Source organism: Centroberyx gerrardi, chromosome 8 (assembly GCF_048128805.1).
Source record: "Centroberyx gerrardi isolate f3 chromosome 8, fCenGer3.hap1.cur.20231027, whole genome shotgun sequence".
In the NCBI taxonomy this organism is placed as follows: Eukaryota; Metazoa; Chordata; class Actinopteri; order Beryciformes; family Berycidae; genus Centroberyx; species Centroberyx gerrardi.
The window spans coordinates 12712332-12852474 of record NC_136004.1 but is presented as its reverse complement, the minus strand read 5'-3'; the positions used below and the strand labels follow the sequence as shown (position 1 = coordinate 12852474).

The 140143-nt window shown below is 43.1% G+C and overlaps 13 protein-coding genes across 15 annotated transcripts in view; 6 read left to right on the top strand and 7 right to left on the bottom strand.

The window, feature by feature from the left end:
- The first annotated feature begins 2299 nt into the window (after nt 1-2299).
- Nucleotides 2300-21582, top strand: rorb (RAR-related orphan receptor B). The gene is made up of 10 exons (XM_071924826.2): nt 2300-2430; nt 17212-17297; nt 17414-17555; nt 18022-18453; nt 18979-19100; nt 19766-19898; nt 20126-20233; nt 20454-20564; nt 21020-21132; nt 21418-21582. Exons 1-10 carry the CDS (start codon nt 2424-2426, stop codon nt 21580-21582), a joined length of 1419 nt encoding a protein of 472 aa, XP_071780927.1. The 5' UTR covers nt 2300-2423.
- Nucleotides 21583-26854: 5272 nt separating this feature from the next.
- Nucleotides 26855-45091, bottom strand: trpm6 (transient receptor potential cation channel, subfamily M, member 6). The gene is made up of 37 exons (XM_071924062.2): nt 45056-45091; nt 44232-44421; nt 43643-43856; nt 42674-42798; nt 42082-42515; nt 41770-41893; nt 41609-41681; nt 41417-41517; nt 41145-41279; nt 40268-40321; nt 39891-40050; nt 39583-39653; nt 38714-38985; nt 37946-38174; nt 37174-37326; nt 36907-37050; nt 36499-36627; nt 35808-36059; nt 35382-35556; nt 35040-35154; nt 34602-34798; nt 33791-33923; nt 33139-33577; nt 32151-32841; nt 31574-31674; nt 31264-31366; nt 30867-30913; nt 30696-30760; nt 30501-30526; nt 30354-30404; nt 30123-30188; nt 29646-29950; nt 29466-29548; nt 29154-29359; nt 28966-29017; nt 28666-28775; nt 26855-27777 (listed from the first exon to the last, which is right to left on the bottom strand). Exons 2-37 carry the CDS (start codon nt 44400-44402, stop codon nt 27674-27676), a joined length of 5910 nt encoding a protein of 1969 aa, XP_071780163.2. The 5' UTR covers nt 44403-44421; nt 45056-45091; the 3' UTR covers nt 26855-27673.
- Nucleotides 45092-47943: 2852 nt separating this feature from the next.
- Nucleotides 47944-50164, bottom strand: LOC139931139 (uncharacterized). Its single transcript, XM_071924559.2, has 2 exons — nt 49664-50164; nt 47944-49281 (listed from the first exon to the last, which is right to left on the bottom strand). The coding sequence occupies exons 1-2, from the start codon at nt 50051-50053 to the stop codon at nt 49108-49110; spliced, it is 564 nt and encodes a 187-aa protein (XP_071780660.1). The 5' UTR covers nt 50054-50164; the 3' UTR covers nt 47944-49107.
- Nucleotides 50165-50886: 722 nt separating this feature from the next.
- On the bottom strand, nt 50887-56856 carry carnmt1 (carnosine N-methyltransferase 1). The gene is made up of 8 exons (XM_071924245.2): nt 56720-56856; nt 55796-55991; nt 54578-54744; nt 54225-54365; nt 53707-53885; nt 53406-53519; nt 52252-52355; nt 50887-51906 (listed from the first exon to the last, which is right to left on the bottom strand). The coding sequence occupies exons 1-8, from the start codon at nt 56854-56856 to the stop codon at nt 51712-51714; spliced, it is 1233 nt and encodes a 410-aa protein (XP_071780346.1). The 3' UTR covers nt 50887-51711.
- Nucleotides 56857-58808: 1952 nt separating this feature from the next.
- Nucleotides 58809-60810, bottom strand: LOC139931132 (hibernation-specific plasma protein HP-55-like). The gene is made up of 5 exons (XM_078285319.1): nt 60159-60810; nt 59955-60025; nt 59569-59765; nt 59135-59282; nt 58809-59003 (listed from the first exon to the last, which is right to left on the bottom strand). Exons 1-5 carry the CDS (start codon nt 60808-60810, stop codon nt 58809-58811), a joined length of 1263 nt encoding a protein of 420 aa, XP_078141445.1.
- A 4087-nt stretch (nt 60811-64897) lies between these two features.
- Nucleotides 64898-67904, bottom strand: LOC139931099 (serpin A3-5-like). Its single transcript, XM_071924506.2, has 5 exons — nt 67253-67904; nt 67036-67106; nt 66650-66846; nt 65218-65365; nt 64898-65086 (listed from the first exon to the last, which is right to left on the bottom strand). The coding sequence occupies exons 1-5, from the start codon at nt 67902-67904 to the stop codon at nt 64898-64900; spliced, it is 1257 nt and encodes a 418-aa protein (XP_071780607.1).
- Nucleotides 67905-69071: 1167 nt separating this feature from the next.
- LOC139931237 (dual specificity protein phosphatase 26-like) lies at nt 69072-70637 on the bottom strand. Its single transcript, XM_071924688.2, has 3 exons — nt 70401-70637; nt 69676-69887; nt 69072-69438 (listed from the first exon to the last, which is right to left on the bottom strand). Exons 1-3 carry the CDS (start codon nt 70577-70579, stop codon nt 69242-69244), a joined length of 588 nt encoding a protein of 195 aa, XP_071780789.2. The 5' UTR covers nt 70580-70637; the 3' UTR covers nt 69072-69241.
- Nucleotides 70638-71285: 648 nt separating this feature from the next.
- bag4 (BCL2 associated athanogene 4) lies at nt 71286-76289 on the bottom strand. Of its 2 annotated transcripts, XM_071924202.2 has the most exons (5): nt 75937-76288; nt 75181-75300; nt 74735-74965; nt 74103-74372; nt 71286-73457 (listed from the first exon to the last, which is right to left on the bottom strand). In XM_071924202.2, the coding sequence occupies exons 1-5, from the start codon at nt 76027-76029 to the stop codon at nt 72966-72968; spliced, it is 1206 nt and encodes a 401-aa protein (XP_071780303.1). In that variant the 5' UTR covers nt 76030-76288; the 3' UTR covers nt 71286-72965. The 2 variants fall into 2 exon arrangements, with proteins under 2 accessions (XP_071780303.1, XP_071780312.1); XM_071924211.2 differs by lacking the exon at nt 75181-75300 and having other exon boundaries at nt 75937-76289.
- Nucleotides 76290-76937: 648 nt separating this feature from the next.
- lsm1 (LSM1, U6 small nuclear RNA associated) lies at nt 76938-80421 on the top strand. Its single transcript, XM_071924428.2, has 4 exons — nt 76938-77247; nt 77414-77482; nt 77699-77814; nt 80068-80421. The coding sequence occupies exons 1-4, from the start codon at nt 77202-77204 to the stop codon at nt 80236-80238; spliced, it is 402 nt and encodes a 133-aa protein (XP_071780529.1). The 5' UTR covers nt 76938-77201; the 3' UTR covers nt 80239-80421.
- Nucleotides 80422-82641: 2220 nt separating this feature from the next.
- On the top strand, nt 82642-107995 carry grk5l (G protein-coupled receptor kinase 5 like). The gene is made up of 16 exons (XM_071923736.2): nt 82642-83059; nt 97915-98010; nt 98143-98255; nt 101231-101308; nt 101669-101766; nt 101939-102031; nt 102809-102872; nt 102992-103132; nt 103292-103482; nt 103779-103816; nt 104061-104150; nt 104236-104444; nt 104532-104669; nt 105218-105355; nt 105549-105680; nt 105779-107995. Exons 1-16 carry the CDS (start codon nt 83008-83010, stop codon nt 105860-105862), a joined length of 1755 nt encoding a protein of 584 aa, XP_071779837.1. The 5' UTR covers nt 82642-83007; the 3' UTR covers nt 105863-107995.
- A 3194-nt stretch (nt 107996-111189) lies between these two features.
- Nucleotides 111190-113449, top strand: star (steroidogenic acute regulatory protein). The gene is made up of 7 exons (XM_071923912.2): nt 111190-111253; nt 111576-111683; nt 111951-112081; nt 112307-112465; nt 112621-112805; nt 113012-113105; nt 113255-113449. The coding sequence occupies exons 1-7, from the start codon at nt 111190-111192 to the stop codon at nt 113372-113374; spliced, it is 861 nt and encodes a 286-aa protein (XP_071780013.2). The 3' UTR covers nt 113375-113449.
- Nucleotides 113450-117484: 4035 nt separating this feature from the next.
- elmod3 (ELMO/CED-12 domain containing 3) lies at nt 117485-123098 on the top strand. Of its 2 annotated transcripts, none has more exons than XM_071924384.2 (12): nt 117485-117658; nt 118501-118572; nt 118729-118803; nt 118892-118961; nt 119333-119395; nt 119526-119614; nt 120116-120239; nt 120354-120476; nt 120825-120955; nt 121284-121360; nt 121824-121951; nt 122463-123098. In XM_071924384.2, the coding sequence occupies exons 1-12, from the start codon at nt 117557-117559 to the stop codon at nt 122711-122713; spliced, it is 1305 nt and encodes a 434-aa protein (XP_071780485.2). In that variant the 5' UTR covers nt 117485-117556; the 3' UTR covers nt 122714-123098. The 2 variants fall into 2 exon arrangements, with proteins under 2 accessions (XP_071780485.2, XP_071780493.2); XM_071924392.2 differs by lacking the exon at nt 117485-117658 and adding an exon at nt 118006-118107.
- An 8763-nt stretch (nt 123099-131861) lies between these two features.
- Nucleotides 131862-140143, top strand: part of aebp1b (AE binding protein 1b) — a 13635-nt gene continuing 5353 nt past the window's right edge. The window contains exons 1-11 of the mRNA XM_071923642.2: nt 131862-132713; nt 134060-134230; nt 134338-134412; nt 135079-135480; nt 136431-136505; nt 137123-137188; nt 137529-137612; nt 139037-139108; nt 139200-139309; nt 139788-139927; nt 140015-140099. Of these exons, the coding sequence (XP_071779743.1) occupies nt 132464-132713; nt 134060-134230; nt 134338-134412; nt 135079-135480; nt 136431-136505; nt 137123-137188; nt 137529-137612; nt 139037-139108; nt 139200-139309; nt 139788-139927; nt 140015-140099 (1530 nt within the window). The 5' untranslated portion in view covers nt 131862-132463. The remainder of the gene's footprint in view (nt 132714-134059; nt 134231-134337; nt 134413-135078; nt 135481-136430; nt 136506-137122; nt 137189-137528; nt 137613-139036; nt 139109-139199; nt 139310-139787; nt 139928-140014; nt 140100-140143) is intronic.

Below are 140143 nucleotides of genomic sequence, written 5' to 3'. Positions count from 1 at the left end.
TTTGAGGACCACAGCCTTGAAGCCTTACTGTATTATTTTCTCTAAAATAGCCTGGGCAACAGGATGTCATTGCGAACTAATCCAGCACCTACTTAATGTGTAATAACTGTTATTATAAGTAATACATTTTTAAGGCCTGTACTCTATCTTCAAGAAGTGACTGCGTGAGGAAATTAGAATAAGGCCATATTTTAAGAGAGCGTTTTTGAAATTATACAATGATTTTTAAAGGATTTCATAGGCCCGACTGTAAGTTTATAAACCTCGCTGAACCCATATAGGGCCATGAGCTGCAGACCGCAGGTATGCCTTACATCACACTGTAAAAAGACTATCATGACAGTAGAACAGCAGACAGAGGGTTGGATCATACTTGGGAGTTGCAGACACTGAAATAAACTGTAACCTACACTAGATCCTTCCTTGTGGTTTCCTGTACATGGGGCATACAGCACAGTGGTCTAACTTGGGCCTTCTCTTTCATTTTCCAGGCCAGTATTTCAGAATTTCTCAGAGGAAGGAGGAGAGGACCCCGCCCTGAAAGCCATCCAGAGGACACCTGAGACCTGTCATGTCATCTGAGCTCCTCTTCTTTCTGTGACATAAGATCTATTGTATAGAACCTCCATGTGATGAATTCAAAGGTTTTTATTTTATTCACAGTTTGGTGTGCTGCAGAGACCGTACTTCAAGTCGGGCATCAATAACGATCCATAGGACGTTCAAATGTTGTGTTGATAAAGCGTCCTGCTTTATTATGCTAATCTATGTCCATATTTATCTTTCCGCATCCCCAATAGCTAGCTGCATCTCTCATCTGCCATATTTTTCATGTTAACCCATAGATGTTACTACCATGCATACTTTTATGCATATGAAAGTGTCACCAATTAAATCATTTCAAGATATCCCTAATGAAAAATCTATTTCTATAATATTCCTACAGTCACCTACAGTGTGTCTGTGGTGAGTTTATAGTGATTTTATCATACTTTATGGTATTTGTATCTCCTATGATATAACTATAATATTTCTATAATATTCCTTTAGTATTGTATAATACTCTTACAGGGCCTAATAGTGTGTCTGTTTTACTCAATAGTGAGTTTATAATGATCTTATCACACTTTATCTTTACTTTATCTCCTTTACTTTATCACTATAATATTCCTAGAATATTTATAATACAGAGACTTCGAGTTTGGCTGTGATATTTGTATAGTATCCTTCTAAAAATTTACAGTATTATTACAGTAGTATCCTAGAGCTTTTCTTTCGTGTAAGGGGACACCCAGTGTTTTAATATCTCAAAACTTTTTTTAGGTTGCCTAAATCAAAGCCTCAAACAAAAGCAATCACCCTTCGCAGACCAACAGTCTGTACACTGCAAACAATATCCACCTTAACAAGACATTTAAGCAAGTAGCCTATTGAGTCTTAAAAGCTTACTTTTTCTTAAAAACAATTTCACTTGTTTCCAATGCAACTTGGCTCAGTAACTGTCTTGAATCAAATGTCATTTTGTTGATGTTAGTGGACTGATGAGCCTCATCCTGCCTTTTAAAACCCTGCCGCATGTTTCTAGGACATTTCTGAAACAAGTAAAACTGTAGTGAAAACACACTGGGCAGAATTTGACATTTTAATACAGGATATGAGACTAGATGATGCTGTTAAGATGAACACTTTTTTTTTGCAGTGCATAGATGAAACGCAGCGAGTGGAACAGACTATGAGGAAGGTGACATTAAAAAACTCGGTTTCTCCAACTTGCCATGCCTTTGACTGTGTGTACCAGGCAGCGGAGTGCGCCCGGGCCGCCTGTGCGCTGTGCGGTGTACGGTGGGTGTGTGTGTGTGTGTGTGTGTGTGTGTGCGTGTGTGTGTGTGTGTGTGTGTGTGTGTGTGTGTGCGTGTGTGTGTGTGTGTGCGTGTGTGTGTATGTGTGCGGGCTCCTCCGGGCTGGAGGCTGAACAGGAGAGAGTGGGAGGAGCAGAAAGTGCTCCAGTCCAATCCGGGCCGCCGGGTAAAGCCTCTCCTATACGCTCTTCCCTCCCTCAGCCCGCAGAAAACAGTGAAACCCTCCCATAGAGGTGAGAGCGCAGATGTCATGAGAAAAGCGACCACACGACCAGAGCGCACCGACCGACGCACCGAGCGACCTCAGCCCGCCTCCCGCTGCCCCGGTCTGGGATGCTTTTAGCGCAGAGACGCCTCCTCTCAGGGCAGCCGGTGGACGTCGACGCAGATCATCCACACTGTTTTCGTTGTTCTTGTTATTTCTAACCGAGGATCTTGCCCCCCTCCTCCTCCTCCTCCTCCACAAGCCCCCCCTTTTTTTAAGTGTTTATGTTTGTTTCTTCATGACTGCTGCATTGGGAAGCGAGCCTCAGCACCAGCTCCAGCTCCAGCAACGCCAACACCATGCGAGGTAAGGAGACCATCCCACTGCTCTCCAACACCACCGCACTTTCCCCAGGCTTCATCCCGCTCACACACACTCACACACACACACACACACACACACACACACACACGCACGCACAGAGCAAGGTAGGCTTTAAACCCGATCTGCCCCTGAAAGTTATTCTGGGAATTTTTTTTGGAGCTGTGAAGCCCGTTTTTTGCTACTTTTCCCTTCACAGAACAGCCTGCTGAGGGTTTAGGGTTGAATTTCTTTGCAGCCTCACTAGCACACTAAATGGCAAAAAAAAAAAAAGTTATTTGGGAATTCACTGGTGTGTGTGTGTGTGTGTGTGTGTGTGTGTGTGTGCGCGCGCGCGCCGAATACAGTTTTGCAAATTCAAGCGTCTAGACTAATGGTCAGAGAAGTCAGTGGAGTCTGTCATTGGAAATTAAAAGTGACGCATGATATTTGATTAAGACCTTATTAATTTGAGCCCCGCTCCACATGAATGACTTCAAGAGGGAAATTGCAGGAGCCACTGATTACATGATGGACAGAAAACTTTATTTAGCCATGTCTTATCTTGGGATCTGATGAAACTTTATTGAATGTTACAGGACTACATTTCATGCGCTCCACTAACCCATTTTCGTAATGCGCCGCATCGCGCCGAGGATGTTGAAATTCAACATCAATGTCGTCCTGCAGACACACACACACACACACACCTACACACACACACACACACACACACACACACACACACACACTGACAGGTCAACACAGCTCCTTGCACTCTCACTAAACCCTTCTTTACGGCAACATTTAAATTTACTTTAAATCACTTTTCTGCGTTTTTTCGTTTGGCCCTAATTAGTTTTTGTTGTCCGCTGTTTATCAGCTGCTCTACAAAGTCAAACATGAATGCTTTTATATTCGACCCTAGTTATTATCAGCTTATGCTTGGTTCCGTTTTGTTTACAGTTGTTGATGTGTAATTATCGCTGATGCAAAGCTGCAACAATATTGTTCAACTGGATGAGCTTGAACTCTAATTTGTAAGTTCATCCGTTTTTAATCGGCTGAACCTTTCCCATTCGCTATCTGACGTTACAAACAATTAGACTGATTCATTAACCAGAGGCATCTGAATGCTCCGGTAGAAAGGAGGAGGAAGAAGCGTAATGTTTGACCATGATGCAGCACATCCATCCCGTATTTATCATGTAAATAATTTAAAATGTAAATGCTCAGCACTATATAATAAAAATCCATATGTACAGCATACATGTGTTTAAAAATAAAACAACAGCAGACATTTTCAATGACACATTATATTGGGCTATGGCCATATACATATACATGTTGTTAGATATAACAGGCATGATATAATAGTCTGTTTATATAATGTCAGAAGAAAAATTGTACCATTATTATTATTATTATTATTATTATTATATTAATAAGAATAATATAGGATACTATTTGGATGGACTAAAACAACTTCATTTTAATCCTTGTAGTGTTTATCTTTAAACAAGTGTCCATTGCTACATCCAAAATCCAGCATCCAACATTCAGGCATCAAATATTTTTTTTAAACAAAAATATATTTTTTATATGTTTTATATAGGCTAGAGCTTTCTGGAACCTCAACTTCAGGCCTTCCAACCCCGGGCAAAAAAAAAAACATGAGAAGGCCAAACACCCCCCCACCACCCACCTCTCTCTCTCTCCCTCTTTCTCTCGCTCTCCCTCTCTCTCTATCTTCCTTTATCCCATGGCAAACTTGTCTGTCGTGCACCTTGTATTTTATCCACATTTTAATGGGCCTCGCGACCACTCTCGTGCATGGGGGGCTTCAGGGGGGGAGACCGAAAGCTCCAGCTTTCACTTTATAGCCGTGGTTGGCAGAAGAGGCCCCTGAAGCGTCTCTCTCATCCCTCTTTCTCCATCTCTCTCTCTCTCTCTCTCTCTCTTCCTCTCTCCATCTTCCTCTCTCCCTCTGCACGCCCCAAAGGGTTTTGTCAGATAGAATTAAATCAGTGTGGGCCATGCGGCCCCCACTCCCAACCTGTGTGTGTGTGTGTGTGTGTGTGTGTGTGCTTGTGTGTGTGTGTGGAGTCTCGGCTGCCCTTACAGAGAAATGTGCTCACAACCACGAGGTTATAAAAAATAGAGGCCCCTCATGAGCCGTGGTAATTATCATTTAACAATAGCCACAACTCCTGCAGCCCTGACCGAAGATGATGTCACCCCACCGCCCGGCTAGGAAAAGCCAGAGAAAGGGCAGACAGAATAATATCATCAGGCCTTTTCTACGACGAAAATGGAGCATTGTGTTTTTTCCCATATGGCCCGATGTTGTGTAGGATGTTGTAAACAAGATAATTATTTCTGTATTTTCAACAGCAACACGATGATGCTGTGTTATGAATAGTGTCTCTCTAAACCCCAATGAAGAAGTTGCATAATAAAATGAATCTTTAGTTTATGTCTGAAGTAGAGAAAGTCTACATTTGAGTCACATCTGTAACAGTTGCATTATATTCCTCACGGTCAGAGCTTTAGTGATAGCCAAGCTTTATTTTCATTATATATATGATAAACAACACAAGATGGGCAAAAAGAAAACAATAACTATTTCATGATTGGAATCTAATTTTATAATTCAAGGGAAACTTAGTTACTTAGTTACATTCTATCAATAACAATATTAATTGCTGCAATTAAAGGTCATAGATGACTGTGCAAGAAAAAAAACTCCTATTTTGGAAACAGAAAATATGTTTGAGAATCCAAAACAGAGATCAGAGCCAATCAACATCATCATCATCATGCCCAATGTTTTAATTTGGTCCTAACTGGACTCAATATGAACTCAGTGAAACTGTGCCTGTACTGAAAGACCTCTGCTAATGATAACACACACACACACACACATACGAAACCACACAAACATAGGTCAACAATGCAGACATGTATCCTGCATGTTTATCTGCATGCACACCAGGTGACTATTTCCGTGTCTGAGCGTCTGTATGCTTTGTATTACCGATAAGCCTAAGACCTTTTATACCCTGCAGTCGCACCCAGATCACACAGGTCAAAGAGTTCAGCGATGGAGGGAGGAAACAGGGAGGAGGGGGACACAGTGCCATTTGATCCCCTCTGTTAGCGATATGTGTCAATCACAATCTCCCACGCTCCTTCACCATGGGAAAAGATAGAATGACAGAGAGAGAGAGAGAGAGAGAGAGAGCAATAAACTAGAAAGGTGATGACAAGCGAAAAGTGTAAAAGAAGAGAATAGGAGCAACTCAAAAAACATTTGCCTGGAATCTGCAGCGATGCTCATCATTACAGTTTATTCAAAAAAGCATGTTTATCTAGTTTTTCTATTACCACACATCTACACCCCCCCCACACACACACACACACACACACACACACACACACAAAGCTCTACTGAAAACACATACACACAAATAGCGCCAATGCTACGCATGACGGCCTGCTGCCAATAGAATTAGTCCCATCCTGCTTTGCTTTGGAGGCTTGCGTTGGCATTGATCTGTCCGATTCTAAAGCATCACAGGATCAATTTTTAGTCGAACCCAACGGAAGCAGTCTGTTTGGATAAATCCATGGCACATAACTTAGATGCCATTACTTTAATGTAAAAAGTCAGTAACCTTTCGGAATTGGCTCCATAAGCATGGCTTCTAATTGTTCATGAGTTCATTCATTATCAGAATGTTTTGCTGTTGTCCTGCTTGCTCTTATGATTTTGTGAAATGCTTCTATAGGAATGAAAATGGATTGTGTCCTCATGAAATATTAATGAGGAAAGTGGAACAACCAGTGCAACAGTTAGTCCAAAAAGATGAAGAACCTCTCTTTCTTGCTGCATAACCACGCGTGTCCAAATATCAACTCATGTGCTTCAAACTGAGTGTCCAACTCAAAACCAGTGCTATGATCAATAGTTAGAAACAGTTTTTGTCACTGAGTCATTGTCATTGTTGTCATGAAATCACTTGGTTGCTGTTAAATGGCTTTTTGCTCGCGACACTCATAATACTGGACACCCAGCCTCTCTGAAGCTCTGCTTTGCAGCGTTATCAAGGCATGTGTGGTCTGTTGTTGAGCTCGGTGTTGTTTATTGTGTTGTTTATTGTGTGTTTGTGCTGACTAATGGCCCAGTGTTATGTAAGAAGAGAGGAGAGATTACCCCAAGCCCATGCAGGCCACACTGTTAATCCCTCAACACAGCCCTACTGACTGACTGAGGTATCGCTAGTGGTGTTGCAACACACACACACACACACACACACATACACACATCCCACTGACTGTACACCTGTCTATCAGTCGCCCACAGTTCAGCGTGTTTGACTGACCCCTTTTTCAGTGTGTGGACTGAAAAGCGTCCCACCACGCTGACTGTATGGCCTGGGTGACAGTGTGTGGTCCCACTGAGCCGGTGTGAAGCGCTAGCAGCAGCTATCATGGCCCATGTTTGTTTAGCATGTGCTCAGCGTGCGCTCCGTGTTGGTTTTTATCCCTCCACGGCTGTCTGGGGGAGCCTAGGCGAACATTTTCTCTTTTTTTCCTCCTCAGTCAATTCTCTCTCTCTCTCTTTTTTTTTTTTTAATCTTTATACACACAAAGCGTGGGCTATACGGCACGCTTTGGTTTGTGTCTACACGTTATCTTAGCCGGGAGGGATTTCAGGCTGAACCACTCCTAAACTCTAAATCTGCCTTGAAGTCATAGAGTCCTCTGACAGCTCCTTCTGTTTTGTCGGTTTTTACTCATCCACGCAGGCAGCATGTCTCAATGGAGGCACCATGATATTCAATATTCACATTTTCCTCCAATTTATATTGATGTAAAAACCGGGGGAAGATGGTGACTGCGCTGGTGAGATGAAGAAACCAAGTAATGCATGAACAGAGAGATACCATTTGATGGGTGGCTTTTATAAAAAAAAAAAAATGCTCATATTCACAGACCATTTTGAGAAGGAATGTGGATCTTGAATAAGTTTTGCCTTCTGGTAATAAGGGAGGGATCAGGTGGATGTTTTATGATAGTCCCAAGTCAGAAAGCATGTTCATCTGCACTTCTCAACTCTGGTTTCAAGCTCAGAAGAGCCAATACTGCTCTATTGCTGGTGAAAATATCATTTCAGCCAGTAAATTGGATTCTAGTTCATAAATAAAAGTTACAATTGGAAGCAGGGAAACAGTGAGGGTTGTTTTTGCCTAATTCCTATAAAGAAACTTTATGAGTAAAACCCAGTAGCTCCATATCTACTTTTAAAAGCATGCAAAACGATCTGAGAATCTATGAAGTAAATGGCAAATTGAAGGCAGAGTATTGAAAAGAAAGAGATAATTAGAAAGGAGAGAGAGAGAGAGTAATGAGAGAGTGAATGAGAGAGAGTGAGATAAGAAAAGAGAGAGAGCAAGTAAGAGAGAGAGAGAGGGAGACTTAAAAAGAGTTATATAATAGTGCAATCGGATCTTGTGAGTGGTTCATTCGAGTTTCTGTGTGTGTGTGTGTGTGTGTGTGTGTCTGTGTGAGGGAGAGAGAGTCTATGTGAGAGAGTGAGGGATAAGAGAATAGTGGGTGAGGAAAACAGGAGATTGTGTTTACTTGTACGCATGTTTGCGTGTACACACACGGTCGTGAATATATCACAGATACAAACTTTACTTTACACACACTTGCATAGCCGCTCTTAGCACTGAATAAAGGCAGCACCCATAATAGTAGTATCCAAAGTCCACACTAGCACACCACCTATTAGCCTTTGTTAACACTCAAAGCAGATTAGTCTATATATGTGTGTGTGAACACTGCTGCATTCCAAGCTCTACTTTATACATATAGAATAACCAAGGAACAAAATGTATTACTTGTGAATGTGAGGTGTGGCTTGCTTATACGACACAATTCAATTCATTTTGCGAGAGAAAGCGGCATTTTGCTCCTCATAACTACAGTATTTAGTGGATACTGAATATGTACAGTAACTAGTATAAGACAAGTTGCTACATGCATACACTGTGTGGCGGTGTTCAGTGTTGGCAGGTGCATAGCACGTACTAACAACGATAAGCCTATAATATGAATTAGCCATAGCCTAGGGTGGCATCTTTTCTTAATGGCAAAGATTAGCCTGTTTTAGTGCTAGTAATCTCATTGAAGAGACTCTTATTAGGTCTCTTTCTCTCTCTCCCTATCCCTCTCTCTCTCTAAAGTCCTGAGCTACCATTCTTAACCCCTGTATGTGTCTGTGTGTGTGTGTGTGTGTGTCCTAAGCAGTGGTGTTGACATGAGGTCTCCTGTCATTCACAAAGAGAATGCAATTATAACATCAAAACTGCTTTTGCTCTCTCAACTCAGATATAATGTTCATAATGCATTCTGTTAAATCATCCCGCAAGAGACGGAGAGAGAGAGAGAGAGAGCGAGAGAGAGAGAGAGAGAGCGAAAGAGAGAGAGAGAGAGAGAGAGAGAGAGAGCTATAGAGAGAGCAGGTGAAGAGCAGAGCAGGCTGGGCCAAGCCAAGCTGTGTGATAGTCTTTGTGATCAATTTGCCTCTGTGAGAGATGCCCCTGGGGCCACTTTGGGGAGAACCTTGTTAGGCTGAGTTAAATTGTGGCCCGAGGCGAGCTATTAGCGGCCATCCCTGGGAGAGGACACACACACACACACACACACACACACACACACACACGCACGCTCAAGCACACACGCTCAACCAGACACATACGTTCAAACACACACATACACTCAAACATGCATACTTTAAAACAACAAACTCAAACAGGAACACACTCATATGCTCACATTCACTCTCCGAAATAGGCTCACACACACACAAACACACAAATGCATTTTTCTTGTGTATGCACACACTCTCATAAACAAGTTCATCAATTCACATCATCTACACCATTCAGCTTTGGAGGACGACATTAAGTTTAAGTTTTGGTAGAAATAAAAACACACAAGCGCACACACACACACGCAAACACACAGTTCCCTCCAATTCTCATGGGTTAAACTCTGACCGTCAGTGATTCACACTAAGTGCTGCTCTCTTCATTAATGCATTAATGTTCATTCCACCACACTTATGTCAATGTGCCTGTCTGCTTCCCTGATTCTATCTGACTGGCCACTGAGTAGCACTATAAAGGCTGTGGCTCTAACAAATCTGAGGGCAAATTTCTCTATACCTTATGTAAGAACTGAAAACAACTCTCTCAATCTGTCGCTCCATGGATGTCTCTCTCTCTCTCTTTCTCCCTCTCTCTCGCTCTGCCTCACTGGGATAGCCACCTTTCCTCTCCCTTCCCCCTCAAAGACACACACACACACACACACACACACACACACACTGTCATCTACAATTAGGCTCAACAGAAACACCATAGGAGGAGGAGCGTGAGGTTAAGGGAGGATGAGGACGTGGCCAGCAACAACAAAACGTGATTTTATCACACCAGAAATTAAACAACAGGATCACAGTCGGCAGTGTGTGTGTGTGTGTGTGTGTGTGTGTGTGTGTAGATGTGTTCCTCTCTGCATTGATCCCCTTCACCCGATCAAAATATGAGCACCACGACCAACTCAGTGTTTTAACAGCCCAGTGTGCACACATGCATGTCTGTTGCATGTGAGTGTGCATGCGTGAGAGGGAGAAGGAAAAGGGATATTTAAGAGAGAGAGAAAAGCACTGTGTGTGTTTCCGTGTGTGTGCATGTTTGCTTCAGCGAGTGCGCCTCTGTGTGCATTCTCATGGCTGATTTCAGGGAGGGGGTGGGGGTGGGGGGGTAATGACCAGATGCAGACCTCTCACACTTGGACTTGTTCCTTCCACTCTGATGCACTCTCTCAGTCCTTAAGGAAAGGTCAAAGGCCACCAGGGTCCTACAGGTCACCCAGGGGGATGGGGTGTGAGCGTGTGTGTGTGTGTTTGTGTGTGTGTACAGTGACCATGAGAGGCAGATCTGTGGAGGCAGATGGGCAGACTGTGTGTATGTGTGTGTATATATGTGTGTGTGTGTTTGGGCAGAGGGGGTCTACCCTGTGGATTTTTTCCCACGCCTCCTTCTCCTCTTATCCATCTGAGGACACATGCTGCACTGGGTGGGAGACAGTGTGTGTGTGTGTGGGGGGTGGGGGGGGTGGGGGGGGGGGGGGAGCATGCATAGTATTTGTACTGTAAGGTCTGCTTTTTCTAAAGCAGTTTGTGTTAATGTATGCATTCAAGCATGTCTGAATGTGTGTCTCTGTCTGTCTGAACGTGTGTCTCTGCGAGTGTGTGCACGCATGTGTGTGCGAGTGTGTGTGTGTGTGTGTGTGTGTGTGTATGTGAATCGATGCGTTGGACGACAGCCAGTGGCCCCCTTCTGTTCCCTCTCCATGGCGTCCAATCACGCTGCGGCACAACATTCTATGAGCAAACCGCAGCTGATCCCAGACCTGCTATCTGAGCAATTACCCAGAGTGCTTTGGGGCCGCATGGCAAGCTGGACGAGCTCATGCCCTCTGACATACACAGTGGGGGAGGGCGAGGGAGACTGTCTCTATGAGTGCATGTGTGTGTGTGATGGTAGGGAGGTCGGGGGGGTCGATGACGAAAGAGCAATGGGAAAAGGGGAGGTTGGGGGTTGAAGCATCTCTGCTCATGTAGCAACAGTGTGACTATCTATATTACGGAGTGGACAAAGAGATGCGTGGCAACACACAGGCTTGGCGGCTAGGGAGGGATGGGGGAGGGGCGGTGGGTCCGCCGCATGGCATTATGATTATTACTATAACACACAGCGTCCTTTGGTAGACTGTACAAACAAAGACACTCTGCGGACCGAAAGGGACAGCGGGGTGACTGCGTCTCGTTACAATAATAAGACTGTGAAGCGCAGTGATGGTTCATCTAAGAATGTCAGTGTTATGTTTATCGGTCAGGTTAGGCCTAGACGCTTGAATCGGGAATGATACGCTTCTTTTTACTGTTTACAAGTTGGTTCCAAATACACAGAAGAAATGCAATTGATGGGGCAACAGCGGTGCTATCGATCAAATCACTGATTGCATGTTTAGCATTAGGCTTCATTGTTAAAATCGGATAGGTCAGTAGCAGTGATGATGATGGTATTTATGGTAAACACGCAGGTGTCTGAGTCACAAAGAGCGACTGAAGTAGTGAAGACATACAGTATGGAGGACAGATTAAAGTGACTGAAATGCACTTTATTTTTTTTATTTTTTTTTGAGGAGAGCAGATAGTCCACCACCCTTCAATATTTTTATTAGATGTTTCAGACAGTGAAAAGAGACAGCGAAGAGAGAAGAGAAAAGTATGACAGCACATAGCGTGAGTCCGTTTGAAACCATATGCAGTGGCAGTATTCCATTGATTTTAATGGGACAGTATGATGTGAAAACATGACAGGAGACACAGGGGATATAACCCAAGCAGCATTGGTATACGCTATTCCCAGCTGTGTGTGTTAATCCACTCAGCTATCACGCCACCAAAAGTTTCTCCGTGTTTTTCATCATCGTCGGGGAAATCGCTTGTTCCTCTCTAGGCAGCGAGGAGACAGGGAAGACAGCGCTACGCTGCGAGATGGAAATAGATTATGAAATACAGAAACTGAAATGATTTCCCAGTCACACAGCCACTTACAGGGAGAAGGAAGACTCAGAGACAAATGAAAAAGACAAACAGACTGAACTGAAATGGATGGTGAACAATGATAGTATAATTCACAGTATATAGACATCTAAGAGCAGCGCATGAGTTGTTCAACTTTAACAAGGAGAGTGGTGGGTAAAGTGCTGATTTCCTTCATTTTCCCAGAAGATCTCTAGTTAACTAGGAAGCAGTAATGCATATTTTTTGTGAACAGTGGAGATGCCACCCACATTCATCCCCAACAAATCAACCCCTGAGACTACAGCAGGGGTTGTGTATGCATTTCTTAAGTGTCTTGCATTGGCAAAAGTTATAGCAGAAAGCGATTCAACAAAGCGATTCAAAGTATTATTGTTACTGCATGACTGTGTGTGTGTGTGTTGCTTTGGGTATGTTTCTGTTGTAGACCCACCCCCCCCAGGCTGAATGAATGAAACATGCATGTCCAGTCTGCCCCTTATGCAACACATATACACACACACAGACACACACCGACACACACACAGAAACAAAGTAACATGTACAGCAACACCTAGTGGTCTTAATTTGCTGTTACAATATCAGTATGGAGAGGTAGCGCTGGAATGTTAAAGGGTCACGTCCATCTGTGTGTGTGTGTGTGTGTGTGTGTGTGTGTCCTTACAGAAAATTGTGCTCATAACCCTGTATGTGTGAGCTACTTATGTAGTTTAGATGAAGTATTGTTAAGCTATTGGTGCTAGGCTGCTGCTTTTTTCTCTGCAGTGTAATGTAGATAATTAGGGCTCTATTTAGAGAGAGGGCCAGCCCAGGAAATACACAGGAGATCCTCACTTCATTAAAAATCAATTATCATAACACACGTGCCAGCTCAATACAGCCCTCATGGCCGCAATCGGCTACACACACATGCACGTGTGCACGCACTCATGCTTGTGCACACACTCTCTCACGCATTGATTACAATATGGCCTAACGACTATCTTTGCCGAGTTCTCTCCTATATCCCTCTCTCCCTCTCCCCCTTTCTCTCACTCTCTCTCTCAAGAGATTGTGTGGTCCTGATCCTCCTCTTAGCTGTGGAATCGCCAGCGTTGCAGTCCCGCTCTTACATAATAACCTCAGGATAACACTCGTGCTCCCACTGGCTGAGGAGGCTGTCAGTCTGCTCAGCTCAGAGTAGGTCAACTCAAGTCCCGCCCCCATATCTGTGAAACACAGGTAGCTAGGAGCACAGTAATCTCCAAAAACCAGCACTGAATGGCTTTTTTCACCAAGGCTTTGTCCAGAAATGGATGCCCATCAAGAGAGGTTAGGGGAATAGCTGCATTAGACTCCTTACTCTGGAGTTCTATTTTAGGAATTCACTTTCACTACAGCTTAGAAGCTGTGAGTTTGTTTCTCTAATGTAATACCAGGAAAGGAAATGCCCAACATGCATTATTGTACAGCCACACTTTTCCTCTAAAAACAATAAGACCAGAGCGTCTTCTAAACACGCAACAGATTACACGTGTCTTAATTCTGCCATTACAGCGACAGTATAACAAGGCAGCAAGCGCGTATTGTTGACTAGATGTGGAAGTGGGAGTCCTTTGGTAAACACTTTACAAAGCGAGCCCCCACTGTTGGGTGCAGGCTGGGAAGGAGGCGAGCGAGAGGGCGACAGTACGAATAGTGATGATACACCGAGTTGGCTCCACACAACCATGACATCACTTCCTTTAAGAGTGTGACAGCTTAGCAAATCATTGCTGTGACAGCCAGACGAGCGCAGCGAGTGGGTGGTCACCCTGGCAACAGCGATGCTGTCATGACCGTCTCCCTATATCCTACCTGACAGTCTCCGCTGGCAATGAGCACACACTCGACAATGCACACACCCACACTCACATACACACACACACACACACACTCGCAAACACTTTATCAAATATACACACACATGCACACATACTTTCTTTTTCTCTGTGTCTCTATGTTTGCAACACAGTGTGTGTAACGCTCACTCAAACCCTCTCTGAAACACAAGTACTCTGAAATGCACACTAAAACAATGCACATGCCCACACGCCCATGCTCCTTTGGGCGTAATTATGTGATACAAAGAAGAGTACAATCTCCCATGGGGTAAAAAGACATAGAGTAGAGATATATTCCAATCATTGGAGAGCAACAGAATAAAAAAACAAGCCTCTAAGGTAGGAAAACTGTGAAGAAGTTTTACTGGAAATCAATACAAATAAGTATGTATATCCACATCCCAGCAGCAGAGTGGGCTGGATACATTCAGCTAGTCTTTACCCATAGACATTCACTTGTTTAGCGATTAACAATTTGATCAAAGTGTTTCAGTAAAGGTACGTGATAAACAGCAGCAATGGGAAGAATGAGGGAGATACGATGATGCGCGCACACACACACACACACATACAATCCTTGCTGACACACCGTTGTCCTGTCTTCTGTTTACTGCTCATATTTAGACTGTTGATAATGGCCATGTCCCGAAGCGCAACTGACCTGTTTTACAGACTATAAATAGTTTGTTACAGGCCGTGTTCATTGACAGCTCTGTGTGTGTGTGTGTGTGTGTGTGTGTGTGTGTGTGTGTGTGTATGTGTGTAGTCTATGTGTCGTCCCAGTCCAGTGCTCTGCTCTGACCCAGTTTGGAGCCAGTTGGCCAGGAACTGGTGTAAATGGGTCACGTCTTGAACCACACCAGAACTCTCAGTACGAGCTGCACAATCTACAGCACACACTCTAACAGCATGTCATCAAATACTCCTCCAATATACCGTTCATTGATGGACAATCAGTTATGAAAGGGCACAACAGTCTATGGTTGAGTTTGAGCTCCTATACTTAAATAGTAATTTGAAGATGCAACGAAGAAGCAGTAGTGGAGAATAATGTAAGGGACTAAAGGCCCAATCACATCTAGAGCAATAACTATAAAGATAACTATAACTATAAAAACATTTAAATAGAAATATCTGTGTTCCCACTACAACGATACCTATAAACACATCCAAAAGCAACTATAACTAGATTTCTGGGTCGACCTCAAAGTGATTTTGTGGTTGCAGTAACTAACGATGAAACATTTCCAACCAATCAAATTAAATCTGTAAGAAAGAAGGGGGTAGAGAAGTTGGTAGCGCACTGCAGTGATACTTCGTTTGCTGAGGAACTTTATCACTTTATCACAGATACCGTTGTAGTGTGAATGCTTGAGCAACAATGTATCATTATAGTTTATAGTCATCTTTATAGTTATCGTTCTAGATGATACATAGTGAGAGAAACTTGTTCCATCACCTTCTCCGTCTTACCAGCTCTCTTCTCCTGTATGGATAACCTGTGCTGTCCAACAGGGTGTTCAAGTCCATGCAGAAAGAATACAATACAAAGCAGGGGATCGGGGGATTCATTCACATGAATAATCTGATATTCTGTCTGTGAGTGTGTGTTAAAAGGCTGCGATTTGGCGATATGACAGGCAAACTTCCTTAGGTGCAGCAGGAATAGTATACAGTGTATAGACTAGAAGAGCAATTACTGTCTGCGCCACTTAGACAGACAGAACTCTCTCCGGTGATCCTCATCTCTATAGGATTATCCCATTATGTATACTGCACACTCATTCCTCTTCAGGCATTTAGCATTTGCACATGCACACAGACACACCCACACCCACATAGCAAGACAATTCATACTGTCCATCCAGCACATATGAACACTTTATATACAAAAGATAACAAGACACAATGTACTGTGGTGTACACACACACACACACATGCACATATGCACACATGCACAAAAACATACTCGTCTGCAAATACATATAAAGTCTGAAGCACCAACTTCAGTTGCATAATATACATTTGGTAATGTTCTTCAGGATTGAATAGGTAGAAACACACTTGTATTTCCAGTTCTGGCTGTTGACTTTGTCTATTGATGAACTACATGTTCTTGAAAAGTTCATTAAACTTGCAAAGTTTCCTACAGGTAGCAGTATGCAAGGAGATTACTGTTGAATGGCTGTTTCAGCTGTGGCTAAGCCAGTGCTCAGCAGAGGGAACCAGCACGTCGGGAAATAATTTAGGATTAGATTGGCTGTCTAATCTCTTTATAGAGGGTGTGCCATCTCAGCAGACATACCTGTCTACCTCTAGATCGATCTGATATCTCTTAACAGTACCTGCGCTTTCTCTTTCCATATGGCTATTATGGATACTATGGTCAGAGACATGTTGTGCATGTTACATTGAGATACGTCAGTGTTCATATTCTGTGCCTTTGGTTGTGACTGTACATGGAGCTGCCTATACACAGTAAGTAAATTACTGATGTGAATGAAGATGTTTAATTTTGATAACTAGTGAAAAGTGTATCTCTACTTACATTGGTTTATTTGTAAAAAAAAAAAAAAAAAAAAAAAGAAAAACGTAATATTGGAAGCATTACGTGAAAGTCTGTAGAACTGTAGATCTGTAGTCTGTGTGTGTGTGTGTGTGTGTGTGTGTGTGTGTGTGAGAGAGAGAGAGAAAGAGAGTGTGTGTGAATGTGTGTGTCCTTCGGTGATGTAACCTGTTATTTCATTACAAGGAACCTCTCTAACCTCTCCTTCAAATGAAACACAAAGAACCCACACACAAATAATGCAGTCCTGGGGTGTGTGCGTGTGTCTGTGTGAGTGTGTGCGTGTGTGAGTGTGTGTGTGTGTGTGTGCGTGTGTACATGTGCTGTCCTCAATGTCCCTGTCATTAGAAAACCTCCTACAGGAACATACACAACGTCCAGATGTCATTGTGCCCTGCTCACCTTGTGAAGTTGCTTCCTGAAGCCATCCACACTACTAAACACACACACACACACACACATTGTAGCCTCAGTCAGGTCCTACAGCCAGCCAGGTTATGTACTGTTTTTTAACCTCTAATTAGCCCACCAACTGAGGTCTGAAAAGCGGAAAAGTGAGGTGACTGAAGCAGGAGTTGCCCTCAGCACTGGTACGCAAACGTGTGTGAAAAGCGTGTTTTACATTACCTCGGTTATGTAATGCATGTCTTTTCTTTCCTCTCTCTGCCTGCAGCCCAAATCGAAGTTATACCATGCAAAATCTGCGGAGACAAATCATCAGGTATCCACTATGGAGTCATTACGTGTGAGGGATGTAAGGTGAGACTTTCTATATTGTTTCCTTTTAACATCATAAAAAAGCCTGTTTTGTTTGCTTTAATGTACATGTATTGTCCGACGGGGATCTGTAACTCTCTTCACTGACATGTAACCAGGGTTTCTTCAGACGGAGTCAGCAGAACAATGCATCCTACTCCTGCCCCCGCCAGAGGAACTGCCTCATCGACAGAACCAACCGCAACCGCTGCCAACACTGCCGCCTGCAGAAATGCCTCGCCCTCGGAATGTCCAGAGATGGTGAGAGCTCAGTATATACACATATGCATATGAATAAATATATGCAAAATGTACTGATCAAGACGTGCATGTACACAAAAAGATGTGCAGGAACGCATAGATGTATATGCGCACACGGACCCGCGTGGGAGCTCAGTATTGGCACATACAAATAAGCACATACAGTTATTCACTGGAGTTGCAAATAGCCTGCCACTTCTGTCTACCCCATTGCTTAGTTTTCAATGAAAAGTGTGTTATAAATAAAATGTTATTATTATTATTGTTATTATTGTTATTATAACATGCTGTTTTTAATAATTGAATTCAATTGTTCTCCAACAGCAAGCTGAATTCACATTGAATCACATTTCTTTGGTTCTTTTTGATTCATGCACTTGGAGGAGCTGCAAGGTTGTGACAGATTTTTTTTTGCCCTATGTAAAAATGTCCCTCCCCCCTCCCATTCCTCTGTCTCCCCCTACAGCGGTAAAGTTTGGCCGCATGTCCAAGAAGCAGCGCGACAGCCTGTACGCAGAGGTCCAGAAGCACCAGGCGCGCCTGCAGGAGCAGAGGCAGCAGCAGACGGGTGAGGCGGAAGCCCTGGCCCGCGTTTACTCATCCAGCCTCACCAACGGACTGTCCACCCTCAACCACGAGATTGGGGGCACCTATGCCAACGGTCATGTCATTGAGCTGCCCAAGGGTGGCCACGGTAACGGAGGTGGAGTACCAGGCGGTTACTATGGGATGGATTCCACCCAGCCGTCTCCGGACCAGTCGGGGTTGGACATGTCAGGCATGAAGCACATTAAGCAGGAGCCGGTGTATGACCTGACGCCAGTACCCAACCTGTTCAGCTATGGGGGCTACCAGGACAGTCAGCTGGGACCCAGTAACGTCAGCATGGGAGAGCTGGGTAAAGACTGCATGACATGCTGCTCCATGCGTATAACATGTTAATGACAGAGATGGTTAAACCTAGGCCTTGTTTTTTAAAATACAGTACCATGGTTTACTGTTTGAAATCTACATAAGGAACATGACCGTTTACACAAAAAGTAGTCGCGGTAGAAAGCGTGAGTCAGAGTGCTAATCTGAGAGCAGAAGAGGAGATCAGACAGGCTTACACACAACTAGCTGACAAGGTGTCATATTATTGTATGTGCAGCTCAGGCCTTTAGCACAAGTCTATTTATTTTTCTCAACATATAGGGACACGTCTATAGTGTGTGGTATTCACATAGATATGTTGAGTATGTTCCAACATGCTTACCCTATTCACATACTAGTTCTTACCATATGGAAATACATAATTTATTCTTTTAAAACAGTATTTCTTCATCTTTTTATCCACTCTGTATCAAATTTATGAATGAATGAATAAAGATATTGGATGGCAATGAATAAATTAATGAATGAACAAACAATCCCTCCCTTCCAGACCGTATTGCCCAGAACATCATCAAGTCCCACTTGGAGACATGTCAGTACACAGCAGACGAGCTGCAGCAGCTAGCCTGGCAGACACACTCCTATGAGGACGTCAAGATGTACCAGAGCAAGGTGAGTGAGTGTGTGTGTGTGTGTTATGATGCCATCCTCATCTGTATTGCCTGAGCACATTTGATTTTCCAATGTTCCATGTAGCTCCTATTCCTATTTTTCCTCTCCTTTCTCCTACTCTTTTTTCCTTTATCGTGTTAAGTAGAAAAGCAGGAGCAGCTGGGAATTGTAGAACTGGTGAAGAAAGTTGAGGGTCTGTGCGTGTGTGTGTGCGTGTGTGTGTGTGTGTGTGTGTGCACGCACATCTCAGTAGTTCGGTTCCACCACTGTAACCTAACCGCTCGTACCTCTGTGTCTAATGCATTATTGGTCATTACTACGGAAGGCTTTGAAATAACTTTCCTACAATGAGAAATGATGAAACACACAAAGGCAATTTGCTGATATTGTACTTTGGACGTTCGAAATAAGAAAATAGCTATTTCATTAGTAGAAATTCAAATTCAATTCAGCCCTTCCTCTTAACAGGGGAAAAAAAAAGTCCTCTGTATTTTACAAAGTGGTAGTCATAGTAATAACAATTGTAATATGAGTGTGTAAGAAATACAGAAAGAGGAACAGAAAGAAAAAGTAACATTTTACATATGCTTTTTCTTTTACGTTTTTGTTGACTGACCTGAATATAAGTACATAAATCATCTCAAACTGGGTGTGTTTGTTTTCAGACACGGGACGTGCTATGGCAGCAGTGTGCCATCCAGATTACCCATGCCATCCAGTACGTGGTGGAGTTCGCCAAGCGCATCTCAGGGTTCATGGAGCTGTGCCAGAATGACCAGATCCTCCTGCTCAAGTCAGGTGAGAGTCTTGTGTTGCTATTCCTCCTTATTCGTAAGGTCATAGGTATGGGAACAGGACCTGGCCAATGCCTATCTCCATATCTTGTCACAGCTCAGAAGAATGTATTTCAGGGAAGAAAAATAAAAGTCCTGTGATTTCATGTTCTTTTTGCCTTGTGGCTAGTAACGTGGCTGCATCCATATTACTGTCAGGTTCACCCAATCTCTCCCCCTCCCTTCTTCCAGGTTGTCTGGAAGTAGTCTTGGTGAGGATGTGCCGGGCGTTTAACCCTCTCAACAACACTGTGCTCTTTGAGGGGAAGTACGGAGGCATGCAGATGTTCAAAGCACTAGGTAAGATATTTCTACTATCACCTAATTCTACTCTATGTTCTCTACTTTTATGCTCCAAACACATAGATTATGCTGGTTCAACTCAAACTCCATTTCCTCTTCCCTGTGAGGCATTTTTGCTCATGAACGCATGACCAGAATGAATATAGTCCACTGAAAATCTCCCTTTTTTTGTCTGCCTCTCCATTTCCCTGTCCTCTCTTTGTTTCCCTCCCTGAAGGTTGTGATGACTTAGTGAGTGCGGTGTTTGACTTTGCCAAGAGTCTGTGTTCGTTGCAGCTGACAGAGGAGGAGATAGCTCTGTTCTCAGCAGCAGTACTCATCTCCACAGGTCAGTGCACATCCCCCAATGCTGCACACTATTATTACAATGCGGGAAGCAATCTGCCTTTACATTTGGTTTCTTCTGCGCTTGCTCTAAATCAAGACACTTAGTGGTAAACGAAACGAGCAGGTTCTATTCTGCATTTGTCTGTATCACCCAGCAAAATCGTCAGTGTTAATTTAACTCTCAGAATGTAAAAATCAACACCATGCCAGTAATTATATAAGTCCAACCCATCAGAGTTAATTTTATGCTTTTAGATAGTTTTGAACACCTGCCCCAGAGCCATATCAGCTCTATGAGCAGACAAACAATGCTCCAATCAACACTTGTCAGCTGAAAAATCAACACTTATTAATACTGGAACATTTTTTGTCCAGACTGGTCTTTCCTTTGCGGATTACCTGGAAAGCATAAAAGTGAATAACATATTTATTTGTTTGTTTTGTTTTATTTTTCAGACCGGCCGTGGCTGATGGAGCCCCGGAAGGTCCAGAAGCTCCAGGAAAAGATCTACTTTGCTCTGCAGCACATCATGCAGAAGAACCACATGGACGAGGATGCACTGGCTAAGGTAGGCCTGGACTAGCTCAGGTAGCAAGTTAAGTCACACTAAGGTAGCCCAAGGCACTTTGCTTTGATCATGAAGCCTTAGGCTAAAGGAACAGCCCAGTCAAAAGTGCCACACTCCAAACACTGATGTAGCAGCTCCCCAGGCCTCAAGGAGAAGTGGGGCGATGTACACAATAAAAGTTATGAAACTCAACACTTACATGACAAAATAACTTCTAATCCCATCCCTGCCTCTGGGCCACCGCAGCTTATTAGTCTAACTTTCCGTCTCTCTGTTGTCTGGCAGCTGATCAGCCGTATCCCGACGTTGTCAGCCCTGTGTACGCTCCACACAGAGGAGCTCCAGGCCTTCCAGCAGCTCCACCCCGAAACCGTCAACGTCCTCTTCCCTCCGCTCTACAAGGAACTCTTCAACCCCGACCCCAACTCTGCCATGGCCATGCCCAAGTGACTGCCTGTGGTCCCACCGCACCAATCGGCATCAGCGGAGGACCACCAGAATAAGAAGACCGCCGGGTCCGACAAGATGACAGCGGCCATGTTGACTGCGTCATCATCGTGGCAACCACATATTCCAGAGCCCGCCCAGCCCGAGATGAGGCCGGGGGAATTGAGGAGTCATCCGCCAGAAACTTACAGTTACCGCCAACAATACTAGGAATGTCCAGCACTTATCCCATCCTGTTCACCGATACAGTCTGAAGAATGTATATATAAATGAAATGCGCCCCCAGCCGCAACCTAAGTGGGGCTTTCTCCTCTCTCCTGAACTGAACTGACTGACCAGAAATGTACAGACTTTAAACATCTAGGAACAATTTTAAGCTGTCAATCTTTTAAAAAAAAAACTGGGTAAGTTAATTTGTTTTAACTTTGAAAAAAAATCTTTTTGTTTGTTTGATTTTTTTTTTTTTTCACATGATGAAATGGTGAAGAGGCCGGATGGGGGAGGGAATTGTGTGAATTTAGAGAAGCTATTGTAGATATTCTTCTAGTGCAGAGCGGATTCCAGTATTACTTCTTGTTCTGTTAAAATAAGTTAGTCCTAATTTAAAAATACAGCAGTCCAATGTGGCTGACTATACCTTGTCTATGTGTTTTTATTTTATTTGATAGTTTCATGTGTACAGAATTTGTAAAGTTGAAATGAGACTTGTAAAAGAATATTGGGGTAAAACCGGGAGTTGATTCGGGTTTGTTGATATATAAAAGCCTTGTCTGGATTTTGTTGATATGTAAAGAAGGTATTGCATCCTTCTGATGAGAACTTATAGAAATGTAAAGAGAGCATATGAAGGATTTAAAAAGAAAATAATGGCTACTACTTTTCAAGGTGAAGATATATACATAAATATTCTATTTTGCGAGAAACAGAATCTGGCAGATTTGCCATCCTATCAATCATTTTTTGTCGCTGCAATAATTCCGTCCAATAAAAGCTGGACTGCTTTCGAACAATCAATCAGAAACAACCAATCAGAGACTAGTAGGACCTCACAATAAACCCCACCTCTTTCCCAAAACTCCCCTCACCCCCTTCCCTTATTCCTTACGTCTAAGGGCCTTGACACGTGATTCGAGCAGACAGAATTAGATAGATACCACAATGACCAAGTGGAGGAAAATTCCACTATAATAAGACGACCGGAACATATTTCCACCAATGACATCAAAGTAAAGTTGGAATTAACTTTCCAATCTTCAAAGACCTATATGAGTGCTGTATGCCCTCATCCCTCCTGTCACTTTTTGCACAATCCAGTCCATGGATGTCAATCACTCCGAGCTGTGAATATGAAGGACCCTTCTCTCCAAGGAGCAATAACTTTCACACTGCCTTTCTGATCTTACTCCTCCCTTTCCTCCTCTTCCTTTTGTTGGCTGTTTAGCACAGGGTAGCCCTTTTAGCTACAATGCACTATACTAGATTCTTCACCATCAGTATCTCCACCAATCGTTTCTGTGACTGGCATTCGCTGGACCCCAGACTCTGTAGCGTTGTTAATGTGACACAATGTGATCTGGGGTTAGGACATCACACACACTCTTAGTACGGTAAAGCCAGATGTGAAGAAAAGCAGACTAGCCTCCATCGATCATTATGCCATTTAAAGTTGCAATATTATGATAGAGATCCGTACAGAAAGCTGTGATAGACAATCACTTAGTGTGTTTTATTTATTTTCGATCTGTGTTAGTCATTCCATATTTATTAACACTGGTAGATTGTCAATGCTTTTTTCCTTTGGATTTTCTAAATTAATGTTATGTTGATAAACATTTGGCCACTGTGTAGAATCACATTGTTTTTACTGGGCATTAATTACATCTGTGGACATTGCTATTCCCTTTCTTAATTGGCCTTTCATGTTTCTTTCTGTGGGAATCCCTATTGTGGTGGAGACCTGCGTAAAGTATATGATCAATTTGGACAATCACTGGGCCTACGCATGAGGTTTTAGGAGCTTCTTTAAGGACCTAGATCACTTTGTGCAGTTCTACATTCAGCCACTAGATGCTCTGTATGCATTACTTTTGCAAAGTGATATACAGTATGATAAGCTTCGACCAACTCCAAGTACAACCGAAGAGTTTCCTTTTAAAAGGAGATATTGACCGTCTGAAAAAAATGACACCTACTTGCACAATGATCAATAGCACAAAATGAAATCAATTGACTGGATCTTGTATAGTTTTAAGATACTGAACAATTTTCTCCCAAAATATATATATAGTATTTTGAAATGAAACTCCTCAACTTCTGCCATGTGAATATATTTTTTGATCAAAACAATTAATGGATAGGAACATGCAATCCAAAAAGTATATTGGAATGTTAATGGTTACACTTAAATTGGTGTGATAGTATATTGAAGAGGGAACTTTTTATTTAGTTCAGCACTTAGAATTTCACTTCTACTTAAATTACTAAGTCTATATTAGTGCTCTCTCATCTAGTGTTACTTATGCACAAAAACGGAAGACCTCTGCTAGGTTTTCTGACCTTCGGATGCACATGTTCATTGCACAGTGGCCAAATCTTTCACTTGCTACAAGGACGGACACGGATAGAATAGTTGTACTTTGAGCGTATGCAACATTATCACTTAAACCATTTCCCTCCTCATCCTAACATTTAAGTCTTCTTCATGCGGTGAACACAACAGTGTAGACAGCATGGGGAATGGGCATCATAGGGCAAAATACAAGGCAACTTTTAGGGAGTAATACCACCATGGCAGGCACATTACCAGCATTGCCACTATTGGCCCAATTAATTATTAGTGCCCTGCTGTACATCCTTGTGTGTTCCACGCTGGCTCTCAGCAGACCCCCATCCCAGGTTCCTCCGATGCCCAGGATCCTTCCCTCGACCCCTGACCCTAACCCCAGACCAGAGGCCAGTGGCTCTTTAAGACAATCACTTGCTCATTAAGGCTTGATGCACTACACAGCATCTCTCAGGGAGCAGCTCTTTTTCTGACTTTGCATTAAAAGAGGGTTTTAATATTTTTGCGAATTAAAAAAAAAAATTTAATTATAAAAGCATTACTTTTGGAGATAAATACTGCATACGCCGCCAACGTATGTCAGCAATGGAATCTACCCAGACAAGGCTTTGATAAGTGTGTGTCTGTGTGCGTCTGTGTGTATGTGTGTGTATGGGGAATGAATTCACTGTCCAAATCTCTTTAGAGCCCAGACTATATAACAAGCATTGTCATGTACTGCATAAAGAAATAGATGAAATATATCAATGTCCTGTTGTCACTTCTGTACACTAATGTCTACTGCCTATTGTGCTGCTTGTGGGATAACGGAGGAAGTCCACTAGTAAGCTGTGAATCAAGCGCCAATCCAATACCCCAGGGACAGTGAATTCCATCCAACTCTGAATATGAAGTTTCTGTGTGTGATGTTTTTATTTTCCCTTGTTAGACTGTGAATCAGCGGGGTGGGATGGGGTTGTGAGAGGGGATGTGCTGGCAAGAGCGAGTGGCAACGCAACACTGTAAGTAAGATACTGTAGCAATAAGAACTGGAGGCATTTACTACTGTCATGTTTGCATTGTAAGATTATTTTTTATTTTATTACTATTTACTATTATTATTGTTCTTATTATGACTACTACTCTTCTATTACTATTAGCCTATTGTTGTTCTGTTCTATTTGCATGACGTTTCATGGCAATGAAACATTTGGGGCTTATTTGTGTTTTCTCTTCTCATGATATTGTGGGTTTGGGGGGGAGGGGTTATTGGCAGGGTGGGCGTTGGGGTTAGGGCTAATTCCACTTCAATTCAGTCAATTCAAAAGCATTTTTTTTTCACAAGTCAAAAGATTTTTTAAATAAAATGCTCTTATTTATATGCAACCAATTTAATAATTTGTTGTTCAATTTGAAATGTGATTTTTTTTTTTTGTTTGTTTTTCAAAATTTGAATGTGTGAGTTGGCATAGCCAGTCAGTGAACAGCCCTTTCTGAACTGGCCTTATTGAAATGGAGCAGAGACCCCTAACCTGCAGCGAGGGGGGGGCAATGTGGGGAGGGTAATCTATTCTGAATGTTATGGAGTAGCCTGTTCAGTGTGAGGGGCTGAACGCCTCATGCGCCTTTTACACTCCATCAACACAGACTGACATCATGGAGCGCACATTAGAAGTGGTCATCGCCCTACGAGGCGTGACCACACCGATGAATTGCGCAGACATTTTTTATATACTTGGTTAGAAATGCATTTCCTACACTTAGTCAATACACTCCACCCCAAACCTCCTTCTCCCTTTCCTGAGAAAATCTGTGCGAGTGTGTACGTATGTGTGTGAGAGAGAGAGACAGAAACAGAGAAAGAGAGAGCGAGATGGTTTTTTGCTCTACCAATGCTTTGTAAACTTTCTTAATGCATTACACATGCGTGCAATTGGAGTAGTGTTGAAAATTGTTAATTTATTGTTTAGAATGTCTTTGCATCCCAGCAAGAGCAAATAAAATAAAATGTAGCACTCTGTAACCAAAGCCTGAAAGGTACTTAGGCTACAGAATCTCTTTTACACAGGACTAACAAAACAAAACAAAATAAAAAAACACAAAAAAATAAGACTTTTTTTTTTTTTCAAAGTGCCATAGCTAGTGAGGAGAGGAAGGATTGGCAAAGTGGGGCGTAGATGCTTTACTGCGTGAGTTTACTTGAGAACCAATCAAAAAAGGGGAACTCCAAGGCAAATGTGTATTTGATTACATTGACAAACCGTTTTTACGTTCTATGCTTTTTTTTTCATTTGGTGAGAAGGGACTCTGCTGGACTCTGAACTCTGACTCTACTGTGGATCCTCAGAGCTCTATTGTAGCAACGGTTGTCAATTTCATATGAGAGCGCGAGAGAGAGAGAGAGTGAACGTGTGTGTGTGTGTGTGTGTGTGTGTGTGTGTGCGTGCATATGCATTTATCAGAGCCACAAATAACCGCATTTGGTGGATCAGACTGGGTTGAAGTTCAGAGCTATGCGAGGACCTTAGTGTCTCCTCCTTTGAGATGTACATACAATGTGAAGGTCTGAAGTGATTTTTGTTAAATTCTATATTTTATCGCTTTTGTAGACATTTTGTTGTGGGAAGAAAAAAATAAAAGAAATTTTATGGGTGCATTCGTGCCTTGTTTTCCTGTCTCACACACGCACACATTGATAGATTTTGTTTGAATAGATTTTATTTTAGCCAAACATGGAACAATTGTATCCTAGGTAAGTTAAGTCGTATGCATTACAGGAAATGGCATTTTGTTCACTAAAAAAGGATTTATAAACAAAGTACAAACAATAGTAATTTTAAATAGACTTCAGTGAAGTCTCAAAAAAGTCTCAGAAGGAATCTGCTATTATGATATACAGTATAACATACATTACAATACTTACAATACAATACAACCCTTCTTTATAATAGTGCTCCTTGGCAGCCCCTCCCTCCTGACACTATTCCCTCTATACATCAACAGAATGTGATTTTAGTCAACATCTCTGGCATAAACTAGAAGGGCACTCAGAGAGCGCAGACCTCTGCCAAGGTTCGTGCTATTATTGCTTGTTCGTGAGTCGGATCCGGATCCGCTCCAAAATTTAATGGGTTCTTCTTTGGCCCATGCTGCACCCTTTCACAAAGTTTCATGAAAATCGGGCCAGTAGTTTTTCCGTAATCCTGCTAACAGACAAACAAACAAACAAACAAACAAACGGCACCGAAAACATAACCTCCTTGGCGGAGGTAATAAGTGTCAAGCAAGTGTCCAGTGCAACAAAACACATTCACACACTTCCACCCATGACAAGTCCGGACTCCACTATGTCCCAGTTGTTAAGGATTAGGTGATGATGCTGATCTGAAGCCAGTCTTGCAATTTCCATAGCAAAGGTTAAGGCTAGGATCTGGGGCGGCGAAGGTGATGCCGAGACAGTGTTTTGCGAGAATGTGTGTGCTAGTGTTTGTATGTGCAGGCATGTGTGTTTGCTGGTGCGTGTGTATGTTTTTCTACTTCCCGGGTCAGAGGTTACATCCTGGTTTCATCGTCCTCTCCTTCTTCTTCTTCTTCTTCCCCTGACGTCGGCTCGGCTTCTCCGCTGTCGTCGCGGCTGTCCGGGCGCCTCCTTAAATCTGAACAACAGAAACATCAGTAAGAGACATGTCGCTCCAACAACACAGTCATTACCACAAGAAAGAGAATACTGACAGGCCTGGGAGGAAGTCCACGCATCCGGCATGAATAATTTGGTTTGATTTGTTGGGGAAATCTTGGAGAGGACACAAGAAGAGGAAGAGGAAACACAAAGCACCTTTGAAATATCAAAACAAGTGTGTCTGAATGTTTGTGTTTGTGTGTTTGTTTGCCGGGCTTGTTTGTTTTTGAGCACAGTTTCTTTCCGAGCGGTTATCCTCTAGATGCCGGTATCGTGTCTACCCAGAGACGTTAATTAATAGCTAATCAAAGCTAATGTCTCAGCAGCACATCGCCAGCACAAAGACATGATTAATACGTAATCAAAGGCCGTGCAGCACAACGCACAAAGCAGGGCCCACCCCCACGCCTCAAACACTACTGTTGTCATAGAAATAAACGAACACTCGTGGCTTAATTAGTTGGCTGTTGGTGTGTGTTGTCTTCATTTGAAGTTGTCGGGGATTTATCTCAGAGCCAATGTTGGCCTCCTGAGTGACGACATAGAGGTGACATGCGAGTACACACACATACACACGTGCACAAGTGGAAGAAAGCCTTCACGCACGCATACAGACAAAAAAAAAAAAAAACATGTATACTCTAAGGAATGCACGTCACAAACTCATTTAGACAAATATACTGTGTAGATTCTTTATGTATTTCAACAATGCAAACATGCACAAGCACACACTCTCTCTCTCACTCTTGCTCTGTCACACACACACACACACACACATCCATCCTCTCTTCTAACGTATCTGTTGCTGTTGACCTGTAGGAGTATGTGTGTGTGTGTGTGTGTGTGTGTGTACGTGTGTTCTGACCTGCTAGGCCCAGTGTGTGGCAGCAGGCATTGCAGGTGTGTTTCAGCAGGAAGCCGTTGATGGCAGCGTTACCCAGGTTATCAGGACCAAACGGCATCTCACCGCTGCTGCTATTGCATTAGGGTTAGGAAAAGCATTAGAGTCAAGGCTGAAGAAGTGTTTTTATCTGACCTGTATCAATACATACTTGAGATGCACCAGAGTTCTAAGATCTACACTAAATCAAGAGTTTAGCAAAAGGTTTACCAAAACTAAATGTCCCTCATAACCTTGATGTGGTAATGTGAGTGGTTATTGTACCTTTGGTCTTCTGCCATAATGACTGATGGGTCAGTCAACTCCTCGCCCACTCCTGTCAAGAACAGAGCAAAAAATAACTACATAAAGCTAAAGAAAGAGAGATAGACAGACACTCACACACTCATATGTGCATACTAATACAGGCATGCAGCAAACACACACACACACACACACACACAAGGACGCACCTTGTATATCCAGCACCAGCAGCTCTCTACAGGAGTACTCGTAGGTCCAGTGGGAGAAGGCCAGAAGCATTTCCTCCAGTGAACAGCAGGGGGCGATCTCCTCTCCTGTGTTGTTGTTGTACTTCCTGAAGTCGCCGGACATGTTCCTCTCAATAGTCAGCCACTGGCCATTTGAATGCCACTGGACAAGCGATACATCCAGAAACCTGGCGGAGAGAAAAGACAAATATTAGTACACGCATACACACACACACACACACACACACACACACACAGAAACACTGGAGCAAACACACACACACACACACAAACCTTGGAGAGTGGTGCATGTCCTCAGGTTTGACCTGGTTGAACACTTTCATCATCTTCTGAGCTGCTCTCTGCTGCTGGATCTCCTTTAGGGATGCCAAACCAAGGTTGAACATAAATTTAGTATAAGATAAAATAAGTGTGTGTGTGTGTGAATACAGAGTTTAAAAACGTTTAAATTACCCTTAGACAAAGCTGCAGTGCCGTGCTACCATGGAAATACCTCTGCCAGGCGCGAACCACCTCAGGCCTGAAGGCTTTCACCACGTATACCAGACCGGGCCTCAGCACCTCTCGCTCTGCCCAGGTACACAGCACCCTGCAGCCCCGGCAGAGACCCCCATCCAGGGAGCCCTCTTCACTGGAAAGGGGCTGCAGCATGGCAGACAGGCCTCGTGACGACCAAGAGGAGGTTGTGCTGGAGCTGGAGCCATTGTTGGCATCAGAGGGTGCTTCTTCTAGAGAGTAGATGCTCACCTCTTCACCTCCTGGAGGGAATGAGGAAAGGCAGAGTGGAGTGCAAAGAGAGAGATGGACAACAAAGAGACAACAAAGATAGAAAACCTATTTATGTGCAGATATTTTTTGGTAGAGTGAAAAGACGGACTGATGGTAATAAACAAGAAATGAGCAGATGATGACACCGAACAAAAAACATACCCAGAATGGAAACAGGTGTGAAGGGGATGGTGTGAGCCAGTCTCATCAGATTGTTTCTCTCCATAGCTTTTACAACAAATACAACATAATCAAAACTACATAGGGGATAATGTACAGATATCATTACACATGAAATTTCAGAACCACAGCTGACTGCATGTGTGCAACAGACTACTAATGCTTACGACAAAAAATGCTTTTGGGACACAGTGATGTACACTGTCTTAATACCTGAATAATGAGGATACAGATCATCTATGGACTGGAATGAGGAGCTCTTGGCTAGAATGAGGGGAAATTAAAGTATAAAAACAGTAAATGTCAAGTTAATGAACAAATGAACTGTATAAAGGAAAGTGACATGGGTGTTTTAAATACCTTCAGGGGCAATCCCACTCTGTAATCTGCAACAGAGATACAAGGAAGAAAATATCTACCTGTTTCGAATTGTAACCAAGTTCTATCTAATTCTTACAATCCTCCAGTGCTGTGAAAATCTCAGCTGTGGATATTAACTCCCCTACTCCAGCCTTAGACACACAGACCAAAAGAAAGGCAGACAGACAAACTTACGAGCATCTGCGGCTCACAGATCTGGCCCAGCTGTTCCATGCTGACTGAGTAGGACTCCACACATCCTGCAGGCCAATGCAATGACCATCAGTTCAACCTCAATAGCATATTATACACTCAATATTTCCTATACTTCTTTAATTATATTGCCACTATTTGCCACAGTCTTACCTGATGGGAAAACACTTGTTTCTGCAACAAATTCATGGGTTCATAATCTGAAACAATATTGATATTACCAATATTGAATTCTTGGAAACAAAGCATAGACCTTACACATTTTACTTGGCTGCTATTGCTGTGCTGTGCATTTATATGTGGGTTGGTTGCATAATGGGCTAGGTGAGGCCTTGGTATGACAAACCAACACACTTTTTGTTATTCTCATCCTCTCAACCTTCACCTCCTTGTCATTCTCCTCCTCCTGCTACTGTACACTGATGTTCAATGGGATGATCCATGGTTACAGTTGCTGGCTGAGACAAAGTGAATCTAGACAACATATTGGCCCTCCTTCAAGATCTCTGCCAACACAATAAAACAATAAAATAGGGCTATAGTTCCATACTGAGCTGACTGAGGCTGGCTGAAGCAGACCATGTAGGTTCTCCTCCTCTCAACCTCCCACGCCTCCTCCAGTAGGTATCAGACAAGTGGGACTGCATGCTTACCTAGCTCCCATAGGAAATAAAGAGGTGGAAAAACATACATTTCAAAATAAAGCAACCAGCAGGATTTTTTGTTTCTTAAAAAGTTGGATGATTTTATGAGTTCTTGTATGAGTGATGAATGCAATGCCATCATGGAGAAATGCCACTGTGATGATTGCAATACATTTCAACAGTATGTGGTTAAGAACTCATTTTGTGTCACTTTACAATATCTGGGCTGTTCTCTTGTATCTTGACTGTTTTCTTGTTCTGGCATCTCCCTCTGCTGCCCAAGTCTTGGTGAGTGAAGTCAGAGGACTTGGACCACTCTGGAGAAACAAAATAATATTTTAGAAACTGTGGATGCATGGACCAAAGAGTGCACACTTTGCAGCCAGGAGCTGTCAAGCAATAGCCTAATTAGGTTCATAAATACCTTCATTAGCCATGTTGGCACAAACAAAAAGTTAACTCAAATTTTGGTTTTGTCTTTGATGTGCAGGGACGGGACATAGAGGAAAGGAATGCTGCACATTTGAATAATCTGTTCAAGTGCCCCCTTTCCACTGGGCCAACTGTACTTTTGCAATAATGCTAGAGAACAATAATTCTCGAAGTAAATAACAGATTAACATACATTTTGAATATGAGTGAAGATTTATTGATCTAATGCATTTTATCTCCTTTTAACCCATCCGCTTTTCATAAAAATTAGGTTTTTTGACCCTAATTGCAACCGACCTGCAGGAATACCTGAGACATGTGGCTCACGACCAAACCAATGCATCACCAACTACAACAGTACCTCTGCTCCTGCTCCATTGTAGTGATGTGTCTTCCCTAAGGCCCCTCCCACCTGGCAAACTCTCATTGTTAATTGGTCCGTTGAGGAAAGGGAACGATCCCCTCAGTGGACTGAGGGGGGCGCCAGAGAAAGTCATATTCTCCACACTGGATGACAGAGACCGACAGTGGCCATAGGGACGGTCCCTTGACAGGCACGCCCACCGAGGGGATTTCATGGTTCTTCCCCATTGGCTGGAGAGTCTGGGTCGAGAACTTGGTTGGTTATCATCCTGACAGAAGCCGGGGTTTACCAAACCCTCAGAGACATCTCGGGGGTCGGATAGCAGGACGGCACGGCTAGACGCTCTGGATACATCTAGGTTAGACCGCTGTTCCTCTGTCTTCTTCTCCTCCCGCTCTTCCTCTTCTTCTTCTTCTTCTTCCATAGAAGTCTCTTCCTGACTGGGGTACAGGTATGGGTCACAGGGCCAGAGTTTATGATGTGGGGCATCTAGACCTCCATCACCAGGCCAGGGGGCAGAGGGAGACCCACTGCGGGATGGTCCACAGGACTGACAGGGGGTCCGATCCCTGAGACCACTGATACTACCTCCCCCTATATAAAGGTGTGGGAGGGAACCATGGGGTGCAAGCCGGTAAACTCCCTGCCACATCTCACCGGGATGGTGTGCAGCAGTAGATGGTGCCTCCTGAGTAAAACAAAGATTACTTACTGAATAAAATATCCTAAAAGTGTAGAAGTCATTAGATATCAATAGTTATTACATGGCAGTTTTGTCGTAATAGAGCTGAGAGGCCATTGCTAGTATGTCCTGCAATGATGATGATGTGATACTTTATTGATCCCCGCAAGGAAATTCTCTTTGTGCTTGCCCCCCTCCAGGAAGGTCAGAGGTCAAATTCAATAATTTTCCTACAATACCTACAATTATCTAATGATGGCATTAAAAGAACATAATCAATAAGACATATTGTGAACACAGTACCTCCTTCTCTCCTTCCTCCCCTTCCTCAGTGTGTCCTTGTCTTCCCCCTCTGCTCCCCCTGGCTTCCACATGACACTCCTGCGATGCCATTCTGCTCGGCACCATAGTGTAGCCCCTCAACAACGAAGGTGGGGTACTTTTACACGGCTTGCCCGACACTCGCCGCAAGTTGATTACATCACTGTCTGCTCCACCTCCGTGTGGGAGGGTCCAGCTGTGAGGGAGGATGTGGCGGGACGTTGTGATAGGTCGACACCGGGCCAGACGCGCCTCCTCCTGATGTAGGCTGTCAGAGGCAGAGAGCAGGGTGAGTGTGTCCACAGCCAGGGCCGACATGTCCTGGAGCTGACCCAGCTGACCGTCCAACTCTGACAGACTGTCCTGGATGAAGTGGACCCTCTCTGAAACCTCCCCCACCATCATGCACATCTCCTCCGCTCTAGTGGGACACAAATACACATAGACACACTCAAGGCTCAAGGATGTTTGATGCTGTAGTGGTGTATGTTAGACACATTTCTACTTGAAAAGGGTTTAATGATGACGTTACAAATTTGTGGCTCTAGTTTTATACCAGAACTCACAGTTAACAAGAATAGCCACAGCTGTCTGTCTTTCAGTTGATACAGAAAAATCACAACATCAATCAAACCTCTCAGCTGTTGCTCTGATCCTGTTGATTTGACCGCTGTGGAGCCCTTCACTCTGCTCATGGAAGTAAGCCTGTACACATCTCTCTTCAAACTCATGGAGCTTCTTACGATCCTTAGGGCCCAGGTAAAGCTCTGGTAAAGAGAGGTAAGAGAAGTGACACAATTAATACACACATCAGGCTCTATTTTCATGAATCAACAGCGCAAAACGCGTAAAACGTCAACAGCAGTCAACAGCATGGACTCACAGGGCTTGGCAACTGATGTTTAGTAATTTTGTGGCCAGTGCAGCACACCTGCAGCACAGTTGGAAATGGGGTGGGATTAGGAGGGGTTCATTATCTGTAGGTGGGGTACGGGCTGCCGTCATCATGACCAATCACCTCTTTTCCTTCCCTTTAAATGCAGTGTGCTCTGCGCTATAGCACTCTGACAATTTCATAAGTCTGGAGCAGATCCACCACAACAGCATAACCCTAACCCTAGAGGAAACGTATGTCCTTGTGCAGGAGGTGCAGAATCGCCATGAGCAAACATACAGCAGCTTAAATTAAAATTGACTGGGAGGAGATAATACATTTGGTTACCGTGTTGCTCTGGTCCGAACCGTTGCTCAGTGTAGGAAATGGTTCAATGATATTAGGCGAAGAGCCAAACAGTGCCATCACAAAATTAGAGCCTATACTGTGATTTGATCTGTCAGGTGTATATAGTTCACTTGGTGAATACGTCATTCTGAACAAAGAGTAAAACAGATTAACACAGACACACATGACATATATACACACACACTCCTACTATAGTACTCACTGAGCCCAGAGCCTCTCTCCTCCTGCTCAGCCCCTCCACTAAGTCTCCTGTAGATGGCTCTCACACCCAGAGTCATGTGACTGAGGATGATGAGGGGCGGAGGCAGCCATGGCCTGTCCTGATAGGTCATGATGTAGCGGTAACGGTTGTACTTCCACAGCTTATTGGATGTTGATGCCATGTCAAAGTAGATGTTGCTGTTAATGAGAAGATAAAGGCATTCAGCTGAATAATGTACTCTGTAATAGGGGTCCTTAATTGTCAGCACTCTCAAACTTAATTGGAGCTATCTGAACTTCATTTAAATATGGTCAGCAAGAGAAAGGTACAGATTGTAATATCCAGGTTTTACTGAAGAATGTATAAACTATAGACTACACTTTTCAAGCAGGCATAGGTACTTAAATCTTTCATAATTTCACTTATTAAGATGCTTACTTAAAGAATGCAATGAGGATGTTGACCATAATGATATACTGGAAAAACAGATAGACAGCCTGGAGGAAGGGCGTGAGGAAGGAACCTGGAGGACACGGCTGACCACCGGCACATGCTGTTAACACACACACACACACACACACAAACACAGACCAGTGCCAAAAGTCAATATCTTATTTTCACTTGTGCATACCTAGAAAAATACGAATGTTTTCACAGATCAAAATGATGATAGATCAAATAATGAGCCAATTAACTTTTGTTACTCACTAGTCTTGCCTGCAAATACTCACATCAACACTGATAAATGAGTATACAGGTGGTTTGCATTGAACCACTAACCATTTATCTCTCCTGCATAGACCTCTCCAAAGATCATCCAGTAGGGCTGGAAGACTATGTCCCTGGCCAGGCTCCAGGACGGCTCCTCGTCTGGTGACAGGATGGCTTTCCTGGACACGCCGAAGCTCAGCAGCACTATCGCCATCATCACCACGATGAAGAACATGTTTCTGGTCTGGGCAGACAAGGAGGGGGGAGAAAATGGGTAAGAGAAGGGGGTGAGAAAAAATATAACTTCTGTTTCAGTTCATGGACTTTTCAGTAAGTGTCTGCATTACAGCTGTGCATATATATTTCTCATGCAGTGTACATCCAGTATCACATGCTAAAGAATGGCCTGCAAGTAACAAATTGCAGGACAACATGAATAATCATTGTAAGAAAAAAAATTCAATGCCTCAAAAATGCCTGAAGTAGCCTACACACCATCTTGGTGATCATAGTGAGGTATGGGCCAGCATGTTGGTTGACAGCCAGCAGATCCATCACCCTGACGAACCAGAAGATGATGTCCAGACAGTAGCTGATGCGTCCAGCCGTCCGGAAGGGGTCTGCATGCCAGCGCAGCGCCAGTCCAGCCAGGAAGAGCAGGATGGCAATGAAGTCAGATACGTTCCAGTACTCCGAGAACCAAACCTTCAGCTTCTGGCTCAGCTTCCTCGGTTCTGACATTAGCACCTAACCAAGAGGTACACATTTGGATAGTTTTTATGTAGCATTAAGCTGTATTGCTGTATCAAATATACTTTTATTTATTGCATTATTTACTACTTTATCATTTCTTTAACATAATAATTTGACGTTTTATGGTTATTGCTTTCTGTGGGAAATGTATCACCGATGCATACATGATCACATTATAGTTAAATAGTAACAAAAAAGGGAAGAGAAACACAACAGAGCAGGAGAGGGAGAGAGAGGGAGAGCATAATGCCTCTATCATTAATTATAGTCTCAACTGTGGCAGACAAAGACCTTTGAGTCTAAACACACTAGTCATAAGGGCTGAATTTCACACACAGCAGGCCAATTCACCAAACATCTCCTCTCTCTTCTTCCCTACCCTTTCCTTCCCCTCCTCCTCTATATCTCTCTGCCCTACCACTTACTCTCTCACCTCTCGGGTTTTCTCCACTGCAGTGGACAGGATGTACGCTATAACCAACCATTCCTGAACACTGGGTTTATCCCCCATCTTCACCAGGACGGTGTAGGAGAATAACATCAGAAAGGCTAAGTAGGACATCTACAGCAGAGAGAGAGAGAGAGAGAGAGGGGGGGGATATGAGGGAGGGCAAGATAAGGCAACCACACACAGAAACATACATTAAATACTGCACATGCTGTATCAAGGACAAGGAGGCGTCTCGTCTCTCAGTCCATCCATTTCAGTCAGAAAGATAAAAGAATATTGGGTCACAGGCAGTCATTAAAGTACCGACAGAACCAGCTTTATTCACAAGTATAAAAATAGAAAATAAGACTGAAGGCCACTGGCAGAAAGTCGTGCCTGTACGCCACCTACTGTGTGGAACCAGAACTTGACGACAGGAGCTGTGTAGAATTCATAGAGTCTCCTGATCCAGGATAGACACTGCATGGTCAGAGAGGAGACTGGAGCCAGACACCTGTCATAGCACGACACGCCTTGCTCTGCATCCTGACTACCCTGTTAGAGAATAGAATAGAATAGAATAGAATAGAATAGAATAGAATATTGTCATGTATCACTTGTCCCAAGCCAGTAGGATTTCAGTGTGCCAACTGGATAAGTCTGCCCCTAGCGCTTTACCGTGTGCCCAGTTTCCTCGTGGGCTGCCGCCGGCTTCCCAGAGTCACGTCCAAAGAGCAGTGCCTCATGGGACTGCGGCACATGGCACATCTCAGCCTGGCTCTTAAACTCCAGCAGCAGGATGGCAGGGGGCAGTAGGAGGCTCAGGATGATCTGAAAGAAAGGGTAGGAGATCAAGGCCCTACACCGCTTTGAGTGTCATGAGCTTGTTCAACTAGTGGGAACCTAAACCTTCAAATTTAAAAATCTCTTTTAGAGGCATCAGCTCTTTCTCTTACTTCTAGTGCTAATAGACAGCATCAAAATACTGAAGCTGGTAAGCCAACGATTGTATACAGAACCATGCATGTTATACCACTACTACTACTACTACTACTACTGCTACTACTACTACTACTACTACTACTACTACAACTACTACTACTATTACTACTAATAAAGGGCAATTCTTCTCAGATGTAGGTCAGAGCTACAGAACATCACCATGGGAGCTGGTAGGGATTCAGTTCAGTGTCTTGCTCAAGGACACAGATGTTTGCCGACACAGGGCTTGAACCCAGGTCATCCGGAAAGACAGTTTAACTTGTATGCCACCCTGTACCCTGATTTCTTTTTTTTATGATACAAACACACTGGTTCTAACTACATAGTGCTAAAGGACTACACATTTCTATCATCAGATTTAGAATCAGAGACAACTTTATAGGTGAAATACATTTAAATATATCACCAATTTCACCTGGTGAGCTCTGACAATGTTTACGATGTCTACCTTCAGAAAGGAGTTCTTCCTCATGTTGAGTGGCCCGGTCCAGAGATCGGTGAGGAGGGTCTGTGTGCAGGAGTGTGAGACGAACGGCCTGTGACCTGAGGAGACAGCCATCTGCAGACAGGTGAAGTGGCTCCACGCCTCCATCTCAGAGGTCAACAGCTTCATGGCCATCTGCTCGCTCTGACGAAACGCACAGTCCAACACATCCACCGCCAGCTGACCGAACTCGCTACGACACAGACAGGAGGGACATACATACATACATACATACATACACAGGTTTTCATACACTTAACTGCATAAAATCCATAATAAATCAAAAAATAGAAACACACAAAACATATACTCATAACTAAATTTGGGCCTGACATTCAGAAAACCTATGAACAACTTCCACATGTAGTTAACCAGAGAGACTCCCACACTCCCACACATGCACACACATACACACACACACACACACACAGACAGGCCAGATAAACTGGATTACGAACTGGGTCATTGCAGCAGCAAAGAATAGGATTTACAAAAGAATAGAACAAACAGAGAGTATTGAAGATAATAAAATAAATAATTAATTACAATTACAAAAGAACATACTGAGAAGAAGAAATAAATAGAAATGCAGCGCCTTAATCATGCTAATACTCCTATTGGCTTGCAAGAACTGACACTTAGTTGAATATTGATATTTTTCAGGTTAGATAGATACAACGACCCCCCCCCCCACACACACACACACACACACACACACACACTGACACTCACAGTGAGTACGTTTTGAGCCGATCTGTAGTGCTGTCGTCCATGTTGCTCTGCCGTGCCTCGCAGGCCATGGAGCGGTAGAGCTTACAGGCCACCGTAGCACGCGCCAGCGCTTCCTCGCCATGCTGCCATAGGAACAGTGCCATCTGCTGGCGTCGCTGAAGCACCGCCCACACAAACAGGTCGTTGAAGTTGAAGTGAACCAGCAGCGGAGCTTCACCGAGGCCAGGGGTCGAGGTCATCGCTCGCCGGTTCGCAGGTGACAGGTCTCTCTCCTGGATGGAGAAGGAAAAGGTATAGGAATAAGGGTTTTGGGGGTTTTTAGGCTGCCTTAGGGGTGCCTTGGAGATCCAAAAGGTGCCTATAAGAAACTTAAGTGTGAGCTATACTCCCAAAGACCACCTTAAGTTTCAATCCTAGAGACTCCTAAAGAGGTTACTAACGGAAACTTAGAATTTCAAGACAGAGCTGTTTCACTATGCTGGTCACAAGTAGTACCAATAGTAAATTTATATCAGAAGTAGATGTTAGGTGTAGGGTTAGTTTAATTTCAATGTTTCAGTTTTTTCTTTTTTCTTTTGACAGTGCACAACTGCTTTGTATATACATTTAATTTCCATACGTTCTACAATCTCCTCATTGTTCCCCACAATGAAATCTCACCACTGTACTACAGCATTTTCAAAATTACACTGATTGGCCCACTGGGCATGCTACAACTACAGGTCATAAAAAGATAACATATTTGTTTCTGATTGGCTGTGAGGGGGGGGGGCTGCATCATTTATGGGGGATAATACATTTACTGTTGCCTTGTTGTATTTTCTTCCAGACAGTTAAGAGAAATAGAAGACAGAAGTCCCTCAACCAACCCTGCGTTTGTAGGGCTGAGCAGTTCTGAAGAAATGCAGGTGCTGGGGACTCCTGCTCCTGTTGGAGTTTGGTGTCATCCCCCTCCTCTGTCTAGATAGGGAGCCAGAACTGTCCCGCACACTCTCCTACACACACCAAAGCAACCAGGAGCACACATTATAGGTGTGAAGAGAGACAAACATAGCTAAATTTAATAAGCAAAGGAAAATAATGAACCAAGTCAAACTGTTTTTATCTGGGACATTCATTAGAACAGACTGGACAATAAAAGAGTGGTATCTAACTTGCTGACTGTTGATAACTGTATTGATGGTGTGTAAATCACTGCTCACCTTGTCCTGCAGGCGGTTGTAGGCAGCTCTGAAGTGTTTCCGTGTGTAGGTGCTGCGGTAGGCTCCTCCTATCAGGTACTCGATCACCAGGCCCATGTCAATGACAGACAGACGGTAACCTCTGGGCAGAGAGGTCTACTCTCACACACACACACACACACACACACAGATAAATATTATACATGTACACATGGATGCACAAACACACAACTATAGTGTACACAAATGCAGCTCAAGTTAATATCCTGTGTAAAAGCCAATAATGTCTGTGTAAACTGGATTGTGATGCTTCTACGTAAAGTGGCTTAAAATAGACATGATTTTATATGATTTCATCCTGACTGCTGTCTACCTGCTTCGCATCTTCAACAAGGTGGTGGAGGAAACTGTTCGTTTGTCCCTGTTTCTGAGGAGACAAATGGCATTATTATTCATAATGAATCACCAATGATATAGATTGATATAGACAGGTAAATACTAAAGAACTACAGAGCCACTCAGTCTGCACAAAAGCACAGCATGCTGCTTACTTTTTAACGAAGTAGAGAGAAAACAAATCTCCAAAAGACCAAACAATCACATATACAGTAGCAGCTCATGGGTCCTTGTTTGTCTTCTTAGGGGGATTTATTATCCCAGAGTTATTAATTATTAAACATGCTTTAACACGCAGAAGATAAAGGCAGTGAGGAGAAAGCCAAGTGCGAGTGGACCCATGAAAAAGAGCTCTGTGATCTCGAAAACATCTTCAAACAACAACTGGGAAAACACCATGAATAATATTGACCAGGAAATAGAGATAATTACAGTGCAAAACACTTACAGTGCATTATTGTGATTTCAATCAAAGCCACAGCTTTGGAAGAGCTGGCAACTGGCAAACAAAAAGAATTGAATTTCCTCTGTGTAGCAAAGAGAGAGCCAAGGGGAAACAAATGAGGAAACAGCACAGCAAGACAAAGAAAAGTACTGTGGGGTGAAAGTATCGATGTAACATGTTATACTTGTGCAGTTTGTCGACTTTGTGTGGCTATTGTCAGTGATTCAATAAATCCCTTCTTCACCAAGAAACAAATCTGTGTAAAATAGTATTTGTATTAATGTAAATGTTGTATTTCTACTCTTGACCAAAGGAAGAAGCAAATGGTGTGAATGAGATGGAGTGTGAAAAAAAGGCAAGTGAGGCAAAAGCTAGAAGTAGATAAAGCAGGTTAATGTGTTATAATAACCGTGTTATAGAGTTCCTCCAGGCGATCCACACTGAGGAAGCGGCTCATGGTCATGCCGTGGTCAATCAGCAGTTTGACAAAACTGACACGGTCCATCACCAAAGCATCCAGCATGGCCTGTTCCAAGGAACCCACCTGGATACAGCCGATAAAATGATTACAATAACATGATCACACAACAACTACAAAAAAGTTAAGAGAATATATAATACGCAATAATGGGATTTAATGAGACCACAGCCTGCAGTAGTGATGAACCTGGTCAGTCTCACCTGCCAGTGTTGTCCATACACCAGGACGTGTTTCTTAGCAATGTCAGCTCTGTCCCATGCTAGCGCCATGCTCAGCTGCTCTGCAGGACTGGCCTTGGTGCCTATTCATCATACAAACAGCCAATCACACACAGCAAAAAACACACAAAAATGTATGTGTCTTATCACAACCAACAAGTAGAAACCAAGTACCTTTGAGTGTAGTGGTCAAAATGGCCGAATCTGGTGCCTGCTGGTCCTCTGACTCCGAGTCGAAGATGGTGATCTGTTGTTCAAACATATATATTGAAATAGTGTAAGCACTACAAGTGTCCAGTTACAACACACACATTCGCAAATGCTGCTATACTTACAGACTGTCTGTGATCCATACACTCCAGGAGAAGAGTGTAGAGGTGCGAGGCTTCTGTCCTCTCCACTCCAAACACATTCCCAATCCTAACGAGGAAGTCCTCCTGGATGTCAGCATCCAGCTGCCTAAAACAGGCAGCAAGCAAATGAATTGTCCTTGTGACAGGTCTTTTCATTGAACATTTGGTAAACTGTCAACTAACAAGGCAGTTGGTCCCAATGCACACAATTAAGTGTAAAACAGGCATCATGAACTAACTAGGTCAAGCCAGAAATCTTCCACTAGATCCACTAGGACAGGCGTACATACATACCTGTCTATAGCGGTCTGCTTGTGCAAGAAGGCAAGCAGATCAGCAGCTCTGCCTGATCCCTCGAAGACAAAGACTGGCACAGGGGGCACGCTGCTAACATAGTCCAACACTGTGGACACAACGCCAGGGCCTCCCTCCACTACCACACACACCACTGGCACTCCTTGGTTCAGTCCTGCGAGGAGGAGAGGAGAGGGGGGGGTGGTAATTATACCAGTCATATCAATCTGTGTGTCGCATAAACACACACACACCAACTCACGAGGGTGTATCTTCTGCAGCTGGATGTGTTTCTCCAGCCTCCTCCTGAGGCCTTGCTGGCAACCATGTTTTCCCACAGTTCCATCATCCACTAACAGGAAGTGGGAGTGGAAACCATTAAGACAGGCCCTCTTGCTCAAGGGGTTCCCCAGCGGCTGGTAGGGCCTGAACACCTGAACCACGACAAGGAAAAATCAAATCAAGAGTCAACCAGGAGCCAAGCACAATATATGAGCAAACTAAGCCATGTTACAGAGGTTTAAACTTATTCAATGTCAAACTGCTGAGGAAGTGTAATCTCATTCAACAGTAAATTGATTTTAGTACTCACATCTCTGCCTATAAGGTCAGTGTTGTTGTCAATCACTCCCCATGGTGTGACCCCCACTGTGTTTCTTTTCCTGAGGTCAGGGCTCCCAAATGTTTTCACTGCCTCCCCAACATACTTTGACACACCTGGACAGGACATAAAATAAAGTTTTAGATCATATATGTCAACCTCAAGGTCCACGAGCTTCTGTACAATTCAACTGGCTTACAAATACACACAGCATCTTCTGCTACTGCATCGCAGTATCCTGGCAGATAACACTGTGTCCTTGAATGAAAATGCATCCCATAGGGTTTTCATAGGAGGGGTAACGAGTCAATATAGTACGAGGGACAATATAGTATGTTGTGTAGTTGCAGGGTTTTATTTAACAAACTTTCACTAGCTCACTAGCTCGTCACCTCGCTTTGACCCAATTAAAACCACACATAAAATCGTTAAAATTAGGTAGGCCTATGATAAGCCAAATCCCATAAGGAATTTGTCCTTTTCCTTCTTCCTTTTGACAGATTCTGTATGTTGTATTTACCATTTTACGACAGTTCATAAGGCACAAGAGAATGAACGGAGGTGCATTTATAACAGCATGTTGTGTTGATATACAGAAATTTAAAAGATAAACAAAATGGCCGGTGATTGAGATGAATGGTGAGTTTGTGATGAATGGTGAGTTTGACACCCCTGATTTAGACACATGAAGATGTTTATGAATCAACAGCATACAGTCAGGCCTAAACCTGGGGTTATTGGAACTTTTCAGGCCAAGACCAAAACTGATTAACTTTAGTCCCACCCTAGGACCCTAGGCTCATTAAAACAGACATGCTGGTCATGTGAACACAGAAACTGGCCTGTGACTCATTCTAGGTCCTGGCTGGCCCATCGTTTAGGTAATACTGGCACAAATGATTTATGACACAAACTGACAGCAGAAATGTGTCATCAGTACAAATTTAGCCACAGTCGTACCAGTGTTAACGCCATCAGTGAGTATCCAGGCCCCTGTGCTGAGGGCAGCAGTGATCAGCCCCTTGCTGAAGGCCTGCCTGACTTTAGGGGGCAGGGTGAAGTTCTCCGAGCCTCCCTGGACAGTCAGTAGTAGCTTGGGTCTCTCCATCTGCCACTCCCTCAGCATCAGCTGGAGCAGCACCTCTGGCTTTGAGTCTACAGCCACACGAACATACTGGAGAGGAAATATACACAGAGCTGTTTGGGACTGAGAGGTTCTTGGTTCAATTCCCTATGTGTTCTCTGTGGTTGTCTGTCTGTCTCTTTTTTACTGGTTTAAATAGATACTATCTCTCTTTCTATTCAACGTGCTAATGTCTGTTAACATCATAGTGAACCACGAAGGATCTAGGCACGCCTGTTTATAAAACCATCAAAATCCAAACCCCCTGTCTTGTTCGCCCCAGGCGAAACATTTACCTTAATTTTGGGAGTAATCCCTTGTAGAAAATGGGATTAGAGTTCTCTAAATTTAGCATTTTAATTGAGCAAATAAGCAAATTTTCCTTTGGCCTAGAAACACACATACCGTTACAGTAGACTTACAGACCTTAGCCCGACAGACGCGTGTGGCGCTGTCCTCGAAGTCTACGGTCCCATAGGCATTGGTGGGACTGGCCCTGGTGTGGAGCTCTATGGACCAGTCCTCTTCCTCCTCCTGCCCAGGACCAGGATGGAGGGACATGGGGGGGCATGAATCTTGCCAGGAGTGCTCCCCCATCAGGCAGCCACAACAGCATCTGGGAAATGGAAAGAAATGTGGAGAGGTTGAGGTGAGAGATGTCAGGATTGCAGAGTCACTTCCAATCGTGCATTGTAGACAGAAACCCCATTTACTCAGACTGCACCTCACCAGACTGACTGACAACACCTTCCTCTTTCACCTTCCTCCTTCTTAGCACTGTCTTGCTGTATCCTTGCACTTTTATTACTTTGGGATCTAGACTAGTTCATCAAACAAATTATCAAAATCTTCATCCTCTTAGCATCTAATAACAAAAATCATATTGACATGAGTCGAATAATACAATATAATATGAAATAATGTAAAAATATTCTACTTTCTAAACATTTTAACCCACTCAAAATTTTAACCCACTCAAAAAAACACTAAAAGAATTTCAGTCGTAAACACAGAAAAGTAACCATTATGATGTAAAACAAATATATGAGATTATTGTTTTCATAGTGTAGTTGAATATAATTGTTGCTATTGTTACGATTTCAATGTTAAAAAAGATGTTATGACTATAATTCAAGTTCAAGTTACATATCAAAACAAAGACATTTTTCTTCGTGCAATGTTCTCCCGGAGTTAGAAGACAGACAGACCGAATCATACATACACACACACATACACACTTTAAATCATACCTGATCAAGCTTTGGCATACTTGACATACTGGAATACATCTGTAACAGGAAATAACACATTACAGAAGAAACCACATGGTCCCGATTCCTGGAAGGACGGGCTGAATGCCAAACATTTCTGCTCTCAGAAAAATGTTTTATCCATCCACTACCACTAGCGTAATACTGTGTACTACTGCACAAACCAGCCAGCGTTTATGTTGAGAATGATAAAATCCTGTACTATATTCACTTTTTTGGTTAGTTGTCAATGTATTCTGATTCCAGTTTACCTGTGTAGGTCCCGAGAGGAAGGGATAAACTTCACACACTCTCTCTTGAAGAAGGTTTCCTCAATCCAAGACTTTCGTGACTGGAATGAGAAAAGAAAATGTTTAGTTACAGATGACACATCCGTGGGTGTCTGAGTACAAAGTTTGTCAACTTCAGTCTCAAACTCATTCTCTTGCAAAATAATCGCTTAACGTAGCCTTCCTGTAAGATTTTATCTGTGACCTTTTCAATGAAGCTCATGGCAGTGCTGTTAGATGCTGGACCTACGAGCAACTGCAGGTCACTCCCAGTCAAAGAGACCTAGACTGCTCTCTTAAAAACACTGACCGGATGTGAGGCGTAACAGACAACCTCTCCTTCAACCTCACAGCAGTCTTTACTTCATGCTTCCCCTGGTCTGTCAGGGTCCTGCTCCTGTGCTGCATTTCCCTGGCCAGACATTAACAATGGCCCTAGTGAGTACAGCATTGTTTGTAGGAAACATACACAGATATCCGTTTCCTGTGATTAGTACACATGGTTCAGCGTCGGTGTGCTCCCTCCCTGGCTCAGACTGTGTCAACACCAAACAGGGTTGTACAGTATGTAGCTACTGTAGTGCATGGTGTTTTGCAATAAATATATCTCTTTATAGACAATAAAATTTACTACTGTATTATGACCCACAGTGGCAGTTTTAGTTTTATCAGCAGTGATGTAGTGGTAAATCAGACAGTGGGTAAATTATGACCTTATGATCATCATAAGGCAACAACAACCAACAATATAACCAAAAATTTCAGAAAGGCATTTATGTTTTGTTTTTGCTTAAAAGACCTCACATAACGTACATGTGTGATACTACTTACTATATATACTAGGAATTTATTTTGTAAAGATTTGTGGCAGGCTAAAAAGGTGGGTATAAACTCTACCATGAATAAAATGGTGGGCTAACAGTGTAGGTGAGGTTGCCCTCCACTACACCCCTTATTATCAAAACTGATTACTTTAGCCAGAATATTGCATTGTACGTAACATCAAGTAGACAGTGTGTGTGTGTGTGTGTGTGTGTGTGTGTGTGTGTGTGTGTGTGTGTGAGAAGAGAGAGAGAGAGAGAGAGAGAGAGAGAGAGAGAGAGAGAGAGAGAGAGAGATTTCCATCCCGATTCCTGGGCATTAGAGGCTGCAACCAAATTTTGAATTTGCAAGATTTTCACAGAAATAAACAATGTCCTCCTCGGTAGTTCCCTCTCCTGTCCAACTCGCGTTGCTACAGCACTAACACTGTTGTTAGTGACGACGTAATATATTCATGTCACACTGAGATTCACATATTGCTCCCCTTTTCGCTAGACATTTAAGTTACTTACGAAGTATAGTTACAACTATAGATAATTACTCTACAATAATTTTAATAAGTATACTATCCAAATGTCACAACAGAACTTATCATGCAGCTACAATAACGTTAGGTCAAGCGCATAACGTTACCGCAGAACATCCTATAGTAATAACATAGAGGTTTAAAATACTATGAAGTAACGTACGATAAATTCACTATAAACTCACTATTTAGCACCACAGACACACTTACTCCCTATAGGAAGGGTATAGGAATATTATGGTGATTTTTTTGTTAATGTACAGACACGACGAACTTAAAATAATTAAATGCTGAGTAAACTGCTTGTATTTTACAGCCGTGCTTGTATGTTGCTGTGATTGACCATTGACATCACGACCAATCTTTGCTAGCCTTGGGAAGCTAATAATGATATTAGCCAAAATGTAACGTTAACGTGCCGTGAAGTTTTCAAACCGTGGTAATTAAACCTACTTACCAAATTATTTGCATGGTTCTCGTTTAAAAAAAAGACAACAAAAGCGATTATAGCCTCTTGAATTAATAGACAAAATTATGAAACTTACCATTGCTGGAGGGATACTTCAGCTAGGTACATGTAACGTTAACACATGTATTAACCTACAGCCATCCTAAATCAAATCCCACACCCTCATTATTCGTTCCTTGTCAAGGACAGGCCTTTTATCAGCCCCTGGTCCAAAGGGCAGGCAGATTCTTTTCAAGAGGCCTTGAGGAGTTCATGACCCCCTCCTTCAAACACACTCAGGATTGTTTCCCTTCCCTGTGTTGTCAACAAGTGGTGGAGGATGAATAGGGATTATTATGCCGCTCTATCCTGGTCGTGGACTAGGAACAGGGAGGTGTGGGAATGTTTGGATGTGGAGGTGGGCAGGAGGGATGATGGGCCAGCAGCTCTGCCTGTGTGGGACCATGCTAACTATAACCACCAATAACTTTTCATCCATTTTTTATGTAGTGTGTTCAGCATTCATGTTATGTGTGATTAATTACTAGTCTCCCAGCATACTATGAATGTAGCTGGGAGAGGTGTTCACAAAAAATCGTAGAAAAGTAGACCCTGAATCTAGACATGGATTTGATTTTTTTTTTTTTTTTAGATGCCCTCTCCTAACACACACACACTCAGCCCATTCCACAAAAGGTGCTAGAGGCTAGAGCAGATACTGTATATTTAGCAGATATAGTGGGACCTAGGGTAGTGTAGGTTGGTGTTGAGCCTTCAGCCTTTTCTCAACAGCTGGCCCACATCAAGTGCACATGCTCCCACCAGGACAGTGGAGGAAGCCAGCAGCCCTTTCTTGTCTCAACATTAATCAATTCCTCGTTTTTCAGTACCATACAAAGCTACCAAGACTCATGAGCGCACACACAAACATGTTCATTAATCACATAAAATCATGCAAGAATACATTTTATTTGCCGAAAGAAAATCTGTACAACCTGTGACACACAGCTCTCTATGACTGGCAATCAGGTGTAGTAGTAACATGTAACAAATGGCAGGAATGCAAAATGCTCTGTGCTAATACAACATCAAAAAACAGTACAGCTTTTCATGAGATGCATTTGAAAAATGAATGTCTCTTTTTTTCCAGATAAACTGAAACTCCACAACATATCCACATAACTACAACAGAGTTACACCAAGTAATATTACTGGCTGAGGCTGAAAGATAATACAGAGGAGCTTGCCTTGTTCTACCTAATTCCTTTAACAATACTGTCAGCACATGTAAAGCATGTACTCATAACATATCAGAATATGATGCTAATGGGTAGGAATTGTTGTGCTTGAATATGATCAAAGATTTTCTCTGATGTGCATTTTTTGTATTGATTTCTTCTGATTTGTAAGGCAGGGTTTCTGCAAAGAACAAAAACCGGAAGTCATCGGGCACATCGTCACATCATGTAGGAGGCTGGCTGGAATCCTTTTCACAGAAATACAAAAACTGTAGCCTCTTTAGATAGGGATATTCTAATTATAAGGAACCTGATATAAAAAAAAAAAATCATCTTCAATTTGGTAATGGATGGTGAGAATGCACATCCCTAAACTGATGTATACACTTAAATTCACCAAAGTCCTGGTTACCAGTGTAAGAACCTTATTGTTAAGATACAGGTCAAGGTTGCCTTCACTGAAGTCAACAATTAGATCTTACTTACTACTTATGTATAGGTGTTTAGCAGGGGCTCACTTAAATCATATATCAATCTGATATGGCTGCTAACGCAGTCCATGACTTCAGGTCATTGCCTCTCACCTGGATGCAATTTATAGGCATCCTAAAATGTTGCCCATGCGTTTCTGATGTTTTTATGTGCCGAAATACATCACATTTTCATCACAACTCTTGTCTGCTGGGCATCACGGCAGAGAATATCTGACTCCCCTGCCCCCATCATCTTCATGTTTCCATGGCGTCAGAAATTGAGTCTTTGCCCTTTGACTTTTCTCTTGGTTCTGATTGGTTGTTGGCATCCTCTAGAAGGGAGAGGTCAAGCTCTGGCAAGGGGACCCTCCAGTACTGGAAAGAGTTGTAAGTGCAGTCGCCGTCGTTGTTGTTGCTGTCATCATCGGCCTAAAAGTAGAAAGAGAGAAAGAAATAAGCCTTGTGGGAAACCTCAAGAGAAACGTCCAAAGCACCTCGAACAGTTAACATTTGTGGGAATCAAACCAGACCTGGGCAGGATTACAGTTAGAGCCATATTTCACCCACGGAGCTACACATGACCAAGTATATAGCCAAATCCACTTGCTATTCTCAATACTGAGATTTTGGCAGGTAGGATCAATGCTGCCTTGATGTACCAGATACCTCAGATGCAATACAGCATGTAATGGGTGACATCTTATGGACGCTCACTGCTATTGCATCAGCTTCAGACGATACTGGTCACCACTACACACGTTGTATAGACTATGCAAAATTACCGTGTAACTTTATATTAGCGTTCACTTACTCCATCGCCAGCTTTTGGAATAGCAGTCTGTGCAGCCACGCCATCTTCTCGAGGTCGTTTCTTGGAGTTTGGGAGTGTGGTGGAGGTGCGACGATCCTGGAAACTTCCAGAAGTCTGCACCGACGAACCAGTCTCTGCATGCTTCCTAGGATCGCAATGTGTCGTTTTGCGATGAAGAGCTGCGTGTTGTTGTTGCTGTTCCTCTCGGTCTTCGAAGTAATGCGGTCTCTTTCTGCAGCGGCTGCCCAACAAAGCCAGTAGCGATGGCGGATTCACACCCCCGGTTGCAGCCATGCTTTCGAGCTGCATGTCAACACTGCAAAGTGAACGGTAACACCTTTTGGAGGGGGCGTCGTGAAACAACGTGTCCTCGGCACGTCTCTTTGTCATGAATACAAGCTATGTCACTACGCGATACACCAGGAACATAGGATTAGCTTTTTTACATCAACAGTCGCTACTTCCCACCGCCGTTGCTGCGCATACTAGTCGCAAAGCAAAACACCTACAGCAGAACTGCAAAGCGTTCCAGCTGACCAATCAGAGCAGAGCATCGCGGTCTGTCCCCGCCCACGTCCAACAGGAAGCCTCTGCTCTTCCTGTGGCGGTCTTTCAGAAATAATACAGGCTGCGTAGAATAAATTACTTGATGGTTTGATCTTGAAGACTTTACAAAGTGAGAAGTGGCTTCAGTTGTAAAGCAATGCATCTAACCGTAAGGTACTCCAATGACATGATACAGTCCAACATATTCAGAAAAAGTATGAATGATTGGATAAATATGTATTCCAACATCTCAATATCATGTTCCTCCATTCATATAAACGCAGTTAGGAATAAAAGTGAATATGTAAATATTTGTTTTTAAAACAAATCACCGTTCTAACATTCTTTCCCAGTATGCGTGAGTTTGCTCCTTGTATAGGCAATCTCGGCTCCAAAATGTACTTTTTTTTTTGTTTGCCAGATATATCAAAGTTGGGTTATGATTGTGCTTCCCATTCTCTCCCTTCATACAAATAATGTCATTTCCCAGGTCTGTGTGAACATACACATCACACTATAGCTATAAAAAATAGATGAGGAAAACATGCAGACCACAGCTTCTTCCTCGTCTCTTACCATGCATCATGAACTCAACTGATTTGTTATGAGTTGTAATGACATTTTACAAAATAGAGTCAATCTCTCGGGATTCAATTTTTTTTAAAATCATTGCCTTTATTGCGAAGCGTTAGTATAAACCACCTTAAGTAGATGAAACTCATGTGTCCAATCATACAATAACTTTAAAACAACTTATTCCTGACAGAATTTCCAGCTTTCTCAACATTTTGGGAATATTTTAGATCTTGTGTAGAGCCACAAAGTCTGAGATAAGCTCTGGTTACATTTTCAGTGCTGTCTGTTGATCACTGCAATTGAGTATTTTAGTGGCACGATATTTGAAAAAAATAAATACATTTCATATGTAAATGACTGATCTACAAAGACTCAAGTCCACAGTCACACACTCCCATTGCGCGCACACTCATTCTCAGGCAGTGAAAGTCAATGGAGATGAGAATCAACAAGACTGCAGGCCTTATGGAGCTAAAAGAGGTACTCTTCATGGCTTGTAGCTGACACACAAACCATTAAAAGATAGCAAGGAAGTGCAACTGACCCGACTCAAACCCAGGTGTCAGGGATATATTTAGGCTCACCAGGTTTCATGCACAGACAGGCCTTCTCCGCTGAGGCAGAAGGACCTTACACGTTGTACGTTTTTGGGCTGAAAGATGACACTGTAGTGTCGTTCATAAGACACATCATTTGAGCCATTAGCAGGTGTCTCGCCTGCCCCCCAAAAAAGAGGGTTTGCAGACTACGGCAAGTTTCTCCATGAGATGCATCATAAAAAAACATGAGCATGACCGAAAAAAACATTATGTCCATTGTCTTTTGGTTGTGTATCCATTTTCTTTTCTTTTTGTCAATCTGATCTTCTCTCAGCCAATTGTCGCTCTCCCTTAAGTTTACTTGTCTTCTTATGAAATGGCTTCCTGTCACGTCAGGCTGTCGGTACCCTCTCGCCGTGGCGACTTAGCGGCTGGCGGCGAGTTCTGTGGTTGGTCGTCTTGTTGACCGTTGCCGTACAGATGTGCGGGTTTCCGTGCCACGAAGAAGACACAGTCATAAACGTATCGTAACATAGAGCGGTCATTCTCTGTGTAGGTTGTCTGAACTGACTCCCTCTCCACCTGTGTGACACACATGAATGCTTTGTTTCAGACATCAATGGGAATAAAAGATTTCTGAAGTGAAATATGAACCACTCCTACGTGTTTGTAATGTTATTCAACTTGGATGCGTAAACTGGGTTTGCTTGTCATCAACATTTAGTGAGATGTGTTTTTACAGTTAGAGGCAAGAGAGTCCAATGCACAATACATAATTCAGATAAGTTTCAAATAAGTGTTAATAATATACAGGTTGAGCAAGGATGGAAGATGATGATTCCCTCAGTTTTATTGCATCAGGAGAGGAGGTACTTTTACTGCTCCAATGCTGAGTGACACAGCATTGTGTTATTAAGTCATATTTACCTCCATGTGGAAGCCATATTTAATGATAGCTGCTCTGATGTCTTCGTAGCTCAGTTCAACTGAGAGCTCATTGGCCATGTTCTCAAAGTGGTACAGCAGTGGGCCTGGTGAAACACAAGAGCATTTAAACCTTTGGACATACTGCTACTACATACTGTTCACTTCGAGACCTTAGGGAAGAAAGATCAATTTTGAAATCTCTATCTATGCTGAAGGACAAGTCAAAGGTTGGAGTCAAGCAATTGCACTTTAAAAGTCAATTGAATGGTAAAAGGTCCTTAAAATCCTTTAATACTGTTAAAAAAAAAAGCTAACTGTCACATCAAAACATTTCCAGCACAGCGACAATGGAGTTTTATCACTGAAAAATGTTCAGCTACCTAAAAAAGACAACAATAAACATCAGGTTTTGGTGTCAGTCCCTCAGAATAAAAGGGGCAATGGCTTCTTTCTAGACTCACCATTTTACACAGATGTTCAACAATCATACAGGGAGAAATCCATCATAGAAGAGGCAGAGATACCAATTTCTTCACAGACAGTAGCCTCAATAGGCCAGAACGCAATGCAGTCACAGCTTGCATCTTTGCGGATCTGTTGTCAGTAGCGTAGGAAACATAACGTTATATATAAGTTCTTTAATGGCTTTTTTGTAATTTGGATGACCAGGTTCACCACACTACTGCTCTGTCCCACTCTCACTTTTTCATGACTGGAAAAACTTACTACACTGTCACTATCGCTCTCTCCACCCACACATGCACAGCACAGAGAACTCCTTTCTCTGGGGACTGTCGACAGTCATTCTGGGAATCGTAGGAAATCATTAACTTTAGTAGACGAGGCAGGTTGAGGGAAAATGGGGACAGCAAAAAAGTAAATTACAACACTTCATCACTTCATCCTGGAATGAACATCCCAAACTGATGATATCTAACAGTGTTTGGGTATCGGAGGGTGAATGTTTATTGTTTCTATTTGCTGTGACAAAGAGCATATTTCTCTAGTAAGTATGGGTCTATAGTGATGGACAGTATTTGTCTTTTAACTTCACAATATGCAGTTTTTCTTATTTACTCAATGAGAGCATTTTGTTTGCCATTTTGCTCCTTAACAGTTATATAACTGTACCTCTTTTCCACTGACTAACTCACCTAGGTTGACCCACACCCCACCAGGCTTGAGAATCTTCCAGATGGTCTCCACATAGTCTATGACGTTGTGAGCTGTGTCAATAAAGAAGCAGGTAGCCACGCAGTCCCAGGAGTCTGAGAGAGACAGAAAATATACTATAACATGTACGCAATGCTTTAATAAATGAATATAAAAGGTTGCCTACAGTGTTTAATTCAGCATTTGTCCTCCAGTACCAAACCAATGTAATTTGACTGCCTACCAGTCACTGGTCAGGCACACTACAAAGGTGAAAGATTCACACAGCTTTTAAATACTGACCAGACTCAGTGTAGACCTCCAGGAAATCCCCTGCTACCATGGAGAAGTCCGCATTTGGCGGCAAGCTCTGAGGGTTGACATCGGGGAAGCTGATAGGCCGTGTCTGGTCAGATGATTTCTTGTTGTTGCTAAACTGGTGGATCCAGGGGTACAGGGTCAGAGAGTTCACCTTCTCACACCTGAACGGAGCAGTCCAAAGTTGAGGGCAAGTGGATGTGAGTGGTAGTGTGGAGAGTACGGGATGAGATTTGTGCCACCAGACAAATTGAATTGGAATTATGTGTTCTGAAATTTTATGTGATCAGTGAAATTGAATGTAGGCATTTGAATCTGAACTTTTAAAAATCTATTTGCTTGTTTGAAGTTCAGTTTTTCAATATTCTGTTTCAATCAATAGCTCTACCACAAGCAAGCAAATACATAGCCTGTAAGAATGTATGCAAAGGAACATGATAGTCCCTAAGTGTTGTGCAAGGTAGCTGGAGTTGTATGAGTATTAGTGTGAGTGTATAAGGTACCTATTAAGAACAAAGTTTGAAGAGAAGAGCATGAAGAAGCTCCATTCGTTGCCCTGGCAAATATAGCCCAGCCGAGCGATCTCCCATGATAGACGGCCAAGCCCAGCACCCGGAACCAGCACGCTCACCTTAGACACATCACTGACATAATAAAGTGCACATATCACATAGAAAACATGTAGTAAGTCACAGGATTAGAATTATTACAATGCTTTTATACTACCATAACACATGGCAAAGGTGTGTGACTATTTGTTTCTATCACTATGTATCTATGTGTCTGTCTTTCTGTTTGTCAAACTGTTCCATGTACGCCTGGGCAAGCTATATATGGAGCATGTGTGTTCTCTCACTATTGGTCACTGGGGAAGAGTCTCTGGATCTCTTGGATGAGGGGCCGGTAGCAGGAGTCCCTCTCAGCCCGGCCCGTCTCACTCCAGTCTCGAACAAACTGCTTTAGGGTGGACTTAAGCTTGTCCATGTCAAATGTAGAGGCTGGACGCACCTTCCGCGGATCCTCCTGGAGGATGAAGAGAGGGAGACACCACAACCTAAATTCCTCTTGAATATATCACAAACTATCAAACTGTACTTTTATTTTATTTAACCAGCCAAAGTTACACACATTCACACTAGGGAGCTGCCCGGTACAACCACAGCCTTCTATTGTTGGACACTGAGCAGCTCGACTGGAGCAGATGGGGGTTAGGTGCCTTGAGAGAGGGGAGAATGTTGTCATTCACTTTGTCCGCCTCCGTTTTCCCAGTCAGTCCAAAGATTAAAACTGACAGCCTTCCAGTCACAAGCCCATTTCTCTAATCTTTCAGCTACCCCTGCCAATACTTTGTTCGAAGAGTATGACATATGGCATATGGCACACTTTTATCCTAAGCACCATACAGTATCATGAAGGCTGATTTATGGTTCTGCGTCAAAGTGTCGCCGTATCTACGCTGTAGGTGTCTACAGTGGTGTGAGCATTTATAGTTCTGTGTTGGTGATTCTGCACATAGACCACGGAAACGACAGCTGGCTTTGTTAGCATGTTAGTAATAACAACAGAAGTAGTAGTGTTTACATTCTCTGAAACTCATGTTCTGGAATATTTCTCGCCACAAATTCTTTATAATTTGGGGATGAGGTGTCCTACAAATGAACATATTTGCAGCCCTCCTCAGCTCATCTCTCTTCTATCTGCTCCATGTTGTCTTCACTATCGGAAGACATCAACCGGATACAGGTAGGAGGAAATACGAAGCAACCCAAGCGGACCAATATCAGTTCTTGCAGTCTTGCGTCACCCGACATGCAATTAAAATTTTTAAGAGGTGCACGTGAGCTAGAGCGGCAGTCTCTCTGGGCTACACTGGCACTGCAAAGACCTACGGCGTAGCTACACCAACACTTTGATGCAGAAGTATAAATTAGCCTTGAGTGCTTACCGTGCTTTATATTATATATATATACACATTCTATATATGTGTTTGGTGAGAGTCAAGAGGCAGAGACAAACACATAGTGCCAATATCTGTGTTCCTCAGTGAGCACATTCCCCTAATAATCAGCCTTACCCTCTCGCCGTACTCCATGTTCTCAAACATGTCGATGCAGTTGTAGACAATGCCTTGCAGCACCTCCTGGTTGTGGTCCACACATTGACTGATGCGGGCCAGGTTGGGCAGGACACTTGGGAGCAAAATCTGGTGGTGCTGCGGTAGGCTCAGAAACTGACGCTCCGCACGATTCACCTGCTCCTGGACATGGATTCTGACAGGAAAAACCACAGGTTAGACCAGGGATCACAAACTTTTTCATGTCAAGGCCCCCCAACTAGATACACAACAGACTGTAAACCTGGGAAAAATGTTGTCCCAGGGATCCCCATTTTAGGATTTTTTAGCTGTTAGGCCTGATTTGGCCAACAGTTTATACTGAAGGTGGGGCGATAACAGGGGGGAGAGCTAAACGTCTGATCCCAAAGGTCCTTCCTGCATCATTCTCTTCCTGTCCCATCTTCAAACGAAATGGGGAAATTACATTATTCCTCATTTCGCTCCCTAGGAGGACCCCTGGGGGGCCCTGGACTCCACTTTGGGAACCACTGGGTTACAGCATTGGATTAGAAAGGTGATATATAAAAGCTTGTGAACTGTGAAAGAGGGAGAAAGGATGGACTATAGTCAAAAGAAGTAAGGAACAGTAGTGAAGCTAACGTTAGATAACTAGCAACTGAATGCCAAAGGAACCTGTTAAAATAGTAAAAAAAAAAAAAAAAAAAAAAACGCTCTGGCTAAATCTATCTAAACTATCTGGCTGTCTCACCGGGGAGTTTTCCCCCCAACAAACGTGAAACTTTTATAGCTAGTCTGTCTCTGATGATGCTACTGTTGTTAGCTTACACCAACGCTCAGAGGCACTAACGTTAACTAGTTGGCGCTGGCTACTAACGTTAGCTACTTTGTTTGATGCACTGTATTATTTTTTAAATACCCTACCTGTAATATCTAAACGCATCGATTACTTTCCAGAAATGCTGCCTTTCCAGCTTTGCCTCTTCCTCCGGGGTATATTTTATTCTTTCTTTGTGAAAATAAGGTCCATTTTGTGCTCCCTCCCCTGTTGTTTCGGCCATGTCTAAAAGCAACTCAGACCCATCCAATCGAAACACGATACATTTAGAAAGAGTTTTTCCATTCAGGAAAAGTAATCGAGCACATATTCAAAACTCATGTCTGTGTAATGTTTAAAAAGTGTGAACTACTTAATTATTTAGTAAATACCAAAAGTGACTAAGCGTAGTACGGAACCGTATTGCATTCACCAAAGAAAAAAAATCGGAGATGGTTTCTCGTAATTATGACTTCTGTATCTCATAATTATGAGATCTTTGAGATAAAGATCTCATAATTATGACTTACGATCTCATAATTATGACTTAGTATCTCATAATTACGAGATCTGATAATATGACATGATAATTTATCTCGTAATTACCAGAGCCATATAGAGAGAGGGTTAACCCTCTCTCTATATGGCTCTGGTAATTACGAGAAAACAATACTTCCGGTTTGGGCGGTTAGCCTTCAAAATAAAAGCGCAAGATTTTAAACGTAGAAATACTGTTTTAAACCTTGGATTTACTCGTCAAATTCAATAAGTGAGCACCCATATTAATGTTTGATGTCATAATAATAATGAATAACAATGCCATAACGTGCCATTCTTAACTATATATTATTCTGACATTTTCTGACTAAATTGGACACTGTATAATTTACCTTTCATTGTAACAGCACAAGTTCTATGTCAAAACACTCCTGCAGAACTGAACTTTCACTACACAGTAACATTTAGGTCCAAGTGCTTTAAAAAAAAAAAAAAAAGTCATGGCAGGCTCTCAAAGTCAGCCATACTGCAAGTGTAATATATGCAGCGTTTACAGTTACAAATGGCAGATATTATGGCATTGTTCATTATTATTATGACATCAAACATTAAAATGGGTGCTCACGTATTGAATTTGACGATTAAATCCAAGGTAATTGGTTTAAAACAGTATTTCTACAAGTTTAAAATCTTGCGCTTTTATTTTGAAGGCTAAACGCCCAAACCGGAAGTATTCTTTTCTCGTAATTACGATATAAATTATCTCATAATTACAACATCTTTATCTCGTAATTATGAGATCTTTATCTCGTAATTATGAGATACTAAGTCATAATTATGAGATACAGAAGTCATAATTACGAGAAACCATCTCCGATTTTTTTTTCTTTGGTGAATTCTACAATTCAATACAATTCTGTAGGGGGTGTTTTTGGCTAGATGTAAGGTTTGTGGGTTTGACAAGGAATTTAATAAATGTTTTTATCCTGTATAACACGTTCCATAATATTGGAAAGCAGGCTATTTGTAATGTGGGACACCCCCAACAAATCCTTAAAACATTAAAATTAGGTTTGTTATAATATATTGGGTTTCTTTGCTTTAAAACAACACTAATAACTAATTACCACCCAGACAGTGGCCAGTCAAAAACATTAATGTTGATTCATGGCTGTATCATTCTGTATTCATATCAGTAGCCTTTTGACATACAGAGATGATTGTTGATTCATATGTCAACACCAACATTATACTTAGGCTATTTATGTTTTTATTTTAAATTTGTAAGCAACCTGGGCATTCTGTTATGAGTCCCATGTGCAACAAGCATGCCATGAGGTTATAGAGGTCCCTCCCATTTTGCAAAATATGGCAGAAAAATAGGGTTTGTTTACAAAAAGGTTGTGCCACAGCTGATGAGAGCAATATACCCCCTCCCCCACGGAGTATGGTTATGGAGGATTCTATGGGAGGATTACAACTCTGATAACCTACATTTGCTAAACAGCTACTAGTATCTTATCCCTGTACTAATATTTCAACCTTGCTTTATGTTACCTTCAAAAAAATAAATAGGCAAAACAAAGAAAAAAGTTTTGGTTTGCACTTAAATCAAGGAAACACAGAACAATAATTTTGTGAGGATTTAATATCTGATGTAACAGCTTGAGTTTGAGTGAGTACAAGATGTTTTCTTCATCAGATATTTGGGTTGACAATCTTGCCCATGAAGAGGATGCTCTCTGTGGTGGGTTCGATGATAAGGACCATAAATGGACGGTCGAACCGCAAGACAGGGACTCGGTGGAAGGACAGAGGCATGAAGCCAACCCCTGTAGCAGCTGCAGCGGTGGCTCCAGCCTCATCCACATCCAAACTGGCTTGGTGCACAACCTGCAGAAGGACAGACAGCAGAGTGAGATGAAGGATGGATGGAATGGAAAGAAGGAAAGATGTTTGCGATAACATATTTACCATTAATTGGTATTCAGATATAATCTGACCCTTTGGCTCTCTATCCTTACCTCTGAGACAGCCAGTTGCTGCCCCTCTGAAATACCACTGAAATCTGCTGCAGCACCAAACATGTCCGTCATTCCCATTCCACTCAACACATCCTTCAGGGAGTAAGAGGTCTTGATGGAGAACTTGGGAAGAAATACCTTGTTTTTCCTAAAAAAAGAAATGGAGAAATATGCAAACAGCAATTGACAGATTCTATACTGCAGTTGTAGGACTGGTAATTCTGGAAATGATTAATCTATCTCTTCAATAGAAAAAACAAATGCCAAAAAAATGTTTCACCTAAACACTCACTGAGTATTGTTCCTAAGACACCAACCACAACATAATGTACATCGGATTGATGGTAGAGGACAATACTGTTAATATAGTGTTCTCTAGCACAAAAGCTTGATTTTCACTTGTCAGTAGATACTAGATACTAGGTTCTTCCAACCTGGGTTTCATCCACTTCAGCCATTTGGTGACGTGGTTCTGGCAGATGGCGTCCTCCAACCCTGCCAAATCCTTGTCAGGCAGCAACAGCAGCATGGAGTTGGAGTTGTTGAAGGGTAGGCGGAGGACTGACGTGGAAATCTCCTGGTCGTAGTAGAAACTAAATTTCTCCTCCAGATTCATCATCTGGACTGGAACCTGGAAGATGACAATTTGAGCATTACGTGGCTTCCAGGAAAAAGAGAAACAGTATCAAGGATGCACAATGAAATCACAGATAAGTCAAACGTGATGCGCTCTATCTAAGGTGACTAGAGGTGTAGGGGGGTGATTGCTAGCATTACTATTGTAACATAGCAATTCTGAATAGGCAGTGCGAGCTTGAACCTTGTTCTGCTCATCAACATGGAAGTCCTCCTGCCTGGTGTCCTTGGGGTCGAATGGAGTCTCCCACTTTCCTATTTGACAGAAATGATGGTTGATATAATACATTTCTAATGAGAGTGCATCTTATTTGAAGGAAGAACCTGAGAATGATAGAGAGATAGAGATAGAGATAGATAGTCCATCTCATCTCATACAACCTCTTACCTTTGTAGTATATGTAGCTGATGAGATACATGATTGTGCTAGGATCCAGGTTTTCGACCAGCTTGTCAATCTTCCCACTGGTCTTCTCCCCCACGTACCTATTGATGATATCAGCACTCTCTGCGGTTTTGGTGAAGTTGACAGTGAACCCATCTGCAAGGTATGACTGCTTCAAGACCTCCAGGAACTCAGGCCGTGGCTTGAAGGTGTCATGCACGAACACAGCAGTTCCTGCACTCATGTCTTCTTGAGACGTTGTGTTGGGCCTGGACAGGAGCGTATGAAAGGCCTGATCTACGTCTGTCTGCGTCAGTAGAGAGCTGTTGAAGCCCAGACCATCAAAAAGCTGCTGGTGGGTCGCCTCCCGGGCCCCCACAGACAAGGCAGCCAGGGCAATGGTCACACTTATTGGTGAGAAGAAGATGTTCTTGCCCTGTGAGTCCGCCTGAGCTGCTAATTTCTCGTACAGGCAGTAAGCAAAATCTTTGTTGGCTGAAGTCACCAGTGAGACGCTTCTGGCACTGTTGTCAGGTTCAGTGTGGTGGTGCTCATGACCTTTGACATGTGAATGGGCATGATGTGCATGGTGATCGCTTCTCCCCAAGCAGACCACTGCTGATAAGATCCAGATCCCCAAGGCTGTACGCATCATGGTGAACTAAGACAAAAGTTCAAAAGTGCACCATTGCTCATTTTGCTATAGCAAACATTGTCCTTTATACATGCAGTCACTTTTCAGATGTTACAATGAATTTGTTGTTGTAAATTTCTAATTAATATGAGATCATGTGTATTTGAAATCACAACATTCATTGCAACTCCAAGAGGACACATCTTAAGAATTCAGTTACTTAACTTTTTTCCTTTTTACAATTTAAACACTTGGCAGATGGCGATGATTTTCCAATTCAGCCTCTAAACTTACATCTCAAATTCAAGATATCAAACATAATATGTCTATGACGTTTAGCAAAGCATTACTAAACATGCATTACAAGGCTGAAATAAATACTGCTAAGACTTCTCAATCTTAATAAAATTACTTACTTTGACCCAGTTAGAGCTTACGTCTCCTCAACCAAAGACACCAAACCACAGGCTGAAGAGGGGGAGATGTCTCCTTTTTAAGACTGATGAGGGCAACTGAACTTTGACATGTGTATTTGGTATCTCCGCCTCTTATTTGCTCTGGCCTTCATATTTGCTTTGTGTAATGATTACTGTCTTACTTTACTGTCTACAGGCTTTCCACATGGTATCACAGCTGAGATTGCAAATGGGAAATGCAAAAGCCAAGCAGCAGCCATTGCCTGCTCTAAGGGTTACACAACTCAGCAGCAGTTAAAACCTTTGCTTGTGATGATAGCTGTCTCCATGGCCGGATTAACCATATGGGCAACTGGGCGAGTGCCCATAGACTCCCGGGGCACCAAGCAACCGATGTTTGTTTTTTTTTTTGTTTTTTTTTCATAATTAAAAAAATAAAATAAATTTATTTGCAATAATACAGTAGGCCTACATAAGTTTGGGAGAACAGTGACCAAAAAATCACTCACGTTAACTTCTTGTCCTACAATGTGTCTCAGTGACTGCCCATGGTGCCTGCAGTTGCGGCGGGTGGGTGTGGGTGGGCACTTGAGTTGCTGGTGCCCAGGGGCACCATGAAGTCTTAATACGGGCATGACTGTCTCTAGTCTGTCTCTAGTCTCCAAAGGTGGACAATCATGTGCCGTAGAGGGCAGGGAGTCTGCAGGTTTTCATTCCAACCTAACATTCCACCAGGCGATTTCACTGATTACTTCCCCCTCTCTGGTTGAAGGTAAGCTAATCAGTGAAATCACCTGGTGCAGTAGCACCAACCAACCATTCATGTGCTGCTCATGTTGCCACATAGCCTTGGTGATGCTGGAGGAGAGCAGGACCTAAGATGTCTTATTACTATACAGTTTATTTCCAGCCCTAACACTGACTGACCACACCCTGCCATCAACCCCTTAACTCCAAGGAACTACAAGGCATTGGGAATCTGTGGGTCAGCCACCATCACCACCTGACCCACCAGGCCACGGTGGTACATCGTTGTCCCACCACTTCAGATGGAGCTGCAGCAAGGTGAAGGTGGTGCTTCTGGAAACAGTCCAGAAGTGGTCAAGCGGTCAGCAAAGACAGCCCGACCACTGAAAGGGAAGGGAAGGGATGCATTGCATTGTATCGTCATAGCATAGTGTTGCCTCTTCCATCCTGATGCTGATCTGTGCTGTGGCTGTACTTGACAGAGAGCACTGACAGTCTACTGGAGGGAGAGAACAGGCTTATTGACTTGGAGCAGCTTGTATCCCTCAGAGAAGTGATCCTTTAGTGCATGTAGAGTGTGGCATGTCGTCTTTGTGGCCTTAGGCACCATTTGGGTTTGAGTCTGGAGATACAGCACAAGGGTGAGAGTTGGAGCATTGCTGGCTTTGAAGTCGCTCACCTTGGACTGCCTTCCCTGCTTCTTTTGGAGGCTGCCAGGACAATTGCAGATGGGCCAGAGCTGTGTCCCAGGGCCCACAGGTGTATGTCATTATCAGGCCCTGTCCCTTTCTCCGCCTTGTGTGGCAGTCGCTGGCTGAGGTGCTGAACTGTCTCCAGCAGCCTGTATGAACGTCACAGGCCAGTAAAAGTAACTATAAGCAGTAATTTTCACACAGAGACAGATTTTGTAATTAGCCATATGTCAGACCTGTGGGGCTGACTCATTTATCAATACACAGGATATGATGTTAATATCCCTTGTGCCATAATCCAAGGTGAGCATTCCTAAGGAGGCCCAATTCAGAGTTTAACAGAATGATATACTACCATACCAGTGAGTACCATAGAAAACATCAGGCTACACCGTCATAAATCTACAGCACCATAAGACAGGCAGCAACATTCACCAGCTACCTACTCTAGCTTCAGGGTGAGTGAGTGTAGGCAAATCATTGGGGTTATCAAGTGGGCACCCTCCTTCACCGATGTTTCGTTGAATTAGGCCCACGACACCTCAAGAAAGCTCAACAGTGTATTCCAGCCTCCCAGAAACACCCCCCTCTTTTCCCAGACTCAGCAGACCCAAGTCCACTACACTGCTGCTGCTGTCACCTGTACCTTGTTATCAACACTACATTACACTACACACTACCATCAATATCCCTTTCTATTCAGAACAACATGCTACATCTAAACCCTACTAAGTCACACACTATGAAAGTTACAACCTACATTGCCCAAGCAGAGAGGAGATACCGACCAACTCAGCAGTCTGCATATCCACATTGTATCTGCTTAGGCAAAGCTAAGTCTGACTGGTCCTGCTGGCTTGTCTGGCAGCTTCTTAATAAATGCCAGGGCCCGCTCAGCTGTCCAGCCACCCTCAATGTTTATCCAAGTCAAACGATTAACACCATAGTAGGCTACCTCAATATTCTGCCCACGGATGCCCAATTCACCAAGAAGTGCTAACGGTGATCTGCGTACAAATCCTCTGCAACCCACCTCAACAGGCTTCATAGACTGTAAAAAGACTCTGCATGCTCAGCTAGGCAATGAAGATAGAAAAATTAGCTGGGTCTACATAATAGGTGCAAGCTCTGTTTTAGGTAGCATTAGCTAAATTGCCAAAAACAAAAACAGTCAGCAACCTGCACCAAATCCTGTGGTTAGAGATTGGTATTATTGAAAGTTGGCACCGTTTACCTCAACGTGTTTCGGTACTCGGTAGTAACGATCTGATTGAATTTTTAGTGCCAAACAAGTATCAACCTTCAGTACCCAGCCCTAGTGACCACCATCTGCGCGCACACACACACACACACACCGAGTTAACAGCCTGAAAAGTCAAAAGATGGCTTACAGTTGGTGCCTGCTGCCTGGCCCTGGAGAAAGACCCACTCTCTGTCTGCCTTGACCCAGAACAAAGGAGATTTTTACTTTGTGATATTTCTGTTCGTATAAAAATCACCATAAATAATTAAATAAACTTGCATTTCAGTTTTAAGCTTTTCATGTCATCTTTCACTTAGGCCTACCATGATAAAAATTGCTTAACATATATTTACAGCATACTGTATCAGAAGATATGAGCTTTAAAATGAACACAATATGTTCTTAAAATGCACAGTAGTATTTTACTATTGAATCGTTTGCATTGAGCTGCACTAGACCTACTCAGTTTTTAAGATTGGAGTATATATCTGAGTCTCACTTAAAGAGTAGGTAATTATTCCTACCAGTTGACTTATGTCATTTGCTGTACTCAATGTTAGTCGTTTTTGGTGGTGGGTGCCCTTTTTCCCCATTTGAGCACCTGCCCTCTTAGAAGTCTGTGCACGGGCCTGCTCCTTACCTTCGATATGTTCCAAAAATCCACAGACAACAGGAATCGTGTTAATGTCAGTATCCTAATCACAGCAAGCGTCCACCAAACAGAAACATGGGAAAAGCATCGGAAAAGCATCAATAGTTGTTCATTGTTTTTGATTATGATTTTAACCTTACTTTATCCATTCTTTATTCTTTAGTAACTTTATCTTACCTTAATCTTACCCAAAAAAATAAGAGGTAAGTCAAACACACACACACATGCACGCCCACACAAACAATAAAACATTTTTTGGTTTGCACTTAAATCAAGGAACCACAGAACAACAGTTTTGTGAAGATTTAATATCTGATGTAACAGCTTGAGTTTGAGTGAGTACAAGGTGTTTTCTTCATCAGATATTTGGGTTGACAATCTTGCCCATGAAGAGGATGCTCTCTGTGGTGGGTTCGATGATAAGGACCATAAATGGACGGTCGAACCGCAAGACCATGGTGCTAGACGTGAGCATGATGCCAACCCCTGTAGCAGCTGCAGCGGTGGCTCCAGCCTCATCCACATCCAAACTGGCTTGGTGCACAACCTGCAGAAGGACAGACAGCAGAGTGAGATGAAGGATGGATGGAATGGAAAGAAGGAAAGATGTGTGCGATAACATATTTACCATTAATTGGTATTCAGATATAATCTGACCCTTTGGCTCTCTATCCTTACCTCTGAGACAGCCAGTTGCTGCCCCTCTGAAATACCACTGAAATCTGCTGCATCACCAAACATGTCCGTCATTCCCATTCCACTCAACACATCCTTCAGGGAGTAGGAGGTCTTGATGGAGAACTTTGGAACAAACAAATCGTATTTCCTAAAAAAGGAATGGGCAAATATGCAAACTCATAAATAGTGATTGACTGCAGCACAGGATCTGTCATTCTGGAAATTATTAATCTATGACTTCAATTGAAAGATTTCTACTTTTTTGCTGTGTTTCAGCCTAAAGCTTAAGCAGTCACTGAGTATTGTTCACATCAACCACAACATACTGTATACTGGGTTGATTGTTGAGGACAACACTGGGTGTCCAGCAGAGTTGTCTGTCCTCTACAACAGACAGGTGACAAGGAGGGTGGATTGCATTGCGTGTCGGACCAGGAGTTTCAAACCCAACCTGCTTTAGATTTCGTTCTGTCGAGACCAATAGTGCTGGATTGCACTGTCAGTATTGTATATTTATGGTTTCAAGTCTGTTTTATTATTTTCTTTCTCCCACATTTGCACAATTTCCTGTGAATTGGTATATGATAGAGACATGAAATTTGGCACAATGATTGATTAGGGTGGCAAGATGTTGCCCACACAGTTGACCAGATGATGGCGCTTCAATTAAACATTTTGCAAAACAGACCATAACTCCCACACCATATGTCTGATTGACACAAAACTTGCTAGAACCAATATTCATCTACAACTTTGCCAATAGGACCCACTTCCACCTAATTCGATTTTCCACTATTCTGAATATTTGGAAAAACACTTTTGAATAATTCCTCCTACACTGTTTGTCCGATTGCCACCAAACTTGGCAGGACTAGTCTATGGACCAAGCTCTTTAAAATATGTTGCCAGATTTTTGATATCTAAAAACTACAAAAATCATCAAGTCATTAGCCGATGAACTTAAAAAGGGGTGTGGCCTATCACCAAATGGTTCAGAACTTGAATATAGATTGTCCAATGAACGTGAAATTTGCATGACACATTCACTAAAGGGCCCTAAGTACATGGAACAAGGCCTTTTATCTTGGCCATTAGGGGGGCGTTACAAATGCCACAACATGGCCACAAGGGCTTGAAACCCACAATTGCCAGTTGGGCTATATTTGTTATTGTTGTGATTTGTGTGTTTTTGTTGTCTTTTTGTTTTTTGGACTCATTGTTAGCAGCAAGAGGCTAGCAACGGGAGCTTGCCATTTCAACTGACAGCTGACTCAAGAGCCAATATTTTCAGTGGGTTCAAATACTACAGGTATGTAAGAGACAAGCTACATATAGGTCCAAATTTGCCAAACTTATCCTTCAATCTTGGAAACCCAGCACAAAAGCTTGATTTTCACTTGTCAGTAGATACTAGATACTAGGTTCTTCCAACCGGGGCTTCATCAACTTCAGCCATTTGGTGACGTGGCTCTGGCAGATGGCGTCCTCCAACCCAGCCAAATCCTTGTCAGGCAGCAACAGCAGCATGGAGTTGGAGTTGTTGAAGGGTAGGCGGAGGACTGACGTGGAAATCTCCTGGTCGTAGTAGAAACTAAATTTCTCCTCCAGATTCATCATCTGGACTGGAACCTGGAAGATGACAATTTGAGCATTACGTGCCTTCCAGGAAAAAGAGAAACAGTATCAAGGATGCACAATGAAATCACAGATAAGTCAAACGTGATGCGCTCTATCTAAGGTGACTAGAGGTGTAGGGGGGTGATTGCTAGCATTACTATTGTAACATAGCAATTCTGAATAGGCAGTGCGAGTTTGAACCTTGTTCTGCTCATCAACATGGAAGTCCTCCTGCCTGGTGTCCTTGGGGTCGAATGGAGTCTCCCACTTTCCTTTTCGACAGAAATGAGTGGAAAATACACACAACTAATGGTTAATATGATAAACTTCTAATGAGAGTGTATCCGATTTGAAAGAAGGCCCTGAAAATGAGAGATAGAGAGATAGATAGTCCATCTCATCTCATACAACCTCTTACCTTTGTAGTATATGTAGCTGATGAGATACATGATTGTGCTAGGATCCAGGTTTTCGACCAGCTTGTCAATCTTCCCACTGGTCTTCTCCCCCACATACCTATTGATGATATCAGCACTCTCTGCGGTTTTGGTGAAGTTGACAGTGAACCCATCTGCAAGGTATGACTGCTTCAAGACCTCCAGGAACTCAGGCCGTGGCTTGAAGGTGTCATGCACGAACACAGCAGTTCCTGCACTCATGTCTTCTTGAGACGTTGTGTTGGGCCTGGACAGGAGCGTATGAAAGGCCTGATCTACGTCTGTCTGCGTCAGTAGAGAGCTGTTGAAGCCCAGACCATCAAAAAGCTGCTGGTGGGTCGCCTCCCGGGCCCCCACAGACAAGGCAGCCAGGGCAATGGTCACACTTATTGGTGAGAAGAAGATGTTCTTGCCCTGTGAGTCCGCCTGAGCTGCTAATTTCTCGTACAGGCAGTAAGCAAAATCTTTGTTGGCTGAAGTCACCAGTGAGACGCTTCTGGCACTGTTGTCAGGTTCAGTGTGGTGGTGCTCATGACCTTTGACATGTGAATGGGCATGATGTGCATGGTGATCGCTTCTCCCCAAGCAGACCACTGCTGATAAGATCCAGATCCCCAAGGCTGTACGCATCATGGTGAACTAAGACAAAAGTTCAAAAGTGCACCATTGCTCACTAGGTTACACAATATTTGCTATAGCAATCATTGTCCTTTAGTCATGCAGTCATTTTCCAGAAGTTACAATGAATTTGTTGTTGTAAATTACTAATTCATATGAGACCATGTGTATTTGAAATCACTACAACACATTCATTGCAATTCCAAGAGGAAGACTATATGAGTAAAATTAGACAACACATCTTAAGAACTGTTGCATAATTTTTTCTTCTTCTTAAAATTTAAACACTCAGCATTTTCCAATTCAGCATCCAAAATTGCATCTCAAACACAAGATGTCAAACATAATCTGAAATAAGTACCATAAGACTTCTCAATCTTGATTACATTACTTACCTACAACCTGCTGGAATTTAAGTATCCTCAACCAAAGACACCAAACCACAGGCTGAAGAGGGGGAGATGTCCCCTTTTTTAAATTGATCAGAGCAAATGAACTTTGACATGTTTATTTGGTATCTCCGCCTCTCATTTGCTTTGGCCTTCACATTGCTCTGTGTAATGATTACTGTTTTACCTGTGGGCTTTACACATGGCATCACAGCTGAGATTCCAAATAGGAAAGGCAAAAGTCAAGCGACCATTGCCTATTCTAGGGGTTACACAACACAGCAACAGTTAAAAAATCCTGCAGATTCTTGGCCCTCCGTGGCACAATTGCCCATCTCTACTCTAGTCCATACTGTATCACATTAACTTTCTAATCACAATAAAACAATACCATTGCACCAGAGAGTCTGCTGGATTATCCTCTTACCATTTACAGATTGCACCTTAGAAAGCTTTTAATTCATCAAGATCAATAGTGCTGAAAATAAAAAGGACATAATATGAAATAGTAAGTTATCATTTACAGTGATGCATAATGTTTTCTCAACATGTAACCCTATGTTTAAAGAGGGATAGAAAAATACCATGAAACTTTATAGAAAGTCATCTCCTCTTTCATTTTAATTGACAGCAGAGTAAAAAGGAACAAAAGGAAAAAAAAGTTTTCCACATACAGTATTTCTGTTCAATAAACTCATTGATCCAGTATTCCCATGGCCCTATTCTGAACTCTCTCTCTATTATAGTATCAATGCTGATCTAATCTAATGAAGATATATCAAGGTATCTCAGAATTTTCAACATTGTTTTGTAGAGTTTAGTTGAGATATCTGGTGTAGCAGTAGTACACTCTTTCCCTTTCCTCTTTGTCTCATGGTCAAGCTTACATGGTCATGGACCTGATGGGTCATCCAGAATCTGTTCCCCTGTCCTTGAAGTGTCTGCTGCCCTGATCAGGGAGGTTTAATGATGGGCACCGAAGAGTTGTCCATCCAGTTTGATAAGTTGTCGAAGGAAACCTCGATTAGGGATAACACCCCGGTTGTCTTTCACAGCACAAATGGCCTCTACAAGGGTCAGGTTCTGCTTCAGCATCAGATAGGCCAGGACCAGGGTGGCAGAACGGCTCACTCCTACATGGCAATGCACCAGGACTTTGCCTGAGAAACAGAGAGAGGGCGGATTAGAAAAGTGCAAAACTATTCAACATAAGTAGAAGACTAAATATGAGCTACAGCACTTTCTCACAACATACAATTCATCACCATGGTATAGAGAGCTTCTTCTGAATGCTTCACCTCTAACATACATTTCTAAAAAGGTGAAATGGTGTAAAACTTAGCCACCAAAACAAATTGATCTTTACAGAGTTACCATTCTCTTTCTCCCCCTCTCACCTCCTCCACTGAGAGCTCTGTGTATGAAGTCTGCTGCAGCCTGGAAGCTGACGCTCATGTCAAAGTCACAGGAGTCACGAGCCTCTATGCCCATGTAGGTGATGTTCAAGGCCTCATATATATCTGGCTTTCCTTGCCGTTTACTGTGAGCTGCATTCAGGATGTGAGTGATGCGATGGATGGAAAGATCAGCCCGGTTCTCTGCACTGTTTCTGCGATAAACAAAATCCAATTCACTGATGGTATCCACTATTAGATAGAATACAGTGTGGCAGCTGCTTTAAAATGAAACATTTGCATGCAATGTATATGAGAGAGTGACCAGTGCTTGCTGGACAATTTCAGACATTTGACAATTTGAAATAAACTTACTACAGAGACTTGAGACATGCTCTTAGCCTCATTAAGGATTTACAAGAAACATATCAATACCCTCAGTGGAAACTCTGTTTATGCAAGTTCCTTATGTGGAATGCAACTTTAGGGATCTAGAGTTACCCATCCTGCATCCTGATTTATGATCAGTTCCTCTTTCACTTAGTGTGGACTTAGTCCAAAACTAGACTAACGTAATATAACATGCCTCACTCCAATCCTCCTATCACAACACAGGTACAATATTTGAAACCTAACTTAAAAAACAGGGAAGAGTTTAAATGACATGCTTCACTCTTGTTAGCCAGCCTGTGGGTTTTCACCAGAAGAATGGTCAATTGGCTACTTACTGGTCTCCAATGTAAAGCCTTGGCCACACTTCATCAGCATGGCTGATGATGGCTTTGCCAGTAAACAGTAGTCTTTCCAGTTCAAACACAGCCAAACCAGGAGAACTCAAGTCAATTTCCACTTTTCGAGGAGGCGGCTTATCATTCCAGGACGCAGGAAGCTTGGATCTATATGACATTGCTTTTTCTTCACTGGGTTCAAGCAGACCTCTGACGTGACGGTGATTATCTTTTCCAAACTAAAGAAGCAAAGTCTATTCCAGCAATTGAAAAGGTGAACAAGAAGTTGCTGCTGCTGTTTGTAGCCGCCTTTTGCCAAAACAAGTTTGGGAAAGGGTTTTATATAAGGCCTCCCTCTATATTTAGAAGGAAGCTCCAAGAGAATTATCTCTAAGCAAGTCGTCCCCGAACCACCATCGTCAAACAGAACAGAATGAACCAAACAGGTGTATTCTAGTCTCAGGCTTCTTTGCCTCAGATTTGCTCACCCCAAAGTGTCCTAAGTGTTGTCAGGTTATGTGACCCACAAATCAAATCCAGCTCATGTTCCACAAGGCTTCGGGGGGCCGTGTTATGCTTTTGCATTAAAATAGCTGTCTATTTAAAGATCTGAATGCTAGCTGGCAGGGGATGGAGTGTGTGCAGCCACATGCAGGCATCTCAACTCGACAAACAAAACAAGCAATTTCTCATTATTGGATTTTCAGAACAGAAAGTGTCAGAAACAATCTGTCTGTCAGATTTAAGTACTATAGCCTCTGATTATATAGAGCAAACATTTAATCTTAGTTCAATTCCTCTGGTTTTTCTTTAACCACATAGGACTTTGCAGTTAAGGGTCATATCAAATAGTCAGAAAGCATAAAAAATTCATTTGACCACAGGTTAAAAAATATCCTGACATTTAATTATTTCTCAGTCGTTTCTCACTCTTGTGGTAATTCGATATTAGTCAGGCAAAGATTCCCATCTTGTGTTGGAAACATGCATTACATCTGAAACATCTACAGGCAAGATCCTGTTCTTGTAATCAAGATTAATTTTTACATATATTTTATATTACAAATATATATATATATTTGTCAGTTAATGCTGAACTAACTGTACAATGGTGTTCCATCTAAACACAGAAAATTAACAGCACAGGAAAATGAACAAATATGACAGATGTTTTTCTTCCATGCAAAGTTTGAGATCTTATTTTTTTTTTTATTGATATAAAAGCTTCCCCCAAAATATGGCACTCTTTTTTTCTAAATCAACATATCAAGCATTAATTGGAAAAAAAGGACTTGCTCAACACAAGCCTGAGAAGTGTTTTTGGTGCAAACTAGATTTCATATAATAAAGATATCAGCATTAATCTTTGAGGAAAGAGGTCCCACTCCCACTAATATCTAACCCAAATACCGTGACAAGCTGCCCTCACGTATAAAAGTTCCGTAACAACTTTAAATTACATCCTTTCCTTTATCCTTCAGTAAGAGCAATGGATTGAACTCTGTTTTACCCGCCTAGTAATATACAGTCGAGTGCTCAAAAAGGGAGAGAAAAAAAGAACATAATTTAAAAGCTTTTCAAGTAATTCTGAACCTTGTCCTTGTGTATGTGTAATAACACTAATTCCTACAGTGAAAAACATGGCATCCATATGTAGGTCTGATTCTAGGTCTACACTTGGGAAGCAATTTCCTCCGCAAGATGGAGTAACGGGGACAGCAATCTTCAGGGGGTTTTCACTAATCAGCTACGATCTAGACCCAAATATGGGCATTGAGGTGTCAAGACTGTATCCAGTTTAACAGTGGTTGTCTATGATATTATTACAGAACATGCAGGACTAGGAGTACAATTGAAAAGAAAAGCATTGCACCTATTCCTGCAGTGACATGGAATACTAAGCGACTACGGGCTACACTGTGTACTTGACACTGACAGGTAGGTGAGGACAGTGTTTGAAGAATAGGAAGTGACATAATGAACATTATCATGACCGTGCAAATGGGTCGTGGCGTGTAATGACACAGCTAAGGGAATGCATGAGTTGACCTTAGATGTAGGATCAGACAAATCCAACCCACGATCCTGAGGGACAGCACAAAGATAATCTGAATCTGTATCACAGGTTAGAGACCACTAAGAGTTGCAATGTGGCACTAAAATCATCTTCCAGTGACTCTGTCCTGTATTATGCTGGCATAAGCATGGCGTACAAGATAAGCTGAGCATGGTGTCAGGTTATGTAGCCAACACAGTTACTTGCTGAGGCTGAAGTCGGATCTGATATGTACAACTATCAGTTTGCAGATCTTATCACAACATCACTTTCATAGTCTTACACCAGCATGATGCTTTCAAAGTCCTGATTCCATTGATTGCTCTGACGTATTCTTGGGTCCTTCCATTTACTAGAGGCATTTTATATCATGGTGGTGGAAAAAAACTTAAGGATAGTGCGGCTCCAAGGAACAAGTCCAGACCCTCATTGTGTCCGTGGAAGATTTGGAAGAAGAAAAAGGAAACAGCAAGACTCGGTGACCCACAGAACCAAAGGATAAGTCCGGTTCAGAAGGCCTTCTTCTCTAGCTGGTCCAGAATGGCCTGGATCCTCTGTACGGCCTCCTTCCGGGCCTGCCTGACGTTCTCCTGTCCCTGGGTCTCCACAGAGTCCAGCTCCAGCAGCTCCTTGGTCAGCAGTTCCTCCAGATACCGGTAACTCTTGTCTGTTTTTTTGCCAACAAACTCATCCACGTCTTCCTGGAGCAGTAGCACTCTGGCCATGATATACTGGACCTTAGCTAGGCTGGGGTTATCGCTCAGGGGCTGGGGTCCGGCCAGGCCCTGGGACAGGCCTTGAGCTGGAGCTTGGCCCGGGGCCGGAGCAGAGGGTGGGGGCTCACCCTGCGAAGGATTAGGCTCTGTCAGCCCACCTCTCCCTGTTCTGTTGTACATTTGGGGAGGTGAACTGAAATCTGCGGGTTTTCCATTGGGGGGATTGGGGGATGGGGCTGGCCTGGGTTTAGGTCCCACCTGTGGGGCACGTTGGTGCTGTTGGTCCTGGATTGACAAAGAAAAAAAAGATTATAAATGTTGAGAGTGTGACAAATGCGATACATTTGATGCTGCTCAGTCAGCACAAGCTAAAATGGTCAAAACCTTTTTCCAACATATCGTGTGTGATTTTTGAGATCTGATTGTATGATGCCACGTTGCTGTATGTCCACATTTGGCCTGAAAATGGCTGTTATGAGTCTCCTGTGTCTCCCACTTATTTTAGTTGGTGCATTTTCCCCCTCATCTCCATCTCAATGACTTCACATTGCCTGTACACCCATTGTGGCTGGATTGCATCAAGAATTTGCAGATTTCCAATCATAATGCAAGCCTGACTATTATCATATCTAGTTTTCAAGATCTGATAGCAATGTGAAATTTTTTTGTGCACCCAGACTTGTCACTTGATGCATTCTGGTGTTATCGGTATTGAAAAGTCACGTTGAAACAACAAGCCTATGTAACCGTAGCCTATATAAACTTGTCAACGCCATGCTCTGTACTTTTGCAATACATAATTTTACGAGGGTGCAAAAGTATGTGTTTTTATTTCAACAGTCTTATATGTGCTTTTTTTCACATTTAATTTACTTAATCCACATTAACACAAAGAATTGGAACAATTCAGTGGCAGTGGCAGATTCATACCTTGGGTTGGTAGGGTGGCGGTGCGCCGGTTCCAGTCCCTGGCCATGCTGGAGGATGCTGGGGACGGACAGGATTTCCATAGTGGTTTTGTGGAGGCTGCTGGCCTGGCTGCCATTGCTGCTGGGAGGGCGCATACCCACCAGAGTGCGCCCAAGCCTCAGCCTGGGGTCTGGGGTGGAGAGACTGGCCAGTGGGGTACGGGGGGTTTGGAGGCATTGCATGACCACCTTCACTGTAGTGAGGATATGATCCAGGAGGATATCCAGGTCCCTGTGAGCAGAGAAAGGAGAACAGTATGTAGTGTTTCAAGTAGAATTTTATTGTAAGTTTTGCGGGGTTGGGGTGGGGGTAATTTGGGTTCTGAGACCCTGGTTTGTTATGTAAATATTACAAATTACATTTTTCTAGTTGTGTGTGTGCACATGGATGGTGGAGGGGTACCACAGCTAAATTAATGTAAAGGAAACACTTGCATGTTAATTATCACAAAAATAAATTATCACAATTTATATTACTCTTCACTAGTATCACTCAGTATAGTGCAGCACAACCAGAGACAACCAATTGTACCGATAAATCCACCAACCACTCTTTCCTATGTGTGACCACAGCGTGTGTTTGAAAGAACTTACCCCTTGACAGTGTGGACCGGGATAGTGATGATGTTGGTGTTGAGAGTGCGGCTGTGCAGAGCCACCAGTGGTCTGCTCTGCTGGACAAGCCTGGCTGGGATAAGGACCTGGGGCCGGTCTCTGAGGGTCAGCGCAGTAGAAAGGGTTGGACGGATGGAAACTACTTGTTGAATACTGACCCTGCCCTGGGCTGTAGACACCATGGCCGTTGGGATATGCTCCAGGCATTGCCTTAATGGGAAGCACAAGAGAGTGGAATGAGTGATTAGAAATGTCCTTGTGTGTGTGCATGTGTGTATCATTGAATGAGAGAGACAGATTTTTTTTCAACACAGAAGCTGTCAGCAAATGTAAGGGAAGGGTGAATGCACTTAAGATAAGGATTGGATGTCTTTATATAGCCTTGGATTTAGAGGGCCGAGTTACTGCGTGTCATAAGGCTGTACCTGTGGATTGTACTGTGGCTGCACGTCTGACCCTGAGGGATAGGTACTTGCATAGTGTCCTGTGGAATGAGACTGGGGATACCAGTAGTTTGAGGGGTAGCCAGGATACTGGGAAGCGTCCTGTGAGCACATAACATCATATGGGAGAGTTCACAAATTATTTTTTTTATTACATACCACTCTTGATGATATATACACAATATATATAGATATAGATATATACAAAGTGCAGGCAACTTGTTCATCTGTAAGCCAGTTGTCCTTCTTAATAACACAAAATCATTCAGACAACACAAAACTTCAAAGCCAATGCTCTCAACATCACAATCTTTCCCAGAAAATAAGTGAATGAATTCTGCTGGTCAGTCGTAACGTTGAACCAGCGCTGCCCTATATCAATTGAATGAAGCTGGCAAATGTTACCTAGGAAGCGAAAATAGGCCGCGTTGAACATTTGGTTTTTGTTCCAGAAATCAAAGTGTACTTTGACATAGCACCATTAGCAGTGTTGTCACGTCAGGATAAACGTGACTGAGTACAAACTCTAACAACAGTTAAGCTAGCTGGTTAACTATTACATAATGCCAGCTAGCTCAGGCAACGTTACGTTAGCTGTCTAGCTAGCACGGGCAAAGCTTGCTGCGCTGGGCAACAATGTTTTGCTGAACACACTCAGGCAATCTTTTCGAAATAAAACAAACTTAAAGGCAGCAAACAAACACAAGAATTCCGCTTAGAGTGGATTCAGCCACTCACCATGGTGTTATTCCAGTTCACGTTATTATTTCCCGAGTTGTAATTCGAGGGCCAGCCAGATTTGGGATTTGACTGCATTTGATGATGATGCATCACCTAGGCGCGTTCCCCGGCAGCAGTCTTGTCATTTGCCATAACAAAAAACAAACCTTAAACAAAGCTACTTATCAGACAAGTAAATTGGTCCAAGCTGCTGCTCCCAAACAAGAATGTTGCCGTTATTCTACAGACGTAGAGATGGTGATTGGGATCAGGAAATGATTGAATGACATCTACTTCGCGCAATCGTGTCCTGTCTCTTTAACGGGGAGTAAACTCGATAGGAGGTAGAGGTAAAGAGCTCTCACTCTGCCGCTATTTTCTAGTACGAGAAGGGCGGCGGACCCGGACCCCCTTCGGAAAAGTTGTGATATGACATGTAGGTATTTTCTGCTGAAAAAAAAAAAAAAAGTCATCCACACTTTATTTGGACAACGTTATACACAAACCGAAACCGTTATACACAAACCGAACGACGTTTCAACATGGACAAGGAACATCTTATCACAGGTGTATTCTGTATTGTCCACAGCATCCACTCTACAAAGATGTCTTGAAGAAGAACACTGAATGGGTGCCAAATTAAGGAGCAATTCAATGACTTTGTCAACTTTGCCAACTAGCTTGACAACAAATATGCTAACCTCCCCGTTTGGCTCTCGTTTTGGACCCCAGCGACATAGGCGCTCGCTCATCTCAAAACCGGAACGGCTGTTCTGCCGCAAAATTGCAGGAGGGGAGTGCGCATGCGTGAGGATTAACACCCTTCTGCAGACCGGAAGGCGAAACTTTCTTTTTAAGCGAGCCACCACTTCATCTTCTATAAATATTCAATCTTTGGTGGAACCTCCTTCATGATTTTTTCATGTGCGTCACTGGAAGATCTGTCTCTTCAGCCAATAGGAGAAACCCTATGGAAATTATGTTCTTTCTTTTTTTTTATCATAACCTGCATATATCCAATCTACAGATAAGTGACAACCTTCGACGTTATATTTATTAAATAAATTATCTCGGGAGAACGCTGGTTCTAAATAGTTAATTAATTGAAATTTCCACCAGATAGCAGTCGGCGCTCAAAGGGTTAAAGGTCTACAGGAAGTTTTCCCCTAACATGTATAAATTCACTTCCTGTACTCTTCTGGAAAGAAACATATTTTGAAACATTCATGGCTTGACGTTATAAAATATAGATATACGAAGCAAACAAACTCACCAAGCCCAAGATGAACTACGTACCAGGGACAGCAAGCCTGATTGACGACATCGACAGTAAGTAGGAGTTTGGCGAAGAGGCTCACTTCCCTCCTTCAAAGACATGTTTTCCTCAACAGTCGTTACAAGTTGCAACACCGTATCTGATGCATACTGATGGATTGGCTATTGCTGTAGTTTTCTGTTGTTGTTGAACGTGGTTTGTGTTGTTTGCACCCTGCAGAGAAGCACCTGGTCCTGCTCCGGGATGGCAGAACACTGATCGGTTACCTCAGAAGCATTGATCAGTTTGGTATACCTCATTACATTATCTTCCACTTGACTGTACACTCACTATAGCCTGCAAAGTACATCCCAAAGTGTTTTCTGATAATTTCATATAGGCTTACTTCAAATGCTTAAATTTTAAATGTTTAAATAAGCCCGAAATTTTACTCCACAATCTTTTTTTTTTCTTCAAATCAGAATCTTTACGTTGTTTCTCTAACCAGTTTCTCTTCTCTCCTAGCCAATTTAGTTTTTCATCAGACAGTTGAGCGCATCCATGTGGGAAAGAAATTTGGTGACATCCCCAGAGGAATATTCATTGTGAGAGGAGAGAATGTTGTTCTGCTTGGAGAGATAGTAAGTGGGACTAGTCCTCATTTATTGGTGGGAATTAATGGCGTGTGTGTGTTGGCATTGTATACGTGGTGTACTTGATACTTTTTTTAATGTACATTTCTTAAAGTCCTCACATGATCCAACAAATGGTACTTTTTATATGGTGAGTAGTTAATAATGATGTAGCTTCAGTCAAAATCTCCTCCAGACTCCTGGTCCCACCCACAACCAAATGACCAAGGCAGCATAATGTATTACAAGATATTATTACTTATTCTACATTATTTAAATGGATATTACTGTATGTACCTTGGATTGATATAGGTTGAATGTAGGAAAAGTGTACGCCCATGACTGTGTTTCTTCACTTGAGCTAAGACAGTCACAGCATGTCAGCAACTCTCAGAAGCAGTATTAGTGTTTTGTTTTTGTTTTTTTTACGCCAGTGAATTGAACAAACCAGTTGGTGGGGGCGCACAGCAGCTTCTGCTGCTCCCTAATTTCTCTCATCCTCTTTCTTCAGCAGAGGTTGACTGTGCATAGTGTCGTCCATTCTAGCGTAACTTGATTTGCAAGCAAGGAGGCAGCCTGAGCCATCATTTGGCACATGGAAGATGGGAAGATGAGACATACTTGAAGTGCAGTTAAATGAATATGCAAATCAACTAAAATAAATTGAGTCTCTTCCTCTTATAAGATTGGTAAAAGCTCATAGCAGTTTCTGACCAAAAGCACTGAGGAAAGTTTACGCATCAGCTTTGAACCTGGAAAATATATTGCTGCATCCTCCGGTATAAAGCCCCTCGCAGTACAAGAAAACATGAGCAGTCTTTTCTATTTGCATGCATGAGTATTTGCGCACAAGAATTGACAAAAACATAACAAAAGGGCGACAGTAACCGAAGTAATTGAAACCTAAAGAAAGACACTTCACCCCTGGCACCAAGGCCGCTGTTAGCATGGCTTTTTACTTGACCTTTTACGTGCACGGGTCATGACAGACAATTTCAAAGATACAAAACATTTTTTTTAGCAAATGATAGCAAACTCATAAAGTGGATGTGGCTACACATCAGAGCTGAACTGCACTGTCACAGAATGTATAGTATGAAGCTACTTTGTGTAGGAAGGTGACTGTTAACAGGTATTGGGAGATGGGGTGCAGGGATATAAAACACGGGGGCACACATTTTGTGAGGGAGTCGTCATGCTTGGCAGTGTGACAGGGCCTGCTTGTTGGAATCGGTGCACAGACTCTGACACCTTGCATAATATCCCAGTGCTTGCGGACACATGTTACAAGGACATCAGGACCTCACAGGCCCGCATGCAGTGCAAACAATGTGAGACACGAACACAGACTGCACACATCGCTCTGCAAATACACATCCGACATTCACTCACTGTGTACAGTCAGGCAGCAGTATGGTGACAGCTGCAGGGGATGTATGTTGAGTGTCCAGCAATGCATTTAAGTAGAATGAGACGCATAAAATAAGTTATGGACATATAATTGCAGTTTTAACACAAAATAAACACATCAACATACATCCAGTGCACTGGAACAACCAAACATCTTTTTCTTGTGGTGCTACTGAGAGGAGAGGTTTGTGGATTGAGTAAGGCTGGTGCCATTTACTACGTCTAGTAAGATACCGGATAATCAGATTTGGCCAATACTGGCAAGACGGTCTGTCTGAGTAATGAAATTAGCATGTACATTTATTATGTCTGCATAAACAGCAAGATATTCACATAATGGCTTAGAAGGTTCTGGTGCAAAGGAGGGGCAATGGGGGGCAATGTGGAAGTTACTCATAGGATTTTGATTGTTTTGTTTTTTTATCTGAGTGTAAATCCTTTAACACAGTGCTTTGTCACAATGTCTCATTTGAGTAATACTTCTGAAACAAATGTGTGTACATCCAGAAAAGGTTACATTTATCAACATGGCCCTGTTTTCAACCAGAGTTTCTATGGTATTGATAAGTGGAAGGTTTGTAGTTTGAAACCAGGTTGGCAACAAGTGCAGAGTGCAGAGTGCAGAGTGCAGAGTGTGTGTGTGTGTGTGCGCTGCAGCCCTGCCCTGTGTTTTATACATGACTGATTACATCATTGCAGTGTAATAAATAACACTAGTTAGTTTTAAATAAACCAATCACAACAAAGAAACAGCTTGATATTCTAAAGTTTGATGCAGCTGAGTATATTAATGGGTAAGTTTGTTACAAGCGTGTGAAACATGAACTCCTGTGTGTGTGTGTGTCTGTGCAGGATGTGGATAAGCCGTGCGACACAGTCTTGCAGCAGGTCTCTATAGAGGAGATTCTGGAGGAGCAGCGATTGCAGCAGCAAGCCAAGCAGGAGACGGAGAAAGTGAAAATGCAGGTCCTGAAGGACAGAGGCCTTTCCATCCCCAAAGCAGATAACCTAGACGAATACTAACGCTGCCTCGACTCCATCGCCCTCCTTCTGATTTTGTATTGGACTCTTTGGTTTTATGTTGAATTTGACATGTGTTTGTTTCTGAGAGGGGATGGGAGTGTGTCGATTATAGGTACAAGGCAGCATCTTGCTAGGCCTATATAGTATACTGTATTAATTTCATTTGAAATGGGGGGGGGGGGGGGGGGGGGGGGGGGCGGGGGGACAAAAAAAAAATCAAAAAGTACTGATTCTTTTCTGTAAAGGCTGCTCAGTCTTGTAGATCATGGTGGCAAACAAGTGTTTGTCTAAGATATTTGTTAGGAAAAAATTATGATTTTCTTACCTCAGCACTTACTATTTTGTCACTCTGTTATGGTGCATCTTTTTATTTGGAGATGATGTACTCCTGATAAAAACTGTATGGTTATGCTCCATTAAAGTGTTTTTGTTTTTCATTATGGCAGGTCTTCTATTAGAAAACGACCTACGTTGTTTCCTCACAATATCTGGCCATTGCCGTTGCTTGTAATGCTGTATTTTAATGTATGCTCTACTCAAGGCGTATGGCGAAATTAGGATGCAGCGCAAGAAAGTAAAACGCAAAATGTGACAATGCAGGTGTGATTTTTCAGCAAAGTGGTGACTACTAATAATTCTTGAAACCCCAAGTGGCTGTCTATACTGTGTGTCTAAGGCCTAAATATTTGCTTTAATTGTGTAGAAGCTCGAGGGCCTATAGACCAACCAGTGCCTGTCTGGTCCCAGACGATGGCGCCAGATTTCCAGTAGAAAACGTGCAAAATGCGTTGCGCGCCGCAATGTGACATCAAACGAGAGAAACGTGCATCTATGAGGAAAGAGCGTGATTCATTTGAGGAATTGAGTTTAGTCAGTCATTATGTCAGTGCTGCAGACAGTGCATGATGGCAGGTTAAAAATGATCAGAGCGCGACCGGAGAAATCGATCGTATCTGCCTCCATCGGTCAATAACAACCTTGTTATCGCGTTTGACAGACGTGCAGTCAGTCGGGCTGCAGCCCCTCAGCGGGCAGAAATGACCGCTTGAATCCGCCCTTTAGACTGGGGGAGTGGGTAAGGCGGGGGCGTGCGGTAGTGGTATGAACGCTCACAGTAAACATGCGAATTTAACCGTTATCATGCAACCAGTTTCAGGTTTCAGTTTCAGTATCCTCCTGCCAAGATGCATTTTATGATGAGATTTTGAGTGTGGAGAGATTGTGCAGCGGACAAGCAAAAAGCCTTTCTCACCGAGAGAGCCTAGTGTCAAGCGAGACAAAGTTTATAAATAAGAGTTCCAGTCAAATTTTTCAAAATAAAGGTCTCATTGCCTTCAGGAACACTTGTGCCACTTGTATCGGTTAAAACAGGCCTTACATGGTGTCTTGTATCTGTGAGTTTTTGGAAGCCCTACACACACACACACACACACACACACACACACACACACACACACACACACACACATATAAGCAGGATAATTCAGTTATTCTGGAACAAATGTGCCACATTTATGCATTAATATGTGTTTAAGTCATAATTTTTTTTTTTTTAGTTTTAAATTTACTCACCATAAGTCATTCTTTCATTAGGAAATACCATGCACCATAATGTTGCATTCAGGTTACATGAGAAAGGCGGAAGATACAAGCTTCCTACTTGATAATACGGTTAATGTCAGCTCACAGGTTGTAAATACAATGGGTCTCTGACTTCCTGTATTCTTGCTTCACCAAAAAGAAAATATATTTATTTCAAATAAAATGAACAGTTTTCATCACACTATTGCCATAGAACCAGGGTTATCAAATGTAAATTTAGGTCTGTCTGTTGAAGATAAAACACAATTCCCTTCTCTTTATCTGTACAGCGTATTCAGAAAGAACAATACATCATCGACATAGAGACAAAGTGAAGTTCCAACCTGGCAACAAGGGAGGGGAATCAGCGTTTCAGTGGTTCAAGACAAGTGGATTTCAGTAGTTGTGTACTTCTAATAATCAACAACAAAGATGTCGCATTAATTGTCAGAATACAAGAAAAGTTCTAATAGCTTCAGTGGGAAAAGACATGAATCTTAACATTTGTGTTGATGGGAAGTCTCCTTATGTGGTGTCTCCCTTATTGTTTTTTACAGGTCGGGTCCCTCCCCTACGATTCATCCTATATGCCTGTACGGTTTTATTTTTATTTATTCTTTTTTTTTTAATTGACACGTTTTACGCTTTTATTTTGCTGGCAGAATCTTATAACCTCCGGCCTCGCTCTGTCTGTCCCCGTCCGGCTTGACGCAGCTCTCAGACAGGCCCAGCCCATTTTGATTACGCACCAAGAGGGGAGGGGGGCGCACCGATGTCCTCTCTGGTGCACTCAGCCAACCCCTGCTGTTGTAATGTAAAGCTGGTAGTAGCCTAGTGTTCCGCTGTTAGAAATGCGTTAAAGGACATGGTTTGGTTACATTGGTGCCTCTAAACTGATATTTTCTGCATCGGAGAGATTCCGCATCAAATTACGCATGGAACGGTTTTGGGGGGATTGGAGTAGAAATGCAGCGCCGCACTTCCAGCCCACAACAAGAACCATGCCCAGCTTACATTGCAAGCAAATCTATGATATCCTGTTTTATCCCCTACGACTCTGATATGAGTGAAATTTGCTCGGATACAGACGAGGAGTAAAACAATATATTTACAGCCTGCAATCTGAAGGACGCTGTTTCCACTGCAGACGTTTGTGTGCCGAAAAGCTCTTCATTTAGGATTTTTTTGATGGAGCTGGAGAACATAGTAGCCAACACTGTACTGCTAAAAGCGAGAGAGGGTAAGTTTTCACATAAAGGACCTCTATGCAAATAGAAACTAGGCCTGGCTGTTTCACATTTTGCGCACAGTATGCAAAAAAGGTGGGAATAATGGCACAGGATGACGGCAGAGCCTCTAGGTAGCCTGCAGACTGTATGGCCCATTACAGCATACAGCAGGTAAATTATACAGATGCAACATAAAAAAGGCCCACACGTAGCCTTATGCAATGTTACAGGCAATATATCTCATTGGATAACGCTTATGTCTTCTTCTGCTGACTGTTTATCACATTTAACCTTAACCCAGGCTCATAGATATATTTTTCTTATCTTCATCGAAATTGACAGATCCTACGTGTTTTTACCCAAATATAAGGAGAGAGAGAAAAAAATCAGCCTCCCACATCCGCTTTCGCTGTCTGTGCAGATGAATGCGCTCTTTCGCAACATTGTACATGCTGAGGCACATACTGAAGGAGGGGATGGCTCCTATCTACAGAGGCAATATACGAGCAGGGTTGGCATTTGAACGGTGATCTGATGACGTGACTGATGTTGAAATGTACGACGGGGCCCGCACGGACTCGGGTTGTCAGTGTAGAAATGTGTGAGATGTGCAGATGCTGTTGGAGTCAGAGAGGAGGACTGCATGATGTTTGGCTCCAGGCCTTCCTCCTGCCCTCAGCACGACCCTGACTTCTGCACAGGGGGCAATCCATGATACTGTTAGATTTTAGGCTGCACTTGATCTTTTTAATGAATGGGATGCACTGACACAATGTATGGGTTATATGTATGTTCAATTGTATTACAGGTTGTTTAAGGATTCTCAGTGGTTTGACTCTGCAGTCAAAAATGAAAACATATCTTAATAACTGTCATGTAACTGCTGTTTAAAGCAGGGGGACTCAGGCATTCTCATGTCACAGGCCCCAAAATAGACACACATTAGGCGCAGAAACCGCTAGTTGATAAGATTTTGTCCCAGGAATCCCCATAAGGGAAGATTTATGTTGTTAGTATTGAATAATAGCCTATAACTGTAAACCTTGTATGTGCGAAGGTAACCTATGATTAGAATAGTCATTCTTATATAGGAAATACATATATATTAAATTGCAGTGGAATTGAATTATTGTTCAGTAGGGATGGGACGATATATCGAAATTCATATCGCAATACAAAAATGTGACAATACGTATCGTGGGGCAGAAAAATGAATCGCGATATTAGCTACATTTTATTCTGCTGTAGTAAGCACAAATGAGACGGCTTGACCATCACAATTTCACAAGCTCTCTATCCAAATTATATTATCTGCACTTTGTAATGAATGACATTTTTAAATTAATGTTTACATTCTAGCAAGCCAGTGCCATCGCTAGAAAGATTTGTGAAGTAAAAAACAAAATTCTGCAGAATCAGACTTTGTTGTCACTGAACTTTTATTTATTACATCGTATCGTGGTTGTATCAGATCGTATCGTGAGATGAGCATATCGTCCCATCCCTATTCCTCAGTTTACTTGGGAGCCCCTGGACCCCTGCAGGCCCTTGGACCCCGCTTTTATGGAACCAAAAGTTTAATACAGGAATGCTCCAGCGTCACACTTCTCTGGAAGCCTATCCTCCAGTTCTTCAGAATAAGACACGGTGACTGAGAAGGCCGTGTTCCCATGAAACATACTGATATACACAACTTTAGATGCACGTGGTGTAATGTGGCAACAGTCTCTGTGGAATCGCAAAGTGACGCAGGAGAAGACGGTGCGCTTCTGGCATCGCCACAGTTATCTCACAGTGATGACATACTTAGGGACAGAGACAATCTGCACAGAGGGCAATCAGAGTTTGGTGGGAATTAAAATGGAATAGTAAAGGAGCGCAGTAAAACCGGGAGCTGACTTGCTGTCAAAACCTTAACGGGAAGGATGTGCTAGTCTAGTCTGCAGCTGAGACTTGGTGCTTTATGAGACTAGAGGAGGGCTGGGCCGGGCGAATTAAGCTTCATGAATTAATAAGAGCAGTTAATGACCCATGTCAGATCTTGCTTGTCCCAGCTGCTCCAGTGGTGCTCATCCAGTCCCTGCCCTCACTATGTGGGGGAGAGAAAGGCCTTTACATTTTCATATTAAGGGATGAGGTGCGTCTTTGAGCGAATAGCTGAAACACGGCTTTCAAGCCTGATCAGTGGATTTTGCCCTGTAAATGCAGTTGCGTGAGAATGGATCGACCGTTGTGTCACAGATTGTTATGAGCGCTTGTTTGTTGTGTCCCACAACTGTTTGAATCGTTGGAGGTCTGATCCCTGTGTTAGTTCAAGAGTGTGTTTCTGTAAATTCTCCCATTGCTCACCCGCATGCATGCCAGAATACAGTATATGCAGCGGCTCACTCGAGGACACATACCAGTGACAGGGAGAGAATGTGAATGGAGCGAAGAAAGAGTGTTTATTCCTGTTTGTTTATATGAGTGTGTCTTGAGCCAGAGCTGAACTGAGAGGCATGCATCCCCTGTCCAAACGCTCCCAGGGACACACTCACAACAGGAAGGCCCAGTTTACACTGCAGTCTGCGCCTGTTTATGCCAGCGTCCTCACACTTCCCAAATCAGTAAAACAGTGCGAGCGGCAGTCAAGCGTAGAAATAAAAAGCTATTGATATCCCCCGGCCAGAGTCCCAAACAGGCCGAGGCCTTGTGCCAGCCATCGGAAAATGCATCATTCGTTCTCTCCTCTCTTTCGTCGACGAGTGATCTGATAATATTGGTTTGTTACGGCCCACATTCTGCCATTTGCGATTCTGTCGTCATTGATTACGCCAAGGGAAGGTAGAGATGGGAAAGCACTCCTTGCGGATTAAGACCAGCCGGGACACAGTCAGAACTTTGGGATCAAAGAGGATTTACGATCAATACGTTGTTCCATGTTAATCACAATGTGGAAAAAAGAACACAAGTTGATCTCCGCCGGCCCGGCCTTCCACAGGAAATCCGAACAATTACGACCGTATTGCAGCATCATGTTAAGTAGTCTTGACTGCTATCTCAAATAAAGCCAAACAGTATTATACGCTATCAGTTAGATAGAGCCTGTGAGCCATTTAATCAAATTGATCGTTACATAACAGACTGAGTGGGCTATTGCCATCCGAGCTCCATCTTCCTGTGGAGTCGCCCTCCGGTCTCCAGCGGAAGATACTGTATGGATGATGAGTATGCGGCGAAATGAAACACCCAATCTTCAGCATGGTCATCATCTGAGTATCATCTGACAGCTCCCATTAAGCATGTCAGAGCAGCAGCCCATTCTGATGCGGCGGATAAAAGACTTTAAGAGCTCTACTATCTGTGTGCTCTTTGTCCGCTGAGGATATTGGGGGTCACAGCAGATACAAACAGTTCTAGTGAATTATTCAGGGGTCATGAGACACCCGTGGTTGACACGGCTGTTTGTCTAAGTGGGTGATGGTGAGTGTGATAGCCCTTTTTAATGGTAGTTTACATAGGTAGGCTGTGTGAGCAGCTCTAATGGTGAGCAGGCCAGTCTACTCTGAACGGCTATTATGTAACAGTAGGAGCAGAGGTGTATCTTTCTCAGCAGCGTTTGGAGGCGTCACTCCAGCGTCATTTTCTGTGCTGCTGTGGAGTGGGCATGCATGTGTGTGAGTGTGTGTGTGTGTGCGTACAGTATGTGTGTGTGTGTGTGTGTGTGTGTGTGTGTGTGTGTGTGTGTGTGTGTGTGTGGTAGCATGGGGGTGGAGTGGTGGGGTGGGGGGCAGATGAATTCCTTCGTTTAAATGTAACCTGAGCTCAGCCACTCTGACGAGAGTAACATCCTGCAGTAGACCCTAAGCTTATTATGTGTGTGTGTGTGTGTGTGTGTGCATGCGTGTGTGTGCGTCTGCCTCTGCCTGCTTCCCCATTCACAACTCTTGCTGGCAGCAGTCGTAGAATCCAAGCCAGGCGAGCGAACGTCATCGGCTGTCTAACTGAATGAGAGTAAGGGGAAAACTGCACGGCTGAATCCAGATGCCTTTCTGGAATTGCAGTAACAGAGCCGGGGTTCGGCCGCTTCCACCGAATTCCACCCCGCTGCTCGGCGGCTTAGCATTTCTGATTCACGTCGTGTGTTTTGGATATATTTACTCAAGCTGAATCAAAGATTTCATCATCGCCATCTGTTGTAGAATTCAGTACAACAAGGCGCTTGGCACAGCCACTACATTAACGCCACAGACACAAACGTGGGAATCTGAAAGTGGTACAGGCGTGCAGGTAGAATGACCTGAGGCCACACAGTAGTAAAGGATTTACTCAGATTAGAAGTCGTCATTTATTCCCAGGCAGTTGAACTAAGGTGAGACATGATGGGAATATGGCAGCTGTTTGCTTTGTCCTTTGTTTCACCCTTGGCATTCCCACACACAAAGAATTAAATGCGGTAATTCGATTGAGAGACGGACCTGTTGAAAGAATGATGTTAGGCTGGTATCCTTTTAGAATGACATCATTTTGGCTGTTTTCAAAGGCAGATTTCAGTCAGAAGTCTGTCTTTTTGTTTTTAATAAAGCAAGTATGTCATCTTGTTCGTCACCCTACATACTATGAGTCAGAATCATTTGATGGCCTACTAGCAGTCAAAATCCGATTTTAATAATAGTTTAAAATGTTATCTGGCCTTTTAGGGATTTTAGGGCTGCAACTACGGATTATGTTCATTATTGTGTTGTGTTCATTATTTATGTTCATTAACCCTAATCTCTTAAATTGTGTTTAGTCTGACCAGCAGCCAAAAAAAGCCAAAGTATTAGCTTTATAATGATATGAAATGGAGAAAAGCAAGCAAATCGTAGCATTTGTGAAGCTGTAACCAGCAAATATTTGTATTTTTACTTGATAAATGATTAGTCGATCATCAAAATTATAATCGATTACTTTTCCGTCGATTGACTAACTGATTAATCGACTAATAGTAATACATTCAGGATTCATTTGTATGCTAAAACAATAACGGGAGAATCCAAAGGGAAAATCTTGCATGATTAGTTCCTAAGTATGGCAGAATCCAATCAGTTAGGATTCTCCTCAGTAGTGCAATAGTATTGTCGGAGTCCTAGATTCAGATTACAACAAACTCTGATGGGATTCTGCTGTGTTTGGAACCAATCCCATAATCTGTTTTTTCTTCCCACTGGACTCCTCAAGGACATTTGATTAGAGCAAACATCACAGGCCAACTGATCTGAGATTACAGTAAGCTGTATGATATAAGATAACAGGCGTAAACTATTTCTCCGTACACTATAGGCCATTTGTGTGGGCTCTCAACATGCGCAGTGTCTGGGAGCTTTTCTTGCAGTGTGTGTGAGTGTGTGTGTGTGTGTGTGTGTGTGTGTGTGGCTTTATCACATGATGCCAAAGCAAGTCTCAGCAAGCCGGGGGAGCTGCAGATGATACGAAGACTAACCGTATGCTCCTAAAGAGGTGTGTAGGCTGAAACGCATTTAAAATCTACACCTCGACTGAACTGCTGCCATTCATCCTCCACACACACACACACACACACACAGAGAGACACAACACTGATTCATTTGCTGACACCCGTGCAGTCCTGTCTGGTCCGTCACCTGTCAGCTGCGACGACTGTAAGGAGAAGCAGTCTGAGATGATGTACAGTAGACTTTCTAGTCTCCCTAGTCTCTTTCCCTTTATCTCTCTCTCTGTCACACACACATTCACACACACACACACACACACAAACACTGCCTGGAGTGTTCCTCCCCCAGGACTCGTCTGAAAGGACTGAGCCATGACATAATGCCGTTGAGTTTTATTGGGGAGACAACTGGAGAGCATTAATGGAGGGGAGAGTAAAATACGCGAGAGGAAAACAGCCTGTCGTTTCCTCGCCGGGTATTTCTGTTTGTTTGCCTGGAGACAGACGGGGGGAAAGAGGGGATTAGGAAAGAAAGTCTATCGCAAATAGCTGCGGGGCTCTTCGTGGCCCAATCTTACACACCTCATATTTAACAGTATACTCACAGATGATTCACTTTGATTGTTAAAGCGATATTTCTCTTTGGTTGAACTTTTTTTTTACTTTCTTGCATGCACGCCTCCGTACAAGTTCGGTCATCCTCCAGCTAGCTGTCACTACCGGCAGTCAGGATTTTTCTACTTGCTCTTAATATCATTAATGCAAACAGATGAAATTACTACTTGAGAAGTTAGAACCGCGACACAAAATGAAATTATATAACCTGGGTCTAATATTACTTGTTTATATGTTAGAAGTACAATCTTTAGACATAGAAACTACTAGATGAAAGTGGTGCGGACGACAGGTACTATATCATATACATGTCTCCAATTCACCTGTATGTCTTTTTCCACTGACAGTAGCCTCGATAGACCAGAATGCAATGCAGCCACAAGACATGTTGAGTTTTGAGTAAAGGGGCGCGACTCTCCCTCTATCTCTCTCTCTCTTTCTCTCAACTGGTAAAACTTTGTGTCTTGCTCTTACTGTTGCTGCCGGCATCGCTCTCTCCACCTACACCTATAACCCACAGCTGAGTGGAACGAGCCCAGGCCCGTTCTCCGGGGGGTGGTGAAAGTCATTCTGGGAAATGTAGGAAATCACTAACCGAAGTAGAAGTAGACGAGGCAGGTTGTGGGAAAGTGGGTTCACCCAAAAAGTAAAGTACATCACTTCATCACAAAATAACTCCTGGAATGCATTGAACATCACAAATTGATGATGTAGGCCTATAGACTATCAATGTAAGAGGGGGGGGGGTGCTTTAAGGCAGACAGTTGACTCCTTATGCTGCAGTTTATTGCATCTTGATACACTCGGGCCTGAAAGATGTGTTCCCCATGCTCTGTGTTGCCGCCGTACCTCTTTAATGGACCACATCCGATGAATATTTGATGTTCATTAATTGTGGAATAATCAATACAGTATCCGCTGTAGCTCACTCCCTAATGTCATCTGCTGTGTACGAGGGGCTGAAGGCCAGACTGTGCACTTGTTCAACACACTTTCAACACATCCATGCAAACACGCGTGCACACACACACACACACACACACACACACACACACACACACACACACACACCAGGGTCAGAAATGACAGCGCCTTGAGTGGGCAAAAAATACCCCGCGATAATTAGGAGTACCCTTTTTTTGCATTTCATCCTGTTCAATTGTTTTTTAGTTGAGTTGTCAAGTATTCACATGTGAGCCTTTGACCGGACAATTCTTTCCAATGCATTCTGGGTTAAAAAGATGTGGAGCTGGTTTTGATCAGAAAACAGTCTGAAAATGCAGCCAGCAGAAGAAGAAAACAGCGATCCCACACAAACCACAGTGTCAACAAAAAATAACACAACCATTATCTTAAAAAACAACAGTTGAGGGGTGGAAGATGCACTGTTTGGAGGCTGAAAGAGGGGAAAACAGCACTATTCTCTTCTGTTTCCAGCAGTGGGAAGGAAGTTAAAACAAATTTAGTTGTAGCCTACAAATTGAGTGTTTAATTGCTAATATGCAATGCAAATGTATGACGGCGTATTAAGGCCGTTGGAGGTGAATTTGTTTTACCACAGCCGGGGGGAGGGGGTGATATTCAGAGAAAAAACTCAACTGACGAGACTCCCACATTCCCCTGAACATCAGATCAAGGGGGTAAAAACGGCCCTCTGAAAAAAGTTAATTTCTTACCCTGACACACACACACACACGCACACACACACACACACACTCACACACACACATTGAAGCCATGGCTGTATAGGAACAAGAGTAGAGAAGCGTCACGCGGATAGTGTCCTGTATCTTTTTCTTTTTTTTTTTCTGAGGATGTTGCCATAATAAGAGATCGAGGACAAAAGAACATGGAATGTCAACATAAGAGTGAGGTGTGGAGCAAACATCTCCATGAAGAGGAGGTGTCTGCCTGTGTGTGTGTGTGTGTGTGTGTGTGTGTGTGTGTGAGAGACAGAGAAAGAAAAGGAAATGGAGAACAGCTGGAGAGGAAAGGGACAGCCTGAGAAGGGCAATGTAATCACTTTAACCCTATTTCCGGGATGAGTTTTTGTGTTTGTGTTTGTGTGTGTGTGTGTGTGGATCGTACATTCCATCAGTTTGATAAGTTGGATCAACTTTTATTGCTTTCATTGGATGCACCTTCCTGAACTTGGAAGGGTTTTTCACTTCTGTTGTTGTTTCACTAAGTTTCTCTCTGCATGGTAGAAGAAATAAAACTGTCCCGAACGGAGAGTTAGGATTCGATTACCATAACGCTTACTCTGTCAAAACATTTATGGAGGTGAACAAACAAACTAACACCGTGTCGGCGCGTAGGAACATTCACTTCCTATTATGGCTGTAGTTCCATGTGGACTATGCTCTGTCCTCCCGGAGCTTTATGGATGAGCAAACAGCGCGTATTACCCACCGTGCCCCGGGTTGTGTGGCGCTTTGATCGGACAGCCCGGTGGGTTATGTAATTTCAGCCTATTGAATGTGCGAGCTGGGACGAGCGTGTATTTTTTCACATTCCATATTTGGTATATTTATAGAACAGGAAGCTCGTGGCACCTGACTCTTCCCAGACAGGATATGTACCCTCCGCTTCTGCTGCCTCTGTGAGACTTCTGCCCCTGCACGCACGCTATTGTGTCAAGTCTTCACTCTCTTTCTGTCTGTCTGTCTGTCTCTTAACCACCAACCCGCGCGGTCGCTCATTCACTCTCACTCTCTCTCACTCTCTCTCTCACACACACACATACAGTTACTTCCAGAGACAACTGTCACAGCTCATCAGCTCTGAGGTCACGGACCGGTTTGACCACCTCCGTTTGTATTAACACACAGCTCCTGCCCTTGGGCACCGCTGCTATTTATAACAGTAATGTTTACAAGGAGACACGATGCACATAAAAAGGAGGAAACTAGTTGCATATGTGTCGTTTTTCTTAATCCTCTAGCTATGGGCCACATGTCACACGCTCTGGATTTATGGTGAAATATTGTTTTTAAATCCACCTTCAACAGAGGAGCATACAGTTTTCAGGCTAAATATAGTGTAGGTGCGTTGTTAGTCAGGGTTAAGCAAAGGTTCATATATCATGTCAGTTGAAAGTAATGCTACATCATTAACCACTGAACAGCAGTTGAATGAACGAATGAATGAAAGTGCATTGGACCCAATCTCGGTGTCAACAATATGCCTATATATATAATCCAAATTCAAAACAGAGATGTCATTGTCCACGCAGCACACTCGGGACACAGCTGTACACCAGCGCCGACACCGCTGATAAGATCTCCCTTTTTATTGTCTATGACTGATTTGGAGTTTATGACCCCCCATTAAGTGGTTTAACATGTGACCCCGTAGCAGCCGAAAGAATGGACCGGTGTTGCCAGGTAGAGGGCCGTACGTCACCCGTGTTTGCTCTGAGCACGTAAGCAGATGTTACAGCCGGACCGTCCCGTTATTATTGTGATAATGAGAAATACAGATAAATACATGGACGGAGGGGCTGGTTCAGGCTGGTAATGAGGCTGCTGGACAGAGGGACTGACATGACATCATCGTGGAACAGGGCAACAAAGAGCGTCTTCCTCCCATAGTCCTCTCCTTCTGCTCAGGTCGGGCCAGTGTTTCCCTTGGCTTCCTGTGGCACAAAGACCACACACACACACACACGCAAACATACAGTACGCATTTGTTTTTCTAAAGTTGCTTAACCTTACTTCTGACACTAACCCCAAACCTAAGAGCCAACCCTAAAATATGGCCTTTTCAAACATGAGGATAAAAGTGAGGATAACCACTACTCAGTAACTGGTTCTTACATGAAGGGGTGTGGTGGAGGATAAACCCACCTAAACCCACTTTTTTAAGATTTAAAACTGTCACATTTCAGAGTATACATTGTATAAAATTGTATCAAACTAATGCCAGTTACATGAGGATAGGGTGTTTAAAACTTTTAAAAAAAAACTCACGCTTTTCTGAAAATATAATTGATTTTTGTTTATGTTGGTTGTCTTGTGATCACTAACTGGTACACACACACACACACACACACACACAGATGACCTATTGCACAATCCACACAAAAGCACAAACTGGAAAAGGTGCGATGTATTTCCAAGCAACTCCCTCCAATCTTTGTTCTGTAAGAGAGATAGAAATCTAGGATGTCTTGCTGATCTTTCTCGGGGTAAATTGAAACTAACGCTCGCCGTTGAGTCACTGCGCAGAAACAGAAACAGGAAGAGGATGTTTTGAGTACCTATTCCAGCTTACTTATTTGCTTGATTATCTGCTCGTTGAGTTATTTACCTCTCCAGTTTTGCATGCGCAGGAAACAGAGCAATTCTCCATACGAACTGCAGCCTTACCTGCAGGCCGCATGCAAATACTTTCCAAGGAATACACAGGCAGACATTGTGAGAGAGAAGGAAGAGCGAGGCCTCACAGAACAATAGCATTTGCATCCTAGACTGCAGCCACTGGTGCTTATTTGCTTCACTTTGTCGGCACTACGCTGACCAGTGACCACCGTGCTATGACTCAACAGCGAGGGCCGACATTTAACACATCAGGCAAAGCAGGTGACGTGAGAATGACCCGGAGTGGGGTAATCAGGTGTATGTGAACCAGGATGAAAGCTTGGGCCGGTACGGCGGGATGAGCACGAGCAGTGGCAGAAATAGAACCAAATCTTTATCATTTTATTCAAGGTGTAGGTGTGTACAGAATAACAGATTCTCACACGGTTCTTCACTGCCAGCACTCTCACTTGCAGATGTCGGCTTCACACCCAGTTTCAGGATGTGGTTTAGACTGGTCGTCCACGCCAGAGGTGACAGTGTGAGAGGAGGTAGATTAAACGATTGATGTGTGTGTGCATGAGTGTGTGAGTTATGAACCGGTTAACAGCTCGAATCCTGCAAATTGTCAACACATTATAAATATAACCTCCTCCATCACGGTGAAGTAGGATTTGTTTTTGAATGTGAGGATGGACGGGGCCTGCAGGAGTGCCCAAGTCAGTTGAACTGAGCATGAGGACGTTACTAGAGAGAGGTCACAGTGAAACCCTCTGCGGACACACACACACACACACACACACACACACACAGATGTTTGGGATGCCGGTAACCCCCTGGTGTCGCGCCAGGCGGATGTCGTTCCCTCTCTGACCTTATTTTTGCTTCACTCACATGATGTCAGAGCTGCTAAGCAGAAACATAAATAAAGGGCGGCGACCACACTGCCCGCATGGAACAAATTAGACTGACAAGTTCCTGTGCGCAACGCACTCGCGCTGCAGCGCATATTTCTGCTGGTGTGTAAGTGAGAGGGAAAGTGATAGACCGTGAGAGAGAGAGAGAGAGGGAACTGTTTGATGGAGAAGAAAATAAATGAGGGAGCGAGGACGAAAGGGTTTATGTAAGACATTTACGACCATATTCATACTTTTAATAGCCCAATTTTGTTAAACAAGGACAGAGAGTCACTGACCTGGACACAAAACGCGCCAAAGGAGGTTTTATCCTTTAGCTTAATACCGTGATTGGAAATCTCAGCGTTTCCTTTATAGTTTCACATTTACTATACTTATGCATATTTCCACCAAAACCTACTGTATGCTGTGACACACTGCCAGAATCACACCAGACAGGGATGGGAGGTCCGGGTCCGGGTCAGTGTTTCCCTTTCAGTTAGCAGATATAGCCGACTGCCACCAACACAACACAGAATTCAAACTCATTTGAATTGAATGGGGTCGTTATTTTGTAAAGGTCCAGACAACAGAGACATCCAAAGACACTCAGACAGGACAGGAAATGACTTTGTTACATCCAGATGGATGAGTCCGTTATGAGGAGATGAATAATTTATGCCTAATATTGTGTGTGGGAGTGGGTGGGTGTGTCCGCATGTGGATGTTCAGGTCTTTACACCCAGCAGGCCTCTGCTATAGCGTTGCTTCCTGGAATAAATCCTAATGCAGTTTGTTACAGCTGGACAGTTAACCATGCCGACAGGGTTCTGGTCGAGATCGCCAAGCAGTTTGGATGATTTTCATCTCTATTGACTCCCTCCAACACCCCACACCCTACCTTTGTCTCACTCTCACACACACACACACACACACACACACTTTATATTTTATTCACCATGATAGATATGGCACATTTGCCAAGCCAGGTCGCTAGGCGGGGCCGCCTAATTGAATGCAGTGTTTAATCACGGTGCAGAACACCCACCGCGTCTATAGGGATGTTCTGTTTATTGTGCCTGTAAAGCTGTAAACCTGCGACCTTAACCGACCGCAAAGCAGAAGCGAAGCGAGAGATTGATTGGCTGGGAGCAGAAAATGAGGTCAGTCATTGGCTGGCAGCGGCGAAGTGGTGATGATTCAGTGGTGATGATGACACAGAAAATCCTCAACAGGGTCAGAGATTAAAAGAGAGAGGCAGGGTGAGAGGACACAGAGAAGTAGAGCAAGGTGACGGCGGCGAGGGAGACGAGTTACATAAAGCAGCGAGAGGGAGACGAAGAGAGAGAGCATGGAACATTAAAAATCATATAGGTTTGGAGAGCAGCGAGAAAGAAAGAAAACAGGACACAGAAAGAAAGAAAGAAAGAGGAGGAACTACAGTATTTGTGGTTGTGTGAACATTGTGTACAAGTTGAATGGCTGGGTGGAGGACACAATCATTTGACATGGGGTTGACCCTTCACAGGAAATGTATGCCATTTGGTGGACGCTTTTATCCGAAGCGTCTTACAGCACCGCAAGTGCATTCATTTTTTTGCATGGGTGGCCCCAGTGGGAAATGACCTTCCCTGCTCACTGTAGCCTACTGCTGTGCTTTTTGGCAGACGTCATGTTTTTGTTAATAGAGATTAAAATGTTGGACCGCACAACAGCACACTAAAGCACTAAAGTTTTGTTGTGGAACGTCACTTTAAATATTAACAGTTTTCAGAGAACCGCTAGCTCATAAATAAGGAAGTTTGCCTGTTTGGTCTACAGTGATGTTAATGAGGAGCAGGTGCTGGGAGTTAATGATTCTCTTAGGGGATATTTTGACCCGAGTTATTAATACAGTGAAGTTTGTCTGTGCTGATAGTAGTTTGTTGTTGCAAGGCCCCGGTCTCTGCGTGTCAGCTGTGTTGACGCTGCGTCTTCTGTCCGAAAACACGACTATTAAGCCTAAACATGCCTTGCATGAATATGTAATCAGGCTGGCCATGGACCAGGAAAATCCTTGAAAGATTATGGATTTGAGAAAACAAAACAAGGCCTTAAATGTTGCTGAAAATAATTGGATGGCATTGAAGTTTTTTAAATTAAACTATAGTATTCAAATTCATCAATATGCCTCAGCTTTCTGGACCTCTCCTCACAACCTGAGGAAACTACTTAATAAGATTAGGAGTAACAAAAAAATGAGGCCTTTCTAATTTTGTCTCTGTCGTTGTTTCTCAGTGTCATGTCTCACCCAAAAACATGCTGATATTGACTCCTTGAATTTCACCAAACAAGACCATGACAGTCACTGAAAAGTCCTTGAATTTGATGTTTTATTGAGTACAGGAACCCTATGTAATATAATGTCAAGGGTAGGTTAATATAAGAATCTTCCATTTATGTTTTTGTGTGTAGCCTAGATTAATACATTAATCCATACAACAAAGGGGAGAGGGATGCGGCAGTAATTTGATGGGAAAAGCTGTGAAAGCGAGCGGCTCAAACATGACGTAGCGACTCCCGCATTCCTGGGTTATTACTTAAAGATGTCCGCTTGTCATTGCCTCTCTTTCTCTCACGCTCTCAAAGTTGCCGCTTGCGCTGTGCCAGCCCTCGCAGCCAGTTTCCACTGCGGGGAGAGGGCTTGAAGGAAATCCCTGTCAGTGCACTAGCTCAGGGTTCGCATTTTGTCAGAAAAAATAAAAGTGGGAGGAATGTGACGTAGGGGAACGGCAAATTGGAATGTTCGCTGACGCAGCAGAGTGAAGTCAGCGCTCTAATGTGGATCAAGGTTGTGTTAGATCACATCCGCTGGACTGATTTTGATATAAGTTGAGAGGAAAAAGGGGGGAGGTGATGTTAGGACTTAGATGGGGGGAATGGGAAGGTGGTGGGACACCAAAGGTGCCGCCAAAGGTCTGCAATGATTGGATGATTTATTAGATGATTGGACATGAAAACCATTCCTGCCCACAGAGGGGAAAAAAAAAAAGATTTGGACTGCTGTGCGTAAAAGTGGGCGCGTCTGTGGGGAAAAGTAGATCAGTAGAATATGAGAAAAAGTTTCGTCATGAATTCCAAATGTTAGCGCTGCCGGAGAGTCCAATGCAGTGAGTCTGTGGACTTTCTTTCAGAGATCTAGGGAGATAGAAATGCTTTTGTCCCGGCCGGGGTAATGCTGGTGCAGGAAGCTGATGCAGGATTATTCAGAGTGATGGAATCCAGTCTGGCAGAGTCCCGGGTTCTGATGGGAACTGAGCTGGTCAGAATGGGCTTTCTGTCCGCACGCACACACACACACACACACATAGTTGAACACATACTGTTCCACCTTAAGAATAGCCACATTCTACTTTCTGAGTAAGAAAATCAGGAGAAAGAGAGAGTAGGGACTTGGGGAGGAAGTGAGACGTAATCTATAAATTATATATACACACTGAGACTATGATTTAAGTCAAAGGAGAACCCACACGCCCCCCCCTTCTCTCTTTCTCTCTTCTCTCTCTTTTTGCTCTTCACTGATGAAAATCAACTTTGACAAATCTTTTAATATAACATTTCCACCTCTTGATCTCTCTTCATAGGTGGAGGAGGAAAGCGGAAGGGGAGGAGTAAAAAATGGAAGGAGATCCTTCGCTTCCCCCATATAAGCCAGTGCACTGAGCTGGGCAACAGCATCGGTACGTGTTTATGTGTGTGTGTGTGTGTGTGTATTCTCGCATCTGTCTTGCGGGTGTCACTGAGAGGGTGTGTTTGTCCGTCAATGTCGACATGGCTGGAAGTGTCAAAGTGTGTGTGTGCTCTTTCTGCAGAGAGGGACTATGTCAGCCTGTGTGAGAAGCAGCCGATTGGACGGCTTCTCTTCCGTCTGTACTGTGAGACCAGACCTCAACTGCTGCGATGCATCCATCTACTGGACGCAATGGTACACACGCACACACATACACACACACACACACACACACACGCACAGTGGGCTTATGACCGGAAAGTTGCAGTTTGGAATCCCAGAATATCCCAGAGAAAATGCGAGGAAAGTGAATGAGTAATTCTCTCCCTCTCTTAATAATTACCATCAAAGTACCTTTGAGCAAGGCACTTAACCCCTAATTCCTAATTCCAACAGTAGAAGACTGTGGCTGTACTGCGCAGCTCCCAGGTATGAACATGTGAAACTGTGAATGTGATGCAGAGTGGTGCTGAAAAAGCGCACGCATGCTCATTCTCTTTCCTGGAGAAACACACACGCACTTTGTCAATGCACTCACTTTGATTACAGCGTAGCCTGAAAAAATACGCCGGGTGCTGTGGCGTTGAGGAGACAATTAAACTGAGTAGTGATTATTCTACCAGCTATACCCCCCCTCCCCCCTCCTTCCCCATCATCCCCCTTTTTTTCCCCCCAAATCCTAACACCGCTTGTAAACCCCCCCCCCCCCCCCCCCCCCCCCCCCCCCCCTCCTCATTTCTTTCTCTGCGTCTAGACGGAATACCTCCCACATGACACATCTAAGTCTTTAGAGTAATGCCCAGAATATCTTTGCAGGCATGTGACGGGACCAGAAAGGACAGCATTGTTTCCCACACCGCCGCCCCTTCCCCTCCCAGCAGTGACAGCCCCCCACCCCTCTCCACCCCCCACCCCCCTCTGTCCGCCCTAAAAATGACCGACACACTCTATGAGGGGAAACTACTTCAATGCAGCTCATGCCAAACACACGCAAGAGCCGGTCCTGCGCTCCGTTGTGATGAACTCTGTGCTTACGTGTTGAGTGTTGCACTCATTCTTGTGTCCCGTACACTGATGTTTAGTGACAATGAGCTGAGCCTGGGAGTGATATAACAAATGGGTGTGTACTCTACCAGTCAAAAGTTTGGACACACGCATTTTACTACATTTTAGAATAATAGTAAAGACATCAAAACTATGAAATAACACAAATGGAATTATGCAGTGACCAAAAAACTGTTAAACAAATCAAAACTATCTTATATTTTAGATTCTTTAAAGTAGCCGCCCTTTGCCTTGATGGAAAGGCAAAGGCTTTGGAAAGAAATTCATACATAGGCATCAACTTCACTATTTATATTTGTCTAAGAAATAAATACATACAACATAGTACATTCATGTGTCCAAACTTTTGACTGGTAGTGTATCTGTGAAGCACATGTGGGGCCTTTGCAGTGACGCCGTTTACTGTAAAAACTATTTCAGTTCGTCACAATTTATTTACCGCATTTTCCCACTTCTGCAAAGAGACAAAGGTTAATGGGATGCAAAGAACTCAGTTAGTAGATCGGCCACTTTATTAAGTCTGAATTGAGGAAGTCAGTGAAATGATGTGAGGTATGAGAAAGTCTGTCTTTTTGTTTCTGCGGAAACGCGTGCGATACCGAGGATGAGTGTGTAAGCCGCGAAAAGGCACTAACACAGCGTTTCGGGGGAAGAGAGTGTGTGGTTTGGTGTGTGTAACAGAAGAAGGAATGTGCTTGGGGGTCCCTGTGGTTCCTCTTACGTCATGGGAAGGTGTGTGTATGTGTGTGTGTGTGTGTGTGTGTGTGTGTGTGTGTGTGTGTGTGTGTGTGTGTGTGTGTTGGATCCCCTCTGCTTCCAAAAGGCTAAAGGGGCGTCTTCTTTTCCCTTTGGCTGACCCCCCCACAGGCAAGGGTTGGAGTCAGACAGCTCATTTACTCTGTGCGTGTGTGTGTATGTGTGTGTGTGTGTGTGTGTGTGTGTGCGTGTGTGTGTGTGTGTGATTTCTCTGTGAGCCTCGGACAACAAAGCCACAGTTAATCAACACTTGGCAGCAATCTCCCTCTCTCTCTCTCTCTCTCTCTCTCTCTCTCTCTCTCTCTCTCTCTCTCTCTCTCACACACTCTCTCACTCTCACTCCCTGTCTCTCACTCCTATATACTCCTATATATCCATACCACTGAACACACATAGCACTGGACTCTGGACAATTCAACCAACCTGGTTGTTTGGCTTTTGGCCTTGCTTTGTCCTGCTGCTGAGTGTCAGTGACGCCGGGGCTTTTTAAAGCCTGTTTTTGCCTAAGCTATGAGCTTATGTGTGTGTATGTATATATATGTGAGTGTGTGTGTGTGTATTTGTAGTGGAAAGCTGGTGACGCTGGTGTGACACACTGTGACACTCCAGGACCTCGCGGAATCCCGCCGTGTTTACTGCGCGGTTGCCAGGCAACACAGGCCCATGTTGGAAAAGAGCCATTGACAGAAAGAGTTGGGCCAGCTTGCAGCTCGGGCGCCATGTTGCTTCCCCTTTTCGAGAACTTAAAAGTGCTGGCTTCAGATACGTCAGAGTGCTTTTCATGTCATTGCCTTGGTGAGATGTCCAATATGTCCAGTGTGTGACGGCCAAACCTCTTCCTCTCAACGGCTATGGTCAAATGTGGAGCCAAAAAGCGCCATATGTTTGGATGAGAGTGACAGAAACACAGAGAGATACAGCGAGAGATGTGTGTTTGTGTGTGTTGGTTTACTGCAAAGCTTATGGACACAGCACCCACTCCAAGGTCAAGGTTTCTTTATTAGTACCCAAGGGTAAATTTGTTTACCTCCACCATACAAATCAATAAGATGCAAGTAGAAGTTAAGCTTTTTTAAAGGTAGAGAGGGCAGTCCGCTCACCTTTGGCATTTTTTATTTATTCAGACAGTTGGATAGCAGAGAGCTAGACAGAGGAGAGAGAGTTCAGGTGGGATCGGATCCTAGGCCAGTAAGCGTATCCATGTGGCTCAGAGGCAACAGAGCAAACCACTCCACCATCTGGGCACATGAAATTGAGCTAATTCAACTCTCAAAATATGCATATCAATGTCCTGTACAGGAGTTACATAATACAATGTATTACAAAATACAACATATTTTGTTGTTTAGGAAGACTATGAGGTGACACCTGATGAAAAAAGAAAAAGCAGAGGCGACCAGATCATCAAGAAGTTTCTCTCAAAACAAGTAAGTTTCTTTATCTGATATAGTCTTATTCTTTTTATGAGTGAATTCAATAACACTTAACAATCACTGGTGTATTAACCTGTGCATTAACCCATGGAAAGGTATTGTAAGCACACAATAACACTGTGTTACTACAGTATGAAAGCCTCCCTAACACTTAGTGCACTTCCAAGGGTGTAACAACACAATGTAAGCACAGAGTGTACCAAAACAATCCCGTAATGTTTGCACAAAGTGTACGAACGTAATGTTCTGCGACCATGAATTCCTTGCAATATGAATAAGTTATGTATGTATTAAAAAGTGATGTACTTGTGTGTGTGCGTCACTGTGTGTGTCTGCGTGTGTGTGTCGGTGCAGTCGTCTCAGTGTGTAGACATAGCAGAGGTCTATGCAGACCAGTGCAGAGAGAACCTTGAGCTCAGCCCTTGTAAGGAGATCTTCAGCGACTGTCGCAAGTGAGTCAACTGTAGACCTCTTTTTTTATTCTCTCACCTGTCTGCTGGCCTCTCACCTGCTTTTCTCTGTCTTGTCTCCTTTCTTTCTCATGATAACTGATGGATTCAGTGAGCCTGTTGCTGTTTATCTCACATGATATAATGTACTCTGCTGTGTTCTGTGTGGCACCAGGGCCCTCCATGACTACCTGAGCGGAGCCCCATTCTCTGACTACCAGAACAGCATGTACTTTGACCGCTTCCTGCAGTGGAAGATGCTGGAGAGGTCGGTTGGACCATTTTTCATATCTACCACCCATTTTAGAGTCATGTATTCAACTTAGTCCCAGTTTAATAAATTCTTTTCAGTAGAGATGTCCATTTCTTAATCCAGGCCTGTAAAAGCAGACCCTAGATACTGTAGGTCTGGTCATGAAAATGAATAGGTGTGTAAAATGATTGCCTTTAAATAAGTCCAACACTTTTTTGCTTTTGATGGGTTCCTCTGTTATGCATTTCTTTATTTGTTGAAGTGGGTTCTGATACGTTTTGAAGCTCCAGTGAAAAAATAAATATATTTTTGGAAATTCAGTAACATGTTAAAATATGTAATAACTTCATTATAAGTAATTTCTACTCAGATAATTTCACCCATTTTAAGAACAGAGTGATTGACAAATAGGATCTAAAAACCCCTTTCAATCCCATTCACAAAAATGGATCTGAATAGAGTCCAAAAACACTGAAATGATGACACTTGAGACAACTAATAATAATAATAACAATAATAACTCCACAAAGCAAAACATTATACATATAGCGTATAGCTTCCAATATACAGTATATCAGACAGTATTCATGTATACAGCAGGCTTTCAGAACAGCCTTGATTGCCTGAAAGCGTTTGTTTCCATGTCTGGAAAGTGTAATTGTGTACTAGAGGCCCAACCCTCTGCACAGGAAACTGACTCATGATGGTATTGAGTGCTGCAGATAATCTCTTTTCCCCAATCAATACTATATGAGTCTATTAATGGATTTTGCTGTGTCTGTGTTCTGTCAGGCAACCGATCACTAAAGACACATTCAGACAGTACCGAGTGCTGGGGAAGGGCGGGTTCGGAGAGGTAAGAGATGCACTTTTTGATTGATTGTTGCTGATGATGATGAATGTATTAAAGATCATGATTTAAATCACGGTTATGCGTTAGTTGATATTTTGTGTTTTCACCTGTTCCCCTCTCAGGTGTGTGCCTGCCAGGTTAGAGCTACAGGGAAGATGTATGCCTGCAAGAAGCTGGAGAAGAAGAGGATCAAGAAGAGGAAAGGAGAGTCGATGGCGCTCAACGAGAAACAGATTTTAGAGAAAGTCAACAGCAGATTTGTTGTGAGTGAGCATAAAAGTCATCAGGATTAACTGTATACTCTATCTTATCTTTTTTGTCTTTGCATGCATGTCTGCTCCTCTGTCCTATTTGTCAAAACCTCCACAACACTAAGGTCTAAGCACTAAACACCAGTTCTCTTCTCCTGTCTCTCCCTGTAGGTGAGCTTAGCGTATGCGTATGAGACCAAAGACGCTCTGTGTCTGGTGCTGACCATAATGAACGGTGGAGACCTGAAGTTTCACATCTACAACATGGGCACACCAGGCTTCGAGAAAGACCGGGTCCAGTTTTACGCTGCTCAAATCTGCTGCGGCCTTGAGCATCTGCACAGAGAATCCATCGTCTACAGGTAGCACATCTGAAGGGTGGATTGGGTTGTGATAGCAGTCAGTTCCATTCAATGCCATTTGAATCCTATCTCTTGTACTAGAGAGCTGTAAATGTCATGCAATCTTTAGTGCATTTAGATGTGGAATTCACCTAAATCAGATTCTCAACGTATTAATCAAATCCTCATTGTTTTTTGCATTTTAGTGCTTGTTTAGATCAGATGCAGATAATCTCTTATGGATCAATATCTTATAGATTGATCCTTGATGCAGTGTTGAATGTTGATTTTTTTCACTCATGCTGTGTTATTTTTAGGGATTTGAAACCAGAGAACATCCTATTAGATGACAACGGTGAGTCCTAAAAGCTGTTTCATATGTCAATGTCTTGCTTGGCTTGGATTTCTGATTATTGCATTGTACAGCCGCATTCCTGCTCTGCTGCTGATAGACATTTTCAAACTAATACTACATACTGCACTTTACTCTGGATACATGTATAAAGTAAAAAATGTACACCCAGCTTTTGAGATCAGATAAACCTGTCAAATACAGTGCTGTTCTCCACTGACTTCTGCCAACTGCCTTTGTACTGCAGGACACATCCGTATTTCTGACCTGGGACTGGCCATCAAAGTGCCTGAAGGAGAACTCATCAGAGGCAGGGTGGGGACGGTTGGCTACATGGGTAAGAAAGAACGCAACACACATTAGTATTTGCACGTGTAAATTTACCAGGATTTACCATTCCTTTACCTTCCCCTCCTCTCCAGCTCCAGAAGTGATAAACAACGAGAAGTACGGGATGAGTCCCGACTGGTGGGGGCTGGGTTGCCTCGTTTATGAGATGACCGCCGGACGATCGCCCTTCCGCGCGCGCAAAGAACGAGTGAAACGGGAGGAGGTGGAGAAGAGGGTGCAGGAGGAAGAGGAGGAGTACAACGACAAGTTTACAGAGGACACTAAGGCCATCTGTAGGATGGTAAGGACTGACTGATAGATGGTTGTATGGATAGATGGATGAATAAGTGAATAATTTGTACCCTCGTCTCTCCTTCTACCCGTCCAGCTGTTGACCAAAGACCCTAAGCAGAGGCTGGGGTGCCAGGCAGAGGGAGCAGCGGGTGTGAAGGCCAACTCCTTCTTCAAAAACATCAACTTCAAGAGGTTGGAGGCTGGGATACTGGAGCCTTCCTTTGTGCCTGATGTGAGTACTTTGTAAGACACACTGCATGCTGCAATCGACTTTATTCCCACAGCGGCCATTTTTAATTTACGTCATGGGAAGATGCACATCATACAAATATTGGGAATTGGACAAACATTTATCATTTCACAGATTTCCCATTGAAAAACGTATAAGAAATGAATGGATCTCAAGAATCCAGAGGTAATATATTTGGCCCACTACAGCCTAGGTAGCTTAGCAAGTAGCTAACTAGATACTAAGTTAGCTAACTTCCCTTTTTTCGTACATTTTCTTCTTTGATGTGGTTTGTCTCTGTGGTCTGCCCTTGTTTTCATTGACTATGCCAAATCTTCTGGGTAGAGTTTCCCACTCCGAGTGTGACATAAGTTCAAAATGGCCGTCATGGGAACAAGGTCAATGATTGTTTTTTTTACATAATTTATTGCATTGCATTAGTTTTTAGGAGTATCAGTCCATGATCTTATTAAACGACTACATGGTAAACCTCTCTCCTGCTGTTTTTCCTCTCCCCTCCTGTATTTTCTGTGGTCATCCCTCTCTCCCAGCCGCGGGCCGTGTACTGTAAGGATGTTTTGGACATAGAGCAGTTCTCCACAGTAAAGGGAGTAAATTTGGACCAAACTGACAATGACTTCTACTCCAAATTTGCTACAGGCAGCGTTTCCATCCCATGGCAGAATGAGGTAAGTGTGCGCTTAATTTGACATTTTAAATGCTCAGTGCAGTTTGTGCAACTGCTGGAAGAAGTCACTTAGTGATGCCAAAGTTTACCAAATCTCTCTTCTCTTCTCTTCTCTTCTCTTCTCTTTTCTTTTCTTCTCTTCTCTTCTCTTCTCTTCTATTCTCTTCTATTGTATTCTATTCTCTTCTCTTTAGATGATAGAGACTGAGTGCTTCAGTGATTTGAACGTGTTTGGGCCTCAAGGGACGAGACCCCCAGATCTGGACTGGAATCAGCCGCCTGAACCGCCCAGACGCAGCCTGCTGGACAGGATCTTCAGGCGGCATGTAAGAGAGCACACACACACACACTCTCTCACACACACACACATACATACACACACGCACACACTAACTCACACAACTTCTCTCTCTCTCTCCTCTAGCACCCAGAGGTGTCCATCGCCCACAGTCGCGTGCAGTCTTCCAGTGTGAACTCTGTGGACTCCATGTCCAACTCTGCCCCCTAGTGGCACAGTGACAGTGTGGAGCCACACACACACAAAGGGAAGGAGCTCCAAGGGCTTCCCCACTGCTGATTGGTTTACAGCCGGGCCTGAGCAGCAGCCGGAGACAGCCCGTCTAAGCCCAATGGTCAACCCAGGGGGGACGATGACCAACACCAGGCCCTGAGACCCTGGGCATCTGTAGAGGAATGCTCAATGTTGCAGAGACGTTTGGAAACATTCAGACAAACCTTACTCACCCTCAGGATTGCTGGACTATAGAACAGAGCCACTGACGTTCATGAAACAGAAAAGAAAACAAGCTAATATTCAGGGGATCCACTGTATAAGAAAGACCACCACAGGGAATAGAAGATGGGGTCTTGGTGGATTTTTTTTTTCTCCAAAAAAGGAAGTCCTTTTTCGCTCATTCTCAATCTTTTTTCTTTCTGGCCTATTTTCCTGGTATCTCTGTCTCTCCATCTGTACCCCTCACTCACAATGTGTCACCCCCTCTACAACTTTCACTCTCTCTTATGCTTTCTCTCTTTTTTCCCCACCTCCCATACCTCAGATCACTCATAAACATTCAGAATTGATAACATCACCTCAACAACCTCAACACACAATGTACATTGCCTTGCATACACTCAGGCCAAAGATTACAGTTTAGTTATGTGATACTGTTGTCATGTTGATTTGTTGGTTTTGAAGGTTTTTGGCGTCATTTAGAACCACCAAGGATCAGAATGTGGGTTGCCTGATCCATTTTATATACATTCTCTAAATATGAGCCTGCAGACATATCATATTGCTTAAAGCACACACACACACACACACACACACACACACACGCACACACACAGATTTGTGAGAATTGTGTTGTGTTTTCATTGCATGGACAAGTGTAAGTATGGACAGCTGTATCCCTTTGCTTCTGCATACCTCATTCCACTGATGTTACCATCGTATACCGTACAACACCTGAGAGAACCCCTCTCCCTTGGTTTACAGTGTCACTTTATATTTGAGAATACGTGGAGTTTGGAATCCTAATTGATATGCTGTACAGAAATCTCTCTTGTTTTTTTATTTTCTGCACAGTCCCCATGGAGTGGAGAGGAACACATGCACTCAGCTGACTTAAAAGTTGCACAATATAAAATAATGTCATGCTGTTTCTTCACCAAACGACAACGTTTTTACAGTCAAGATGTTTTACCTCTTATACCATTAAGGCACATTATTGTATTGAAACTATTGTCACACGCACCGCTCTTTTTCTACAGTTTAGTTCAAGTGTCTGCAACTGACTCTGCAGTTCGGAGATGTTCTTCCTCTTCCCATGCCTTTTCCATTATACAAAATATTGCTGCATAGCCATTGTTGTCTGGTGTCCATGTTTTTACATTTTGCCCCTTTGCATTTACTGTGTTAAATTTACTTACATGTGCTCCAATATGCCTCACCAATCAAAAGGGTCTTCCTCTTGTCCCCCCCCACCCCCCCCCCCCCACCCCAACTATCATCTAAAGACACAGGGTATATGATGGCTACATGGAAGATTTATCTTATTGGAATAATGTTTTTTTATGAGTTCATTCGTGTCAGAAGAGGCGAGGAAGACGCCAGGATCCCGCAACACCACACAAAGAAGTGGCCTTCTTACAGTAGCACAGCCAATTAAAAGGGAGGAAGAGCTCACTCTCTTCTGCTTGTTTAAGAATGTGATATTTTCCTATGTGAGGGAATGATAACAGTAATTTAATCGTCCTTACCGATCTCACGCAAGCCTGTTTTCTTCTGTGTACTTGATATGAAAAAAAAAAAATGTCTGAATCAGAATGAAGTGCCTCCTTGTTAGCATGATCTCCCAGACAATGCCCCACGCAGACATCAGCACTTTGTTTATCCTCTGACTGTCATGCTCCGTTCGTTTCATCGGGGAACAAGTAAACACAAGTACACAACACGCACACACTTTGTTGGAACGGAGGGGAAAAGGGAGAATGGGACGGAGAGGAGGAAGGAGACTAGGGAATTCTCTTGCCCTCCTTAATGTGATGTACAGTAAGGTGCTGAGTGCATGTGAAAGCCAAACCCACTGTGTCCTTCAACTCCCAATAAACCCTGTGCTGGTCTGAGCACTCCACAGTACGCCTGTCTCTTTGTTTTCTTGCCTCCATCACTCTCCTTATGACCGGAAAAGACCATAGAGCTAGAGGAGTAGACCTTTTCATTTCATTTCTCATTATTGATAGATGATTGAGGGAGTTCATTTCCCTGCTTGCCTTTTTGCTATTGTCCGCCATGGACATGGAAATACAGCCAACAATTAGAGCAAACCTCTTCCTCTCTTTTATTGATTTTATTGATGTGTACAAAACCCACTCCGTCCTAACCCCAACCAACCCATCCCACTCTACATTCCCCCAAACACACAACTAAAGCAAGTAAATGGATAAGATAAAATAATTAAATACACTATAATAAAGGGACAAGGATAGGAAAAAGAGAACCAAACAAATGCATCTGCAAGTTTGACATGCCTGTATCAATCATTGCTTTGCCCATAAACAGCTTGCTGCCGGATTGCCTCGATGACTCAAAAGTTACCAGAGAGACATTTCATGAATACAATATAATCTCACATACACACATCTAGCAGACATTTGAACAATTGTATCACTATCTGGGCTATCTCATTAGGTTTTCAAAGTATGAGCATTTCAAAGTATGAGACTAGTGGCTGCCAATGGGAGAAGAACTTGGCTGTATTCAAATTAAAATGTCTCCAGTTTTAGGAAAGACAATATCACACAACCGAGACCTAGTTGATGACGGTGTTGATGACGTCCATTGTAATAGTATTCTTCTACGGGTATTCAGAGGAGAGAATTTGATAACATTAGCCTGCTTCGAAAGTTATGACCATGTCTGTATTTGATGTACCAAAAATGGCAATTTCAGGAACTGGGGCAATGTTCATGTTGAGAGCCTCAGACATTGTGTCAAAAAATGATTTTCCAGACTAATCTAGGGCATGAAGTTGTGAGGTCATGAGATATGCAAGTCCATCACATTGATAAGGCCATCAATGCCTGACGCAGGTGGAATCATGGGAAACAACCAACTTGAAAGTACTTGAAAGTATCTGAACAAACCAGACTGCTGAAAGCAGAGCACAACTGGGTGAAGTCAGCACAGGTGCCATCCATGTAGAGATAACGATTCAGAATTCAGAACAAGGCTCTATTTACAGACACATTATACAGTAGAATTTCAATCTGACAATTTTCCATAAGAAAGGAGCTTCCAGAGAACTACTGTGTCTCAGTATCACCATCATGATCACCAAGACTATTTAGGCCAGCCAAGTAAGGATATAATACACACTGTCATTTAGTAGAAGGCAGTACCGATTACACTGTCTGGATGTTATGATTGGATAACACTTTAAACAAAACCGATCACTTTTCAGAGACACTTCCTTTATGGGAGGGATCCTTAAACCTTTCCAGCCCGGAATATCAAATTTAGAAAATGTAGTTTGCTCTAGGACTGAGGCTCATTAAAACATAATGCTGCTCTTGTCAAGTGGGGACCCATTAGAAACAGGCCCGTGACCCACTTTAGGTCCTGATTCATTGTCTCAGAAAAAACTGCTTTACAGTACAGCGGGGTACATGGTTAGTCCGCTGTGGCTCAGTAATGGGTCTGATAATACTAGGCCTGTGTGTTCCCATTTTAAAGAGAGACAACTCACCCTGGAGAAGGCCAGAGGGACGAAGGGATGAATCCTGCCATCCAGCCGGAGGGACAGGAGGTTGCAGGTTAAGGTGACTTCAATCTCTCTTCAGGATTTATTAATCTGTTCTCTTTTTTTTTTTTTTCCCGCTGCCCATTCCCGTTGGCTATCCAGATGGCCTGCCTCTCTCTTGACAGATTTGTGTTCCAGCGGTCACAAGCTCTGTTGACTCTTAGCGCATGTTTGACGTTGCAGCTCACTGAAGCAATATTGCTGTTAGATAGTTTGGGTTTTGGTTGGAACCTGTAAGCAAGGTTGTCAAAACATGTGAGCTGCTTGACAAAACATGCCATTAACAGATCATGGTGTATTATTCAGCGATTAAGCAAGCTCCAGCCGCGGCTAAGAGCTTGGGAAAACTTCCAAAGTGTGATTCAGGCCCCACTGACATTAGGGCTCGACAGACTGAGGCACTATCGTGAAAATCACGACACCGGAGTCCAGACGTTGGTATTGTGAAATGTGACGTGTTTGATACTGCTATGGAAAAACCAACAGTCCTGCTTTTGAACAATTCTAAACTCTCATCTTTCAGTAGATCTGGAAAACAGAGCAGTTATCACAGTATGAAACATAAAAAATAAAAATAAAACTGTGGTGTTATTTGTCTGGCAGGCCCTCCTGTAACTGAAAGGTTTCAGGTTTGATCTCCACAAAAGCCAGTGTGTCCATCATGTATCCTGTCAAAGTGTCCTTGAACAAGACACAAACCCCTACCTGCTCCCTCGCTGTAAGCTGCTTGGATACGAGCGTCAGTTAAATGCCTTGAGCGCATCTCACACAGCAATGTAATTACTGTAACCACCCCAAGGCTGCTGTTCGCTCATGATTACTATAACCTGATTCCTGTTCTTCAATGGTTGGTCATTTCCACCCGCTGATGATGACCGTGGAGATTTGCTTTGAGGTCAGACATCAAGACATTAATCATAATGAAAAAACAAGCTGAAATGAGTGGAATATTTTGTCCTCGTGTGTTAGTGCGAGCGCTCACATTCCAGCGAGTGTTTGGACTGTGTTGGACCATGAAGGGATGTATGAGTCACCCGGGGGTCTCTCCCGCTGACCTCTCTTCCAGGCACTCACGACGACACATTTCCGTTTGTCTGACATGCTCTCATCATTGGAGAGAGGCTATTCTCCAGACAGACTCATTACAGTGTGTGTGTGTGTGTGTGTGTGTGTGTGGGTGCCTGGGCACTGGACGTTATCTGACACAGTGTTTGTGAGAGACATGCTCGTCGTGTCCGCGAGGCAACCTTGGCGACATGGTCGTTGCAACAGCGAGGTGATGTGTGTGTGTTTATCTATGTGGTGATAGCACCGCGGCCTTGTGGGTAGCGCTCTTATATATAGAGACACACTCAGGCTTCTACAGACAGAAACCTAAGTCCTTCTCTACAGCACTCTCCACCGTACCTCTGTTTCTTTTTTGAAGAATTTTACAACTCAGTCATATCTTCTACCTTAGCGTTCCATTTGGAGTTTTTTTCTCTACAATTTTCTATTTCTCTGAAAGCTGCAGAAACTCTTTTGACAGAAAATGCTGCCTGCAACCTTCAAATTATGCGCTGGCATCTCCTACCGGCACATGAGGAACATGACAGGTGAGTGACTTGACCCAGTTTTCTCACTGTTTGCTTTATGTTGAAAAATGTATATCTCCTCACTGAACTCATTGAATTCAGACAAGCATCGGATGGAACCTGCTCAGGGTTAGGATAGCTGCACAAACTGAAAGCTATATGAGGGAATGAAATGCCCCCAAAAACTATTAGTTCCCCTGTGATTTCCTTGCTTAGTGCATGAGTTAGTGTGTGCACATGCTTTATAATATGTGCAGTATCTTGGCGAATTTTTGATGAATGTGTTATCATCGTTGGGTTTAGGTTTGTAGTAACTGTGTGCTTTATTTTCTTCATCTCCCAGGTTTGAGGAAGAATGCTCTGGTGGCCATTCACCATGAGCTGAACAGACTGGCAGGCCCGGGCCCCAGTAACTGGATCAGCCAGGTCCGCCGACGAAGCTCCCTTCTCAGTGAGTCCTTACTCTCCCTCAAACAGGCGGAAGACATCTTGTTAATACAGACCATTATTTGGGTCAACCAGATAGGAAGAGATATCGCTGTTTTGGAAATATATAAATAACAGAACTGACAAGATCGTTGAAAACTGCATAATGAGAGAGAGAGAAGAGATTTTAGCTGAGAAGTAGACAGATAAGCCGATGTTTTTTTGGCCCTTGAGAGTTATTTATCCCAGAAATACACAAACATGATTGTGGCACTCGCCTCTTTACTTCAAGGCTCCCGGATCGACGAGGAGGAGGGGTACAGCGAGGAGGAGATGTCCTATGTGAAGCAGGGCGAGGACGCGCTGCAGAAGGCTATCAGCATCCTCAGCGAACAGGACGGCTGGACCACTGAGACTGTAGCTGTGAGTATCAAGACGGGACACACAGAATCGAATAATGGTTGACTAAAGCAAGAAAACATCCAAAAATTAGAGTTGCTGCTATCCTGCAAGGGAGATTACAGATCTCATGATCCAGATATTGCAATTCTGGTGTAAATAAAGTGTGGTTTTATCTGCTGTATATTATTTAAAATATGAAAGAAAATAAATAAATACTTCCAGTACCTCTTTACTCGCACCCCTTAGGCAAATGGTGACAAAGTCCTGAGTAAGATGCTGCCTGACATTGGGAAGGTGTTCAAGCTGGAGGTGATGCTGGAGCAGCATCCTGACAGTCTGTATGGAGAGCTGGTGGGCAACATGGAGCAGATGGGGGAGTGGAACCCGAACGTCAAACAGGTTAAGGTGAGAGGCAACACCAGCCACTGGCATACGAATAGGGATCATTTCCTCGGAAGACCTGTATGGATTCTGGTATTTAAATTCACTGTTACAATAAGAAACTTTGCGTTGTTTCATATACAAATATAAAAGCATTTATCCAATCCTCCGTCCTCCAGATCCTTCAAAAGATTGGCGAGGACACGATGGTTACCCATGAGGTATCTGCAGAGACACCCGGCAACGTGGTGGGGCCGCGGGACTTCGTCAGTGTCCGCTGTGTCAAGCGCCGGGGCTCCACCTGCTTTCTGGCTGGAATGTCCACTCAGCACCCAGAAATGCCCGAACAGAGGGGCGTGGTCAGGTGGGTCCGGTCATAGATCTTGTCATCATAATATGCATGCATTTATGTAAAGAGTGTGTGAAGAGATGGATGGATGCAGAGCGATCACACCATTTCAGTAAGTTGTGTGTGATGGATGGATGGATGGATGGATGGATAATGGATGGATAAATATATGATTCAATCAAAATGGCTGCTTTACACTGATTGTTGTTGATTGCTTCCAGAGCGGAGAATGGGCCCACCTGTATAGTTATGAAGCCCTCTGCTGAAGACCCAAACAAGACAAAGTTCACCTGGCTACTAAATATAGATCTTAAGGTATATATCTAACCACCCTGCACGTTCTGTGTCACAATAACCTCATTAAGTAGCACTGTAATCCATTCAACTACATTGACAGTCACTAATAGTAAAAATCGAAACAATATGTGGGCCAATCGATCATTGTCTTTCTCTGTCTTGCGCAGGGCTGGATCCCAAAGACTATCATAAACAAAGTGCTGTCTCAGACGCAGGTGGACTTTGCCAACCACCTCAGGCAAAGGATGGCTAATAATGTTTCTATGGAGATGGCTCACGCCTGCTGACACGACACGCTCCTTGAGCCTTGGCTGTGTGTGCACAACAGCGGCAGAAGCGCAGTCAAAATCCGATGAATCTGCAAACAACTACGAAAAAAAATGAGAAAACCTGGAGGAGATTGAGAAGATCACATGAAGATGATGCTTGTCTGAGATCTTAGGACCGTCTTAGAAATATTTGAGCACAGTCTTATTATATTACATATGTCAGAGATGCTTTTATCTTCCCCTCATGTATGGAAAAACAACTAGATAGGTGAATCTGTGGTGAGACTTGGCATCATTCATTCAGACACCTGACTCATATCCAGGCTCTATGAATCAGTCTAGATGAAGACAAGGAGATAAAGAGTGAAGAGGAAGCCACAGTAGAGCAGTGACACCGATCTCACACATCGACATGCCTTGGTTGCACTCTCATCTGCACTATTCTATACCACAGCAGCTGCATTGAGCCTGTATAAGCAGTAAGGCCTGTGATACATGGCACATTGTTTCTTTGTGATAACACTCTACTTATTGTCCCTCCCTTCATTGTGAAATTGCACTTTTATTTCAATATTTTATTTATTGTAACAATGCCAATGCATTACATTGGGTAAGAATGACTGTCGAGTGAATAAACAGGAAAGGCAGTTAGTAAAATTATTCCTTTGTCCTTTCCTGATGCACGTGAACTTAATCAAATAGATCATAAAAGCATTTTAATGATCAGGTCTAACTAAAAAGACTAAGGTAATCAACGCAAAAAATACTGAATAGCTCACATCAAATTTGAAAAACAACAGAAATTCCAACCCCATAGCAAAATCATACAAGTAATCCTGAAAACTGGAAGCTCATTTTGGAGTCCTTACAGCGATTGCATAAATATTCCACTTCAACAGGGAGGAGACGGGGGAATTCAAAGGGTCTTTTCGAAAGCATGAAAAATGGAGTTCATAAAAATGTCTTGCTGTTCCTTGATGGGTTTAAGGCGGACACTTTGCCAGAGTGAGCAGGTGTTTGGCCATTCAGACGTGTGAGGAGAGCAGCAGCTAACAGTTCGGTGGGAGCCAGCAGCACATTCCCCAAGATCTAGTAACAGTTGATTTCATCCCAAACGGGAAGTCTGTCCTCCATTATTGCCAGCCATGTAACATTTTCCTATTCTGTATAAATTTAATTGATCCACAATGTTTTGTAACTGTTCATTTTCTTGGATGCAGTGCAAGGGCAAGGGTTTCTTTACTTGAAGGATAGAGGGCTCAAATTCTGTCAGACGTGTTTATGTTGGCTGCTGGCAAGTGAGAGAAATCTTCACTAGCATTACTTCAGAATTATGTAAGTTATACCACTAAGGGATGAAGGAAATTTCTCAGTTGAAACAGGAAGTAACCTGTTAACTGTGGGTTTTTTTCCCCCTTTTTTCCCCTTTTTTGAGAATTCAAGCCCATAACAAATGCCTGGTTTGGTTTTGCATGAATCCAGTTCATTCTGAAAACATAAACCTCGGTGGAATAGTTCAGAGGGTTGGCTTGTGTTACGCAAAATGAATATTGTTGCTTGAAAGAATGTTCCAGAGGGTAATAATTGACATCTGCTCGAAATCCCTCAAATCTGAACACAAGCAGATGTGAAGAGACTCTTAGCCACTCAGACCTTGTTCCATTATTTGTGTAATGAGAGAAGTACAAGAACGTTGTAAGTAGGAGAGGATAAATTTATCAAAATCAGCTGAGTAATAAGACAGAGTGGACAAAACAAACCAATCTGGCAGTCTTACTGAATCCTTGGCACTGATGACAGCCTTGGTTAAATAATGTTATATATCCAGTATCCATTCTGTATGGCCTTGACTGCAACTCAACTCCAAACATCATATTTTTTTCAGTGTCAGGGAGAACTGCAGGAAAATCCTTGCAGTTTATGGGAACACCATTCTCCCAGCACACCACTCTAGCTCAGCTCACCCACAGTTACAAAGATTGTCAAAGCTTTCTGGAGGAGTTACGTCAAAGGCCTGTTATTTCCTATGGTATGCATATCCATGATTTGAGTCAAACAAAGATAAAGAGAAAGAGAAATCATGAGATTATGTAGAAAGCTACTGTATTTTTAAATAAAGCAGAGAGTATCTATGTGTGTTGAAGGAATCAATAGATAGAAAAGGAGGTCAGCCTACCATACAGCCTCCCTGCTCTCTGAGCCTTACAATATCTGAGAGAGAGAGAGAGAGAGAGAGAGAGAGAGAGAGAGAGAGAGAGAGAGAGAGAGAAGAGAGAGAGAGAGAGAGAGAGAGAGAGAGAGAGAGAGAGAGAGAGAGAGAGAGAGAGAGAGAAAGAGAGAAAGAGCGCAATGACGTAATGAACCTAGAGCCAGGCAGGAAACCACAATTCCCAAGATGCACTTGAAATTACCGTGGCCACTGGACGGGGGAAGGGAAGCTGAGATTGGAGGGAGAAAGAATCAAAAACTGAGGTAGTTTCAAAATAATTCATATTGCATAATATGGTCGGGACAGGCCGCTGCACGCAATGTTTTTGTAGCATATTTAACATATCTTATACACAAAGCATGTTATGAAGCTGGAGTTTATTCGTGTAGTGCTGTCGGACTGTGGAACAGATTCCATCCCAGATACAGTGCAATAGAGCTACAGCTAGCCCGTTAGTTAGCTTGACAACTGGCTTTTCTTATGACAGGTCTGAACTACTTACTTGCAATTTACATTCATAACATGAATCATTTAACTATTTATCTCACATTTTTGTCGGCTTGCATGCAATGTATGCAAGCGTTGCATTCAGAATGTGAGATCGCGCAATAGCTACGTCTTTGTGCCTGCTGGGTTGCTAGCTGAAATATTGCTAGCTAGGTTGCTAACAGCGTTACTGTACTGATTAACGTCAGGACAGTGGTGGCTGAGAGCCAGCCTGCTAACGGTTAACGTTAGCTGACGTTACATAGCTGGCTGTCAAAGCGGGTACAGTAGCCAACTGTCACCTGTCAAAGCTGTAACTTACTTATTTATTTGTTGTGATTTTGTGAAGACACTGCGCTTGTAGCTATTATGCAATGCTTTAATGCATACATTTAACAAAAGACGTTAACATAAGCATTTTTTTAAGCTTAATCTAGGACAATGTTGCCTGCCAAAATAATCACAAAGCAAGGCCATAATACAGGGGGCAACATTTTGCGGTAATGTAACTTAGATGGCAATTTTTGGCAACAATTCTGACTTTATTTTTCTGGTATTTTGTTCCCACACTGCGGTCCACAGTTATTGTATTCAAATTGTGAATCCCCACCCAGCTGTAGGTAATATTGGATCTGAGTGTAATGCCTCAAAATGTTGCTCATGAATATAAAATTGATTAACAGGTAGGTTATGTATTGAGAGATTGTGTGGAGTTATTGTTTTCTTGCTCTAGTTTTCAGATAATTTGGACATATGACAACCCCTACTGAGGACTCTGGCCATAAAAGGACCTTATCCATGACCCATATTTTACTGGAAACGGACAGTTCTGACATTGGATGTGTGCTGTTTCATGTGAGGCTGAAGACCTAACACAACTTTAGTGCAAGTAAATTGAACTGCAACACTATATTGGTACCTGGGTGCTCCTTGGATTCCTCTTGAGTGCCAAAGTAATGAAGCGTCTTGGACAGGGAGAGCCAAGCCCTGACAAGCAATGTCATTATCCAGCTTCTGTGCACCTGTGATGGGGCTGATGAGAAAACCCACTGGCCAAGCAGATCTGTGGAGGGGAGGAAGGAGGGAGGTTTCCAGGAAACGTATATATTGACGGATAGCCTCCAGTCCTCCAGTCAGCTCTGGTAGACCGATACCTGCACATTCCACCCAGCGTACACACTCGGATGCGGAAGGGTAGACTTTGGAGTAACTAATAAAGCCAGGCTGCCATCAAAATCACGCATTATTTGCCTGAAAAACCTGGACCTACTACTTTTTCACAGAAAAAAAAGAGGCTGTGCTTGAAGAATATGATGCGCATGACTTGGATAATATCTATCGCCAGTATCACAACTTAGTGAAATCAACCTGGTGACTTTTGACATTTGGCCCTCTATGTATATGAGGAAAAAAGAAGAGGAGCACAGAAATTTGCAGTCACTACAAAAGCTACACTACAAGAACCATGGTGGTCCACGCATCAGCTCTGCAGCCCACTCCGGTCCATGACCTCAAAAGCCTTTAGAGGGCAGGATCAGGAACACGCTCGCCAAGCAACACACATATATGCAATGGAAGAAGACATTGGTGTCACACCACACACCGAGGTAATACTCTTTCACCTTAGGTGGCCTCCAAGTTTTCAATGATTTAGTCTGAGTCCGGTGTTTGGGTTTACAGCAGCTTGGCATAATGAGATAGTACAGTAGCTGTAGCTGACACCTGCTATGTTGGTCAACAAAATGAAAGCAGGCGCTAAGGTACTGTACACTGTAGCCATATTGATTACACCCACTCAGTCCTTGGATAAATGTCCCGTCCCTTTATGTACTGTTGTTTCATGTTAAACAATTAAGAGCCCATGTGTTTAAGCAGTTCTGTCACACTTGTTTAAATTGGAGCTTAAAGTAAACAATTCCCTCCCTCTCCTTTAGCAGTAATCTCCTGTCTGGCTTGCTTGGCATGTTGTCATGGTGCCAGCTGACAGGGCATTTCCCTTATCCCCAGCTTGGTTTCTAGTCATAACATTACCCCTTGCTCCCTGGTCTCTATCCTGGTATGTTCCTTCTTTTTGGATTCAGACAATTGTATAAGTATGTCCCCTGCTACATTGAATGTAGAGATAATGGGGATGGGACAACTTTCTGAAAAGTTGTCCCATCTGAAGCTGAAGAGTGCATCCCTAATTTACCCAGTGCACAATGCTTAAATCTACCTACACAGGAAGGTTAGTAATAGGACACAAGATAAAGTGAAGTGAATGCAACTTCCTAGATCTGTCCTAGACATCAGTTGATTTGTTGTACTGCATTTTTTGCACAAGTTAGTATTGGATTTTCTAGCCATGCAGTGGACAAGAATCACCTTTCTCAGAGCAGTGAAGCCTGCAGTATTTTTATATTGTGTACATGTCGTAAGCATCTGTTCTGTGTTGCTGCCCTCCTCTTAGGGCCTGAATGGTTTGTCCCATGAATGTAAACCATTAGAGGAGATCACCAATGGCCACTCCAACCATAAACCTGTGAGTACAGCTAACAATCACAGTTAGAGTATTCACTGATATGAGATTTCAATATAACATTATTTTTCTTTCTTTCATCCGTTCCAATTGTCTTTTGCCCAGCCAGCCTTTTATCTATAAAGAGTCTGTGTTTGTTTGAACTTTGCTTCTTCCCAGGTCATGAATGGACTGATTATCGGTCACAATGTCAAAGACCACAACAACGGTAGTGCACCACTCAGATCTCTGCCGGTGAGTCATTTTCATTTTCTGTATCTCTGCTTCACCTTACACGGTCCTCCTTGTATTTAAGGTAACCCCTTGTGTGGTAATTGTACAGATTTCAGCACTGAAGCAGAATGGTCTTCTGCAGACCCTGGCAGCAGGAGGGGAGCAGCCTAAGCCTGCAGGTAACACACACATAAACACGCACAATCTCTCTTTTGTCTCACACTCTTCGTCCCACAGGAATATATCAGTGTATCCTAGATACCAGGCAGCCTTAGCAGGTAGAACGTCCCTCAGGAGTGTAGGTTGCTTGCTAGGAGGAAGCAGAGGGTCCCTGTGCCACTCTGGATGATGCAGGTCTATTAGACAGGAAGGGTTTACGACTGAGAATGAACTGGGTGGGAGCTGGCCGTTGCACCATGGCCGCTTGGCTGAGTGGATTCTCATCCCCTGTGTGTGTTGTAGCCGGTGAGGTTTGTGTGTGTGTGTGTGAGAGAGCGTTGGTTGAATTAGTGGGTTTTCCTTACCTTACCTTTGTGTTTTCTCTCTACAGAGGATAATTCAGAGTTGGAGAAGGCCAGAGAGGAGTGGGAGGCTCTGGAGAGCATCCAACCAGGTGAGATTCAGGTCATAGTTTTGTCTCTTTTTATCTATCAGGTGATGATTCTGTTGAATGTAATGTGTTTCAGTTTAACTTTGTACCGCACTTGCCTGGCTGGAAATAATTGATGTGGCATATCCCCCAGCTCTCACTGAGGACTCCAGCCCAACCCCACTCATCTCCTTCAATGAAGCCCTGCAGTACTTCCAGACCACAGACCTTGGGGATTTGCTGGTAAGGCATGCTGCATGTGTGGATGAGAAAGGGAAAGATTTCTATCCAGTGTTGCCTTTATCTGCGGTGGCCTTCCACAGCAGGAAAATCGCCCCCACAGATAGAACAATTTAAATACAATGAATATGCATCATCTGCCCCTGTTGCTCACCCAGGCCAAAAATAGAATGATTCGAATCGCAATTATAGCACAATTGTCCACATATTATGATATAAATAAATAATAAGAGCCATTCTTAAACTGCAACACCTACTGGTACCTATCCTGGAATGGTCCGATGAGCCACCCTGGGTCCCAGAACTAAAATGAAACCTCCACCACCCACATCTGCAAATTCTACAGGAAACCATCGCATAAAAAATACATGAGAAGGGAAAGATGTTCCATATGTGTGCATTTACACATGGATTTGTCTCATAATTACATACATTCTTGGCTTTTATTAGATTTTTGAAAAGAGTGATTCATTTTTTGTCCTCTTTTTTTTTCCCCCTCTGTAGAAGAACATCCAGCCAACCATTCGCAGGACGGGTCTGGCCGCTATCACACACTTCCTGTTTGGACCACCGCGCCTGCACAGAGAACTTCTGGAGGAGAGGGATCTGGTCTTCGCCATCGCACAATGTGAGCATGTGTGCTGGCTGAGCCTGTTTGCGTAATCGTCTTCCAGGTGTAAAACCCACGAGTGTTTCCAACAAATCACTGATTTTCCCCTTTGCATGTGTGTGTTTCCTGTAGGCTCTCTAGACAACAGCCAGACAGTCCACATGCGTGTCCTCCAGACCATCTATAAGAGGCTGATGGGCAGCAGGCTGGACTGTCCCCGCTACGGGACGCACTGGGAGAACATCGGCTTTCAGGGTCAGACACCTTCACAAATGTACTGGTTTAGGCCTCAATCTGTGGACGTTTCGTTGAAGTTGATCAGCTCATATTACATTGTGCCTACCAAGGTTTTCAACATGAAATGAATTGCTATTGCTAGTTACTGCTTGTTTGAAGCGATACGCGTTCCCTCTCATGTATTTAATGTTGGTCTAAAGAAACATTGAAGATATAAAACTAATGAAATGGGTCTGAAGCCTATGTGCGGTAGACTGCTGTCATTGTAGTATGGATAATTATTCCTGCTGTAACAACTACCTGAGAAAAACACTGCTGAAACACTATGACTGTGTGTTGATGTGTCTGTGTTTGTGTTTTCTGTAGGTACAGACCCAGCCACTGACCTGCGTGGTACTGGCTTCCTGGGACTGATGCATACTCTCTATTTTGTGATGGACCCAGAGACTCTACCACTGGCTAGAGACATCTACAAGTTATCACAACACCCTACACAGGTATCACCAGGTCATGTAAAGACACTCAAACACGCAAACACTCATGCTTAGAACAAAGGGTATGGTATATTTCCTAGAAGAGACCAGGTGGAGACTTGTGGAAATAGTCAAGGGCAATAGGAATGTCAGCGTGCTCAAAATGGGGAGCAGGGTGGTGTAGTGAGACTTTTCTTCAGTGTGGCCTGCTGAAGTGTCCTTGAGCAAGACACTGACCCTCCCATAAAGTCAGCTACAAATCAGCATGTTTCAAGACTTGGCCTCTTAGCATGTGCAAGTATGGTTATTCCTTTCGGATCTAAGTTCTTATGTGTATGTTCACTTGTTGCAGAACTTTCCATTCAGCGTGATGTCAATCAACATGACCCGTATCGCCCTGCAAGTGCTCAGAGAGGAGGCCTTGTCCAAGTGAGTCACTAATCCTCTGTAGTATTTCTGTTGCCTGCTGCCACTCTATCTCACACAGTATAATACCTTGTAGGGCAGTGTGATATTGACAATCATATTGCGATTGTTTTGCTGAATGTTGCAATATAAATTGCAATACAGTATAGAGACAGATTTTTCAATATTTTAGGTTTTCAGCAAACAAGAAACATTTTTAATAATTGTTGCTTAATATTGTGTTTGAATGCAATGAAAGTTTTTTTATAATGTGCATTTAATTTATAGGCCAGAAATTGGGCTCAGCACCAGAATACCATGTTAGGAGTCCTGAGCTCCCACCACTCCGATAAAATAAATGCAGCTTCTTGCGATTTGGAAATTGAAGTAGTTTTTTTTTTTTTATTAGTAGTTATGCAGCCCTAATACCTGCCTCTGTGTGCCTCTTTACACCAACCACACTGCACTCTGTCTGTGGTTTTACCAGGGAGTGTAATCGTCGTCAGCAGGTGGTTGGCGTGTTGAATGAGTTCTACGTTGCCACGTATCTGCACCTGTACCAACTGTGGAAGACCCAACAGAAGACCATTTCTGACTCCGGCTTTGTACTCAAAGGTAAAGACAATGCCTTGTTATATTGCTAACTGGTCACTCTGAAATCTTGCCTGTCTTCCTTCTAGTAGTGTCAGGCTGGGATCACCCTTAATGCAGTGAATCCATTGCTCTCTGATGGAAGTTCATTCATTTCCAATAAGAGAGTCTGCTGCATTATTCTGTTGCAGCTGCATTGCGTTGTGATGAAGGTGTTGCATGCAGGTGTTGGATTTCTTTCTGCTTATGCTTTGATGATGCATGCATAAACTAAAACAAATGTTGTTTTGTCCTGTTTTTTGTTAGCTCTCAGTGAAGTTTTCATAATGAAAACATTTTTGTCAGTGAATCAGAGTTGCAATGAAAACAATTGATAATCATGCCTAATCAGTTTCATCTCAAAACGTTTGAGTTATAGGATCGTGTGCAGAACTATGCGCACAATTTGCAGCAACACAAATACATAAAAAATGAAGTGAGATCTCGGCGTGAGTCCCACTGTTGAGTTCTGTTGCTGTGTTTTCTAACCTTCCAGAAGTGGAGCTGTTTGCCAAAAAGAACCCCAAGCAGATGCTGCGTCGACTAGAGGTCTTCCTGAAAGAGAGGCGGTCGGGTGGAGTCCCCCGGGGGGCGTCACCGGACCCCCAAGCCCAACAACCCTCTCCCAGCCTGGGGGAACGAGGGGCCAGAGCCGGGATGGGACAGGGAAGCAAGGGAAAGGAGATGCACTTCACAGGAGTGTGTGATCTACCGCCAGACATGGAGGGAGAGGCCAGACTCATCTAAGCTAGACAGAGTGTGTGTGTGTGCGTGTGTGCGTGCGATCATGTCCGTGAATATGTCTGTTAGTGTATGTGTGAGAGGCTTACTCTCAGAGAGCTAGAATGAGGACCCCACTAGGCCCCGACCTAGGACCTGCTATCTGAACCCATTCAAACCCTTGTTCTCCCTCCACCAATGCTGGGGTGCTGCACTTTGATTAAGACTGGAGTCTCTCACTAAGTTATGCTTTGTTTTGTTTTTTCAAACAGAGAACAGTCACATACAAAGAACGGATGCAGGCCAGAAATACAAGATGTCACAAAACAATAAGAAAGTGAACGTTTGCACTTTTCTGTGGATTTAGTAGCCAAATCAAAAGCTGCCAAATTCCTGTGGTCATATTATATGTCCCAAGGATTTCTCAGCAGATACTGTTCTCAAACATATTACACAGTAGGCTTAGAATGCAACTGGCTTCAACAGGTCTAGTTGCTTTGTATTCTCTGTTAGAGTACGTATGAAGTGTGCACGCCACATGTGATAGATAGATACACAAGAGGACATGTTCTCTAAGTTTACCCAGTCCCAAATGTGTGGAGGTACAGCCAGGTGTTTGTTGGCTCCAGTAACTTGTGTTCTGGTACGCTCATGGTGTCTGTGGGCTATTCCCTGGGGGTCTGATAGACTAGGTCCAGAGCTCCCACTTTATATGGGGGAATATATTTTAAATAATTTAAAAATAGCTATTTTAGTCCTTTCCGAAGGGACAGCTGTCATAACTGCATAGTTATGTATAAAAGCATTTCAGAACTTTGTTATTAAACTGATGGCCGAGTGACGGTGAGAAGCATTTCTTGCACCGTTTCTCCACCAGAACGTCTGAATATCCTCTGACTTGTGAACACTCTTCAACCGTTTGTGGTTGAAGCCAAGTAGATGTTTCATAACAGAGTCTGTGTGCTTGGCTTGGTCCCAGCTAAAGTCAAAGGTCTGGTATGAGCTTTCTATACATTCCGTTATAGAGCATGTGATTGTAATTTTTTTGACCAGTTAAAAGTTAATTACAGTGTGCGGGCTTGTGTGTGTGTGTGTGTGTGTGTGTGTGTATGTGTGGTGAAATGAATGAGCTGATATTGATGAAGGGTGCCTCTCCTAGGAGATGTATGGTACAGTATGCAATCCCAGCTCTCACTCAATGATAATCAAAACGATAGTGCTGTGTGACGATAGAAATCGTTCCTAACTTCAGGGTTTGTGCGCGTGTGCAAGCGGATGTATGCGTATGAACGTGTGTGTGTTGTATGGCAGGAACTGACTACAGATGGGGTGTTTTCCTCTGCACACAATAAGCCAGCTTTACTAAGTACTTGCTCCATCAAGCTGCAAAGAAGGTACTTTTTCATTTTAAAAATGGTACATTGAATTTGTGAGGGAAAAGGAAGACTTATTCTAAAACAAACAACACATTGGGCCTCGTGCAAGAACCACTCGTACGCACAGATTCGTTCGTAAATCACTCGTACGAGCGATTTACGAGAACTTGCCGCATTCACCAATTTTCTCGTATTTAGGATTTTCTCTTAGGTACGAACAAAATTTACGAGTGGTCCAGACCTGTCGTACGAGTCACGTACAATCAACCTGCCGTTCTCCAAAGCAAAAAAAAAAACTTTGTTGTTGACTAATGGATTGTATCTCTGTCACTTTGAAGAAATGTTGAGTTTGAATATATAAATGACTCTGTAAAGTAATGTATAATCATGTTGAGATTAACCAGTACAGTGGTTATAGTCATAGGAAAAATAGCAAGGGAGCACTGTTGGCTTTTTTCAAAAGAAGGTAGTGCGTAATTTATTTTACCAGAGCCGCATAAAATCTCATAAGTAGGCTATCCATCTGGGTTACATAGTAGCCTATAAGTGCGCTCAATACAAAGACAAAACAAAAAACACTAATTTGCCAGGTTATTTGACAAACATTCAGATGAGACAAAGGCAAGGTTAGATTGTATTGGGGGAAATACATTATAGAGGGAGATAAATCTGATTTCTAGGCTATTTTACTCCAGTTGATAACGTTAATGTGGGTGCAAGTGAATCTAAACTTTAAAAAGAGAAATGGCTTTAGGTCTTACCAGGTTGAGGTGCAAGTCGCTGTCCAGGGCAACATCGCTGAACACCTGACAGCTATATCGCCAATTATGGCAGCTATAGGCCTATTCTTTCATCTGTCTGTGTAACGGAGAATTCCTCCTGGCCCTCCTGTTATAGTCATGGATCGCCTTGCTTTTTGCATCTAATTTCATGTCAAGCCATTTCTTTTTCTTTTTATTTCTGTGACTGTGCCCTAACGACAAATCACTATAGTCCTATAATATTCCTATAATACTCCGATATGGACTTAGAGTGTCTGTGGTACTCAATAGTGAGTTTATACTGACCTTATCATGGTATTTTTGTCTTCTGTAGTATCACTATAATATTCCTATAGGGAATTAGCTTTGTTGGGATATTTATTTAGTATTAATCTAAAATGTATAGGAATACTATAGTTGATTTTCGTAAGGGAACGCACAACAGACAACACTGCATTAACAGCACAAGTTATTTTCTCCCATTCCTTGGCTTTAGCAGGACCTTTGATTCCACTATTGAATTATATTAAATATTATATGCTTTGGTTGACTTATTTCTGATAGTAGGACTTCAGTCTCAGAGCTGGTAGACTTCTCCTTAGTCTTCCGTGTCATTTTTATGAATGAAGCTTCCCGACATATGGGCCGGACGCCTAACCTTATACAGTGTTATAGGGGCGTCAATTATGCTAATTGACTATTCTCGTGAACGCGCGTTCATTTAGAACAGGTGGAATTCATCATGTTTACGCAGGTCATTTACGACTGTTTTCTGAAGATACGAGCGTTTGGTGAATCTGACGTGGCACACTCGTACGAGTCCACCTCACGAAAAAAGTACGAGAAATTTACGATAAAAATACGAAAATGTTCTTGCATGAGGCCCATTGTTTTGTTTGCTTGTTTTAAAAAGCGATTGTTAGTCCTGGACAAATCTGGCTTCAGCGGCTCTGTGGCCTCGGGTGGTGGAACTTCTCAGCAAAGCTGGTTCCTGCTTTGTGCCGATGTGAAACCGTCTCCCATCAGTGTAGTCTCAATCTGTAGCATGTTCAGGTAGCACTAGTACTGTAGCATCCTATAGCCTCCTCCTCTTCGTAAAGCTTGTTGATGTCATGTCTCAGTTACAGTCTGTAGTGTCAGTGAGTGCGCAAACTGTTACTACTATAGCACATTCATTTCATACTTGCATTAAGCCTCCTTCAGTAGACACACATTTAGGCGGTGCAACTGTTGAACGGATGTTTTGGAGAGACATGGGATTGGCTTCGCAGGTTATTGAGCTCGACCTTGTCTTCTAAGAAGGTAACAGCAAAAACGGTGCCTAGATCCAGCAGAGCCATGTGGGGTCGAGTGCTGGTTGGTCCTCACTTCCCTTTTTTTCTTTCATTTGAGCCACCGTGCCACAAGACTTCCTCCATTCATGTGAAGCAGTACCCCGAAAACAGTTGATTTGAACCCCTAAATTTACAATACAAACACACGGGCCTAGTGGATGTATATAAATATACAGGCTTGTTTTTACAATTTCCACACCGACACAGATTATTATTTACTGCCATCTCTATTCTCCACCTTTACCCACTTTTCAAAAGTGAGCTGATGTAATTTTGCCAAGTGTTTGCAAGTGTTTTGGTTGATCAGCAAAATTTGCACTGTTGTAGAATGTTGATAGTATGTATGATGTTTGCAAGGGGAGAAAACAGGCCATCTTCAATAGCCATAATGCTCATTATTGCCCACCTTGTAAAACAGGCTTCATGAAGTCAGAATCCCCTCCTCACCCTAAATTGCATCATGGATGTGATCTCACATTTAGTTTTATTAAATTTTTATCCGAGGAGCAGTACAGTGTATGTGAATCAGGAAGTTTGTATATAGAGAATTAATGATTGTAACTGTATGATTGTCAGTAGGGCATTATACTGAAACACATTGCTTACCTCAAGACTTGAGACAAATCTCTCCTTTCTCTCTCCTGATGTTTGTTCGAGACGACCTATGGCCTCTCAGTTGTATTCTACTCGGACTGTATCTTTTTATGTTTCGTTGTACCTAGGCCTTTTCTCATACAAATTGGACGTTATATAATGTATATTCAACACCTGAAGCACTGCATAATAGCAAACTAACACACAGGCTGGTCAATGTTATGTGTATACTATTAAAAACACATTTATAGACACTATAGAGGCCCACACATGCTCCGATTCACGTCTGCAGATTTTAAAGAAAGATCCTTTTGAACAATCTCTATAATTGGCTGATGTTTACCATGTTGATATAAGCTGGTTTTCTTGTGGCTTCAGTGATAGTACAGTATACTTTTGCTGTGTTTAAGTGTTTGATGTCAGGAAAACACTCAAAACAACCCAGTCTTTACAGCTACAGTCACAAGCAAAAAAAAAATCCTGTTCAATATATGATTGTAAGAATATAGGCTACTGTATTACGTCTTGATTAGCAGTCATAATACTGTATACGCTTTGACCTTGGTATATATTCAGTATCCAGACAAGGCCTGATTTATTCTCTCATATTACCAAAAGTTATATTTTCACCAATTGTAAAAGATCATATTCTTATGCGTTGATCATTGTTTGGAACCTCTTCAGTTGTGAAACCAGAACCAAGAGAAAAACGGGTCCATGCAGGATGTTGGATGCTCTACGAGGAGTGGTCTAAAATTCTGCTTCCTACAGTAGCTCGGCAAATACAATCACTTCTCTCAATATCCTGCGCTTTATATGAAGGTGTTTTACTGTTGCTGTTGTCTTGTCCCTCAGAGCATTTTATGACTGTACCTTGATTGTAGAAGCCCTATTTTATAATGAGAGTTATTTCAGAATATGTGCTGTTGTACATTAAATGTATTGTATGGAGAAAGCTAAATAAATGCCATTTAAAAAAGCATGTCTATTTTGTACGGGAAATCACTGACTCCTGTGTGACTTCCTCTTATAATGCCTAATTGCATCTGTCTTCAGCAGTGTTATTGTGGAACACTTCATTCTTTGGACTTCATTAGCAGTTTGACAAAGGTCTTCCTGTGCTGCAGTGATTTGTAGTGGGCCTCTACTGTAGCTTTTCTTTAGTTCAGCCACTAGAGAGCGCACTTTGACAGTGCCTCAGTGAAAATGGCCAAAGCTGTGAGCATGCACATTACAGTCCACAGGTGCTATGTGCAGGATGGCCTGTATATGACTTATGATACTGTAAAATTGCTTCATGTACATCAATGAATCAGGATAATCTAGTCTGTCTAGGGATAGGCAGAAGCTAAAGTTGTTGGTTTTACATAATGCAATTGACTTCAAACTATTTGGCAGTAAAAAGTATAAGTAGCTTTCACTACAGTGATTTTTTCCAGTGGAATTTAAACCCTGTAGCCTTTAGGCCAGCAGTCTTGGAGTCATGTAACAACACAGCACTAAGCTCCCTTTGAATTCTTTTTGCAAATGAACCTCTTGAGTTGTCTTAGCACAGCAGTGTTAGGGCGGAGCACTAATATTGGCCCACTGTATAGACACTGTTTATACCCCCAGCCACAGTGTCTGCACCTCTGAGTCTGCATTTCATCTTTCATAAACAAATACTTTGAAGACACTGCAGCTCTCGCGTCCGTAAATTCTGGCAAGTGTGCTTCCACTCTATTTCCATAATACCGTTTCACTACAGTACAATGTTGGAATATGTGTGTAGGCATTGGCAGCTAGTGGTGGTGGTAAGATTCCTCTCTAACATATCACAGAAAGCAGGGGATTTTCGTCCTGAGAGAGTAAAGCTGAGTTGCCTCCAGAGGAGTCTGGGTGCTGCGTGCCTCTACATCTGTGCTTCATCAGCCTCATGGCTCCCGTCCCACGGTGCCAGATGACTGGGCTGTGGTGGACCTGCTGAATCACAGCACACAAAGGATGGAAAAATATTTTATCCAACCTCTATCACTAATCCGTTCCATAAGCTATTTTTCATATCTTATGATGGTTTTCCTCGTTGTCTAGACTTGTTGTGTTAGGATTCTGCAATACGCACATGGTTTCAGTGAGGAGCGAAGGGCAGACACACTGTACGACCTTTTCTAATATCACTGAAAGTTCTTAAAGAGCCCCCCGAAGGATTAATTTTCCTAAATCCAGACTTCAGCCGCTTGTCAAATATCCTGCACGAGTGTTTAAGATTCAGGGTGCCCAGTGAGAATGAATGGAACTGGAGCAGGATGGAGGTTTATGAATCTGTTTCCATTTGTACCTAGTGAGCCTTCTGGAATACAGCATTTTTCTCTCACTCTTACTCACGCCTTCCCTCCCCCAACTCTTTCTCTCTCTCTCTCTCTCTTTCTCTGATGTCATTGTTTCCTGCCCAGTAGATGCTGACGCTCAGCTCAAGGCCGTGTGCACAGGGGCTCAACTATAGAATACTGCTCTGCTCAGGCTGACATGACCTAAAGACATTTACAGGCGCTAATAAAACCGACATCAGATCCATGAAAACCAAGTCTGAAAACTGTCGTGGTTTTGTCTCTTGCACTGCAGTATAATCGGGTGCTAGCGCAGAGTCCGGGTTTATGAACAGTTGTCATATTCTCGGTTAATTTAAGGCCTGTTTGCTTTGTCCACAAGGTTATTGTCCATCTTCTTCTCATGACTATCATCCATGGAGTCTTTCCAGTGTTTGCTAGCAGCGTAAACAGTAGGCTCCATCTGTGAGTGCAGGGAGGATGAAGCCAGTTGGAAGAAAGTCACCACTAGTTTATTATGAAAGACCGTTTAAAGTGACACACACAGTCACATGATCTGAGCAACCATCGCCATGGGAGTGACATGAGAGGATTGGAGTTTTTATCCAAATTACATGAACACATGGAACCAATATCCTGGATTTTGTATTTTTTTTTCTTTTTACGCATGCACATGCTTGTGTGTGTGTCTATTGTGGGTCTAACACACTCCTCCCTCCATCACTAATTAGATGAGATAGTTCTTATCAGGAACTGGCTCTCCTGGCTTTTCCATGATCCATAATAATTGCAAGTAATCCACATATTGTTTTTCCAGTGCTTTACTTTTCCAGGGCATACATTCAACTCCCACAGATTGCTCTATAGGCATTTTATTTATTTATTTCTGAAAGCATAGTGGGAAAGAGGCTGTCCTAATGAAACTGGTGAGCTGATTTCTCATTTATGTTCCCCATTCTATCAAACAGAATTACCGGTACAGACTTCTATCTGTATTGTGAAATAGTTTGGGTAAAAAAAGCCCACACAGAAATCATTTTCCAGCTCGCTCCCCTCTGCATGTCTGCACGTCTGCAGCCTTGCCAGCTGAGATGGCCTTTCTGCTTGACCTTACTGTAGTCTGAACTGTAGTCTGCAACATTCTTTGAAGCTAATGTCATAGTCTCCATAGGTACAACTGCATGCCAATAAAATGTTCTTAAAATCAAATCCTCCATGGTCTATTTATCCTTTGTCAGCCCAATTTGTTAGTATTTACGTAATTCTACTCTGCCGTCCTCAGAGGCTGAGGTGGTATGGGATGAATTACTTCAGCAAGTGTGTGTGCATTCGTACGTGTGTGTGTAGGTTTGCATGCACATCTGTGTTTGTGTATTTATGACTGTGTGTATATGTGTCTGTGTTTTGACTCATGTGCCTGTGTGCAGTAACATCATTTACAGTGAATCACCCATCATTGGCAGACCCATGGCGGATGCACAGATATTCACAGAAAGTCGTTTCCAGACAGACATTCCTGACTGCGATGGAGTTCAGTTGGAAACCCATTCAGAAGAAATCATTCCTGTAACCTGGCGTAGGTGAGCGGGCACAGTAAATACGTCTTCACTGGGCTGTGCGCTGTTGTGATTTCCCTGCTTTATTCTGACATCAAGCATTTCTGGGCAATAAAGTTCCTCTCATGGAAGAGCGCAGGTGTCGATGGACAACGAATGAGTTTTCAACACGGCTGGGGAAAAGAGTTGAGCACTGAGATCAGTGGCTTTTGCAATGATGTCTGCATTAGCTGCGTAACATGACGCCTTTTTGTCTGACAGAGTGCACTCTTACTCCTCCGCCATATTTAACACATTGTGGAATGATTTGTTAGTTCTTTCTTTTTCATTGCTCATTTATACTTTAAAATGTGATGATTCCATCTGATTTTATTCAGAATTTGGAATTTAATCTTGTCATTTCTGTCCATTTCTGGACACCTGCACCTGAAGTTATGTAACCTGTAATTAATTTCAGGTCAAAGACACTTTTAATTTATAATTAATTATAATTATTACACATGAACACATGAACACATGAACAGCCCATGATGCATTTATCATATTACCTCAGTGAATAAACAGCTCTGGATGATCAGGAAGGACCAGAAATGCACATTGACTAGACGCAGCAGCAACAGTTAAATATATTTCCACTAGTTGTAGAGCATGACACAGACACTTGGTGGGCAGAGGAGGGGGCGGGGGGGGGGGGGGGGCAAAGAAGAGGCAAAGCAAAGAAAACACTAAACCTAAAAGGTTATAATTCTGTCATCTGTTCAAACAATTCTCCCATCCTGTGTGTTTTCTTCCATAGCCCCCTAACCCACCATAAGTTTTTCTCCAGAAAGGAGAAAGTTAGCTGCGCAGCACCCGCAGGAAAGAATGACAGAGCAGCACTGAAGGTTAGATGGAAAGCAAAGAACCTTTCCCAACCAAAACAAGTACTGGACTCAGAAGGAATTTATGTTCTTTTACTCCTGCTTGTTTTCATTTTCTCTGAATTCCGCTCTCTGATGATTAGTGGAGTTTGGTATTGTTACCCCCCCACGCACACACACACACTCCCTATCCTCCCCCTTGCCCCCTCTTCCCCAACCCCTCCTCCTCTGGAATTCAGTGTCCTGGGATTCACTCCACTCCTGCTGTTTTGTTTGGTGGTGAGTCTGCAGGGCGAAGTCTCTCAGCACAGGAATTCAACAGGAAGATCAACAGAACTTGGCTCTGTCTCCTTTTCTCTAACCAGGAGCTGCAAACCCTTCACCTGCCCTCCCTCATCCTCCTCCCCCATCCGCCTCCTGATCTCTGCACCTGTTCTGACTCGTCGGCCAGGTGAAGGGGATCCTCGGCCCGTACAGTGTTTTTTCAGCTGACCATAGCTGCAGGGGAATTAGGAACCCAGTCTTTTCATTTGGCTGGATTGCTGGTTTGCTGTCTATCTCTCTCTCTCTCTCTCTCTCTGTTTCTCTGTCTCTCTCCCACCTCCCCTCTCCTCCCCTCCCCTCCCCGTCTATCCCTACCCCCCTCCCACTGCATCTCTGTCTAGCCCAGTCTCTTGCCTGGAGTCTGAGCCTGTCTTGACGCTGTGGCTAAGGGCGTGCGTGGAGCTGCAGAAACTTCCCCACTGGAGTGAAGGTGTGGAACACATGGCAAGAACGCAGGGGAAGAGCAAGTGAAAAGGAAGGCTGAAATATAATTCTTCTGCAGGACACCGCTACAGACTACCAAATCGGATTGTATATTTTGGATAAGTGAGATACAGCTGAATCGCTGAAGTAAAAAAAAAAAACGCCAGAGAGAAAAATTCCAGGTTGGGACAAGAGAAAACCAAAGAACTGAGGTGTGACTCTGCAGTTGGAAGACTAGCGAGGATGAAGGGCCAGACTGTGGTTGTGTCTGCGGCTCTGCTGGCCCTGTGTTGTGCGCTGCTCCCCAGAGGAGGGGAGACCGCTGGGGGGGTGCTCTCTCTCAGCCAGCCTGGAGAGGAGAGAGAGGCAGGGGCTCTTACAAAAGACGAGTCCCAGGATGATCCAGAAAGAGAGCGAGGACTTCTAGTGGACCCAGACACGCTGGGAAGCACTGGCAAGGCCAAGAGGGACACACAGGAGGCTGCACTGGCAGGTAAGTGGAGGCTGTACTTACCATGCAAGGTTATCTGTCAGTTGTGCAGTTGTAATGCACAAAAATCTCCATTAAAAATTCAGTATACACAGGCTGCATCACACAGACAAGTGGAGTGCAAAGTAGAACCTTGAGCTGTTGGTCTGAATTACTTATGCAATGCTCACACACACACAGACGCATCCACGTGCACACACACACACACACACACACACACACACACACACACACACAGACAGACTGATACGCACACAGCACACACACACACTCATTCAGTCTCAGGGTTGACAAAGTCCAGATGCTCACCTGTCTACTACTGCTATCCCACATCTGGGAATAAATAGGACAAATGGGTGTGTTTGGCTCTGAGCAGATGAGATTCAGTGCACTGGAGAAGACCCTCTGACTGGAGCATCTTGCAGACAGATTTTTAGTATACTGATCTTTTCCACTGACTCTGTAACCCTGAATGATTAATGCTGACTCCAGTGTACATTCACAATGGAAGAATGGATTCTCCTGACTGTTGTACGCAGCTGTTCGTGAGGGAGGAAGCTCTTCTCTCAATCGCACGGCTCTCTGACCGAGCTTCAGATGTAATACACATCTGTCAGTCCGGTCCAGACTAGCTCTTTAATGAATCCAAATGATGGGTTTATGATTTAGTGGTAAGATGCTGGTGAAGTGATGGTGATATATTTATTGCGTATTTGGACCGATGCTGTATCATTAAAACCGAATTGTGGCTAATGGAGGACAACTAATGGAAAGAGAGAGAAGTGTTTTCCATTAGAGCGCCTCATGACACCAGCACTTGTGCTCAGACAACCTCAGAGGAAAATATTGATGGAGCTGAAGCAACCGCTGAAATGTAACTGGCTGTCTGGATTTCCGCGGGTTGTGCTGCACTTTGACACTGCAGCGAAGAAATGAATGTGTAATTTGACACTCCAGTGCATAATGATAAGAGCAACAATAAGAAATGTTTTCATCAATCAGCTGTTGATCAGTCACCAGACACCAATATTCCATTTGGATAAATATTCCATAAACTGCCAACTATTTGTATCATCTGGTTGCCACCAAGCATTTTAATTCTTATGCTACAAATAATGATATCATGTTTACTACCGTCTTCAACTGCAGGTTCACTACTCACATATTAGTTTAAGTAAGCATTTTTGCAGAATGAAGTCGCTATTCCTGTTATCAATTAATAAATTGGTATCTGACTGATATTGGTAGATTTTCACCAGCTAAGAAATTGGTAATCTGTAGGGTATTCGTTGAAAATATGCAAAAATGTTATCTACTCTTGCTTCCCTCGTTCATTCCCTGTATTTCAGGCAGGGTAAGAAGAGCACCAGAGGAAGGCAAGAAGAAGAAGAAGGACAAAAAGAAGAACAAAGAGCCTAAGGACCCCAACGCCACCAAGAAGCCCAAAACTGACAAGAAGGGTAAGAAGAAGGACCGGCAGCCAATAACCACTACCACAACCCCACCACCTACCACTACAGGTGAGGACAGAGGAGCGGACAGTGTTCATACTTGAAATCTCTTGAACTTGACTGAGCATGGCTCTGTTTGTGCTGCTGATGACCTTCTGTCTGTCTGATGCCTCTAGCGATCCCCACTGAACCGCCCACAGAACCGCCCACAGAACCTGAACCCTACCCAGACTACCCCTATACTGACGGTGGTGAGTGACACACAAACACACACACACACACACACACACACACATATCCACAACAGGGGTGTGGCAAGGAATTATGGCCCTATGCCCAGGGGGTGAATCTGGACCCCCCTCCCCTCCACCCCTCCTCTCGTCCCCACACCACCATTATCCCATCTATAACAAACATCTACTGCACAACTCAAACACACCTCCACACATTCATTTACTGATCAATTATCGGACGCATTCCTACATTAAAAAATTATGGGCTTTGGGCAGTACCCCGATAGCGCTATTCTGCTGTCATATGACCATACTTTCACCAGTGTGGTGAAAATGTTCAAAATCTGGCTAGGGAGGACAGTTTTGTTGTAGTCTGCACAGGAAAAACAGAGCCAAATTTTACTCCTGTTTATTGCAGTTTGTCTCGGGTTACACAACAGCTGCTATATCTTATTTCTGAGAAGGTTTTATTTGTTTGCAGTTTTGTAAATTTCAACCAAACCCTCTTTTAAAATCAAAGCAATGTGAAATGAAAGTACAACATATCTATAAATATACACTTGAGAACCATAAATGGCATTTTAGTCCAGACACTTAAGATAGTCTGGGTAGTCAGTAGCCCTATTCCGCCCACTGCGGCCCCAGCCCACAATCACTCCACTTTTCCATTTCTATCTCTATTAGACGATGACTACTGGAAACCGGACGAGGAGGATCCAGCAGGCCCAGTGACTGATCCAGAGGATGACTACTGGAAACCGGACGAGGAGGATCCAGCAGGCCCAGTGACTGATCCAGAGGATGACTACTGGAAACCAGAGGAAGAGGATCCCGCAGGCCCAGTGACAGACCCAGTGGATGAGTACTGGCAACCAGAGGTTGAGCCCACAGTGTCCACACCTCAGCCTGAGACTCTCATCACCGATGCTCCATATGATGACTACTGGAAGCCGGAGGAGGAAGACCCAGCCGCATCTGTGACTGACTCCTATGACGACTACTGGAAGGGAGAGGAGCCGACGCCCCCTGCCCCGGAGGTTGATGGGAAGGCTGATACAGATGACAGTGATTACTGGGATGGCACATGTAGGTTTGACTCTCTGTTTCCCCCTGCTTTGTTTGAGTGAAGCTGTTTGTGAGATGGTAGTTGAAGAAACATTAATGAGAGATGAAACTGTAATGATCCCCGGGGCGAAATTTGGGTCATTGCAGCAGTAAAGAAAAGGATATACATCAGGATAGAACTAGGGTTCGACTGCTGATAGCTGGTAGTCTTCATTTTACCATTTTCATGCAAAAAAATCTGTGTTTCTCTCATAATTTTGTTCTTGTCAGGGTGGAAAATCCTCTGAAACAGCATTTAGACTGCAGAACAGAAAAACTCCATTGAAACCCATATTAATGAAATTCTTTCAGGTGGTGAATTAAATGAATAAATCAATATTCAAAGAAAATATAATTTCACCTCAGGTTTTATGTAGCTGTGGTCAGAGAGGAACCTCCATCACACTGGCAACAGAGGACATCTGCTGGCCGATATTTAATAAAAGCCAAATATATATTGGCAAACTGATATATCGGTCTAATCCTGGTTAGAACAAATAGAATGTATTGCCAACACATTCACCTTGTGCATTTATCTTTTAGAATCGAGTCTGCAGACTGCAGGATGAAAGCTTTTACTGAACTCCTTCCAGCCTCCATCCACCTGAAGTCTGCAGTGACTGAACTACTTTTTTCCGCAGGATCAGATGGTGGAAATACTGTGTCATGTGTGACTCTGTGACACTCAGTGCAAACCAGCGCTCATCTGGACTGGACAGCTCTTTACGCGATAGAGATGACATGTTCTCATTACAGTGTGTTTCCAGTATGCTACACCTCGGCTATTTCAGCATTTCCACTCATTCACTCTCATGAATCCATCCTGCCTTTTCTGTTACATTCTCCCGCTCCTCAGTCTGCTTTTCATATTATCCAACAACCCTCCTTAAAACCTCTCTGTTTTCACTTTCCCCCCCCCTCCATTCCTATAGTTGAGGTGCCAGAGAACCTCCCATTCCCTGATGGCAAAGAGGTCAGCCCTGAAATAGAAGTAGAAACCCTAACAGGTAACTGATATCACTCAAACATGTTAAAGACAGAAATTCATTTACCACCCATCAATCAATATATCAAGTTTTTAATTAAGTGGTTATCTAGTTATGAATCTGGCAACTTCTCAAGTGGAGTATAGACGTAACGCAGATGAAATGTCCGTCCCATCTGTCCCTTTAGGGTAGGAGCAGAGCAGAACACATGGGAATAACATTATAGTGCATCCATGAGCTAACCTGCCCTAGTTTTTAGGCAAACGGGAGTGGGTGGGTCTGCTTGGCTCCACATAGTCAACAAGAGTTTTCATAGTTTTGCTGGGGAGTAAAAAGCCTGTCATCAGATAGCAAGTCTGCTATGATTCTTGTAAATGTGAATTAAACATTTAACTGCTGTAAGTTTAATAACATGGTAGGCGTTGCAGTGGCATTTATGTTCGTCCAAACAGAGCACGGTTGTTGTGGTTGAGGAAATCAAGGCTGTGCTAACTTGTTAGTGTGTTGGTGTAGTACTGTAAAGCTTTGGAGTTCAAACTGTATAATCTTGTAAAATGTCTGTAAGAAATCTCACATGTTCTGCTTTTTAGTGCATGAGTCATCTAACTTTGTGTTTGTCTTTTCTCTCTTTTACACAGAGGAGCCCACAGTCCCTCCTCCCTATGAGGGTACTTGGTATGATGATTATGACGAATACGGGCAGAGTACGTGCACGCACACACACACACACACACACACACCCACACACACAAGTGAATAATATCCATGCCCGAATGTTTTATATTACATTCACTGGTTAGTCTGCCGTGAGACTGTCTGCCAACAAAACAAAGAGCAAGGAAAAGGGATAAACAAGTCAGGTCAATGACTCTCCAGATTTGTAAATTATCCTTGATTTAAACGCTGTGACCTTTTCCTTGTTTATGGTTTTGAATGCTTTGCAAACACCCAGAAAGGCCTGAGTATTTACTGCCATGCATAATGGGGCTGATGTATTAATGGATATTTCTGCGAAATTATCCTTGATTCTCTTTTTTTCCACAGGGAGGAAAGAAGATGACACAGAAATGAAATGGATGGAGAAAGAGAGAGAGAGAGCACAGAAAGAGAGAGAGCGGGAAGAGAGAGGTAAGACAACCCAGATGTGGACCGTCTGTTTCCCTTGCATAAAACTGCCCAGTGCAACCATGCCTTCATGTCAGCCTACATATGATGTTGTAGTTGCCAAACCAAAGAACATGGCAGCACTAATAGATAACAGTGTTGTGCTCTACAGCGTTCAGTCCCATGGCTCACATTTCTATTATAAGAAAATGCAGATGTGATTTCACACCATGCAAGAGGCAGCGGGCCTTTGGTGCAAATACGCTTGCTACAACTTGCACAGCAAGGACAAAAGTTCATCCTCCCATAGAGGAACAAATCTGAGTGTAGAGATAAAGCCTGTAATGTTTTGAAATCTCTCGTGCGCTGGACTGGAGCAAAGAGAGTGAGAGTGGGAGGTCAGCCAGGAATGTTACGCATACAGGGAATTAGTCTGAATGATAAAGAAAAGAAACAAGGCGGAGAAAGGAACATCGGATTGTGTGGAGGGGAGGCAGGCAGAGGATATGATACAATGTGATATGATAGGAGCGATGTTGAAATGCAGGACTGAGGGAGTGAAAACCTTCAGTATGCAGATCACATCCAGCATTTTTTGCCACGTGTTCTGCTCTGTGAGCTGTGTGTAGCGAGGTTAGCTGGTGGTTAAGGCAAGCCTCGAGCCAATGATATACGACATTGTCAAGACAAGTGTCAATAGGGCACATCCTGTGTATGGTTCACCGATCACTGGGTTTAAGGTGGACAGCATTTTCAGCAGCCAAGGTTACTTGGAGCAGGAGTTCAACAGATTTTGAGGCCTGAAGCACTAAACTTGAACCCCTGCGATACAAAAACAGATGTGCGTCTGCACATATACGCGCTGTGTATGAGAGTATGTGTCAATGTGTGCATCTATATGTGAGTGTACAACATGTTTTACATTCCCAGTGTCAGGAAGACATGTATTGCTGCTGGCAGCCCTGCTATCAGCAATAATCTATGTCAATGTGTCACACGATACAATGTGTCAGAATATGACTTACGGCAATGGCAGCTGGGATATTACTGTGCACTGTGTGTCACCAAACAGGTGGATGAGTTGAGTCCCCCCCCCCCCCGATATGTGAAGCGCTTTGAGTACTTAGAAAAGCGCTATATAAATCAATCAATCAATCAATCAATCAAATAGGGCTTCATGCAGTCTGTCTTACATTAACTGCTTCAGGACGATCTGAGTTTGATCAATGCAAACTTGGACTGCGAAGGAAAAAAACAACATCTGGGATCTTTTTGTCCCTGCAATCTGGCCCTCTGGGTCCTCTCAGGGATTTTGGCATTTAATCTGTAGATAAATGGTGCATAATGATGAATTTCTAGACAATTCTTGGGTAGAGAAAAAGACAGAAAATACAGCCAACGCATGACAATTTGTTTTGCATTAAGATTGTTTTTCTGATCTCTGCCAGAGAGAGCACAGAAACTGAAGGAGGCAGAAGAGCGGGCGAGGAACAGGCCGCGTGTCTTCAAAGAGCCAAAGAGTAAGTCATAATCTCTATTCAAATCTGGAAAAAAAAAGGTTTTGCTAATACATATTACATATCATCTAATTTTCTCTGGTGTACGTGGCAGAATGTCCTCCCCTGGGGATGGAGTCCCATAAGATCGATCCCGACCAGCTCTTGGCCTCCTCCATGTCTCAGTATCGCTTCGCACCTCAGAGGGCGCGCCTCAACATGCAGGTACACAGCACTCCCCCAGCCTGGATAACTAACACACACTGCAGCCATCACTTACATACTGCCAGGTCTTGAAATAAACACTAGCTACCAGCCACATGTTGGAAAATAATTACTATCATCGCTGTCACTTCCATTAGCTGCTTTGGCAGGTTGTGTTCAGTCTTTTATACTCTAAAAATTACTTTAGCAGCCACGCAATTAAATTTAAACTTATTGTTCCGCTTACCACTGAAAAGTTCAACGATCAACTAAACATTCAACTCTATCTATGATATACATGTAGCTAAATCAGTAGTCTCCAATTAGTGCCATTGAGAGCTATATGTCTAGTGCTTGGTTGGAATGACGACCTGCAAAGTATGAATTAAATTAGTTGAGTTTCAAGACTGCATGACTATACCTGCTTTAAATTCACACACAAGTAGATGCATATGCTTAAAATGTCAATCAAAGGAGTTTTGGCCTCTGTGGTTCCCAGGGCTCAGACGACGAGGAGAGCTCCAGAGGCGGAGCGTGGTGCGCAAACTCAGAGGACAGGATCCACTGGTTTGAGATAGATGCACGCAGGGAGACAGAGTTCACTGGAGTCATCACCCAGGGACGGGACTCCCTGAACGAGTAAGACACACACACACACACACACACACACACACAAATACTGTATCCCCCATTCCTAAACTCAACTTGTTCCCACTTTTGTTTCAGGAGTGACTTTGTGACATCCTACTTCCTGGCTTTCAGCAATGACAGCAGAGAGTGGACCACCATCCACGACGGATACTCTGACTGGGTGAGTTTACTGAGCGCTGCGCCGCCTCAAAAAGATGGGTCAAA

Excerpts from the sequence above, each read along its gene's own strand:
- rorb (XM_071924826.2), top strand. Across the intron at positions 17,298-17,413 it reads TTACGTGTGAGGGATGTAAG|GGTTTCTTCAGACGGAGTCA; the intron begins GTGAGACTTTCT and ends ACATGTAACCAG. Across the intron at positions 20,565-21,019 it reads AGCAGTACTCATCTCCACAG|ACCGGCCGTGGCTGATGGAG; the intron begins GTCAGTGCACAT and ends TTTATTTTTCAG.
- trpm6 (XM_071924062.2), bottom strand. The coding sequence starts at position 44,402 with ATGGGGGAGCACTCCTGGCAAGATTCATGCCCCCCCATGTCCCTCCAT. Across the intron at positions 41,894-42,081 it reads AAGCAGACCGCTATAGACAG|GCAGCTGGATGCTGACATCC; the intron begins GTATGTATGTAC and ends TGCCTGTTTTAG. Across the intron at positions 38,175-38,713 it reads CGGCTCAAAACGTACTCACT|CGAGTTCGGTCAGCTGGCGG; the intron begins GTGAGTGTCAGT and ends TCTGTGTCGTAG.
- LOC139931139 (XM_071924559.2), bottom strand. The coding sequence starts at position 50,053 with ATGACAAAGAGACGTGCCGAGGACACGTTGTTTCACGACGCCCCCTCC. Across the intron at positions 49,282-49,663 it reads TTCCAAAAGCTGGCGATGGA|GCCGATGATGACAGCAACAA; the intron begins GTAAGTGAACGC and ends TTCTACTTTTAG.
- carnmt1 (XM_071924245.2), bottom strand. The coding sequence starts at position 56,856 with ATGGCCGAAACAACAGGGGAGGGAGCACAAAATGGACCTTATTTTCAC. Across the intron at positions 54,366-54,577 it reads CTCTTCCCCAGTGACCAATA|TGATGTGTCTAAGGTGAGCG; the intron begins GTGAGAGAACAC and ends TTATTATGTCAG. Across the intron at positions 53,520-53,706 it reads GGAGGTCTACACTGAGTCTG|ACTCCTGGGACTGCGTGGCT; the intron begins GTCAGTATTTAA and ends TGTCTCTCTCAG.
- LOC139931132 (XM_078285319.1), bottom strand. The coding sequence starts at position 60,810 with ATGATGCGTACAGCCTTGGGGATCTGGATCTTATCAGCAGTGGTCTGC. Across the intron at positions 60,026-60,158 it reads CAGCTACATATACTACAAAG|GAAAGTGGGAGACTCCATTC; the intron begins GTAAGAGGTTGT and ends TCTGTCAAATAG. Across the intron at positions 59,766-59,954 it reads ATGTTGATGAGCAGAACAAG|GTTCCAGTCCAGATGATGAA; the intron begins GTTCAAGCTCGC and ends GTCATCTTCCAG.
- LOC139931099 (XM_071924506.2), bottom strand. The coding sequence starts at position 67,904 with ATGATGCGTACAGCCTTGGGGATCTGGATCTTATCAGCAGTGGTCTGC. Across the intron at positions 67,107-67,252 it reads CAGCTACATATACTACAAAG|GAAAGTGGGAGACTCCATTC; the intron begins GTAAGAGGTTGT and ends TCTGTCGAAAAG. Across the intron at positions 65,366-66,649 it reads CTGAAGTTGATGAAGCCCCG|GAAATACGATTTGTTTGTTC; the intron begins GTTGGAAGAACC and ends TTCCTTTTTTAG.
- LOC139931237 (XM_071924688.2), bottom strand. The coding sequence starts at position 70,579 with ATGTCATATAGATCCAAGCTTCCTGCGTCCTGGAATGATAAGCCGCCT. Across the intron at positions 69,888-70,400 it reads AGGCTTTACATTGGAGACCA|AAACAGTGCAGAGAACCGGG; the intron begins GTAAGTAGCCAA and ends TGTTTATCGCAG. Across the intron at positions 69,439-69,675 it reads CAGAGCTCTCAGTGGAGGAG|GCAAAGTCCTGGTGCATTGC; the intron begins GTGAGAGGGGGA and ends TCTGTTTCTCAG.
- bag4 (XM_071924202.2), bottom strand. The coding sequence starts at position 76,029 with ATGCATCATCATCAAATGCAGTCAAATCCCAAATCTGGCTGGCCCTCG. Across the intron at positions 74,966-75,180 it reads AGCCACAGTACAATCCACAG|GCAATGCCTGGAGCATATCC; the intron begins GTACAGCCTTAT and ends CTTCCCATTAAG. Across the intron at positions 74,373-74,734 it reads CCGGTCCACACTGTCAAGGG|GGACCTGGATATCCTCCTGG; the intron begins GTAAGTTCTTTC and ends CTCTGCTCACAG.
- lsm1 (XM_071924428.2), top strand. The coding sequence starts at position 77,202 with ATGAACTACGTACCAGGGACAGCAAGCCTGATTGACGACATCGACA. Across the intron at positions 77,483-77,698 it reads CAGAAGCATTGATCAGTTTG|CCAATTTAGTTTTTCATCAG; the intron begins GTATACCTCATT and ends CTTCTCTCCTAG. Across the intron at positions 77,815-80,067 it reads TTGTTCTGCTTGGAGAGATA|GATGTGGATAAGCCGTGCGA; the intron begins GTAAGTGGGACT and ends GTGTCTGTGCAG.
- grk5l (XM_071923736.2), top strand. The coding sequence starts at position 83,008 with ATGGAGCTGGAGAACATAGTAGCCAACACTGTACTGCTAAAAGCGAGA. Across the intron at positions 83,060-97,914 it reads ACTGCTAAAAGCGAGAGAGG|GTGGAGGAGGAAAGCGGAAG; the intron begins GTAAGTTTTCAC and ends CTCTCTTCATAG. Across the intron at positions 103,483-103,778 it reads AGAGAATCCATCGTCTACAG|GGATTTGAAACCAGAGAACA; the intron begins GTAGCACATCTG and ends TGTTATTTTTAG.
- star (XM_071923912.2), top strand. The coding sequence starts at position 111,190 with ATGCTGCCTGCAACCTTCAAATTATGCGCTGGCATCTCCTACCGGCAC. Across the intron at positions 111,684-111,950 it reads CCGACGAAGCTCCCTTCTCA|GCTCCCGGATCGACGAGGAG; the intron begins GTGAGTCCTTAC and ends CTTTACTTCAAG. Across the intron at positions 112,466-112,620 it reads CGAACGTCAAACAGGTTAAG|ATCCTTCAAAAGATTGGCGA; the intron begins GTGAGAGGCAAC and ends TCCGTCCTCCAG.
- elmod3 (XM_071924384.2), top strand. The coding sequence starts at position 117,557 with ATGACCTCAAAAGCCTTTAGAGGGCAGGATCAGGAACACGCTCGCCAA. Across the intron at positions 118,573-118,728 it reads GCCACTCCAACCATAAACCT|GTCATGAATGGACTGATTAT; the intron begins GTGAGTACAGCT and ends GCTTCTTCCCAG. Across the intron at positions 118,804-118,891 it reads CACCACTCAGATCTCTGCCG|ATTTCAGCACTGAAGCAGAA; the intron begins GTGAGTCATTTT and ends GTAATTGTACAG.